The sequence below is a fragment of the Carcharodon carcharias genome, chromosome 23 (genome assembly GCF_017639515.1).
Source record: "Carcharodon carcharias isolate sCarCar2 chromosome 23, sCarCar2.pri, whole genome shotgun sequence".
NCBI lineage: Eukaryota > Metazoa > Chordata > Chondrichthyes > Lamniformes > Lamnidae > Carcharodon > Carcharodon carcharias.
In genome coordinates this window covers 12,443,373-12,587,551 of record NC_054489.1, presented here as the reverse complement: position 1 = coordinate 12,587,551, position 144,179 = coordinate 12,443,373, and the positions used below count along the sequence as shown (strand labels likewise).

The 144,179-nt window shown below is 44.0% G+C and overlaps 2 protein-coding genes across 6 annotated transcripts; both read left to right on the top strand.

The window, feature by feature from the left end:
* Positions 1–18,841: 18,841 nt before the first annotated feature.
* mrpl10 (mitochondrial ribosomal protein L10) lies at positions 18,842–31,634 on the top strand. Its single transcript, XM_041173755.1, has 5 exons — positions 18,842–18,916; positions 22,994–23,163; positions 25,819–25,983; positions 27,564–27,708; positions 29,591–31,634. The coding sequence occupies exons 1-5, from the start codon at positions 18,880–18,882 to the stop codon at positions 29,851–29,853; spliced, it is 780 nt and encodes a 259-aa protein (XP_041029689.1). The 5' UTR covers positions 18,842–18,879; the 3' UTR covers positions 29,854–31,634.
* Positions 31,635–34,858: 3,224 nt separating this feature from the next.
* osbpl7 (oxysterol binding protein-like 7) lies at positions 34,859–141,128 on the top strand. 5 transcript variants are annotated; one of them, XM_041173331.1, is made up of 23 exons: positions 34,859–34,990; positions 64,412–64,644; positions 66,158–66,280; positions 71,010–71,063; positions 71,170–71,283; positions 74,507–74,677; positions 79,530–79,662; positions 80,498–80,601; positions 83,248–83,331; positions 99,155–99,305; positions 106,695–106,831; positions 108,187–108,294; positions 110,897–111,022; positions 113,507–113,603; positions 119,007–119,257; positions 119,632–119,769; positions 125,761–125,824; positions 127,474–127,552; positions 128,002–128,146; positions 129,394–129,538; positions 131,150–131,276; positions 132,983–133,105; positions 133,970–141,128. In XM_041173331.1, the coding sequence occupies exons 2-23, from the start codon at positions 64,546–64,548 to the stop codon at positions 134,076–134,078; spliced, it is 2,682 nt and encodes an 893-aa protein (XP_041029265.1). In that variant the 5' UTR covers positions 34,859–34,990; positions 64,412–64,545; the 3' UTR covers positions 134,079–141,128. The 5 variants fall into 5 exon arrangements, with proteins under 5 accessions (XP_041029265.1, XP_041029264.1, XP_041029263.1 ...); XM_041173330.1 differs by having other exon boundaries at positions 34,859–35,301; XM_041173329.1 differs by having other exon boundaries at positions 34,859–35,414.
* The last annotated feature ends 3,051 nt before the right edge of the window (positions 141,129–144,179 follow it).

Below are 144,179 nucleotides of genomic sequence, written 5' to 3'. Positions count from 1 at the left end.
CATTTCTCTATTTCAGTATCAAAAATTAATTTTTTTGTAAAGAAATTGTGGAGGCAAACACAGCAAGCCAATTTGCATACAGCAATGCTGCACAAACAGCAAATAAAAGTCTTTTAATTATGGTATTGGGTCAAGGATGAATGTTCACCAGGGCACCAGGCAAACTCCCTTTTCCTTGAACTGTGTTTGAAGTGCTTTAAACTATCTTGACATGATAAGCTGTCATATAAATGCAAGGATCATTGTATTATTAACAATTGCAGAGGTTTTGAACTGGTAGCTTTGAAAAAAATGAGCATAAAGGTTTAACTTGTTAGATCATTATCTCATGATTACTGATACACGAGGAAAATAGTCAATTAAAAATGATAAAATCAATGTTCTCTGAATTTCTTTGGGGATTTACAATGATGCAGTAGAAAGTTGCAGTCACAACACCAAACTTCACTGCTTCTCCTTTTGTGATTTAGTCAACTGAAAAGGGGAAAAAAAATACAATCTTTCAAATGTGGGTGGGTGGGTTGTTTGAGAGCAATCAGAGTCTCTGATGTCACAAACAATTGACCTTTCCATTTGCAACTTTGAAATTCTTTAGAAAGATTGGAGTTTTCTATTAAGGTTGCCAGAATTTATTTTCTCTTTCATGCATGTCCACCGCGGGTTGACTCAAAGGATGGGTCTGGGTTCATTAGGTACATGCAGTGGGCTCCGGGAGAGATACTTGGCACCAAGACAGTGCCTGTCACTGGCCAGGTGACAATTCCTGGTAGGGTGGTCACTGGTGATCCTGAGGAATACCGTGTGCATCCCCTGTACAGCTGGGAAAAGAGTCTTGGCTGGAAAAGCTTTGGAGAAAGGAATTAGAAAATATACTGGATAATCGAAATAGAATATACTAAATTAGTCAGTGACTTAAGACTATGACCAGAGATTTCTGTGCTACTGAATAAGCAAGTACGGAAGCAACTCTTGATCCGCACGAGGGTAAAGTGGACAACGTAAACAGTGCTGTAGAAAAAATATTATTTATGAAGCAGAAAAAATGTTTGCCTATTCCCAGCATATTTTAAGGGCAGATCAAAGATGTAAATGAGAATTAATCATAAAATAAATTGTACTTAAAGTTTGTTTGTTTGGGAGTCAGGAGGAGACTCTGACTGCAAAATAAAAACACTGAAGAATAAGGCATCTGGTTGAAATATGCACCAGACAGGAGACAGACCACGGGAAAACCGGACCGTCCATTGTAAAACTGGACGGATGGCCAGTCTAATTCCTGGCGGTGCATTACTGGGAGAGGCAACTGGACATTTAAAGAAGAGTCCCAAAGATCGTCACTGGACTACTAATCCAAAGACCCAGGCTAATGCTTTGGTGACATGGGCTCAAATCCCATCATGGCATCTGGAATTTAAATTCAATTAATTAATTCAATCAGTTAATAAAAATCTGGAAGCTAATCTCATCATTTTTTGCAAAAATCCATCTGGTTCATGGATGTCCATTAGAGAAGGAAATCTGCCATCCTTACCTGGTCTGGCCTACATGTGACTCTTCTTGGGGGGAGATGGTGCTGCAGTGGTAATGTTAATGGTCTCAAAAAAGGTGCTGTTTTTCTCCAAGAGGCTCACTTACCATTGATTCTCAAGGTCTACTCTCATCTTCCATATATTGAATGAGGAAGTGGTAGTAACACAGGTAGACACAATATACAACCACCACGGATCTGTTGCAGGGCTTCAGTTTATTGCATATCTGAAGGATGGTACTTCCAACAGTGTAGCATTCCCTCAGTACTTCATTGGAAGTGTCAGCCTAGATTTTGTGCTCAAGCATCTGGAGTGGGGAAATTAAATTGGTGAAAAACTTGGTGGAAAAATTGCAGGGTTTATGGGGAAAGAGTAGGGGAAGTGGAACTGATTGAATACCTCTTTCAAAGAGCTCGCACAATGGCCTCCTTCTGTGCTATAAGCTTCTATGACTTTCTGTCTTAGGGTAAGAGGGCTGCAACAGAGCCATGGTGGGCAATAACACACATTGAGAAAATTGTCATCTGAGGCAGAATCAGAATTTTTTCTGGCTCACTTCTAGTGGTTGGTTGGCATGCACTAAGCATCTGGTCATTTGAAATTCCACCTGAATAAGATACACATTGCAGCCCCGTGTAGCCACATTTAACTGGACAACAACACAGCAGGTAATGTGCAATAACATCACTGCCACTCCCCAACATCAATTTGCAAACTTAGATAGATCCCAAGTGTACTTCTCCACACTCACTGTGAATGTGAGTGCGTTTTAATCAAATTAAAATTGCATTTAAGAGAATACAAAATATAATTCCCAATATCATACATTACATGTCTATAAAGCCCCTGTATTTGACTATTATGCCCAGGTGGTGTGGGTGGACCTCTAGGTTGTCCAGTTCCCCAGAAAACAGGTAATGAAGAGTTAATTGGTTCATTACTGTGCCAACCAAACAGATCTGGATCTATTCGGGGTGTGGTTGGTTTGGCTTTAGGGTTATATTAGGGTTATATTAATAAAACACAAGAACATAAGAAAAAAGGAGCGTGTGCCAAACATTTGCCCCTTTGAGCCTGGTCTGCCATTCAATAAGATCATGGCTGATCTTCTATATTTCAACTCCAACTTCCTGCACCATCCTCACATCTCTTGATTCTTTTATTTCCAAAAATCTATTGTTCTCAATCTTGAACATGCTCAACGACTGAGCATCCACAGGTCTCTCGGGTAAAGAATTCCAAAGATTTGCAACTCTCTAAGTGAGGAAATTTCTCCTCATCTCAGTCCTAAATGGTGAACCCCTTATCCTAGGACTATGGTCCCTGGTTCTCAGTTCTCCAGCTAGGGGAAAGAGCCTCCTTTGTTTGTGCGACTGTACAAAAATAAACTTTTTTTAAAAATAAGAGATCTCAGGGCGAGTTAAGTTACTATAATCTCATTTAAAAATATACATTGGCTTCAAGCTTTCTTTTAAATGGAATTGAGGAACCTTGTGGTAAAAATGAAAGTCAGGGCACAGACATTCCCCTCCACTACAATAACAAAATCAGGGAAAACTAGAAATCTGGGGAATTACTGTTTCACTTGTATCTGTACTCCTTGTGGTAGTATGGGATGTAAATGCTGTTATAAGCCATGTTAGTCATGGTTAGTGGGTGACAGGCGGTCTTTCCAGATGTTATGCAATTGTGGCTTTCCTGAGGAAGGAATGCCCTGGTGCAACCGTCTGTTGAAAGCCCTGAAGCGAGTGAGATAACCACGGCACCTACTGGATGATGTGCGCAAGAGGCACGAACCATCTTTTCGGTCTATATGATGGGCGAGCTGTCAGTGCTCCTCGTACTGGCTTCTCACCCATCGGGGAATATAGCGAAAGTAGCGGATGGAGGGTAATTCAGGTGGGAATGAGGCCACTTAAAGGCAGTCTCCATTTCTTAACAGGGTGGGGCGAGTGAGGTGGCATGGGTGGGTGGTTGCACTTTGGCTTGTGCTGTATAGTTGAAACTTCAAAATTGAAGCCAATACAAGGGTCCATCAATTTTCAGACAAATGCCATAAAAATCATAAATGGTTTAGACAGAGTAAATGTTTTACTGGCTGAATGACCATTAATCAGAGGACACGAATTTAAGGCGTTTGACAGAAGAACCTGAGATATGATTAAAAAAAAGTTATGTAAATTGTTAGGAGCTGGAATAGGCTGCTGATGAGTTGGAGGATACAGGTTCAAGAGTAACCTTCAAAAGGGAACCGGGTAAATCCTTGAAGGTGAAAAAGTTGCAGGGATATGGGAAAAGAGCAGGGGAGTGGGACTAACTGAATAGCTCTTTGAAAATTCACGGTCTGAATGGCATCCATCTGTGCTGTGGTATTCTGTGGTTCTATCAAGTCATGGAAATTAGCAGGAAGGCGGTCCTGTGCTAACTTTTGAAAAAGTTATAAAGGCAAATAGCCTGGAAACATTGAGGAGAGATGCCTGAGCAGGTGAATGCTCATAGCTTTAAAGCAAGAATGCAATGCCCAAAAGACACAATGACTTCACCAGAAGTGCTAAAGTAAGACACTTATTCACACCTCTCTTAGGCTCAATCCTGCTTCGCTTATTGACTCAGTGCTCATGACCCATCCCTACGGTGCTGCCCCTCATTCTCTCCAAATGTAACAGAAATGGTCCCTGAACCTCCTTCTGCTGCCACTTCTATATTCTGCACCTTCCATTGTCCTCAGTTATTCCCCTTGCCTCCCCCCACCTCTTTCAAGCAACATCCAAAATACATTCCCCTGACATACACATCTTTATAATTCTTATACAGTTCACACGCTAACTCTCTAATTTCTTTTGATGTGTTTGTTGAGTGTTCCAAGGGATGAGTAAACTGAGCTGAGTAAGAGAGTGTGGAACAGCAACCTGACTAAGAACACCAAACTGTGAGCCTACCAATCCTGAATAGTTAGCGTGCTCCTGTACAGTTGTGAGACCTGGACAGCGTATGCTAGGCAGGAGAAAAGGCTGAGCTGTTTCCACCTCCGCTGTCTCAGGTGTATCTTCAGCATCTCTTTATAGGACCAGGTCACCAGCTTAGAGGCCCTGGAATGTACTAATTCCATCGTCTTTCATTCATTCCAAACCATCAACTTACAAGACCCTGCTACAGCCAAAGTATGTGATAGACTGTGCTGGTGTTAAGCTGAGGGTTTTTTTCTGTTCAGTGGGAGGACTGGGTGTGATAGTAGAAGGCATGATTCAACCAAAGCATTCCTTAGTAAACTGCAGGACTACACCTCCGGCACCAGACAGGATTGGCAGCCACTAATGTTTCTTGCATCCATGGAGTCCTGCTGTTCTTCTTGATGTAAACTTGTGGTCACTCAAAACTCTGCTGCCTGTGTAACTCACAGCAAATCCTGTCCTTCTGTCACCCTTGTCCTTGCTGACTTCCATCAGCTTCCTGTCAAGCAACATCTTGATTTGGAAATTATCGTCCTTGTTTACAAATCTCCCCATGGCCTTGGCCCCTGTAATCTCCTCCAACTCCACAATCCTCCAAGATATCTGCACTCCTCTAACTCTGGCCTCTTGTGCATTTCCAATTATAATTCCTTCACCATGGATTGCTGCGCCTTCAGGTGTCTAGGTCCTAAGCTCTGGAATTCCCTCCCTCTCCAATCACCTTGCTTTCCTCCTTTGAGGTGCTTCTTAAAGCCTACCATTTCGGTCCAAGCTTTTGGTCATCTGACCTAATATCTTCTTTTGTGCCTTGGTGTCATCCATTGTTTATAATGCTCCTGTAAAGTGCCTTAGAGCATTTCAATATGTTAATTAAAGGCACTATATAAATATAAGTTGTTGTTGGTGTTCCACCTCTACATCTTCATTTGCAGGTTCATTAAGGTTTGCCCACCTAGCAGAACCACATTAATGAGTCGACGACAGTGAATCTGAAACCTTTCTGATTCCTACATTGCACCATGCCCCCAGACTGGTCTTAAGCAGTGCAGCCTCTCTATCAGGAGGGTGTGCTCAGTCAGAGCCCTGGCAGAGGTGTGCCTATGATTGTGTCTTTGCATGGGGCTCCTGATAGTTGTCAAGGGCCACGTGTTCAGGCATACCCCTGGTGCCCAGGCATTCAACCAGGATGGGAGCGAGGGGCAGATTGAGGACTGGCACAGGATGAAATCATCATGAAAACCAAGCAGTGGCCTTGCCTTAAGCAGCGTATATCCAGTGAGTGAAAGCTTTTCCCCTTCCTTTATGCTCCAAACTCTTGATATGAAGCACTCAGGAATTGGAGGCGCAGTCATTAGTCATTAATGGCCTACGCCGAGGGGAAGCATACAATCCTGATCAATCCCAGCTCCCTGTCTTCCTGCTTTACTACCTCTAGAGGGAAGGACATGAAGTCATTTGATTTGGTAAAGAGTGCATCAGGCTTGATGCAGACATACATCACAAATTCACTTATGTTGATAATGCCAATTTTGTAGCCTTGGGGTGACCTTGTGAAGGCAGGGAGCTGAATTTGACACAAGGGTGCGATGGCTTTGCTACCCGCCCCCCCAAAAACCCCCCCACCGCCGCCCCAATGTAAATGTAGGGGGTGAACCCACCTCCATGCTGCCGAGTCACCTCACAGCCTTTTTACAGGCATCAGGGCCGTTAATTGGCCGGAGGCTGGTTTTCCGCCACCATCGGAGAGGAAGACCCTCCTCAGAGAACTGTTGGCCAATCAAGTGGCCAGCAACCTTCTTGTTCCAGCAGTGCCACCGGCAGAAGTGGTCATTGCTGAGACTGCAGACAGTCCCATGGAGCCTGGACTTACAGGTAAGTCTCCAGGGCCAGGCTGTCAGGCCTAGACAAGGGGGTGTGGGTATAGTTAGGGCAGAGGTATGGGCAGAGGGAAAAATGGTGGGGTGGAAACCTTGGGGCGGGGACTTCTGATGGGCACAGGGTGCCCGAACTGGAGGCAACCACCCCGGTTCTGGCCACGATGCTGACTTGGCGCTGGCCTTCCTCGACGAGGGTAAAATCCTGGCAGCAGTGGGAAGAGGCCCTTAAGTGGCCACTTAAGGCCTCAGTTGGCCCACAGGTGAGCGAGCTGCCCGATATGTCCTCCACCACAGACAAATTACCCATGGGACAGGCACTGGGGGGGTAGGTGACAGGGACGGCATTGTGCTGTGATGCCCAATTTTTCTACACCCCACACCCTGCCCTACCCCCACCATCCCACTCCTGGTGGAGCATCAAATTCCAGCCATAAAAATCCAATGACGCCGTCACCTCAAGAGCCACAGCCAATGGAATGTACGAATTGATGCTGGACTGCAGCTCATGCTGCAACATCTGGCATTATTCTGCCATTGCCACCAGACACAGTGCTCCTCATCTGACTGGAGGTACAGCTGCAGGCATCTCCACTCACGCTTGCTGCTGCTCCTGGCCCTCCACCCATAACAGCAGACTGAGCAGCATATCCACACCATCAAAGGAAGTTTGTGCAGAAGTCTCAGGACAGAGATTGTACACCTCCCCCACCCACCCCCCCACCATCTCAAATAAAAATCTTGCCACAAATTGTGCAGGCGGATTTGTTAAAAATTATTTCATCACTGGCAAGGCCAGCATTTATTAACTATCCCTGCTTGCTCTTGAACTGAGGGTAGTTAAGAGTCAACCACATTGCTGTGGGCCTAGAGTTACATGTAGGGCAGACCACGTAAGGGTGGCAGATTTCCTTCCCTAAATTAATGCACCAGATGGTTTTTACAACAATCGATGATAGTTTCATGGTTTTATATTCCAAATTCATTAATTGAATTTAAATTCCATCACCTGCCATTGTGAGATTTGAACCCATGTCCCCACAGTATTAGCCTACCCCACACACACTTTGGCTAGCTAACCCACTTACCTTGGCTCCTCATAGTGAAACTCGCAATCATGAAGCCTCTGTGTTTTCCCTCTCCCTGTGGAGAGTAAACTCTCCCCAGATTCTCTGACTCACTTTCTCAAGCATTATTCTGCATCCTAATTTTAATTTGATTTCCAAGGAATCTGGGCTTGAGCCCAGTAAAAAGCTGAATGAGATTTGAAAACAGTGAGTCAACATTCTTGGTGGAAACAAATGTTAAAATAGTTATATAGCTCATGATTAATACTGAATACATCATAAGACTAGCTAAAAGATACAGTCCAGTGTATAAAGGGTATCCCATAAAGAATAAATAAATATTTGATGAATATACATGAAAGATGTATAAGATACAGTGAGCAGAAAGTAGAGTCACAGGGGTGATTCTGCAATCTTGTGTTCTCAGCAGTAACTTCAATTGTAAAATGTGCAGGCTAAACATAAGTCTACAACATCGTAACACCAATTCTTCAACTCATTCCAGTTTTAGCTGTAATATTGTAAAAGTTCATCATTAATGATATTCCTGAAATTCTGAGTTCATTTATCCAAACAGCTAAAAACTGTAAGGCAACATCTTGCCTCCTTACCCTCTACCACCCTTCCTAGAACTTAGATAGAGTTTTACAACTCGATCCCTCAGCTATGAGAAAGGGTTATGAATAAAGTGTGAATTTATCTTTCCTGTTTACAGATGCAGACTGGCCTGCTATGAACTTTCAGGGTTTTCAGTTTTTTTTTTTAAGATCAGTGTGCTCACCACAGACCATAAATTGAAGCTGGTATTTTTTCTGGCCTTAAAAAGCACACCAAGAATCTATCAGATGTTGTGCAAATCAGTTTTTGAGATCTCTCTCAGGGTGCTCACAAAAAACTTACTCCCTCCCAACAACTTAATAGACACCACCCAGTATAACATACAAGCTAGATGGTGATTTTTAAAGATTTTATGGTGGGTATTGATAAGAAAGGCCAAGGATACCTTAGGAGTTTTGGGGGTTTCCAGTGAGGTTAATTATAGCTCCACTTACCCACCCTACTCTTTCTGTTCTGATACTTCAACCCACCTGCCCCCACCCACTGACCACCCTGAGACAGTAGGTGTGATAATGTTGATTGACAGGGTGACTATTAGCACAGATGAGGGAGTTTATGTGGAAGGTGGAGGTTGGCAAAGGGCAAGAAGACAAAAGGAAGAAGTTCAGTAAAATTGAAACTATCATGTGGAAGGAGAAGTAGTTTGGTACAAAAACCACCAAGTTGGACAGGAGGGAGGAGATCTGATCAGAAGATGTCTGGGAGATGTAGGGAAGAACTTAATGAAAAGATGGGGGTGGTGGTACTTGGTGTTCAAATGAGATGAAGCAGTTGGACAAAGGGCTGATTTACAGTCTAGATATAAGAACCGCCTATAATGTTATTGCCCAACTGTGTTCTTGTGGCGCAGTGGGTGGAATCCCTATCCCTGAACCAGAAGGTCTTAGAGTCCAACCCCAGGCTTTGATGCCCAAGGAAAGTGTGTTTGTAATGTGACCAAGCTGGTTGAGCATCAACCTGCAAATCTTTCCGACACATGCTGATGGCAGGTGGTAACAGCAGGAGAGATTCCTGGTCAGCCATGTGATGGAAAGAAAGTTGGAGCGTCTACCATCACTATCCATAGCTCCAGACTACAACGTTAATGTAAAAAGTGTATGTTGCCACAGCAACCCAGGCTCCCTGAGTGAATTGTAACACACCACCACCATTATGCTATAGTCCAATGCATGACACCTATTTTATTCATTCATGGGAAAAGAGCATTGCTGGCAAGGATTCTTAATTGCCTTTGAAAAAGTCTAGGCTGTGGTGTTTGTCAGCGGACTGTAACCCACATTGCCATCCAGGGTCTCCTGAAATTATAGGTTTCATGAGTACTTAAAGCTGGCTCTGAGAGAGATATTAAAAACAAATTATGCAACATCACAAACACTTTTGATCTTCTTAAGACCAGAAAAATACCAGGTTCAGTTTTAATCTGTGGTGAGAAGACTGATCTTAAACAAAGAGTGAGAATGCTGGAAGTCCAGAGCAAGTCAGTCCACATTGGGAAAGAGTTAGACCCTTCATCAAGAGGAAGGGATCGAGTTGTAAAAGACCGAGGAATCTCAGTAAACCTGGAGCTTCAAATGTGAAGCTGCATCAACAAATAGATTCTATAGTCAGGAGCGTACAGCACATGTCCAAGGGAGTCATGATCTGTCTGTATGGCTCTCTGATCAGAACACACCTCGAGTACTGTGTCCAGTTATTGACATAGGGGTACAGCCAGCACTACTGGCAGTGCAGAGAGGAGCCACTCCAGCTTTGGAGGTCTCAGTGATGTGAAAATACTGGAGAAGCCCAGGCTGTCCAGCCTTGAAAATAAATATCTGAGACATGATCTTATAGAGACATGCAAGATTATAAATAGTGGGGAAAAAAGAAAAATCTGGAGAATTACATTAAACTTTCAGAGTAAAACATCAGGTCATGGGTTTAAATTGGCACATTTGGAATTACTATCAGGAGATCCTCTGTACAAAGACTGCTCAATAACTGATCTGACTCCTGGATAAAAGGTTATAGAAGAGAAAATCTTGGAATCATGTATGGATTGGATGCTATTCTAAGTGGACTTTTGTGGAAAAGAACACAGAAGGAGCCCATTTAGCCCATTATGCCTGTTGAACTTTGGGGCCATTCTGGATGGATGAGCTGGATGGATTCCTTCATATGTAATTATCTTGTGCTCATGGTTTGTGGAAGGAGTGGGTTTGATATGCACGATGGTTTTTTTCCTGTTCCTTGCTTTCTCAGACTCCAGCAGGATGGAGGCTGTCAATTAACTGCAGCATTTTTCAGTTAATACCACCACCTACCGGTCAACTGAAGCAAGTAACAGAATGGGGGGAAAACCAGGTTTCTTTAGTTCAGATGTTTACCGGTCCCATTTATCTTCCCTCTGACAGCCAATAAATGGCTGATCTCTCAGTAGCTCTGAGCTTGTCTCTCACCTGGTGTGGAACTGAGCCATTGAACCAAAAAGATTGAGTCAGCCAAGGGCAGTGATGGAGCTACAACAACTGACCTCAGTGTTCCTGACCTAGGGAGTGGAACAAACAGCAACAAGTCACATTTCAATGACCCCTACTCAAGGACACCTGCTGGAAAGTTTGTGTGTGTGGACAACAGGCGAGGGCAGCTTCAGCTATGATGCTTTACACAGTTGAATATCTCATTGACACTCACTGTCTCTGTTCACAGATAAAGAATGGCCATTTGGATGGATCTCTTCTTGATTTGCCCACTTCTGTAATAGCAGTGAACTCTGTATCCACCCACAAAATTTCACCTGGAAGTTGTTACCTTTCCTTCTCAATTTTCTCTGTTGATTTTGCTTCCTTCACCTTGTCTCCTGAGGACTGGAGTGAGTGGGATGTCCTCTGGTATCCCACCTAAATCTTCCAGATTGTTGTCACACTTTCCAACATTATGACCTGGCCAAATGGAAATGGGATTAGGCTGAGGGAGGCTTGTTTATCAGTCAGCATAGGCACGATGGACAGAGTGGCCTCCTTCTGCACCATAAGTTTTTCTACATTTAAAAAATTTTCTAAATATCTGAAAAGGAGGAGTTGTTCCGGAATGTGGGGAGAGGGCAGGGGACTGGCAGGACATGAGTTGCTCCTTAGATGAGCTAGCATGGACACGATGGGCTGAATGGCCTTCTTCTCTGCTATAATGATTCTATAATGTGCCAACATTTCCTCCAGCATAATAGCAGCAGAACTGAAGCTACCCTCCAGCTACACAGAAAGGTTCCACAAAGAGTAATGAGATAAATGACCAATTGGTCTTTTTGAGTACAGCTGGTTAAGAGGTGAATGTTGGCCACAACACTAGCAGAACTCCTTTGCTCTTTTTCAAAAAAACATCGGATTTTCTGTCTTAAACAACATCTTAACTGAAAGACAAAGTCTGGCAATGTAGCACTCCCTCAGTACCGTGTTGAAGTGTCAGCTCAGCTACGTGCTGAAGTCCTTACCCTGAACACACAGCTCAGCAGCCAATTTGCACACCACTGTTAAGACCAATGCAATTGGTTAAGCTGAGTTATTTAAAAATCCCAAATGGAAGCTTGAAACAACTGTCATAACCTATCATTTTAAGTGTTATGTTTGAGATGTGACTCTAAATTCAGGAATCAGACCACCAGTTCGAGGTTTTACATTAAACTAAATGAAACAATTTATTAATTTATACAGGTTAAAATATACACATGGCTACAAATTACTACTCTCATAGCTTTTAACAAATTCCCAAACTAATCTCCATTAAGGCAACAGCAACCCATGGACTTAGCCAAACACCAGGCAAAGCTTTTTCACCTTACAAATTCAAAATGAGGTTCTTTTCACTTTGGTTCCTGTGGAGGCAGTTGAAGGCTTACAGCTGCCTGCTGAAGTTATACCTACCACCCCCACCACCCCCTCCCCCCCCACCACCATTGAATGTAAATTCTCATTGTACCACCAACCTCTTTGAAGTCCACCTTTTAACAACAATACCAATTTTATTAGTAATATAAACATATTGCTTGGTAAGTGCTAGATAGGCTTCAGTTTTCGTCCCATTTCTTGAATGCTCTATTCAATAAAATGCACTCTATCTCTCTTACATCTCAAAACTAGTACATAGCAAAGCCCCCAGACTAGCTGGCTTTAATCCAATTAAGACACACCCACAGGCTAAACCTCTATTTTAAAAGAAAAATATTTTCCAATAATATTATACACATTAATAGCTTCATGATACTCACTAAGTCCTTCAAACGACAATGATATTTCAAAATGCTGTAATGCCAACACCAACCTCAAAGTCTTTTTTTCAATTGTTGAATATCTTCTGTACATTCAGCTTCTGTGAAAAATACCCTATTGGTTTTTCAATTCCAGTGTTGTCATCTTGTAACAGTTCGGCCCCAATGACTATATCGCTTGCATCAACGGCCAACTTGAATTACTTGGCATAATTGGGTACTACCAACACTGGTGTTGTAGTTAATACAGTTTTCAAACTATTGAATTGCTTCTGACACTCCTGTGTCCATTGAAGCTTCTTGTTCTTTTTTAATAGTTCAGTCAGTGGAGCAACCACTTGGCTAAAATTTGGTACAAATTTCCGTTAAGACCAACTCATGCCCAGAAATCTCAAAACTTCTCATTTTGTTGTGGGCTCTGGGAAATCCACAATAGCTTTGACTTTCGCATCTCTTGGAGCCACCTTACCATGTCCAATGGTATGGCCTAGATACGTAACTTGCGCTTTTGCAAATTCACTTTTAGCCAAGTTCATCACCAAATTAGTTTCTTGCAGTCGAGTAACTAATTCGTCCAGGTGCTGTAAATGCTTTTCTCATGTCTGATTGAAAACAATCAGATCATCAATATAAATTGCTCAATTGCTTAGACCCATAATTACTTTGTTTGTCAGTCTTTGGTATCTCGCAGGTGCATTCTTCATACCAAATGGCATGACTTTAAACTGATATAGTCCACTTGGCATTACAAAAGCTGATATCTCCTTTGCTCTCTCCGACAATGGTACCTGCCAATATCGTTTTAGCAAGTCAATCTTTGTGATAAATTTTGATTGTCTCACTTTCTCAATGCAATCTTCCAACCATGGTATAGGATATGAATCTGTTTTTGTCACCGCGTTCACCTTTCGATAGTCCACACACAGTCTTTGTGTTCCATCTGGTTTCAGTACCAGTGCAATAGACAAACTCCAGTTACTGCAACTAGACTTGACATCATTTTGAAGCATAAAATCAAATTCTTTTTGCACTTGTGATAACTTTGCCGGATTTAATCTACAAGGTTGTTGCCTTATTGAATACGATATCCCGATACACACATCATGTAAAACTAAGTGTGTCTTTCCCCACTTATTTCCACAAATAAGTTTGTGTAATTGCAATAGCTTTTCCAAATCACTTTGACACTTGCTTGGAAGATTCAGTCAATATTGCATTTAATTTTTTTCAAGCACCCCCTCATTATCCAATTTGATTAGAGGAAAATCAATTTCAGAGTCCTGCACTTCTACTTTATCCTTATCATCCACCATGTTCCTCTTCCCTGTCAAAGTACTTTAAACATATTTACATGACACACCCTCTGCTTCTTTCTTCTATCTGGAGTATTTATTAAATAATTTACTTTGCTTAATTTATTTTCAATCCTGTAAGGCCTGCTAACTCTTGCATTTAATGAATCACCTAGAACTGGTAACAAAACTAGTACTTTCTCTCCAGAAACAAAACTGTGAATTTTTCCCTTATCTGCTTTCAATTTCATCACTTGCTGTGATATCTTTAAATGTTCCCTAGTCAACTCACATGCTCTGTTCAATCTTTCCCTGAAATTTGATATGTAATCCAGTTTCTGAATTTTGACTCACCAATTTCTCACGAATCAATTTCAGTGGTCCCCTTACCTCATGACCATAAACTAGTTCAGAAAGGCTAAAACTAGTTGATGCATTAGGAGCACCTTTAATAGCAAATAACAAAAATGGAATTCCCGTATCCCAGTCCTGTGCATAATTCTATGCTGTTACCATAGTTTTTAAAGTTTGAGGCCATCTTTCCAAAGCTCTTTGTGATTCCGGATGATAAGTTATTGATTTAAACTGTTTTATCCCCAAACTGTTCATTACTTCCTTAAACAGCTGCGACATGAAATTTGACCCCTGATCTGATTGTATTTCTTTAGGTAAACCATATCATGTGAAAATTAATTAACTCCTCCACAGTCTTCTTAGTTGTAATATGTCTTAAATGTATCGCTTTAGGAAACCTGGTAGACACATCCATTATTGCCAATAAATACTGATTCCCACTTTTTGTCTTAGGGAGGGGTCCTACACAATCAATCATGATTGTAAAAGGTAAAAGGTTCTTCAAATGCTGGTATTGGGATTAAAGGCACCGGCTTAATTACTGCTTGTGCTTTTCCTGTTACTTAACATATATGACAGGTTCTGCAGGATTTGACTACATCCCATGCAACCCTGGCCAAAAATAATACCTTTATCTTTTCCCATGTTTTCCTAATTCCTAAATGCCGCCCCCCCACCGCCCCCCCCCACCCCCCCACTCCATTAGAATTTCATGAACAATCCTCAGAATCTCATTTCTATACCCTAATGGGATAACAACCTGATGCACCTCCCTCCAGCTTTCATTTACTGAGACATGATCCAACTGCCACCTTCTAATTAAATTATTCCCTTGATGATAACATCATACTGTAATACAATTTGCTTCAGTTTCTGAATTAGCTTTCTGATATAACTGTTTTAATTGCAAATCATTTTTCTGTAACTCCACTAACCTCTTGAGTTAAACATTTTAACTGAACTGTCCTGCATTCCTTCCTCCTGAACAATGTTATTAAATACAGTGCCAGCTAATTGGATTTTTGGCACCTTCTTCTTGCCTTTAAGCTGCCTGCTTATCTTGTTTATTTTGTTCTTCCCTATGGGCCTTTGATCTCATTTTAACGTGATCAAGAAACAATCCAGGATGTTCCTTCTGTAGCTCTTCTGTTGAAATCACTTCTACAGGCTGTTCAACTACCATAGGCATCACCCACATTTGTGATCCAGCTATATCATTACCCAGAATAAATTGAACCCCTGCAATGGGCAATTTTTCCACCACTCCAACAATAACTTCACCTGTCTTCCATTTGTTCTTTAAATTTACCTTCCACAATGGAATAGATTTAGCATCTCCATGAAACCCACTTATTATGACCTTCTCCTGCAATACTCCCTTTGAACAACAAATATCACTATCCCACAACATAAGGATTGACTAGCCCGTGTCTCTTAAAATTTAACATCTTTACATACTCCACCTTGTACACATGGAAAGACTTTCTCTTCACACACAAAATCTTTAAACATTTCTACAACCTGCTCCCCAGAATTCTCTTGAGTTACCTGTGAACATATTCCCACTTCTTTACCTTTCACTGATTCTCCCTGTTTCACCTGTACACAAAGCACTGGTTTCTCCTGTGCCTGAACCTCAGAACCCACAGCACTTTTACTTCCAGAGCGTTTCTGTTCCCCAATAATTCCTACAGGTTTTTCCTGCAACCTCCAACACACTGACTTTGTGTGCCACATTTCATTACAATGAAAACATCTCAATTTTCAAATGTCACTTCTACCTTCAGCACCTTCCTTTTCACTCTGAGAAAAAACTTCCTAGGAGCTCCCAGCTACTCCTCCTCTTCCCTGACTGCCCACCTTTCTTTCACCTTCCCACTTTTTATCCTTTTCCGATTTGAAAGCGTGACAGGAAAAAGGTTTAGCTCTATGAACTAACTCAGAATCATCAGCTATCTCTGCTGCTTGTCTTACAGAATCAACCCTCTGTTCTTCCACATGAGTTCTCACTACCGAAGGAATTCAATCTTTAAATTCTTCAAAAAGAATGACTTCCCCAAGAGCTGCATAGGTTGTCTCTATATTTAACACTCGTATCCACCGGTCAAAATTACTTTGTTTTACTCTTTCAAACTCAACATAAGTTTGCCCAGGCAGTTTTCTCGTATTTCTAAGTTTTTGCCTGTACGCTTCAGGAACCAGCTCAAATGCACTTAACGTAGCTTTTCTCACCACATCATAATTCACTGACATTTCTTCTGAAAGCAAAGCATATATCTCATGTGTCCTACCTAACAATTTAGACTGTAATAATAACCTCCAGTTTTCCTGTGGCCAGTTCTTCTATTTAGCTAGCTTCTCAAATGAAATAAAGAATGCTTCAATATATTTTTCCTCAAACCTTGGAAGAGCTTGTACAAATTTAAACATAGCTCCACTGGGTTCTACTTTAGAAGTAAATCCTTCCTCATCTACTAACATCTCTTTTCTAACTGCCAACATTTTCAGTTGGATTCTCTCTCCTCTCTCTCTCTCTTTCTTTCCTCCTTCTCCATCTTCACAATTTCTAGTTCCTTTGCTTCTAATTCAAACTTCTTCATTTGCAACTGAAGTCTCAGTACCTCCGGCTGTGACTCACTAGTCTCAGGTTTCACTTCCAACTGTAGATGCTGTACTATACTTTTAACTACATCTGATTTCCTAGCCCCCTCAGGTAACCCCAATGTTAACTTATTTGCCAACTCCGTTAACTTACTTTTGGTTATTTTCTCCAAACTAATTAGAATTCTCTTTTCTACTCCCAGACAAGTCTCACAATTGCCAAAGCCATCTTGCATTCTCACCAATTCTAAAATACCTCACCAACTCCTGAATTCAAAGTGCTTCTCATACTCATAAGCGTAAGATTCAACAATTCCTAACCAATCAAGGAATTAGAAATATAATTTATCCTGGACTGGCTCCAATTGTTATGACCGATGCAGTTGGTAAAGTGGAGTTATTTAAAAATCCCAGAGGGAAACTTGAAACAACTGTCATGACCTATAATTTTAAGTGTTATGCTTGAGACGTGACTCTAAATTCAGGAATCAGACCACCAGTTCTCGAGGTTTTATGTTAAACTAAATGAAACTTTTTATTAATTTACACAGGTTAAAATATATATACACCTGGATACAAATTACTACTATTATAACTTTTAACAAATTCCCTAACCTCCATTAAGGCAACAGAAACCCATAGAATTAATCAAATATCAGGCAAAGCATTTTCACCTTACAAATTCAAAATGAGGTTTTTTTCACTTTGGTACCTGTGGAGACAGTTGGAGCCTTTCGATCTTACATTGCCTCTGCTCTGCACATCTGAAAACTGAAATTAGACCTACCGCCCCCATTGAATGTAAATTCTCATTGTATCACCAACCTCTTTGAAGTCCACCTTTTAACAATTAAAGCCTTTTCACAGTCCCAATTTTATTAGTAATATAAACATATTGCTTGGTAAGTGCTAGATAGGCATCAGTTTTCACCCCACTTCTTGAATGCTCTATTCAAAAAATGCAAACTCTACCTCTCTATTTACATCTCAAAATTAGTACATATCAAAGCACCCAGACTAGCTGGCTTTAATCCAGTTAAGACACACCCACAGACTAAACCTATTTTAAAAGAAAAATAATTTCTAAAATATTATACACATTAATAGTTTCATGACACTCACTAAGTCCTTCAAACAGCAATGATATAGATGAGCCCTGTAAATCTGCTTCAGCAGAGGATCGTTGGGATAGTGCTGGTTACTGAATGTATCCATTAAAGAAGTCTTCATGGTCTTCTGTACATTAACACCGAGTCTTTATCAACTACTAACTATACAACTAGTACAGGCTGGAGTTATCTCCATCGTAGGCCTTAACAGGTCACTGACCAATGCCACAATGACCCTAAGTCTAGGACATGTGCTTGCTTACATCACTGTATGGGTAGTTCTGTACTCAGTCCCATATTAACCCTGTATATACCAGACCCTTCGACGACAAGCAGTACCATTCAGCCAAACTGACAATTTAAAAATGGTGCCCCTTTCAGCTTTTGTGTGTTGCAATCAGACTTAACACATATAACTATTTGCAGTTCTGTTGAAGGGTCATGAGGACTCGAAACATCATGCTGCCAGACCTGCTGAGTTTTTCCAGGTATTTCTGTTTTTGTTTGGTAACTATTTGCATAGTTCCCCACCTCTTAATATTTGTTCTTCTTGCCGTGGTCTAATTCCACCCTAAAAGTTTTCATTCCTTCCCAGAGTCAAATTTCGCTGCATTGACTCATCTTTCCTATTTCAACCTGGTGTTGGCAGGGCTGTTTCTTAGTGGAGAGGCATTTTGACCAAATCTATCCTGTCCTGTCCCAAACACCCAAACACTCTCAACAGTGGCTAGTCATTAGCTCAACAGCCCTGGGTAAGGTTCCCAACTCTGGGTGATTGTATTTCTGGAAGTGTCAACACTGTTCCTGCCTCGAAATGCTCTGCCCAATCAGCCTTTTTTACCCCACCTCTGATTTTTAAAAATATGATAAATAAGCAAACATGTTCAATGAAAATAAAATGCACTTTTTAATGGCACTGATTTTTTTTTCTCTCCGGGGACATGGTGCAGGGGATTAATCTTTAATTGCTGGAGAGTGGAGTGTTGGCAACAGGGAGGCTGAGCTGGATGATGCAGTGGAGACCTCCGGTCCAGTGGGGGCCGCTGTAGCCAGCTGGTGATTGGCTGCCGCACCTTTCATTATGATTGGCCCCTTTCACCTCGCGCGGGGCAGCCGCGGGGGCCCCAGTGTGCGGCTCTCTGATTGATCGGCTCTATGCTTCTTTCTGATTGGTGGGGGGTGTGGGAGGCGGTGGCGCGGTGACCAATCGGGTGCCGGTTTGCTGCGGGGTGCTGGTGAAGATGGCGGCGCTGTGCGGGCGGCTGCTGCGCTCCGGAGGTGAGAGTGTGAAACAGAGAAAAGAAAAAGGAAATGGGCAGAACGTGAAAAGGAGAAGAGGCAGATTTAATGTGGATGAGGTGTCCAGACCAAAGCGTTTAATATTTTAGATGCATCTCCCTGTTGCCATTGGGAAGAGCGATGATCAAGCAAGACTTGCATTTCTGTAGCACCTTTCACGACCTCAGGGCGCCTGAAAAGCTCTTTGCGCCCAATGGCGCGCTTTTGCAGTTTAGCCGCTGTTGTAACGTCGGAAACGCGGCAGCGGCCAGTTTGTGCACAGCAAGCTCCCACAAGCAGCAGTGTGATAAATGACCGGGTAACCTGTTTTCTTTTTGTGATAAAGGCTGAAGGCGCAGCAAAACGTCAACAGGTCTGGCAACTGAGTGGTCTTGCTAGGCTATTTTAGAGGGAACTGAGTTAAAAGCAAAACAATGTGGATGCTGGAGATCTGCCATAAGAACAGAAAGTGCTGGACAAACTCAGCAGCTCTGGCAGCATCTGTGGAGAGAGAAGCTGAGCTAACGTTTCAAGTCCGTTATGAGTCTGTCAGGAAATAGAAATAGTTTAATTAAGTTATGTTGGCATTTGTGGGTGTTAGGAATGAGCTTTAGCTTTAAAGTTAGGTTTGATTTGTATTTCTGTATCTGTGTGTTAAAAAAGGTCAAATTGAGGTTTCGTTTCATTTTAAAAGGTGCCAGCTTTTAACAGGGGTGCAGAGAGGCAGGTCCCTCCCACAGACAGAAGAACTACAGAAATAGCAGCTTTGAGTTCAGTTTGAAGCCAGGACTCCAGAGAGACTGGACATTGGGAGAGGGAACTGCAGAGTGAGGGCAGATTTCCCACACACCCTGGAGTTGAACCCTTGCAGAAGGCACCTGAGAGAAGGCGTCAATTTGGGAGAAGATTCCAAAGCGAGTTCTTGGAGAGTGGAGATTGGAAACCCTCGTGTGAAAGATGGAGTTCAATTAGACTGGTTGGCTCGTGGTGGGACAAATGTCTGGGAGGAGGGGAGAGCACGGTTGTTGATTAGAGATCCATAGCATCTGGTTGAGATGGTATCTGTCACTTGGCTTCTGAGTGTGCTGTGCCTGACCACAGGGTGCCTATTGGTTTACATGGACTGTATACTTACTGAGGACATTAGAGTATGACATATTATAGCAGTATAGCTTTTCAAACATGTGTTATCCTTACAAATCTGTATATATCTAAATGTATGCTTGTGGGTGAAGGAGAATTGTAATATAATTCATCTTTTCTTGTTTAATTAATGTTTTATTCTTTTCATTAGCTGACTCCGATGACCCTGTTCAATGGCCACTATCCACATATCTAAATAAACAAATTAAAAGTTATGATCTATCAAGCTGTGATCAGGCTTGTCCAGGGGTAACCTTAGCTGGGATCAGAACAACTCTTAGTTGAAATGGAGTTTTTGTGATGTTGATTGAGGGATAAATATTGGCCAGGCCACCAAAGATAACTGCCCTGCTCTTCTTCAATATAGTGCCATGGGATCTTTTACGTTCACTTCACAGAAGCACAGAATTTTAACAGCACAGAAGGCCACGTGGCCCATCATGTCTGACGTGGCCCTCCAAATGAGCATTATGACCTAGTGCTATTGTCCTGCCTTTTCCCTGTACCCCTGCATATTGCTTCTATTCAAATAATCATCTAATGCCCTCTTGAATGCCTTGATTAAACCTGCCTCCACCACACTTCCAGGCAGTACATTCTAGACCTGAACCACTCGTGTGAGAAAAAGATTTTTCTCACATCACATTTGCTTCTTTTGCAAATCACTTTAAATCTGTGCCCTCTTGATCTTGATCTTGATCTTGATCCTTTTATGAGCCGGAACATCATCTTCCTATCTACTCTGTTCAGGCCCCTCATGATTTTGAGCATCTCTATCAAATCTCTTAGCTACCTTCTCTCCAAGGAGAACAGTCCCAACCTCTCCAATCTATCTTTGTAACTGAAGTTTCTCATCCCTGGAACCATTCTTGTAAACCTCTTATGCACACGCTCCAATGTGTTTGCAGCGTTCCCATAATGTGGCGCCCAGAACTGAACACAATACTCCAGCTGAGGTCTGAAGAGTGTCTTATATAAATTCAACATAACCTCCTTGCTCTTGTATTCTATGCCCCTATTAATAAAGCCCAGAATACCATATGCTTTATTAATTGCTCTCTCCACCTGTCCTGCCACCTTCAATGATCTATGCACATATACACCCAGGTCTTTCTGCTCCTGCACCACCTTCAAAATTTCACCCCTTCATATTGTCTGTCCATGTTCTTCCTACCCAAATGCATCACCTCACACTTCTCCGCATTGAACTTCTAAATTGTCTATGTCCTTTTGAAGTTCTACACTGCCCTCTTCACAGTTTACAACACTCCCAAGCTTTGTATCATATGCAAACTTTGAAATTGTCCCCTACACACCAAGATCTAGACCATTAATATATATCAGGAAAAGCAAGGGTCCTAACACTGACGCCTGGGGAACTCTACTACAAACCTTCCTCCAGCCTGAAAAAGATCCATTGACTATTACACTCTGCTTCCTATTTTTCAGCCAACCAATTGTGCATCCACATTGCTACTGTCCCTTTCATTCCGTGAGCAATAACTTTCCTCACAAGTCTATTGTGTGGCACTATATCAAATGCCTCTGGAAAGCCCTCACTTGAGAAAACAGACTCAGATGAACCACCCACAGACTGTACAGCACACCCTCAAAACTATGCTGGAATGTCAGCCTAGATTTTTGTGCTCAAGTCTCTAAAGTGGGACTTGAACCCACGATCTCCTGACTCAGAGGCGACAGTGCTGGCAACTGAGCCATGGCTGACATCAATGAGTAGGACAAACTGGGATAAGGAAGGCCATTCAGCCAAATCTAATTCACTCAGCTATCCTAGAAGACCCTCCAGGGTTACCCCTCATGTAGTGTAATGGCTTCCAGGCTTTTCCCAGAGAGTTTTCAGTTAAGAACATAAGAAATAGCAGGAACAGGCCATTTGGCCCTTCAAGCTTCTTCTGACATTCAATGAACCTGATCTGCTACCTCAATCTCACCTTCCTGCGCTATCCTCATACTCCTTAGGGTTTCCTTCGTACCCAAAAATCAAGTTACACTTGATCCGTCTTTCTTAGGTGGTTGGCACTACTTCGAAGAAAAGCAGGGAAGTTTCCCCTGATTTTCTGGCCAATATTTAACTTCAGTCAATATAATGAAAAACAGATTATCTGGTCATTATCTTTACTGTTTGTGGGAGCTTGCTGTGCAAATTGGCTGCTGTATTTCCTACATTGCAGTAGTGAACACACTTTAAAAGTGTTTCATTAGCTATAAAGTATCTTGAGACATCCTGTGGTTATGAATGATGCTATACAAATGCAAGCCTTTTTCTTGATGCACAGAATATGGTTGTATTAGTTCAGGGGGTTTCTCAGGCACTGTAACCTAACTAATCAAAAGATCCTCAGTTTTGCACTAATTGAAGGCAGAAAAGTGTGACAGTTATTCTTTCACAAATGGCAGTTGATGCTGGGAGTGTTAATTTTAAATCTGAGAATGATAGATTTTTGTTAACTAGAGATATTAAGGGATATAGGATTTTGAATTTGAATTATTAATCCAGGTCTCTGGATTACTCATTTAGTAACATAACTACTATGCTACTATTCCCATAATTAAGACCTTTTCAAAATATTTTGGCCATTGTGTGTTCAACACCTTATCCTTAAAAATAGTTCTGGGAGTTATCTTCTCTCTCTTCTGGTCTCTCCATACTGCATTCTTCTGTGGCCAAGAACATGGCCAGTTGTTTATTCTTAGACCTGTGACAATGCTGTTCTGAAATAAGGATCAAGAGGGCCAAAGAAATGAGGAATTTCTTGTTCTCAGCTTAAGACCAATCGCATGATTGGATGACGTGAGGTTAGCATCTCAGTGAGCATGCGCTGCAGCGAGAAGAAAACCTGTTTGAATTGCCGGCGCTTAACTTCCTAAGAGTCTGAGGTGTTCGCTAAACCCAAGTGTTTTTGTTTTTTGAAGGGTGGTTTCCGCCCCAGCAGATTGTTCGTCATGGATCCAAGGCCGTGACTCGTCACCGCAAACCCATGCACTTCCTGCGTCAGAAGCTGCTGGCTGTCACACAATACATCCCGCCGAAGCCTGCCGTGCCAGAAAGATGCATCAATCCAAGGAAGCGGGAAGTCCAAGAGGTGAAGACATCTAATGAGCGTTGCGTTGGGCTTTTGACATTTCTTCTCTCCACTGTGTTTAGCAGTGGAAGAAAGAGCCTGAATCAGTAAATATATTGTTTTTTTAATAGATGAAGGTTTATATGTGTGACGTGGACATTCTTGGCAGGGATCCACCAAGGGTTGTGTAGGTTTGCACATGATTTCCCTTGATTCTTGACAAAGAGCAAATTGGGCATGCTAAGAGAACATCACTGTCATTGATACATCTCCTGTACTGTTGTTCATAGATGCTGGGGCCCGAATACTTATGTTCCTTGACAGCAAAACATATTCAGTATGGAGAAGACAAGGGTATTTGTTTTCTTCCTTATGGAACTTTCATTCATACAGATACATTTTATAAACGAATAAAAAAAATTGTAAGAAAATATGGTTTAAGGAAAGACCATTGGCCCAATAAATTCCTTTTGTTGTGCTGGACATAATCTACAATTGCTCTTTTCAGTAAGATTGCTAATCACAAGAACAACTTCCAAACATATAAAATTATGAAACTTGCTACAAACTATAGTTAAGTGAAAACTTCCAGATATTAATCTGATGTATCGCAAGCTAAGATCCAGCACTGATCCACTGGATCCCATAGATAACCATTACGTCGATTCAGCAGTGTAGAAACTAGTGGGGTCCATGTGCTAACGTGCTTAATCATAATAATCAGCTCTGTTCAACAGTTTCTTCTATAAGATGAGGAGGGAGCCAGTTACCATAACTTTGTGAATAGCACATTATCATCCCACCACCCTCCCCCCATCCACCCACAGTCCCAGTACAAAAAATAAGGGTGCACATTAAGCACATTTACTACTTTCTATTTGTTAATGGGATGTGAGCGTCGCTGGCAAGACCAGCATTTATTGCCCACCCTTCATGGTGTTGTCGAAGTTGGTGCTGAGCAGCTTTGAACTGTGGCAGTCCATGTGGTGTAGGTACACCCGCAGCACAGTTAGGGAGGGAGTTCCAGGATTTTAACCCAGCGACAGCAGAGGAGTGATGGAAGGAGGAGCTATGGAGTCCGCCTAAGTTCCGTGGTAGCATTTTGCCTCTGAGTCAGAAGGTCGTGGGTTCACTTTCATTCCAGATTTGAGCACATAACCTAGGCTGATGATTCAGTCCCGTGGGCTCTCGGGTGGCCATAAAGGAATGCATGGGACATCCTGAGGACAGGAAACATGCTAATGATGGGTGGGCAGTCAGTGAATTTAAAGCAACAGAAACACAAGTATCAGTATAATAGATTAATGAGAGCCCACGCAGGACTGGAATTAATCGCGTTCTGCATAATCTAGGAACCAACAACTTGTATTTATATAGCGCTTTTAACAACAGTATGTCCCAAGGCACTTATAAAACAAAATTTGAAGCCGAGCCATGTAAAGAGATATTACGGCCATTGACCAAAAGCTCGGTCAAAGAAGTAGATTTTAAGAAGTGTCATATAAGAGAACAAAGAGGTTTAGGAAGAGCTGAAGGCCCCAGCAGCTAAAGGCATGACCATCAGTGGTGGATCAGTTAATATCAGGAATGCTCAAGGGGCAGAATTAGAGGAGTGTAGATATCTTGGAGGGCCGTGAGGCTGGAAAAGATTGCGGAGATAAGGGGGATGGGTGGGGGTCAGGACATAGACAGATTTGAAAACAAAAAGTTGAGAAAAGTGCCTAATACTTGTTAGACTTTGAACTTGGGGCAATCTGAATTCCTTTGCCATTAGTCTTTTTCACGAGACCTGAAAAATAAAAAATGCCTCCTTCCAAAGAGATTTGTTTGGGAATTTATTACTTTAGAATTGGACAGAGAAAGAATATTGTGGTATATTGTTATAAAAACAAAAAAACTGGGATGCTGGCAATCCAAAACAAAAACAGAATTACCTGGAAAAACTCAGCGCCGATGCTGCCAGACCTGCTGAGTTTTTCCAGGTAATTCTGTTTTTGTTGGGGGATATTGTGTTTGTTCATTTGCAGTACTTGATTTCTACCACCAGAGGCCCTGTGTGAGCCACAGAAATGTAATAATCTCAAGTCGCAAAAACTGTTAACAGATTTGCAGATTACAGTCCATTTTCATATACAGCAAATGAAAACTTGATAAAATCCTAATTAATGGATGCAGTTGGTAAATCATCTCTTCAATGTGGAATTCAGTCATAGGGATCAGGAAGACTCCAAAATAAAGCTCTGGTGTAAGCTGAGTTAGCTACTCTCTGCTGGGGTAGGTGGTAGGAGTATGGTGACTGGCCTCATTGCCCTTGGAATAGGGGGAGGAAAGGCCAGCCAGGGTTCTCATTACTGATCCCTACCCGGTAACCCTGATGGAAGAGGCACTATCGCAGATTTCGTAGGGGGAAAGGTTTGGACTTGGCTGTGACTCTGCCCATGGTTCAAAAGCCTGCCAGGAGGTAACAGTTGGCCTTTAGCCCTAAGAGTACTCCGTAATCTCTGCAGTTTCAAGAGGGCAGCATGGTGAGCTGCTTTATTTCTAGCTGTACATAAGACCCACTGCTGGGCGTTAACAAAAGCATCTTTTTTTCCCGTGCAGGTAACAGCATTTCACTGTTTTCCTTAGTCAATGCAAAGCCGTGTATAACAATGTTTGTGTAAATCTCTCCTTTAGCCATCTGGTTTAGAAAAGCTCCTGCAGCGCGATGTGGAAGTGACGTTCAGGGAGAATAAAATGATTGCCGTTTTCCAGAGCAACTCCATCACCTCCGATGAGCTGAGGCTTCTTCGGCATCGACTATTGAAACACGACATTCGCATGAAATTCTTCCCTAACCAGGTTTTTCTTAACTTTGCATCCTATGCATCATTCTAGCTAACGCCCTTCATAGAATTGCAGCAGCTTGGTGAGCAGTGTTTGTTTCTTAACTGAGTTTCTCTTTTAAACCCCCTCCTGCTCCTGTTGTCTTCAGAAGGTGTCAACTCTTCTTGGAGGTTCCACTTGGTGGCTGTCCATTATTTTGTCTCCGTGGCTATTCTCCATACATGACCCTAACTAGGCTCATGCTTGCAGATGGCTGAAGACTTGGTTCTAATGTCACTTACAGATGTAGCCTCAGTCAGTGTGAAGAATAACATTTGGATCAGGTAAAGGGGACAGCTGTGGCACTGCACCCATGGGAAGATGGGAACAGACAACAAACCAAAAAGAAAACCAGTTCCCATTCAACGTACTGGGTATGGAAGCATAGTGGTTATGTTAGAGAGCTGGTAATCTAGCCGCCTGGGCTAATGATCCAGAGACATGAGTTCAAATCCCACTATGGCAAATGGGAGGAATTTAAATTCAGTTAATTAAATAAAATAGAAAATAAATAAAACTAGTAATGGATTGTTGTAAAACCTCATCTCGTTCACCTTCCCTTAAGGAAGGAAATGTGCCATCCTGGCCTGACCTACATGTGACTCCAGACCCACAGCAATGTGGTTGACTCTTAACTGCCTTCTAAAAATGGCCAAGCCAGCCACTCAGTTCAAGGACAGTTAGGAATGGGCAACAAATGCCGTCCTAGGTAGCGATGCCAACATTCCATGAAGGAATAAAAAAAACGATATTTGCTTTAGTTCGGATGGATTGGAGCATTCTTATTCACTTTTAGTGTTCAGTGTTACAATGGATCAATCTGGTCCTATTTCGCACCTATCTACTGGGCTGTACAACCAATCCCAGTCATAAGCCAGAGGCCCAGGCTAATGCTCTGGGGACGTGGGTTCAAATCCGACTACAGCAACTGGTGCAATTTAAATTCAATGAATAAATCTGGAACATGAAGTTAGTCTCAATAATGGTGACCATGACAACTATCATTGATTGTTGTAAAAGCCCATCTGGTTCACCAATGTCCTTTAGGGAACGAAATCTGCCGTCCTCACCTGGTCTGGCCCACATGTGACTCCAGACCCACAGCAATGCGGTTGACTCTTAACTACCCTCTGAAATGGCCTAGCAATCCACTCAGTTCAAGGGCAGTTAAGGATAAGCAATACTTGCCAGTGATGCTCAATTCCTGTCAATTAATAAAAATAATTCAAAGTTTAAAGATGAAAAATCTTCCAGTTGACCCACAGTGGCATTGCTCACAGAGAATTGAGACCAAATCATGCACATGTCTCTGGAGTAGGACTTGAACCCATAACCTTATGATTTAGAGGCAAAAGTGTCACCACAGAGCCAAGGCTGACACAGACAACAGTAAAACTGGCCATGCGCCATATTGCTGTTTGTAGATATTGCCTGCTTAAATCAAGTCAGCGTGTGGTATTTTTATATTGTGAAGCACTGTATAAGTGCAGGTCTCTCAGTGATGGCATAATTCCAGTTCACATCTTGTAATGTCACTGATTATTTCTCTGTCTCAGGTCATGCGTTCATATCTAGCAGACACCAAGTACAAGAACCTGCTGCCCTTGTTTATTGGTCACAATATCATTGTTGTGAGTAAGGAGCCCAAAGCTAAAGAGCTCCTGAAGACCGTGCGCAGTACTACTCAGATCAGTTTACTGGGTAAGAGCAATAACAGAGCTAAGTTCAAATTGGAACGAAAGTTATTTGTGATTTCCAATTGCATCTGATTCTTAAACTTAATTTTACACATTTCATTAGCCCGCACACTCTCTCTTACGGAACCATGTGCTTTGGTCTAACAATTGCATTTTGTCACTAGACTGAAGATGACATAGTATTCAAGAAGGTCTGCATAAATTTCACTGTTATAATGTGAAAAGCTGTAGAACACAGATTACTGAATAGACCAGTGGATCCCACCAAAACCTGTCTAATTGTAGAGGCTTTCAGCCCTTGTTTTAATATTCTTTAACATTGATTGCCATCCTTTGTGACCAGAGGGTAAATGCATGACACAGTCACATATAGTCAAGGCATAAAATGTATTTCTGATTTTATTGCTGGCCTACTGCTCACTATCTTCGTTGAACAGACTCCCTAGAGAGGAAGCGGAAGTGGTTAGTATTGATCCATTGCAGTAGTAAATTACATAGATTTCATGCTGCAAATAACATTTTTGGATACAGTGTGCGAGTTATTCGAGACATGTTGTGTGATAAGAGTATCATGCTTTGGACCTGTGGTTCTTGCAGCTCCCCACCACTGGGATTTTCATAGCAAGTTTTGTTCACCCATCATCCCTGTGCTCACTGAACTTTATTGACTCCTGGTTGGGCAATCTTTTAATTTTGAAATTCTCTTCCTTGCCTTCAAATCTCTCCAAGACTTCACCCTCAGCTCTGTAAAGTCTTCAAGCTCCAGAACCCTTCAGCATCTCCCTGCTGCTCATACTCTGACCCCCTGTGCATCCCCAGTTTTAATCGTTCCATCATTGGCAGTTGTACCTTGAGCTGTCTAGCTCCAAAGCTCTGGAATCCCCTTCCTATACCTCTCCCCCTCTCCACCTCTCTCTCCTCCTTTAAGAAGCTGCTTAAAATCTGCTTTTACCAAACCTTTGCTCACCTGTCTTAGTTTGTCCTTATGTGACTTGGTGTCAAGTTCCACTCAAGAACATAAGAAATAGGAGCAGAAGTAGGCCTTGAACCTGCTTAGCCTCAGCTCCACTTTCCTAGCTTTTCTCCATAACCCTTGACTCCCCTAAAGTTGAAAAACATATCTATTTCAGTCATGAATATATTAAATGATTTTTGTTTGATAATCTGTCCTGGGATGTTATACTATATTAAAGGCAGTATATAAATGCACATTGTTATTTTTCTCCTATCATTTCTAAGTCTGTGGTTGACTAATGATAGAAATTGACTGTTGAATGCTCCTGCTCCTGCCAGTGGATCTGCTGACATGGGATGTCACATTCACCTGTCTTGAGCCATCCTCACACATCCATTATAGCTCGTCTGCAACCACTCTTGGATGTTGGTGATCCAACCCCTAGGTTGACCCTTCTTTCTGCTGCCCTCCACTTTGCCCTCTAGAATAAACCTCTGTAGATTTTCAGCTCTGATCAAATGACCGAAATACTGACACACACTTTTCTGGATGTTACTTTTTAAGAGTTCTTTTCGCTTTTGCAATTTCAAACACCTCTTCATTTGTTTTATGGTCTGTACATGGAATTTTTAGCAAACATCTTCATGTCCACATTTCAAAAGGCCTCTATTTTCTTCCACAGATCTTTATTTATTGGTCCAGGTTTCTGAGGCCTACAGGAAGGTGGATAGAATGTCACATCCTGTTCTTGTTGTTAACACATCCTTCACCTTCATAAAATTATTTCTGACTATCTCTATCCTGCCTCTGACTTCAGCGTTGTATCCACCATCTTCTGTTAACATCCCCGTCACTGTATTTAATATACAACTGCCTGTATATAGAAGGTGCTAAAATTTGCCCGTTAATCGTGCTGTCTCTTCCTATGCAGGGGCTTGTATCGAAGATGTACTTTTCAGCAGACAGGGAGTGGTTGACTACTCCAGGCTTCCAGGAATGCAGATCATCCAAGGCGAGCTTGTGGGCGGCCTGACTCTTATGACATCTCAGACGTGCCAACTTCTACAGTCTGGCCCCATGCACCTTGCTGCCCTATTGGACCAGTACTTGAAACAGCAGAGTGAAGCTGCCGCTGGACTGAAGGAGACAGGGAACCTTGAGCAGGAGGGAATACGGGGGAGTCAAGGATCTTAGGACTGTTGGGCATTATCTGGGTGACAAAGTACTGTTCTCTCTGTTTATTGGTTTAAATGAATTGAAGAAGAAATAAAGCAGAGTGCTTGTTTATGCTTGGGGACACAAAGGATTGTTTAATTCTTCGAAAGTAACAGTTTTTGCAGTACACATTTCCCTCTTTCCAAATGCATTACTTTTATCGTCTGTGCCATTATTATTAAGATTGACCTTCTTCATTGATATAGATTAAAACAGTTCCCAGAATGTATGAACAAAAGGCAAAGTTTGAATATAATACAGTTAAAACTAAATACATGTTATTAGCTCCCATCTGCGTACGTTCATTTTTCAGGTATAACTTGATCAGTGTTCCAGTCCCAATTCAAAGAGGTCCAATTGTGGAACTTGGCTCCACAATTTACATTGACTGGCTCTGCCAGTGTTAATTTCCTCAGCTATCTTGCTGTGGGATGAAAAGAAAAGAAACTGAAATTGTTGGAAATGTACAATCCAGCATCTGTACCAGAACGTGAATATTTTTGTTTTGAATTTTATAATGGAATACTTCCCTCTCTCTCTCTCTCTCTCTCAGAGGATTTCTGTGTATTTTCCAGCATTTTCTGTTTCTGTCCTATTTATGATCCTGTTGGTCAAGGTGGGTGAGATGTTAGGACACAAGTTAAGCAAATGTGCTGGGCCAGCTTGTTTCACCACATGTATTCTGAAATGACACTGTTGAATTTTGCATAGCCCAATTGGAATAAAATACGAAAGCTAGAGAATATAACAATCTTCTAATACTGTTAAATGTGTTGCAGACTATCACTGCAATCCATGTTGGGCCTGGTTTGATTGACATTTTCAGAATTTTGGAAGTGGATTCTGTATGGTAATGCACAGCAGGTTTAAAATACTATATAAGGCAAGCAGCAGTGCTGTAAGATAAAATAATTTCTATTATGCACATTAATACAGTGGACTCCTGTGTACATTTCAGTTTTACCAATCAAAGAGTAGGACATAGTTTGATTCCTGCTCCATGTTGAGTTTGCTGATTTCAGCAGAGATGTTATAATTGAATTAAATTTCTGCACTTGCCCCTCCCAGGCTAGAAGGAGAAAAATGAGACACTGTTCTTGCTGGTGATTTTTGTATATTAAGTCATGCTCGTTAAGTGCCTATGTATGGATGTCATGTAACAATAGTAATCCACGACCTGCTGACACTCTCTTGACGTACACAGGATAAATGGCCACTTGGAACAGTGCTGCCATTAGCTGATGGTACAAGGTCGAGGGGACACAGGTTTAAAATTTAGTGCAAGAAATACAGGAGGGAATGTGAGGAAGAATTTTTTCACTCAGAGTGGTAATGACCTGCACCTTGCTGCCTGCAAGAGTGGTGGAAGTGGAGATGATCAATAATTTCAAAAGGAAATGTGATAGGTGCTTGAGTGACATAAACTTGCAGGACCACCAGGATAGAGTGAGAGAATGCAACTGACTGGATTACTCTACCTGTACATGCTCAGATTTAGTTCTGGCATGAGATCTGAATTCTATACATGAACTGGAATTTGTGCCATCCATGTGAAATATGGAAGCTTGAAGGTCTACCGGAAGGCAATCTGATTCATCAAAAAAGTTTGCTTTTCAGATGTAGAAAAATGCTCTTTAAAGAATATATTAATTTGTGGACTGATTCTATTCAAATTATTATTTTATTAAATGTTATGGTTTTTGTTGTGTTGACCTGTTTCTGTATAATTATTTAACCTGTTAATAAACCTGATGAAATACTTTTAGCCTGTACAAGCTGATTTTACAATGTTACTTTCTATTTTTTTGAAAGGAATGGCTGACGGTGGAGGGTGTCCCTTGTATTCTCCAGTAATCAAAATAGCATTATTACAAGTTAATTTATTTTTACATTCGTTCACGGGATGCAAGCGTCGCTGACTAGGCCAACATTTATTGCCCATTCCCTAACTGGCCTCAAGAAGATGGCGGTGAGCTGCCTTCTTGAACTGCTGCAGTCCATGTGTTGTATGAACACCCACAGTGCTGTTAGGAAGGAAGGGAGTTCCAGGGTTTAGACCCAGTGACAGTGAAGGAACGGTGATATTGTTCCAAGTCAGGACGGTGTGTAACTTGCAGGGGAACTCGCAACAACCCAAAGGGTTTGAAGTCTGGCTTTACTTAACGTGCATTTCCAGCAAACTTTGAATGGTATTCCAGATTTGAAAGACAAAATTCCTGTTTCTTTCCAGTCCGTCCCGGAACTCCGGCGGCGTCTGGTCACCTGAAATCTCTCAGGGCGAAGTTGGAGCAGCCCAGCAGAGGCTACTTGCTTTCAGCACCGAGCAGAGTATCCAGAGAGCTGCATGGGGACACGAAACATTGAGGTTGTGGTTAAAAGACTAATGGGACTAAACAACGTGTCGAAAGCCCGGCGCTTGAGTTCTAGCCTTTCCTCTCTCTCTCTCACTGTTGATTTTTCTCTCTGTTTCCCTCTCTCACTTATCTCTCCTCTCTATTCCTCCTTTCCTCCGATTCATTTGCCAACAAATGTATCCTCTATTGCGGTCACGTCCCCACAAGGCAGGCCAATGAGGAAACAGGCGCTATAACTAATTTTTAACAAAGTTTTCTTTTTGGAAATAAATAAAGCCGATTGTTAATAACCCGGTCTCTAAAACACACATTTACCGGTGACAGAATTCATATTGAGGAGATCTTCACTTGTCAGTAGCTGCTCTTCTCTAACTGTTTTCGGTGGGCAGATTAACGTGTAAGTGTGGGAGGCTCCTTCCATGCTGATACACATGCTGCATTTATATATTGCTGAGGTTCATAACAATTATCTAGTCAGCTATTTCTCAATATCCAATATAGGGAAATGATACAAATAGAAAATTTAACTGGGAAGTCCAGAAAATAGGGAACAAAGATAATTGGATTCAATATATGAAAATTCCAAAGGAGAGGGGACAATTCAAGGATTATAAGGGAGGAAAAAGCTAACTTCAAGTAGATAAAATTGGCAGGTTGAGTAATTGGAAAATAGAATGGTATGCCAACATTAGGAAACTTTCAAGGCAATTGACGACAGGCACATTGGGTGGTTGGTTCGATCTCACCCATTCTGTGTCGCAGTCTGAGACGTTCTAGGTTCAAGTTCCACTCCAGAGACTTCAGCTCCGAGAGTAATCATGGCTGACACCTCAGTGTAGTACTGAGGGAGATCTATTACTGTCCACCGACGCTGAGTACTTCCAGCATTTTCTGTTTTCATTTCAGATTTCCGGCACTCGCAGTATTTGGCTTTTGTTCCAATCAGTTTGACCTTTATTAATCCTTCAGGTTTCATCTTTTATCTCATTAAAGAGGTAACACCCCCAATTGGAACTGTAAGAGGGGCTTCATCGCAATTTGGATCCCCTGTAGGTTCAGGAGAATATGTGACTGGAAGCAGCCTCTTGACACACACACACGGCACTGGGGAAAGGAGAGGGACGGGAGTGTGGAGCTTTGACTCACCTGCAGGTGGGCACGCTTTGAGATTCCCTCTTTTCATGGGGGAGATTTCCATTATTTCTGCTGTTAACCCCTAAGGAGAATCTGATCCTGTGGGATTTCCTTGGACTCTGAAGCAGCAGCTGTGAATTGTAAAAGGGCACCTGCATTCATTTGAAATATTAACTTTGTATATATCTCAACGGCATGACTGGCTGAGCATTTTCAGCATTTTCCTTTATTTAAGAAAGATTTCAGATTTGCAACACCTGTGGTATTTTTCTTTTGCTTTAAACTTTACTGATGCTAACTGACTTGTGTATTTCCAAAAATAGACGTTAGCATCCAGGATTGAATGACTGAACTGGCGGCGATGCCAAGATTTATTTCAGTGCATGTTATGGAGAGATATCGGTTAATGTGGATGTACAATTTTAATAAATCTTGCAAATTAGAAATACGCTTCAACAATTATTTACGAGAATGGCTCCAGGGATGGGGGGCCTTAGTTTCATGGGTAGATTGGAGAAGCTGGGGTTGTTCTCCTCAAAGAGAAGGTTGAGAGGAGATTTGGCAGTAGCGTTCAGAATCACGACGAGTACAGATGGAGAGAAACTGTTCTCGGTGGGCAGGAGAGTCAAGAATCAGTGGACATTGATTTAAAGTGATTGGTAAATGAAACAAAGATGACACCTTTCTAAGTGGCAAGTAGTTCTGATCTGGAATGCACTGCCTGAGAAGATGGCGGTGGCAGATTCAATCGTGGCTTTTAAAAGGGAACTGAACGTCCCCAGAACAGATACGAGCTAAACTATTCTTACAAAGAGCTAGCATGGGTTCGATGGGCCAAATAGTCTCCTGTGCTGTAACTATTCTGTGAATCTATGAGTTTGACGTTCATTATTGCACAATTTTTGGGAGTGGCTGTACTTCATTTGGCTGCAGACCAGAAAATGCACTTTATTATTTATCACGCTGGCATGAATGTATCCTTTGATCAGTGTCGGCTGGTTTGATCTGTCAGTTTGATCAATGCGCTTTCTATTTGCCATTGGTTCCAGCCCATGTGTCCGTCTTCTATTTCTCCTGTGCCCATTGGATGCATTGTGATGTTTCCATTTACTATTGGCTGTGATCTATACGTACCGTTTTTCCATTGGCTGCAATATTGTAGAGAAGTTGCCCATTGGCTGCGATATCGTAGCCATTACCCCATTGGCTGCAACATTGTAACCGAGTTTGCCATTGGCTGCGACATTGTAACCGAGTTCGCCATTGGCTGCGACATAACCATCATTCCATTGGCTGCAATATTGTAAAAGAGTTCGCCATTGGCTGCGACATAACCATCATTCCATTGGCTGCAACATTGTAACCGAGTTCGCCATTGGCTGCGACATTGTGGCCAATTTCCCCATTGGCTGAGACTTTGTATCCCCTTCTGTGGATTTCCCTGGGCGGGGGACGAAGCACTGATTGACAGGACGAGGTGAGGTCGAGGAGGAAAAACCTAAGGAGAGGGAGGAGGCAGCGGACACGGAAGAGACAAGAGGCGAAAGGTGGTGACTGCGCCAAAAAAAAAGGAGATATTGCCCCACGTTGGAACTGTAAGAGGGGTTTCGCTGGAATTTGGATCTCCCGTAGGTTTGCAAAAAGATGTGACTGGAATTGGCCTCCTGACACGCGGCACCGGGAAAAGGAGAGGGGATAGGAGTTTGGAGTTTTGACCCACTTCCAAGTGGCCAAGCTTCGAGATCCCCTCTTCCAGGGAGAGATTTCTATTATTTCTGCTGCTTCCCTCCCCTGAGTAGAATCTGATCCTATGGGATTTCCCTGGAGCCTCAAGCAGCAGCTGTGAATTGTGAGAGGGCGCCTGTGTTCATTTGTAAAGAATATTTCTGGGAGACATCTGACCCTGGGGCTTCCACATCTCAGTTGCACCGTTACCAAGGTCAGAGAGCATTGCCAACCGTACCGGTCTTTGTGAAGTTCTGGGAGGAGAGCTCAGGGACGCTGAGCCACTGAGACTTCGAGGAGTGGCTCATTTCATAACGCGAGTCTCAGGTTTGAATGCCAAGATGTGGAATTGTGAATGCTGTGTCTGGGACTTGGGCGAGGCTGGAGGAGTTAACAGTGTTGTGCATACGCTGTTTATAGTTGTGAGACGTTGTAATTATGAGCTTTATATAGGATGATCTGTTAAGAACCTAGGAAACTGGGTCAAGGACTGGGATGTACTTGTGCCCACAGTTCCCTGATACATGTGTGGTTGAGTTAACATGCCAGGCTGTATTACAGCGGGATGGGGCTGAATGAATGGCTGGTGCTCCCATTCCCTTCTCTTATCTTTCCTCCTTCTCCATCTGCTTTCCCTCTCCCTTGCCCCCCTCCTCTTCCCCCAACCCACCGTGTTCATGGCCCTACTGGTGGGTTACAGATGATGCCTGACTTGAGATCGCAAAGGCAAAGTTACTGCCTTTTGGATAATGTGCACCTTATGGACTGGTCCCAGATTCGATTCCTGATCTGTGTTATGTTGGTTGATCTGAATTGGGGCCAACGATAGTGTTGCTGCGTTGAGCTGGAATGTCCTGGGGACAAAGAATGCTCAAGTTTCCCACTCGTGATCATTGCCTTGTGAACTGTACTGGGCATATGTGGGTAAGGACGGGATTTCGCTTGGCTGTCATCTGTTTGATAGTTGGTTAGTTTATCAGGACTTGCATTTTTTTAAAACTGTAATTGTTATTTCCTATCGCAGCTATTCCCAATTTGTCTGTGCTGCTTTTGTAGCAGCTGTCTGGTGTAGATTCAAGTTCAGCAGGAGATACACACGTCATGTATGCAATATGGGGTTTTCTGACTGCAGCTCTCCTGGGTGATGCTAAAGCTGACCTTGACAGGAAAGATTCATATATTCTGGTGACTTTTTTTAATGTTCTTTCATGGGATGTGGGCGTCTCTGGCTGGCCCAGCATTTATTGCCCATCCCTAATTGCTCTAAGAAGGTGGTGGTGAGCTGCCTTCTTGAACTGCTGCAGTCCATGTGATGTAGGTATACCCACAGTACTGTTAGGGAGGGAGTTCCAGGATTTTGACCCAGTGACAGTGAAGGAACAGCGATATATTTCCAAGTCAGGATGGTGAGTGACTTGAAAAGGAACTTCCAGGTGGTGGTGTTCCCATGTGCCTGCTGCCCTTCCAGATGGCAGTGGTCATGGGTTTGGAGGGTGCTGTCTAAGAAGGCTTGGTGAGTTTCTGCAGTGCACATTTTAGATGGTACACACTACTGCTACTGTCTGTCAGTGGTGGAGGGATGAATTGTTTTGCGCCCCATCTATAAACAGTGGGCTGCTTTGCCCTGGATGGTGTCAAGTTTCTTGAGTGTTATGGGAGCTGGACTCATCCAGGCAAGTGGGGAGTATTCCATCACACTCCTGACTTGTGCCTTGTAGATGGTGGACAGGCTTTGGGGAGTCAGGAGGTGAGCTACTTGCTGCAGGATTCCGAGCCTCTGAATTGCCCTTGTAGTCACAGTATTTATTTGGCGTGTCCAGTTCAGTTTCTGATCAGCGATAACCCCCAGGATGTTGATGGTGGGGCCTCAGCACTGATAATGCTATTGAATGTCAAGGGGTGATGGTTAGATTCTGTCTTGTTGGAGATCATCATTGATTGGCAACTTGTGTGGCATGAATGTTAGTTGCCACTTGTATGCTTTAGTTGAATGGTTTAGCCTTAATGGTTCCAAGTCAGTTGATCATTATTGATTTTTGCAAGCGTTAAAGAGGGTTAAATGGTCGCCAGAGTTCTAATTTCCCTCAAAGTTTTTGAAATCAGAGCTGTCTGATGCGGTGGTGCTTTTGGCATTGTTGGCAGCAATGGATGCTGCATGCCATTGTTTTGTTGTGGCAACAGTCAAACTGACCCGTTAGCCTGCTTCAAACTGGCTGGCAGTGTGGCTTTTGCATTGCTGCACTGTATGACCTTCCCTGGGCATCCGGGGGAAGTCTGCAACCAGGATTTGAAGCTGGGAAAGCAATTGCAAATCCATGCACTGGATAAGGTGCAGTCGCTTTTTGCATTTGAACGACTGTGCCTGCCCTGTAGTGCAGTGTCTCCAATCATAGCCTTGGTCCTAGCTTCTAATGGAACTTGAGGAGGAACCATCACTTGAGCTGGGTCTTCTGCATTGTTAGTTGTAATGTGGCTGGCATACTGAGGGTTTTAAAAATGTCTTTACCAGGTCTGGTAAGACACTGGCAAGGCTGCAGTTTATTTGTCCATTCCTAGCTGTGTTGAGGTGGTCTTAGGTGACCTACTTGAACCAGTGCAGTCCTTGTTGTGATACTGCTCCCTCAGTAGTGTTAGGCAGGACTGAATGGAAACAACATGATAGAATGATTATCGGCTAATTGTGATACAGAACCTTCAGGTGCCTTGTGACAAATACTGTGTCTTTAGCATTTCCTCAAGGAAACTATCTGAGCCAATCTGAAGCTGATGCTGAGACATATGTTGAAACTGAATGCGAGCATGGTTAACCTCAATGGGAGGAGTAGCCTGCTGATAACGAATCCTCCTTGAAGCATAAACTGTTACCAGAGGAGTTTGTGCTTTAAGATGAGCCTTCCCTAATACAGGTTCACGCAGACCAGAAATTATTAACTTCTACATTTAATTTTAAAAACCTAGCCTGGCCTTTTGACTGGAAAGAGCTGTTCTAGGCAGCACTTTTCATTTGGTAAATCACAAAGGACTGCTGGAGTGAATAGTGTTAATCCTCCTGCTGGTGTGAATAGTGTTAATCCTCCTGCTGGTGTGAATAGTGTTAATCCTCCTGCTGGTGTGAATAGTGTTAATCTGCTTGCTGGTGTGAGTAGTGTTAATCCTGCTGCTGGTGTGGGTAGTGTTAATCCTGCTGCTGGTGTGAGTAGTATTAATCCTGCTGCTGGTGTGGGTATTGTTAATCCTGCTGCTGGTGTGGGTAGTGTTAATCCTGCTGCTGGTGTGAGTAGTGTTAATCCTGCTGCTGGTGTGAGTATTGTTAATCCTGCTGCTGGTGTGGGTATTGTTAATCCTGCTGCTGGTGTGGGTAGTGTTAATCCTGCTGCTGGTGTGAGTAGTGTTTGTTAATCCTGCTGCTGGTGTGAGTAGTGTTAATCCTGCTGCTGGTGTGAGTAGTGTTAATCCTGCTGCTGGTGTGAGTAGTGTTAATCCTGCTGCTTGTTTGGTTCCAAACAATAGAACTCATAAATCCATGAAGTTGATTCTTCAAACGGTGTCATCTGCATTCGCAGATTAATCAAACCACCCAAAAGAAAGATCAGTAAATGGGAAGCTCTCTGCATTGCCCCTCCTATCAACAGATCCTGTAATGGCATTTGGATGCTGAAAGAGTAACTCAAAAATATATTTTTTAAAATGTCTGTCCCGCACCGCCCTAGCTGTGGAATAGCCTCCCTGGCCCCAACCCCCTCCGATTTCCATCTCCATTGTTAACATTCCTGGGTGGCACTCTCTATGCTTTCTTTGTGAAGTGCTATAAAAGTCTTGCTAAGTTTGCAAGTGTTCAGCAGTGTCACGTGTGCATTCTTTTTAGGGAGGGGGAGGGAGTAAAATATGTGCGAATACTTTGCCCATCACCAATTCTAACTGAAAAACTGCAAGGATCAGTGTGCACTAAAAGTGCTAATACACTGAAAGCATGTCTCAGTGAGGTTCACAACATTACTGACTTTAGAAGGGTCTACAAGGTGAGAACCTGGGTCCTGAGGAGGAAGACTTTGGCAAATTCCAAAACGAGTATTAGGTCTAGTAAAGGATAAGATGTCTGTGATGTGTGGGCTCATTGCTCACCATATAGTAAGAACGTAATGTAAGAAATAGGAGCAGGAGTAGACTGCACAGTCCCTTGTGCCTATTCCACCATTTAATACAATCATGGCTGATCCCCGGCCTCAGTTCTCACACCTGCCGCCTATATTCCCCAAAAACCTGTCTGTCTTGCCTCAGAGAAACTCAACTTATCCTGAGACTGTGTCCCCATGTTCTCAATTTCCGCAGCTAAAGGAAACAGCCTCTGTGTCTACCCTGTCAAGACTCTTCAGAATCTTGTATGTTTCAATGAGATCACTTCTCATTCTTCTAAACTCCAGAGACTATAGAGATTAAAAACAAAAAAACTGCGGATGCTGGAAATCCAAAACAAAAACAGAATTACCTGGAAAAACTCAGCAGGTCTGGTAGCATCGGCAGAGAAGAAAAGGGTTGACGTTTCGAGTCCTCCTGACCCTTCAACAGAACTGAGTGAATCTTAGGAAAGGGGTGAAATATAGGCCCAATTTATTCAGCTTCTCATCATAGGACAGCACTCTCCCCAGAAACCAATCCTGTGAATCTTTGCTGTATCACCTCCATTTCAAGTAAATCCTTAGATAAAGAGAACAACGCTGCACACTGTACCCCAGATGTGGTCTCATTAAAGCCCAAACACAGTTGTAGCAAGTCTTCCTTATTCTTGTACTCCAATCTACTTGCAATAAAAGCCAACATACCATTTGCTTTCCTAATTGCTTGCTGTACCTGCATGCTAACTTTGAGTTCCTTATCTGAGTACACCCAAGTCCCTCTGAACATCATTGTTTAGAAGTTACATATCTTTTTTTAAAAAAAATTCTGCTTTTCTATTTTTACTAAAGTAAATAATCTCACAATCCCCCATTTGCCACCTGTTGCCCACTCACTTAACCTGCCCATATCTCTCTGCAATGTCTTTGTGTCCTCCTCACAGCTTATGTTCCCACTTAGCTTTGTATTTTCAGCAAACTTGGATACATTACAGTAAAGTCCTGCCGTTCACGGTGGGGGGTGGGGTTACATTCCTGTGCACCTCAGAAACAGTGAAATCGTGAAAAATGAACATGGTTTCAACGGGAGTCAATTAGGTTCCAGCAATGTGAGGGCAGCACAAGTTTCTGCAGTTACTCTACAGCAAATTATGGTACAATACCTGTATATGACAGATAGGGGGAGCCTCTGAGCAATATAATACATGTATTAAAAATTTTGAACCGAGACAATCCTCATTTAATAAAAAAAATGAATCACCTCAAAACTGAAAGACAAAATTGGTGAACATTTCAAAATTGAACAGAGCCGTTATTGCAGCTCTGGCCCAAGAAATTTGGACATTTCCAGGTTAACTTCTCCATTTGGGCTGCACTTAAGCACTGCTCCTCACCCCTGTTGGAAAGGTGCTTAAAGAAAGAGAATTAAATGTCTACGGTCAGGTCTAATGGACTCTGGTTTCCATAGGCTTCTCCTCAGAGGGTGTGGATAAGCAAACATTGCTCATGTGATGGGTGATGCAGTGTACAAAGCGTGGGTAAGCGAATACGCAAACAAGGTGGATGCGAAATGCAGGACTTTACTTGATTGTTTTTATCTGAGTCATTAATATAGTTTGTAAACAGTTGAGGTCCCAGCATTGATTCCTACGACACTCTGCTAGTTGCAGCCTGCCGACTTGAAAATACTCTGTTTATCTCTCCTCCCTGCTTCCTCTCCGTTACCCAGTCCTCTTTCTATGCTAGCATATTACCTCCAACCCCATCGGCCCTTATCTTGCATGTTAACATTTTTGTGTGACACCTTATACTTGGATTTCCAAAAGGCTTATACTACATCTACTGGCTCTCCTTTTATCTGCTGTACTAGTTACATGCACAAAAACTGTAATAAATTTGACAAACATGAATTTCCTCTCAAGAACTCACGTTGACTCTGTCTGATCGTACTATGATTTTCTGTGCGTATTGTTAAGACTTCCTTAATAATTGTAACATTTATCCTGACAACTGATGTCAGACTATCTTCTCTCTTCCCTCCTTTCTTGGATAGCAGGTTAACATAGCTCCCCTCTAGATCCTATATTCTGGAGTTTAAATGAATATGTAATGTATACTTGCTGCAATGTGCAGGTTGATAGTGAGCTAGATAGTGAACTTTTCCTGTTGGAAGCTGGGTTTGAATCTAACCCAGAAATCCATTTCTTAAAGCCAGGTTTTTTTGTGGTGGAGTATTTCGACTCTAAATAGTGACTATTGATAACAGATAGAACTGGTTTGGAGAAACTGAGACTTGATAGGTGCGAGAGGGCCACCTTTTTATTATAAGTTCACTTCCCAAGCCCACAAAGAGAGAAAGATCCCAATTCTATCCTCATAGGAATCCGGTAGAACAGGGTTAATCTAGTCTTATCGCTGGTGTGTCCTTTAGCAAGTGAGCTGACTTGGATGAGATAGTGGAAAGGGTCTTGCGATTGCCCTGAGAGTTTGGGGGTTGAACCACATTGGATCCCTGCGCCTAAATTTAATTTGTTGACTCCTTGTTGAATATACACGTGTGTGAATGTGGAGTGGTAATTTTGAAGTCTGTGTTGTTGAATAGCTGGACAGGCTCTGCGTGCATAATGTAAGTAACTGGGAGGTTGGGGGGGGGGTGGGGGGGGAGGGGGGTGTCGGGGGGCGGGGGGGGGGTGGAAAATAAGGGATGGGGGTGTGGAAGACAATCCCAATAGGCTGTCATCAATCAATACGAGTAGTCACATCTGAGATCAAGAACCATCCCTTAATGAGGGAGAGTTCAACAAGGAACAGTCTTAGATGAGCGTTGGCAGCAGATTGTCTGTTTATTTTTACCTGCTGATGGAGTTCTCCCTGGAGAGAGCAGTGAGAATGGGGGAGAGGAAACACAAGTGTTATTTTTAGTGATGAAATTAATGCTGAAATATTTTCAAATGGCATAATGTGCTTCTGGATTCAAATGAGCGTGTAGACATGGGGGATTGTAATCGAAATTGCTTGGGTTAATGACATTTTAAATGTCATAACCCCACGGTCTCAGTTCCCAGACAGATGTCATGTGTGTGTAAACTACATACAGCTCTGGGATTGCCTATTGCACAATGTACTTCTAACAATTAGCTGGGCTTCAGAGTTTTACACAGGCAGTAAGTCACTCTCATTTACTGGATCAAAGACTGCATTAGGCTGATGTGGCATTCAGAGCCTTATTTACTCAGTGCTTTCGTAAACTGAGGTGCATGTGTCATGAACAAGACTCTGGTGTTACTGCTGCATGGGGACTGATCAAGGTCTTTTTTATTCATTCATGGGATGAGGGTATGTCACTGGTTAGGCTGGCATTTTATTGCCCACCCCTAATTACCCTTGAGAACTGAGTGGCTTGCTAGGCCATTTCCAAGGGTATTTAAGAGTCAACCCATTGCTGTGGGTTTGGAGTCACATGTAGGCCAGACCAAGTAAGGACTTCAGATTTCCTTCCCTCAAGGACACTAGTGAACCAGATGGGTTTTTATAACAATCAATGATGGTTTCATGGTCATCATTGGACTTTGAATTCCAGCTTTTTAAGGTGCGTGATAGGTGGAGCACAAGTTCAGGATTATATGAGAACTGCTTTTCTTGTGCTGAAAATATTCCTCTGACTCTTTGAGGAGCCTTCTGCCAGCTGATTCGTGTTTTTGTTTTGTTCCCTGAGGGCTTGTGCTGAGGTTTGGCTTTGTGAAAGGACGTCCAGTGTTACACTGTACGCTACCTTCAGGCACTGAACCATTAGAGAACTGGTCCTAGTGTGGAGCAGGCACAGCCAATTTTAAAATGAAACATAAGGCTTCATTAAGTTAAATTAAGGTTCTGGTTTAATGGGTAGCTCTCTCTCCTTTTTAAGGCAGAAGTTTGTGGGTTTAATTCCCACTCCAGAAACTTGAACACATAATATAGGCTGTGCAGTACTGAGGGGGTGCTGCACTGTTGGAGGAACCGTCTTTTTTTGAATGAGTTGTTTAACCAAGCCTTCTCTGGATGTACAAAATCTCATGACACTAATTTAAAAAAAGCTTAGTGGATCCCTCCTCGGTGTCCTGGTCTAGATTCTGCTGCCTGGGGGAATGACCTGTTAGCAAGTGTGTGCATGGGGATGTTAGACAAGGGCAAGATTGAATTGGGCTGCAATTCTCACCTGCCCCCACCTCCACCCCCACCCCCCTAACCCCCAAAAGGTTCATTATCCTGCTAACTGCTGCCATTGTAAATAATGTGTCAGGGTAATGCAAGCCCCGCAGAATCCGTGGAGCATTGTCTCAGGAAGGAGTTAATTACTTGAACACCGGGCTTTGCGATCTTGGACATTTTTGTGAAATGGAAATTAGTATCATGCTCAAATCCCCTGTCAAATGCGGCGTTGTGGAGCATTTTTATCCCAAATAACCTGATTCTGGGTGTCAGGAGGCTACTGAACAAGTCACTTAATTTACTTGAATCAAATAAAAGGCTCATTTGTTTGAAAACATCTTTTGGAAGGATTCCAATAGTTAATCCCCCTTCTTTGGCCCCATCACTATCACAAAATCTTTGTGGCATTTTCTTTTCAGAGCAGCTCTGTGCCTGTCTGAAGTGGAGCTGTGGGTCATTGTCCTAGATAGTCTATAATTATTTCCCAATAAAAGACCTGTTCTTGTAGGTTGGTTATGCTCCAGGGATTTACTGTGTAGCCTACATCCTGCAGCAGAGTTTACAGTAAATAGCTACTCGCAAAAAATTATTAGGAATGGGAATTAGGGCCAATGAAGCAGTCTCACCCAGGAAGACATGAACACACAGTTCAGGTTGACACTCCCCAGTATTGCACCAAGGGAGTGCCACACTGTCGGTGGTACCATCTTTCAGATGAGATGTTAAACCGATATCCCATCTCCACTTTGGGTGGATGTAAAAGATCCCATCGCACTATTTCAAAGGGGACAAGGAAGCTCTGCCCACTGTCCAGGACAATGTTTATCCTCTAACCAATGCTGAGAACAGATTGTCTAGCTGTTATCACAGCGATCTTTGTGGGATCTTGCTGTGCACAATATGATGGCCGTATTTCCCATGTTGCAACAGTGATAATGCTTCAAAAGTATTTTGTAGGCTGTAAAGCGCCGGAGGTCTTGTGGCGCGGTGGGTTAGTGGCCCTACCTCTGAGCCGGAATTTCAGTCCCACTCCAGGACTTGATGGCCGTGGAAGGGCCTTCCAATCCTTCCGATAGACCTGGTGGCAGACGGTAAGCGTGGGGGAGTCTCCCAGTCGGCCGCCTTGATGTGGAGTGACGCCCTCAAGCTGTAGCACCTGGTGACTGCTAGCAACCCGGAAAAACAAGTTATGGAAACAGACATAAACCCATGCTTTATCTGCCTCATGTGTTACTTCACATGGAAAAGCCTCTAAGCCTAAAGCTTTGGTATGCATGAAGGGGCAATATAAATAGGTCTTCCCACCTACTGACTTTCTCCCTCGATCTCTTTGGCACGATCATCTACACAATGTCACATGCCTGGAGAAGCAGCCCCATTTTACAGTACCTGTTCTCTCCCAGCTCCTTGCCACCTTACTAAAGGACACACCAGCGATAAGACTATATTAACCCTGTTCTCCTGGATTCTGAGGAGTGACCTTCATTATCTTTCCCAAGAAGACAAGGGTTTGGGATTGGCAGTGATTGTGGTGGCGCGGGGGATGGGGTTGGGGGTGGGGTGGGGGGTGGGTGTTGAGAGTATAACTGAAGACCCTTTGTCCCTTGTTTGTTAATTGATTTTGTGCACTTGTATAGAGCAGAGAGCATCTGTCGTAGTAATTCCCTGCAGAACCTGTAACATCCCTTGCACCATCTGCTCTAAGAAATTGGAGCAGAGAGGAAGTGAGCTACTTGCTGCAGTGTGTAACTGGCAGTGATCTGAATGCAGATCTAGTCTTGCATGGAAAGCTCCCTGTAGTGACAGGAGTTCAGTATAACAACATTCATTTAGATAGAGCCTGTGATGTAATAAAGCGTCTCAAGGTGCTTCTTGGAGTGTAATCGAATAAATGTTTGAGATCTAGCCACATCATAAGATCGTAGAGCATTCGGTCAAAAACTTGTTAAAGAGGTAGGTTTTAGGGACTGTCTCAAAGGAAGGAAGAGAAGTTTAGGGAGGAAACTTCAGGGCTTGTGGGCTCGGCAACTGAAGGCATGGTCACCAAGATGGAGCAACGAAAATTGGGAATGTGCAAGAGGCTGAAATTGGAGCAATGCCAAGATCTTGGAGCACTTTAGGGCCGAAGAGGTTACAGAGCTGGGAAGGGGCCATGTCATGGAGGGATTTGAAAGCAAGGATGAGAATTCTGAAATCGAGTTATTGCCAGACTGGGAGCTAAAATAGGTCAGTGAGCACAGGGGCAATGTGTGAATCAGACTTGTGATCTACCCCTCTAGCAGCATGTTAGACTGTACGAAGACCATACACCAATATCTTGACCTGATCACTCTCATTAGCTCCTGGTCGTATGAGCTTGGTGGGGAAAAAGTGTTAGTTACAAATCCGAGCACAAGCTGCTCATGATTTTCTGTCTACTGAAGAGGAAAATCTCACCTCCCCCCAGCTCACCCTTTGAAGATTAGAGTAACATTTAAATCCTAGTCATAAGAATGACCGGATTATGAAACTGTTTCCACTGGCAGGAACATTTGTAACCAGAGAACACAGGTTTAAAGTAATTGGCAAAAGAACGAGAGTGGAGATGAGGAGAGATTTGTTTTGATCTGGAAAGCACTGCCTGAAAGGATGGTGGAGGAAGATTCAGTAATAATTATCAAAAGGGAAAAAATACTTGTTTTGCAAGGCTTTGGAGAAAGCACTGAGGGTGCACCTACACCAGATGGACTGAAGCAGTTCAAGAAGTCGGCTCACCACTAACTGCTCAAGGGCAGTTAGGGATGGCCTTGCCAGTGACTCTCACATCCTTTGAAAGAATAAAAATGAAAGAGATTGGGACTAATTGGATAGCACTTTCCAAAAGCCGGCCCAGGCATAATGGGCTGAATGGACTCCTTCTGTGCTCAAAACCAAAACAAAAACAGAATTACCTGGAAAAACTCAGCAGGTCTGGCAGCATCGGCGGAGAAGAAAAGAGTTGACGTTTCGAGTCCTCATGACCCTTCGACAGAACTTGAGTTCGAGTCCAAGAAAGAGTTGAAATATAAGCTGGTTTAAGGTGTGTGTGTGGGGGGCGGAGAGAGAGAGAGAGAGAGAGGAGTGGGGGTGTGGTTGTAGGGACAAACAAGTAGTGATAGAAGCAGATCATCAAAAGATGTCAACAACAATAGTACAAAAGAACACATCGGTGTTAAAGTTAAAGTTGGTGATATTATCTAAACGAATGTGCTAATTAAGAATGGATGGTAGGGCACTCAAGGTATAGCTCTACTGGGGGTGGGGAGAGCATAAAAGATGTAAAAAAATGTAAAAAAAAAAAAAAATTTTTTTTTTTTTATAATGGAAATAGGTGGGAAAAGGAAAATCTATATAATTTATTGGAGAAAAAAGAAAAGGAAGGGGGAAACAGAAAGGGGGTGGGGATGGGGGAGGGAGCTCACGACCTAAAGTTGTTGAATTCAATATTCAGTCCGGATGGCTGTAAAGTGCCTAGTCGGAAGATGAGGTGTTGTTCCTCCAGTTTGCGTTGGGCTTCACTGGAACAATGCAGCAAGCCAAGGACAGACATGTGGGCAAGAGAGCAGGGTGGAGTGTTAAAATGGCAAGCGACAGGGAGGTTTGGGTCATTCTTGCGGACAGACCGCAGGTGTTCTGCAGGTGTCCTTCTGTGCTGTATGATTCTATGATTTTCTATTATCCTTACCTGATTAAAGACAGGATTGGGTTTGGCAGCAGGAGTGTAGACAGCTTTTACTGTCCACTCTTGTACATATGTGCTACTTTGCACATGTGGGATGCTACTTCTAGTGTGATAAAGCATTCACTGAAATGTGAGAGAAATAGATGCCAAGCCAAAGAAGGAACAATTAGAAGGGGAGACTTAAAAAAAAAATCTGTCATGAAGGGGGTTCTATGGAAGGTCTTGAGGAGGGGAAGAGGTTTATGGAGTTATCTCCAGACTGGAGAACCCTCAAGACACAAGTGCTAATGGTGAGATTGGAGTTAACGCAATGCACAAGAAGCTGCAGCCTGAAGGTTTGGAACAGCAGAGTTATGGCACTGGAGGAGGTGACAGAAATAGGGCAGCACCATGGAGGGATTGAGACTATTGGGATGACAATTTTCAATTGGAGATGTCTCTCTCATTTCAAGTTTAGAGGGGTCTGAGGGAAAGGATAACAGAGAATGTAACCTTAGTCATTATGCTGGTGCTTTCGGAAGGTGAGCAAGAGCTGATTAAGTGCTTGCCTTATCTGAGCTACGTGACTGGTGGGGATTTATATTTCACCTATACTTGTATTGCGTACTGCCTGTTAGTGACTGATCTGTGCAAGGTGCTGGATATGATGATATATCAGTGGTGGAGTTGTTCTTATGTTGCAATTCTGTTGATCAATATGCCCCATGGCTTGCCATTGTCTAGCTGTCATATAATACCATTCACTTCCCATGGCTAATTTGCCTAAGTCCAGTGCTTCTTACAACTTGGTGGTGTATTTTTCTTAAAGCAGAGTCCCGGGATGTGGGATGGAGCCAGAGAAATTGAAATTTAAATTAAGCCTTCAGTAACATTCTTGGCATTTCAATTCTTTGCCTCCTGACTCGAACAAAACCAGAATTGCTGCTTGATTTATTTTGTAATGGGATTCTTGAAATTCCAGAACTGATGATTGCATTCCAGGATTTGGTGTTTCTTATCAGAGACCTTGTTTACTTAGCTGGCCGCGTTTTATTGCCTTGCTCACTTTCTTTCACCTCTTTCCCTCTTGCTTTCTCCCTCACACTCTCTGTCGCACTCTCTATCACACGCCTTCTCTTTTGCTTCCTTCACCAATACCCCCCACCACCCCCACCCCCACTCCCACTCCCACCCTCTCCCAAAATACAGGCCTAATATAGTCGAGCAGTGAATCAGCAGGGTGTTTGTCTGAGTGGGTTAGCGGATGTGCATGTTTGTTGTCCATGCTGCGTTGAAGGGAGTTGGAGGGGATCCATCAGGTAAAGTTTAACTCTGTGCATCAGTCCAGTCTTAAAAGGTACAGCGGTAAATTGAAGAGCAGACTAAAACATAACATTGGCATCAATGGTTAATTTTCCACCCATTTGTAGATGTTATGTAGTATTGTGCCATGTACTGAAAGATAATGAGGATAAGAGCTCCTATTGTGTTACCTGGGGATTCAAAGGATTGTTGTAGCTCCTCTATCCTTGAGCTATAGACAGCCTCTCCACCATAATCTGTGTAAGTGAGCAGCAGAAGAAACCTGCAGCACTCGGGTCACTTCTAGGTGTCTGCTGTTGACCTTGGTTGTTGCTCCAGCTTAGTCTTCAAGGATAAGTCATTGTAGATTAAATGAGTTCCCATGTCTTGTTTCTTTGCTTTTTCCAAAACAAGAAGTGCCACTGAGAATAATCCTCTTAGCTTTCTTAGATAGAAGGGAATGATGATATAGCGGTAATGTCACTGGACTGGTAATCCAGACCATGCCCACAAGAGTTCAAATCCCACCACAGTAGCTGGGGGTATTTAAATTTAATTACAAAGATGGTGATGTCCTGCAGCTACCAAAATTGCATAAATCGATCTGGCATATAAGACAACACCATTTTTTCAGCCCCAAAATCATGCGCTCAACTCGCCCCCAACCTTTTCAGCCATGACGTTCTATGCTCGCGTTAGTAGTCAGCCTCAACCTTTCACCCCACAAATGCATCTTTTACTTACATTCTAACTGGACCCAAGGGATCGAGCAGGCTGTGTTACGAAGTTGCGCGGGACACCCACACAGAGTAGAATCACCACGTGGTGACCAAAGAAGAGAAATGAGTTGCCAGTAAAACAAATGAAGCTGGTTTCAAGTTAAATGTCATAAAGTTTGCTAACTTGTCAAATAGCTGTGCCGTAGCGAGGTGTTAGCGGAAAACTTGTGCGAGAATGGATAAAGAAGGAATCCGCCCTGAAGAAGATGCTCAAGACCGAGCGTGCCTCGAGAACAGGGACCAGTCACTTGAGAAGTGTGTGTCAGAATGGGCCCTTGAGAATCGTCAGAATGGTTACATCGTCACCAGAAATGCAATGCATATATACTCAGGTAAGTGGGCGAAATCAAACCCCGAGTCCAGCAAAGATTTCAGAGCAACAGCTCGTTGGTGTAGCCTCTTTTACGGAGTGAAAGTGCCCAGTGTTGCAGCAGAAGATCAAGATGGTTCAGAAGGCCTCAATGCCAAAATTACCAGTTTCCACATATTCTTCATCAGACAGCGCAAAGTCCCGAGTATGCATTATGTCACATCGACAACATGGATGAAACGCCCATGAGTTTCGATATGCCCTGAACTGTGAAGTGGAAAGGTTTGAAAAAGTTCGAGTGAAAACCCTGGGACATGAGAAAGCAAGATTCACAGTGGTGCTGGCCCTGTATAGCTGGTGGAATGAAATTAAAGCCTATGGTAATATTCCAATGTAAAACTATGCCGAACGTCAAGTTCCCTGTAGGAATTTTTGTGCATGAGCCATGGCAACAGTTGGGTGGATGAGGATGGGGTGAAGTTGTGGATTGATCATGTGTGGAATAGGCATCTCAGTGTTCACATGAAGAATGCAGCTTATTAATGTGGGATATATTCCGATCCCATGTAACCGATGAGATCACGAGGCGCTGGCGAATGCATAACACCCACGTTGCAATTATATTAACGTCCGTAGTTCAACATTTGGATGTGTTTCCCAACGAGCTATTTGAGGATCATGTTGGTGCCAAATGGATTGGGTGGATGATTGCTGGAGAATAAAACCTACACAAAGAGTGGAAATATGTGTGCTGCCCCACTTGATGTTTTGTATGGCTTCATCACCAAACCATGGGACGATATTAATAAACAAACTGTCATCAGATTGTCCAAAATGATGTCCAGCATCTAATTCGATGGATGGAGAGGAAGATAATTTGCTTTGGAGGGATGATTCTGAAAGTGAAAATGCCACATCTGAGCCAGAGTGGGATCCTTACCATGGTGGCATTGCTAAAACGATTCGATGAATTTGGTGAACTCTTTGTGTCGGATGCCAAAGATGACGAATTTTAGGGTTTTTGAAATGCTTTCATTATGATCAAAGGTATCGTTGGACAATGAATTTATTCAATAAATGTGCCACATTAATGTAATATAAATTACTGGCATTTTGTTTTTCCACATTTCAAAATGGCAACCACCCACACTGGAGCTGGCTATTTTATACTTGGCATTTAAGTTGACCCCTGCTTTTGGCATGATTTTTTGAGGCTTCAGAGGTTGATTTAGACGCTGCCGTCTACAGTAATATATTTGGAACAAGCTATTGGATCGTTGCAAATACCCACCTGGTTCACCAATGCCCTTTAGGGAAGGGAATCTGCCATCATTACAAAAACAGAATTACCTGGAAAAACTCAGCAGGTCTGGCAGCATCGGCAGAGAAGAAAAGAGTTGACGTTTCAAGTCCTCATGACCCTTCGACAGAACTTGAGTGAGTCCAAGAAAGAGGTGAAATATAAGCTGGTTAAAGGTGTGTGTGGTGGGGGGGTGGAGAGAGAGAGAGAGAGAGAGAAGTGGAGGGGGTTCTGCCATCATTGCCTGATCCAGCTTACATGTGACTCCAGACCCACAGCAATGTTGTGGACGACTCTTAGCTGCCCTCTGAAATGGCCTGGCAAGCCAAGCCATTTGCTTATAGACGGATCACCACCATCTGCTCAAGGACAGTTAGGGATTGGCAGTAAATGCTGACCTTGCCAGCGACGCTTGCACTCCAAGTGCCAGAACAGATTTAAAAAAAAATAAAAACCCTTTCCCTGTCTGCTAGAACTGAATCCACCAATGAACAATTTCAGCATCCCAGATATATTTTGTTAGGCAAGGGTTATGGATCAAAGTTGGATAGATTGAGTAAAGATATAGATCAGCCATGATATAACTGAATGAATGGCTGAGCAGCCTCGAGGGGCTGAATAACTTCAATAATTGAATTAAGCCCCACTCATCACTACAGTTCTTTTCTGCCTCCTCTGCCTCCCATTTGATTGATTTTCTAATGGCTCTGCAGTCTTGCATTCTTGTCTAGTAGTTTAATTTGGTTCACGAGCTCAGTTGACTGTGCTAGCTCCCCAACCACCACCCCAACCCCCATAAAATACAGGGTATTTACCTGTTGCAGCTGTGCTCTCTGGAGCCCTCCTGAACTTCTCTTACTTTCACGTTCCTTCCACCAGCTTGCTAAGCTCTCTCATTGTGCTCAGTATCTGGTCAATCCCTTTATGAAGCACCTTGAGTTGTTGTGCTATGTTAAGGTGTCAGTGTCAGTTGTTTTGCTGAGCTTTCACTGAAGCCCCTGTCCATGTGGATCATACAGAATATTTTGAAAATGACTAATATTGATGGTTGTCAATGAGTAATATGAATTTATTCTGTATGCGCATCCTTGATTTTAAAAGTCAATTCTTAGCTTGCCCCCAATGGCTTAGCGCTTAAAGACATGGTACATTTTAAACCAAGTTATACAGACCTGAAGGCTTCATATTCAGTCCCTGGTCTGTACTTTGTTAGCTGATTGCTTTCGGGGGGATCAGTTGGGTTCTACAATTGGCCTTGATGAACCATGACAAGTAAATGCTTCCTGTGTCTGATCACTGCTGCAAAGTGCACTTGTGTGAAGATCGAAAGGCGGGCAAGATAAGCTCAGCTGTGATGGCTTTAATAATTGAATAGCCAGTTAATGCTACCAAGGTTTATACAGGCCAACAGGTCGCTTCCTGTCTGACATTGTCGCAAGCTCATATGAAGAGCATATGCCATGCTATTGGAGGGGTGATGCTGTCTGATGAACTGTATCCCAGCAAATGTTGGCATCTTCAGGATGCAGAGGGAGCATTGTAGGGTTGGTCGGGGGGGGTTGCGGCTGGTAGTGGTGGAACCTAGGATAACAGTCAGTGGTAGAGCCAGGGCTATGTGAAACCTGAAACATGCCTGCTTTAGTTAAACAGGCAGCAAGTGCTCTACAGAGAATAATTTACAAGAGGCACTGAATCAAGCAAACTCCTTGGGATGAAGGAAGAGGGGCCTTGGACTTCCCACAGTTGCTATCTCAGTTAAAATGAGAAAAGATGGAGAATATGCATCAAATCTATTTATAAACCTCACCAAGATCGGGTTCCAAATGTCTTTCAGTGGGCAGACATTATTTCTCTTCAATGATTCAATTATTCATTTCACAGCTTCCAATGAAGCTCTGTAATATTGCACCAGTGTTATTAATTAACTGACCAGATTCCTGTCAGGTATCCAGTTTGACACTTGTAGAATTTGACAGCAGAACTTTCCATTTATTTTTAAATTATGTATGAACGTATAGCTCAGAAACAGACTCACACCATGTTTATGTTCCACACGAACCTCCTTACTTCATTCTGACCCATCGACATTCTGCTCCATCAACAAACCCTCTTCCTTTCTGAAGAAGGGTCATACGGACTCAAAACGTTAACTCTGTTTCTCCCTCCACAGATGCTGCCAGACCTGCTGAGTTTTTCCGGCATTTTCTGTTTTTGTTTCAGATTTCCAGCATCTGCAGTATTTTGCTTTTACCTCTTCCTTTCTCCCTTGTGCACTTGATCATCTATCCCATTTCTCTTCTTTGTATTTCTAGAGCAGGGTATACTGTCGCACTTTAGTGTTCTGTAGTTCTGAGGAATATAACAACGATGATGGGAAAATAGTGGTTATGTCCTTGACTGATAGTCAAGAGTCATGAGTTCAAGTCCGACCACGGAAGGTGAAGAATTTAAATTCAGTTAATTAAATAAATCTGGAATATAAAACGACTGTTGGTAATGGCAACCATGCATCTGCTAGATTTTTGTTAAAAATCCATCTGGTTCACTGTCTTTTAGGAAAGAAAATCAGCCATCCTTACTCAGTCTGACTCTAGAACCATAGCGATGTCATTGACTTTTAACTGCCCCAACAAGCCACTCAGTAAAAGATAATTCCAGATGGGCAATAAAGGCTGGCCTGGCCGGGGATGCCCATGTTCTGTGAATGAATTATAAAAAGAACTCTTTAAATAACCCAAACTACTGTGTTGTACAAGGATGAGCTATCTAATCCATTGGTATAGTTCCAGCAGCTATAGTGGATAGAATCTGAACACCAGAGGGCGATGGTGGCATAGTGGCAATCCAGAGGCCCAGGTTAATGGTCTGGGGACATGGGTTCGAATCCCACCACGGCAGCTGGTGGGAATTAAATTTAACTGATAAATCTGGAATTGAAACCTAATCTCGGTAATGGTGACCATGAAACTACCACTGATTGTAGCCAAAAGCCATCTGGTTCACTCGTCATTCAGGGAAGGAGATCTCCCAGGTGTGGCCTACATGTGACTCCTGACCCACAGTAATGTGGTGGACTTTTAACTGCCCTGTGGAATGGTGTGAGGGCAATTAGAGATGGGCAGCAAATGTTGGCCTTGTCAACAACACCTACATCCCATGAAAAGATAAAAATAGTCAGAAACTAAATGCATCTTTCTATTTACCTCAACTACTCCCTGTGGCAGCACTTTTCACATTCTAATTTCTTGGGTAAACAAGTTTCTCCTGAATTCTCTATTGGATTTATTAGTGACTACCTTGTATTTATAAATTGGGACTCCCCAGCAAACAGAAACATCTTTTCTATGTCTGCCCTATTGAATTAAGATAAGTTTTTCACCCTTTTTTTTCCCCTCCATGTTAAATGAAGTGAACGTGAGAGTACCTTGGATTTTGAGTGCACAGAGTAAATCCTAAAAGTCAGTGTTCAGAATGACAGCCAAGACATGGAGTCCTTAATGTGGTTGACAGGCTTCTCTATATTTAATCTTCAATTTCCAGTAAGGATATATTGTTTCTAGAATGGTTTTCAATCTAAAGTGGGCTTATCATAACCTTTATGAGGATTTTAGAACACCCTACTCACCAATCCTGGTCAATGGGGAAGATATTTCCTTAGTGCAGTTATTGTACAGTAAGCTGAAATTGGTGCATCATGCTACACTTTCTTTTAGCCCTTTACTTGGGGCTGACATAGAAATTTGTGTTACATACGTGATAGATTGCATTCGGGTAAAATACAACGATGGCTCTCTTGCTTCCTGTGATCGAATAGTTTGCCACACTTATTGTTGAAGCTGAAGTGTGGCCCCAGAGTGCAGTTGTGAAGTGAACCTTGGTGTATGTCATTGACTCTGAGACAGTATGGAGGGTGGGAAGAGCAGCATTATGTACATGTTCATGGGGCTTGGGTCAAATGATTAAAATCTTTGTTACTGTTTATGATCTCAGACCTTACTTTTGGTGAGTATAGGCCTTTTGTTTATATTATTTGCAAAATTCGAATAATGTACACGAGGTTTATGGAGTCTGTCGTTCCAGTGAGTCCAACAAACTCTTTAAACAGCCCAAGTTACCACATTGAATAGGATGTGCTACCTACGTCAGTGGCATTGTGCCAACAGCTTTGTTAGATAAAAGAGGAACATCAGAGAAGAGTTGGATATGACATTTAGAAGCTGAATACACCTTTTGATGCATATCAATGGATCAAAAAATCTACAGAAATATAGGCAATAAAATGTAAATGGTCTTCTCTGCCAATGTGTAATAAGCCATACATGTCAAGAAGATCCCAGCTTCCAATTCTTGGTCAGTGCTGAATTAGCTGGTCTTAGCCAGAACAGTAATGGGTTCTTGCCTGGGAGCTGGGGTGGGAATTCTGTCCAAGTTCCTGCTCCTGACTGATCGTTTGTGAATATTTGTCTTTAGTCCGCTGCATGTGGAGATCTGTTCCTCCAAAGTGAGCACCCTTTACTTAAAGAACTCCCCACCATCAGTCCTAAATTTACTCTTCAAAAACAACAACTCGCATCCAAATGGTATCTTTAATGTAGAAAAATGTTCCATGGCACTTCACAGAGATGTAATCGGACAAGAAATGGGTGCTAAGCCAAAGAATGAGATATTGGGAGCTGGGCGTGGGGGCAAGAGTTTTAGGGAAAGTCTTAATGAAATAGAGGAAGAGGCAGAGGTGTTTAAGAGGAAATTCCAGAACATTGTGCCTAGATAGCCAACCACATAGCAACCATTGCGGCTGGGAAACTGGAGGGGGATTACATGAGGCCAGTCAGAGGATGGAAAGAGTTGTAGGGTTTGTATGGCTATAGGAGATTAAAGACAGTGGTGAGGCTGTGAAGGAATTTTACGAAGATGAACATTTTAAATTGGGGGTGGTGGTGAGGGACCGACTGATGTGTCACGGTTGAGTGGGACAATGTGCGGGATGGGCCAGCTAAGTTTTGGAAAAGCGAGTTTCTCCTGAGTGAGGAGAACGGGAGGCAAACCAAGAAAGTGTTGGAACAGTTGAGAGTGGAGATGTAAAATTAATGGATGAGGATTTCAACAGCAGATGGGCCAAGGCTGCATGGATGGTCTTAATGTTAGTGGCAAATTTAAGTTTCGTTTTGAGTTTTCCATCGGTCTTGACTGAGCTAAGCTGCAGTCAGCTTTCAGTATTTACAAACAGCACCTTCTAATTCAAAACCCTTTTTAAGCCTGTGGTAGACCCACTCATAAGATTCAGCTTCTACGCTTAAACCCTCCAAATGATGCCTTAAACTGCTGCTGTAAATTGCTGTTATGTTCTTGAGCTATGCCCAAAAAAACCTATGTTGTGGCTTTATTAAAAAGATACATGTCTAGCTACATATTGCAGTCAATAATGATATGGAAAACCATTTTTTTTTCTTCATTGATCCTTTATATACCTGACCACAAATGAGTTTATGTACAATTAAAATGGAGAAACCTGTGAAAGATAATTGAACAGCTGTAGTTTGTGTTTTGTACATGTGCTTTCACAATGGACATCACTTGAAAGATTTGCACGTTTTAAGACAGCTCACCTATTTAAGTCGAGTATCACTCAGCATAGCAGAAAATCTGTTTTCCCTTTGTACCAATCATCGCTCTTTTCTTTCTCCATTTACCACCCCCTCCCACACCCCCTCTAACCTCCTGTCAGCATCAAACAAACTGACGCCTGTAATCAATTTATATGCTTTTTGTTTAAACGTTCTGTCTAACCCTATCCTATATACAAGAGGCCAGGTAACCCCCAGGAGGTCCAGATCCATACATTGTTTTCTAGAATAATTCTCTCTCGCAATCCATATTCTGGGATCACCTCCTTTTCCAGAATTCCGTCTAACGTTCCACAAAGGACTGCAAGGAGTCAGGAGCCAGTCTCTGCTGCCTTCTCCAGAATCCTCATTGCACAGACCAGTCACCAGTTTGGAAAAAAATATGTAAATAACAATTCACCTCGGTTACTCTTAAGCTAGCTATGTCAACAGCAACTTGCACTTACACAGTCACTTTAATACAACCCAAAGGAGTGACAAGTTGTGAAAGAAAAATTTGACACTGAGCCCCACAGAGATATTTGAGCATGTGTCGGATGAGGTAGGTTTTAAGGAAAGTCTTAAAGGAGGAAAAAGAGGTAGGGAGGTTTCGTGATGGAATTTCAGAATTTAGGGACTAGGCTTGGCTGCCAGTGACGGAACGATGAAAATTAGGGATGCGCAAGGATTAGAATTGGAGGAGTGCTGTAACCTAGGAAAGTTGGAGAGCTGGAGGCAGTTACAGAGATAGCGAAGGTTGAGGACTTGGATGGATTTGAAAGCAAGGTTAAGAAATCTATCTGTCTTTAACAACAACTTATTTGGGCCTATAACGCAATGAAACATCCCAAGGCACTTCACAGGAACAAAGTATGACATTAATCCACCAGGAGATGATAGGTCAGATGACCAAAAGCTTGGACAATGAGCAAGGTTTTAAGGAGTGCCTTAAACGATAAAGAAAAGTTTAGCAAGGGCATTCCAGAGCTTGGGATCTAGGCAACTGAAGGTACAGCGACCAATGGTGGAGCAATTAAAATAGCATAATTCTGGCACAAGAGACCAGAATTAGAGGAGCACAGAGATCCTGGAGGGTTGTGGGGCTGGAGAAGATTAGAGATAGGGAGGGGCAAAACCATGGAGGGCTTTGAAAACAAGGATGATAGAAAATCATAAAGAGGAAGAAATGTTAAAAGCATGTTGACTAGAGCTCTGAGCCAACTTCCTACTCTTTGAATAATGCCATGTGATCTCTTGCATTCACCTGAAAGCCAGATGTCTCAAGATGTTTTTTTCTTTATTATTTCAAGAGACATGGGCATCGCTGGCAAGGCCAGCATATGTTGCCCACTCCTAAATGCCCCTGAACTGAGTGGCTTGCTAGGCCATTCCTGAGGGCAGACAACCACATTGCTGTGGGTCTGGAGTCACATGTAGGCCAGACCAGGGAAGGATGGCGGATTCCCTTCCCTAAAGAGCGTTAGTGAACCAGATGGGTTTTTAGAACAATTGATGATAGTTTCATGGTCATCATCCCTGAGACAAAAGGTCACTCTTATGCTGCAGCTACTGCATTAATTAACTATTTAAAGTGTGAGGGTAGAACAGTTGTACTGAATGTATCAATTGCAGATTTAACAAGTATTGAAGGGGGAGTGTTTCAAAGGACATCTAGAGCCCTTTTTACTGTCTCTTGACACTCTACCATACTCCACGCAATGTGGAGCATGAGCAGTAAGAAATTTCATGCTCTAGTAGGCTTTCTCTCTCTGTCTCTGTCTCCGTCTCTCTTTCTCTGTGTTTTCCATCCCCATGTTATCATGTGAGAGTTTTTCAGTGGGATGCTTGGACTGATTGGTTGCCTTGTGCCTTTTGAAGGGATATAAGTTCAGGAAAGGTCTACGCAAGCCAAGAGTCATAAGATGTCTGTTAGGAATGCCTCCTGGAATGGGAAGTTCATCCAGCACTGATGCTGAATTGGCATGCAAGAGACCACTTGAACTACTTTGGTAACAGTTTACCATTTCAACTGAAGGGTAGAGAAAGTCCAAACTGACCACAGTGCCTGTAAACTAGGAAGACTAAAACTGTTCATGATTCTCTATAATGCAGGAATACTATGCTCTGGTGCACACCAGGAACAAGCTGTTCTCTGTTGTAGCTATGAGAAGCAAAGCAAGAGGCTATTCTGAACAGTTTGGCTCGATTACAAACTTGGCTAGAACTTCAAAGTGCCAAGACCAAACCCTGGAAACACTATTTCTGTTCAATTCTACCAGCTGCCATGGTGGGATTTGAACCCATGTCTCTAGGGCATTATAAAAACACAAAAAGCTGGAAAAACTCAGAGTGGGTCTGTGGAGAGAGAAGCAGAGTTACATTTCTCCATTTCTTTTATTCGCTTGGGACAGAGGATGACCTTCGTCCACTGTTATGACCAATGCAATTGGTAAAGCTGAGTTATTTAAAAATCGCAGAGGGAAACTTGAAACAACTGTCATAACCTATAATTTTAAGTGTTATGTTTGCGATGTGACTCTAAATTCAGAAATCAGACCACCAGTTTTCGAGGTTTCACATAAAACTAAATGAAACATTTTATTAATTTACACAGGTTAAAATATATATACACATGGCTTCAAATTACTATTATCATAAATTTTAACAAATTCCCAAACTAATCTCCATTAAGGCAACAGTAACCCATAGACTTAACCAAACCAGGCAAAGCATTTTCACCTTATGAGTTCAAAATGAGGTTCTTTTCACTTTGGTTCCTGTGGAGACAGTTGGAGGCTTACAGCTGCCTTTTGCTCTCACATTGTATCTGCCCTGCACACACACACAACTGAAGTTAGATCTACCACCCCCCATTGAATATAAATTCTCATTCTATCACCAGCCTCTATGAAACCCCTTTCATAGTACCAATTTTATTAAACATTTTGCTTGGTATCTGTTAGATAGGTGCCAGTTTTCACCCCACTTCTTAAATACTCTGTTCAAAAAATGCAAATACACTCTATCTCTTTTACATATCAAAACTAGTATACATCAAAGCACCCAGACTAGCTGGCTTTAATCCAATTAAGACACACCCACCGACTAAAACTCTATTTTAAAAGAAAAATATTTTCCAATAATGTTATATAGCTTCATGGCATCCATTCCGGGGTTGTGGGTCCTGAAGTGACTAAAAAGTCCATTGCTGGATCCACACAGTCTGCCACAGGTGGGGTAGGTAGTGATTGATAAGGTGGGTGGGATGCTTGGATTTTGCTCCGCTCCTTCTGCTCTTTGTGCTTGACCCCCACCCGGGCCTGTCGGAGGCTTTTAAAATGGTTGGTGGCTTTGCGGATGCTTCTTCTCCAGTTTGGGTGTTCTCGAGCGAGAGATTCCCACAAATCGGTGGGATTTTGCATTTTGTTCGAGGAGACATCGAGGACATCCCTGAAACATTTCCTCTGCCCTCCTGGTAATGTTTGCTGTGACAAAGCTTGGAGTAGAGAGTTTTTGAAGTCTTGTTTCAGGCATGAAGATGATGTTGCCTGCCCAACGCAGCTGATTAACCATAACCAGTGCCTCGATACTGGAGATTTTTTTAAATTCATTCATGGGATGTGGGCTTCGCTGGCTGGGCCAGCATTTATTGCCCGTCCCTAATTGCCCTTGAGAAGGTGGTGGCGAGCTGCTTTATAGACTGAGACATTTAAAGCACAGAAGGAGGCCATTCGGCCCATCGTGTCCACACTGGTCGACAAAAATCTGACTACACTAATCCCATTTTCTAGTGCTTGGTCCATAGCCCTGGAGGCTATGGCAACGCAAGTGAACATCAAAATACTTCTTAAATGTTACGAGAGTTTCTGATTCAACCACCCTTTCAGGCAGTGTCCAGCCTCCCACCACCCTCTGGGTGAAAAAAATTCTCCTCAGCTCCCCTCTTAGCCTTGTACTACTTACCTTAAATCTATGCCCCCTGGTTATTGACCCCTCTACTAATGGAAAAAGTTCCTTCCTATCCACCCTACCTATGTCCCTCATAATCGTATCCACCTCTGTCAGGTCCCCTCTCAACCTTCACTGCTCTGAGGAAAACAACCCCAGCCTACCCAACCTTTCCTCATAGCTCAGACCCTCCAGCCCAGGCAATATGCTGGTAAATCTCCTCTGCACCCTCTCCAGTGCAATCACATCCTTCCTATAATGTGGTGACCAGAATTGCACGCAGTACTCCAATTGTGGCCTAACCAGCATTTTATACAGTTATAACCTCACTGCTCTTATATTCTATGCTTCGGCTAATAAAGGCAAGTATCCCACATGCCTTCTTAACCACCTTATCTACCTGCCCTGCTACCTTCAGGGATCTGTGGATATGCACACCAAGGTCCATCTGACCTTCAGCATTTTCCAGGTCCTATCATTCATAATGTAATCCCTTGCCTTGTTAGCCCTTTCCAAGTGCATTACCTCACACTTTTCCGGATTGAACTCTATTTGCCACTGCTCTGCCCACCTGACCGATCCATTGAAATTGTTGTTAAGAATTGCCTTCTTGAACCGCTGCAGTCCATGTGGTGTAGGTACACCCTCAGTGCTGTTAGCAAGGGAGTTCCAGGATTTTGACCCAGTGACAGTGAAGGGACGGTGATATATTTCCAAGTCAGGACTGTGAGCGACTTGGAGGGGAACTTCCAGGTGGTGGCGTTCCCATCTATCTGCTGCCCTTGTCCTTCTAGACGGTAGTGGTCGTGGGTTTGGAAGGTGCTGCCTAAGAAGCCTTGGTGAATCCCTGCAGTGCATCTTGTAGATGGTACACACGCTGCTGCTACTGTGCGGCGGCGGCGGTGGTGGAGGGAGTGAATGTTTGTGGATGTGGTGCCAAACAAGTGGTGGTGGGGGGGGGGGGGCGGTGTTGTGGGTGGGCAGTGTTGTGAGGTGGGAGCAGGTTGGTAGAGGACCTTTGTCTTCTGGATATTTAGCCTTAGGTCCATTCTTTTATACGTTTTTGTGAATGTGTCGATAGTTTGGAACTCGGTCTCTGAGAGTGCGCCTATGCAAGCATTGTCGGCACGCTGCAGTTCGAGGACTGACAGAGGTTGGGGTGACCTCGGTTCTGGAATGGATTCATTGCTGGTTGAGTACTTTCCCGCTCATGCAGTGGGATAGCTCCACTCTGGCAAGGAGTTTCATGGAGATGGGGTGGAGTCTTGTGGTGAGGAAGATGGAAAAGAGCATTGGTGCTATGGCACAGCCTTGCTTGACCTGAATTTTCACATGTACTGTGGCAGATCTGTTAGTAAGGATCATGGCTTGTGTGTCACTGTGCCGCAGGTAAAGGACGGTGACGAATTTCTGTGGGTAGCCAATTTGAGGAGAGTGCTCCGCAGTCCCTCCCGGTTGATAGACTTAAAGTCCTTTGTGACGGTTAAGAAGGCCACGCTGATGAACAGTCACAGACCTGCAACTTTGGTGTACTAGGGGTACTGGTGGCTTTTGAGACAATGATTTCTCCAAACTCTCTGAATTGTTAACACAAAGAGGAAGCATTAGAAAGGAAGTAGCTCTGGGCCGTTCTTAGAAAATCCTAATGCCTGGTCCCACAAAGCACCTCCCCCACCCTCTGTGTGGATGGCAGAGTGAAGCAAAGGGTTTTGTTTTCTCGTGATCTATTTCATAATCGGGTTGGAATTTACATTGAATTCAGTAAATGTTGTCCGTGTGATGGTCTGTGCAACAGAACCCATTCACAAAGCTACCAACCATCCTGAGCATCAAGGGAAATGCAGTACATGAGAGTGGTCTAGTCTGTGTAGATAATGGTTATTAACCCATCACACATTTTGTCCTTTGTAAAACTGGCTGAGCTCTTGGGTTAGGTTAGTCTGGCCATTGCTGGTTTGGTCAGCTTCCCAGCCTGCTTAACTTCCTGGGTAGGAATGTGTCCTTGAGATATAAGCCAGCTACCTAACTACATGATATATTCTACAAAGGTTAAATGATCTGACTGTAATAAAAATAAATGGGTTTAATGTTGATTTAAATGTGTGTGATGCTATATAAAGGATCAGGTCAGACTTTTACAGAGCTAGATTTATGGAGGTTTGATTTTCCTTGCCCTTTGCCTGACTGTATTGCGAATGTCGGAGTCAGCCAGGCAGCAGTGCATGCATGTTTGGAAGCCTGCCTGATTTTCCTGTACTCGCTACTCCCAGAACCAGGAGAAATCTTCCCCCCGTTTCCTTCCACAAATTTGCTTCTTGCCCCTCCTGACGTGCTTGTTCCTTGCTAGGACATAGTTCTGTAGCAGCTGTATGCCCTCTGATACCTCAACCAGTGTAAGTGTTGGCAGGATATCCGACAGCATGGAGCATCTCAGCGACCCTGGCTTGACCCGCCACTAAGAAAGGCAGACTTGTATTTATATAGCAGTTTTCCAAACCTCAGGATGCCCCAATTATTTTTTGAAGGGTTATTAAATCTTTTAATCTAAGAAACATGGCAAGCAAATTTACGCACGACTGAATCCCACAAACAGCGATGGGATAATAACCAAACAATCTGTTTTAGTGAGGTTGGCTGAGGGATATTGCCCAGGATGCCTGCCAGAGGCTCCCTTGCTCTTTGAAATGGTGCTTTGGGTTTTGCTCTCCCATGTGAAGACAGACAGAGCTTCAATGCTTCATCCAAAAGATGGCGCGTCTGACAAAGCCAGTGCCCCTTCAAACCAGCCTGGATTATGTGCTCGAGTCACTGGAGTGGCATTTGATTCCGTGATTTTCTGACATGGAGGCAAGAGTGCTACCAGTGAGCCAAGGCTCGTGCCCTAAAGCAAAAGATATTAGGTCCATTTCTTAATTGAGAACTTGTCAGGAGCAGCATGCTGCAGAGTAAAGCTTCCCCCCAACATGGTGCTAACCTGAAGTGCCTTAGCCGCAATCTTGGAGCACTTCACACTACAGCACTGTGACGTTTCCTGCAGCAGCCCTCTGTCAAATTGCCAGTGAACTGTGCGGTGTTGTGCTGTGTGTCCTTCACAACTGCTTTGGAAACGTGCATAGTCATTTCATGCCAGCCCCATGCAGCCAATAGCAAGGGCTACCTGTGTGTGCCACCTTGAAATCTGGTCTTAGAAATAAAGGCTAATGTCTATCCCACTGCTTTATCTGGGCCCTTTAGGTGTTAAGTTGTTTTGAATCCAGCATCAAACACCTTCCATTTGACAACATAAACCTAATTACAACAGTGCTACCACATGGAAACATCACCACCTGGAAGTTCCCCTCCAAGTCACTCACCATCCTGACATGGAAATATATCGCCGTTCCTTCACTGTCACTGGGTCAAAATCCTGGGACTCCCTCCGTAACAGCACTGTGGGTGTATCTGCACCACGTGTACCGCAGTGGTTCAAGAAGGCAGCTCACCACCACCTTCTCAAGGGCAACTAGGGATGGGCAATAAATGTTGGCCTAGCCAGCGGCACCCACATTGCATGAATGAATAAAAAAAACACATCTTGGGAATGCTGTTAATTTTCTTAACCTCCAAGCACGAGGTAACTAGGTTGACTGAACAGGCTCTTTTCTGTTGCAGAGATAGTCTGATGGAGGGTAGGATAGATGAAGAAAAGATATTTCCAAAAGTGGGGGAGACCAAAGCAAGGGACCATAAATGTAATATAGTCGCTAACATATTCAATAGTGAATTCGGGAGAAACCATTTTATCCACAGGGTGGTGAGAATGTAAAACTTGCTGCTGGAGGGAGTAGTTGAGATAAATAGTGTAGATTTAAGTGGAAGTAAATGAAGCAGCAAGGAACAAAAGAATGTGCTACTAGAGTGAGATTCGGTAAAGGAATTGGAGGAAGCTTGTGATGCACATAAACACTGGGTTGAATGTATTTTTTTCTGTGTAAATTCTATCTAGGTTAACAATTCAAGCTGAGTATATCATATCAGTAAAATGTAGTTCATTATCTTTGGCTTACCTGGCTGGTGTTGGAACAGGATTAACTGACTTTTTATTCTTTTGTTTCACGCCTTAGGCATGCTTGACTCCAACCAGATGTGTCAGCATGAGCTCCTCAGGGGATCAGGTCCGGTCCAGCCTCTAGAAACTTGCTCAATTCGTGAGTGCTAGAATACCAGGTGTTGGTGGTATTTGGATGCCCAGGCAGCCATGAATGGTGATGAGAAGGCACTCCCTGCTCCCCAAAGGACATCCACTCTGACAAGAAGCAGCAGCAATGCATCATCAAAACCCACCAGCACACGCCAGGTAGGAGGTTGCCTCACTCCTTCGGTGCTTTTTATTCTTTTTTTTTTAACACGGAAGCACTTTTTGACTTTAATAAGAAATACTACGGACATAAAGAAGAGTGCAAAAGCTGGGAACTGGAGATAAAAACTGAAAATGCTTGAGCTTCAAAATCTGAAGAGAGAGTGTTGTTGAAGCAGATTAATGTGTTGGGCAGAGAGCTTTTGTCCGAATACATTTCTAACAAAGACTTTCTACCCACAATGCTAACTGATGTGTTTTGAGAGCTCACCTGCCTCCATTGTCTTTAGATATTATGGATTCTTTTGCCCTAGTGAAAAGGTATGGCATGTTTTGCAGGAATGTTGGAAATGATTGTATTTGCTCTCCCTTCCCCTCTTGTTACCCATGACAACAGTGTGGATGGTGGATTGGGAAGTTTAATTCACGAGTTGTTATTGGCATTATTGGATTTTGGATTGGAAGACTTGTAAGCTTTGGTGACACCAATGGACACGTGCACCGTTCAGTGCAGCATGTTGCCACAATGCACGGGGAACGTCATTGCAGCTGAACCTCTTGTTCATTCTTGGATAAAAGTGGATCTGTTGCTCAATTCCTTAAATAATGAGCGTCCACTCAGTCTCCCCATCTCTCTCGAAGGCAAATGTAGAATTAAGTCAATTCACAGCGGCTTCAATTTCTCCCTAATCTGGGGCAGATCGTTCTTGTCACCCCAAGTATTAGCGAAGGAAGGGCTGTCATCTGTCTTTTCAGACACAGGACAACCGGATGATGGTTCCATTCTGAATGGGAGGGTTTTGCACTTGGAGTGATGCTAATTTTTGGTTACGTAGCCCCATGTCCCAGCTCTTAATGTCTGCCCAGGCAAAGAACATAGTAAATAAAAACAGAATACTGAGGAGATCTGAAATAAAAGCAGAACGTGCTGGAAAACTCAGCAAGTCTGGCAGCACCTGTGGGGAGAGAAACAGTTAACGTTTCAAGTCGAGTATGACTTTTCTTCGGAACTGAGAGGTAGGAATCTGGAAAAGGGGGGGATGAGCAGGTGGAACTAGAGAGGGCCAAGGATAGGTTAGAGGGCGGGGAAGATTAAATGACAAAGATGTCATGGGGCAAGAGGCACAGGGAGTGGTAATGGTAGATTTAAAAAAAAACAAAGCATTGCTGAAGAATGTTAGCTGTTCGGCTCGGGGGAGCATCACCACAGTACCTGCTGAGACATCAGGTGAACCCACCTGCATTTTTGTAATGTTTGCTATACAGGGTGTTGTTTATACAGCAGGTGCTTTCTTGCTTCTTTAAATTCTTGTGACATTGAAACGTTCTCTCAGGATATTTTGTTGTCCTGAACTGCAGTCCAGCAAAGGCTGCCATATCTTGATTGATTTTTATCTGATCCCAAAATAGGAGGAAATAAAGCAGCCAAGGCATTCGGCAAAGTTAGGCAAATGTAACCAAAGTCATAAGCATGAACCGCTGTGCTTCTCAAGAGTTGCTTCGTGTGTTTCAGAACTCGGAGAACTGGGAGGTGATGGAGGAGCCATCGGGAAACAGACGTGCTTCCCTGGACCTTGAGAGGCAGGAAGGATACCTGCTGAAGAAGAGGAAATGGCCTTTGAAAGGCTGGCACAAGGTTAAGGTCTTATTGTTTCTTCCAAAGGCTGTACTGCTAAGCTCTCGGTCCTCGACTACCTTCTTAATCCTGATTTTTAAAATCTCCCCACTAAAATTTCCCCACCCTCGAGTCACCTATTTAATATTCTTTCTTTGTCTGCGAGAGTAGGATTTCTGACTAGCCTCCCATATTTTACCCTCCATAAACTTGAGGTCATCCAAAATCTACTGTCCATGTCCTTACTCGCAGCAAGCCCTGTTCACCTATGAACCCTGAGCTTGTTGACCTGCATTGGCTCCCGCTTAAGCAATATCTTGATTTTAAAAGTCTACTCCTTCCCTGGCTTTGTCTCTCATCTTTGTAATCTCCTTAAGTGCACAATTCAGATAACTGCAATTCTGGCCTCTTACATAGAAACTAGGAGCAGGAGTAGGCCATTCGGCCCTTCAAGCCTGCTCACGCCATTCAATATGATCTTGGCTGATCCTCTATCTCAACACCATATTCCCGCTTTCTCTCCATATCTTTTGATACCCCTAATATCCAAATATTTATCAATTTCTTTCTTGAATATACTCAGTGACCCGGCCTCCACAGCCTTCTGTGGTAGAGAATTCCACAGGTTGACCACTCTCTGAGTGAAGAAATGTTTCCTCATCTCAGTCCTAAATGGCCTGCCCCGTGTCCTGAGACTGTGGCCCCTGGTTCTAGACTCCCCAACCAGGGGAAACATCCTCCCTGCACCCAGTCTTGTCTAGCCCTGTTAGAATTTTAAACGTTTCATTCAGATCCCCTCTCATTCTTCTAAACTCTAGTGAATACAGGCCCAGTCGAACCAATCTCTCCTCATACCACAGTCCTGCCATCCCCGGTATCAGCCTAGTGAATCTTCGCTGCACTCCCTCTAAGGCAAGAATATCCTTTCTTAGATAGGGAGACCAAAACTGCACACAATACTCCAGGTGTGGTCTCACCAAGGCCCTGTATAACTGCAGTAAGACATTCCTACCTCTGAACTCAAATCCTCTTGCAATGAAGGCCAACATATCATTCGCCTTCCAAATTGCTTGCTGCACCTGCCTATTTATTTTCATTGACTGGTGTACAAGGACACCCAGATCCCTTTGTACATCCACATTTTCCAATATATCACCATTTAAATAATACTCTGCCTTTCTGTTTTTCACACCGAAGGTTATAACTTCTCATTTATCCACGTTATACTGCGTCTGCCATGTGTTTTCCCACACATACAACTTGCCTAAATTGCCCTGAAGCCTCCTTGCATCCTCCTCACCACTCACAACCCTGCTCAGTTTTGTTTCATCAGCAAACTTGGAAATATTGCATTTGGTTCCCTCATCCAAGTCATCTATATATTTTGTGAATAGCTGGGGCCCAAGCACTGATCCCTGCGGTACTGGTCACTGCTGATCAGCTACCACTGGTCACCGCCTGTCACCCAGAAAAAGACCCATTTATTCCCACTCTCTGTTTCTGGTCTGTCAACCAATTCTCAATCCATGACAGTACATTATCCCCAATCCCATGTGTTTTAATTTTGCCCACTAGGCGCTTATGCGGGACCTTATCAAAAGCCGCCTTGAAATCCAAATACACCACATCCACCAGTTCTCCCTTATCGATTCTACTAGTTACACCCTCAAAAAAACTCGAGTAGGTTAGTTAAGCATGATTTCCCTTTCATAAACTCATGCTGACTTTGTCTAATCCCATTAATGCTTTCCAAGTGTTCTGTTACCATGTCTTTTATAATAGACTCTACTGATGTTAGGTTATCTGGTATGTAATTCTCTGTTTTACCTCTCTCTCCTTTTTTAAATAGTGGAGTTACATTTGCCACCCTCCAATTTGTAGGAACTGCTCCAGAGCCTATAGAATTTTAGAAGATGACCACCAATGCATCCAATATTTCCAGGGTCACTTCCTTTAGTATCTGGGATGTAGATTATCAGGCCCTGGGGATTTTTCAGCCTTTAACCGCGTTAATTTTTCTAGCACCATTTTTTTTACTAATGTTGATTTTCTTCAATTCCCCTTTCTCACTTGACCCATGCTTCCCTAACATTTCTGGGAAATTATTTGTCCTCTTTTGCAAAGGCAGAACCAAAATATGTGTTCAGTTCTTCTGCCGTTTCTTTGTTCCCCATTATAATTTCCCTCATTTCTGACTGTAAGGGACCTAAGTTTGGCTTCGCTAATATTTTCCTCATCACATATTTATAGAAGCTTTTACAGTCAGTTTTTATGTTCCTTGCAAGTTTACTGTCATACTCCATTTTCCCCTTCTTAATCTTTTTGATCACTTTTGCTGAATTCTAAACTGCTCCCAATCTTCAGGCTTGCTGCTTTTTCTGGCAATTTTATATGTCTCCTCTTTGGATCTAATACTATTCCTAATTTATTTTGTAAACCATGGTTGAGCCGCCTTTCCTGTTTTATTTTTGCGCAGACAGGAATGAATAATTGTTGTAATTCATGCATACGTTCCTTAAATATTAGCCATTGCCTATCCACTGTTGACCTTTTTAGTAAGGTTCCCCAATCCATCATTGGCGGCTCGCACCTCATACCCTCCAATTTACTTTTATTTAGATTCAGGACCCTAGTTTTGGATTCAACTTCTTCACTCTCCATCCTAATGAACAATTCTATCATTTTATGGTCGCTCTTCCCCAAGGGACCCCGCACAGCAAGATTGTTAATTAATCCTTTCTCATTGCACAATACCAAGTCTAGGGTATCCTGCACTCTAGTTAGTTCCTCAGCATACTGGTCTAAAAATCTCATCACATACACATTCCAGGAAATCCTCCTCCACAGTATTATTGCTGGTTGGTTAGTCCAATATGTAGATTAAAGTCACCCATGATTACAGTTGTACCCTTATTGCATGCATCTCTAAATCCCTGCTTAATGCCTTCCCTTACATCTCCATTACTGTTTGGGGGCATTTAGACAACGTCTACCAACGTTTTCTGCCCATTGGTGTTTCTTAACTGCACCCAGATTCCACATCATAATATTCTGAGCCAATATCCTTCCTCACTAGTGTGTTGATTTCCTCCTTTACTAACAATGCTACCCCACCTCCTTTCCCTATTTGCCTGTCCTTCCTAAATATTGAATACCTCTGGATGTTCAGTTCCCATCCTTGGTCACCCTGCAGCCATGTCTCCGTAATTGCAGCTATGTCATAACCGTTTATATCTATTTGTGCTTTTAATTCATCTACCTTATTGTGAATGCTCCATGCATTAAGATACAATGCCTTTAGACTTGTCTTTTTAACCTTGTTAGACATCTTAGCTTTATTCTGCACTATGACCCCATTTGTTTCTCGCCCTTGTTTTTTCTGCCTCTTACTTTTCTGTCTTTCGTTTCTATCTTTGTTTCCCTCTCCTCTGTCTCCCTGCCCAGGTTCCCATCCCCCGGCCTTGGAATATTGCTGATTTTAATTGCTCCACCATTGGTGGCCAGCGCTCCAAACTCTGGAATTCCTTCTCTACACCTCTCCATCTCTCTATGTCTCCTTCCTCTTTTTTAAGACACTCCTTAAAAGCCACCTCTTTGACCAAGTGTTTGTTCAGCTGCTCTAATATTTCCTTATGTGGCTTGTGTCAAGTTTTGATAACACTCCTGGGAAGTACCTTGGAACATTTTATTATGTTAAAGCTGCCTCATTGGTACAAGTTGTAACAGTAGTAGTGTAGCCTGGGCTAGAGGTTTCTCCACTGATACTGTTGATAGTAAAGCAATGCTGGATGGGGCTAGTTCTAATGGTATTTCTTTTCCAATCCCTCCCTTCTTTTCTCAGTTCATTCTGCTATTGCGAAGCCTGGTTGTTCAGTATTGTGGATGGGAACCAGTCAAAATCCTGGTGAGGATGGTTAAAATTGAACACCAGTGAGCAATAGTTTGACCTAAAACCTCCCAAATGGGAGTCAGAGCTTTTAAGCTCCCCCTTTCCTCCTTGTTCTTCTGTGAAAAGTTATTTGAACACATTTTAATTGCGCTCTTTTAGAAAGCTACCTTACCTACTGGGATTATTTGCTTGTTTTCCATTTGTTAATTTAAAAAGTCTTTCAGCATAGAGATCCTCAGGATGTCCTCAATTTAAAAAAATCATTGTTGGGATGTCGAGGGCTCAACTGGAATAGGATTTTGTTCAACCTCCATCCCCTGTGAACCGATTGATGGTCAGGCAGATAGATGCAATGGCCAATGTAGTACTGAGTAACACGGAGTAGCACAGACCAAGCAAGGTCCATCTTTCATCCCTGGATGAGCTTGCTATCTTAGGCAGGCCAGGAGTCGGAATTGTTATCATTAGCCCCCTACTCCAGCATTAGAAGGGGCTGGGGTGAATTCTAGAATGTGGGGCAGGGGTGGGTGGGAGAGGTGGAAGTGGATGTGGGCGTGGGAGATGAAGTTAGCTAAGGTTACCACTCCTGATCATTTCTTACAAACCCTCCTGGAAGCTGCACTCGGTATGAGTGGGACTAGTGTTGGGCTTGGCTGTGATGCATTCCACTGTTAAATAGCTCACTGTCTAGCTTCACATATGAAGTACACCTACATTGGAGAGGTGCTTGGATTGCTGTAATTACCCGTGGGGCTCTACCTTGGCAAGAGCTGCCACCTTCAGTTGAAGAAGGGTAAAAGTGAAGGGAAGCTTTGTTTTCCAAAGTGGAAATTAGAATTTTCCTTTTCGTATCTTTTTCAGAGATATTTCATCTTGGAAAAGGGGATTCTCAAGTATGCCAAGACTCAGCAAGATGTAAGTAGCTCTTTTCCCTGGCTTGTGCAAGTGGTACAATGGAATTCATAAAGATAATTAAGAACGGGGCTGCTGTGTGTAACCCTAACACCTGTTAACATCCCAGATTCTAAGAGGAAAGCTCCATGGCTCAATCAACATCGGCCTCTCCGTAATGTCCATCAACAAGAAATCCAAACGCATTGACTTAGACGCAGAAGAGAACCTCTATCATCTGAAGGTAAAATTATGTTGACTTTTTAACCTCCATGGGCTCTGCAACACATAAGCTTGCTGTAGTTTGAAATGTGTTTGTTTTTTTATATTCGCCCTTGGGATATGAGCTTTGCTGGAATTCGTTGCCCACCCCTAACCACCCTTGAGAAAGTGGGCGAGCTGCCACCTTGAACTGCTGCAGTCTACGTAGTATCAGTATACCCACGGTGCTTTATTGCTGTAGCAGTTTGATACAGCTAAGTGGCTTACTAGGCCATACTGAGGACAGTTAAGAGTCAGCCACATTGTTGTGGATCTGGAGTCACATATCAGCCAGACCAGGTAAGGATGGCAGATTTCCTTGATTGGAGGGACGTTAGTAAATAAAATGGGTTTTTTTGATAATCGGGCAGTTTCATGAGATGGCTTTTTATTCTGGATTTTATTGATGAATAGAATTTAAATTCCCCCAGCTGCTATGGTGGGATTTGAACTCGTGTCTGTGCATTACTCCAGGCCTCTGCTTTACTGATCCAGTCAGATTACCGCTGTGCTAACTATGGCAACGTCTCTCGATTGACAGCTGTTCAGCCCAGTGTGAATCTGAGCTGTGTGGGGTCAGGCTTTGATCTCAGTCCTGAGCTTTGTCCTCTGATCTGAACTGGGGCAGTAGACAGAGGCGCTGCTTTTGAAGTTGGGTCCAGAAGAGGAAATCGGCTGTCTAAATTGTGCGAGATCACTGGGCAAAACTCCCAATTGTCGAGCATTCCTTTTTGGGTTCACACATATGGTTTGCTGTAACCTGGGATTGGAACTGGAGGGTGCCTAGTGCCTGTAGAGCTCTGCTCCATGACTTGATGTCTTGGGTGCAGAGAGGGAAGTCTCAAAATAATTTTCTCACCTAAAAAGGTGTATTTTTGATTTTAAAAGGAGTGAACGTTTACAGGAATATTAACATTTTATTCAGTGAGGGCGTGAAAGGAATTGAATCTGAACTGAAGCTCGAGAGCTGGAAACCATTTGGTCCCCGGAGCTATGTTGGGAATAATATTTTGGTGGTTCTTAGCTGTTTTTAGTGTAGCAAAGATGTTTAACATTGATGAGCGTTGCTGTATTAAAAGTCATAGCAGACTCTGAGTTCATGTAACTCCCGACATGCTTAGAATATCAAGATGAGGAAGACCAGCCAGCACATTTTGGCCTGACTACTCAGCAAAACGTAATCTCTCCACTCACAGCATCTGACAGCCTTTTAAATGATTCCAAGGTCTGGATCATTACTGACCTACATGAGGGTGCAGTCCATCTGATGTCCGGTCTCCTTGTACAAAAACCTTCCTGATATTGATGCTAAATTTGAATTTGAACCTACTGCATTGTATTTTTTTTTTAAAGGCTGTTTCTGAGCACTGGCATTTAACCTGATTTGAGTTTAGAATTTTACTGTTTCCATCTTTAACAACCCCCAAGCAGCTCCCCAATTCTGTGATTCTGTTGCTGTCCATTGTGAAGCCTGTGTTTTGTAGAAGCAGACAGTGCAGACTCCTTCGGCAAGGTCAAGGCTCTTTCGACAGCACCTACCAAACCCGTGTCCCCTACCCCCTAAGGCAGCAGTAGATGGGAACACCACCACCTGGAAGTTCCCCTCCAAGTCACTCACCCTCCTGACTTGGAAATATATCACCGTTCCTTCACTGTCGCTGGATCAAAATACTGGAACTCACTACCTAACAGCGCTGTGGGTGTACCCACACCACATGGGACTGCAGGGTTTAAGAAGGCAGGTAATCACCACCTTCTCAAGGACAACTAGGGATGGGCAATAAATGCTGGCCCAGCCAGCGAAGCCCACATCCCGTGAATGAATTTTTTTTTAAAAAGGAGGCCATTTGACCTGTTGTCACTGCTGGCTCTTTGGCAGAGCTGGCTGATCAGTCCCACTCTGCTGCTTTTTTTCCCTACGGACCTGAAAATCTTTTCTTTTCAGGTATACATTCAATTCTCTTTTGGATATTGCAGGTGAAACTGCTTCCACCACCCTTTCAGGGTGTGCATTCCAAATCACAACAATTCGCTATGTTTTTTTTAAAAAAAATTCCTCCTATTACCCCTCTGGACTTTTTTTTTTACCAATTTATCGTAAATCTGTCCCCTCTGGTGACTGATCCTTTCGCCAGCGGAAAGGGTTTCTCCCCATCTAGCAAAACCCCTTGAGGTTTGCTCGTCACCCAGTCTGCCATGAAAAGTAAAACAAATAGAGAAGAACACTGGCAGCAAGGAAACAGTCAGAGAGAAAAATCAAGTGAAGAAAAAACGTGGAAATCATAAATACAAGAAGTGAAACAAGAAATGAAAGTGCCTACATTATAACTTATTCTTTCATGCCCTTGTCTTCATTACTAGAGGAATGTATACAAAAACAAAAAAAGGTTATGCCAAACCTTCATAAAACCTTCAGGCTAGACCTCTGCTGGAGTATAAGTGTTCAGCTTTTGGCACCACCTTTCAGGAAGGATGTCAAAGTCTTGGAGAGGTGCACGAGAGATTCAACAGATTGGTTGGTACCAGGGGTGAGAGACTTCGGCTAAGTGGAGAGAGTGAAGAAGCTGTTCTCCTTAGAGCAGAGAAGGCCAGGAGGAGATTCTATAGAGGTGTTTAAAATCTGGAAGGGTTCTGACAGAGTTAGTAAAGAGAAACTGTTTCCAGTGACAGGTCAGTGTCAAGAGGACAGCGAATTGAGATGATTGGCCAAAAAAAAATAGCGATGATGTGAGAAAACACGTTTTTTTTTTAACTTGGCTTGTTATGAGCTGCCTGAAAAGAAAACAGATTCAAAAGTAGCTTTCAGAAGGGAATTTGTTTTTTTTTCCCTTTCGTGTATCTACAGGGACTGTGAGGGAAGAGCAAGGGAGTGAGGTTAATTGGATTGCTCGACTAAAGAGCTGGCTGAATGTCCTCATTCTGTGCTGTATCACTCTGTAATATATGAAGTGGAAGTAAATACGCCTCATTAGTACAGTTACAAAGCTCAGTATAACTGCTGTTTGTCTACCTGTGGTTCTGTGTTTTTGACCAGTTTCAAAAAAACGGCTCCACCACGCAAAGGAATAAATTAGGTTGAAACAATTGGGCTTTTAGCTCTTGCATTACTGACTTCTCAGCACTGGTGAAATCTCATGGGTGTTTGCGATGACTCTTTATTTTAATGCTGGAAAACACTAGACATAATGTTTGTTGTGTTGTTGCAGGTGAAATCTCAGGAAGTGTTCAGCGCCTGGGTGTCTAAGCTCTGCTACCATCGACTGTTCCAGAAAGGTGACCCTGTTAAAGTTCCATATGGAGCAAATGGATATAACTTTTCCATCTCTCCAACAGCAGAATTCCTGTCGGCCAGTACCATATTACCTCTGTGCAGCAAGGTATGTCACTGTAGTGCAGCTGCACGTCCATTCCCTTGGATGTGTTCATCTTCAGTTCTCACTGTGGTCTGGTTCTTAGAGCCTGATCGTGGTCTAACGGAGAAATCGTGTTTTGGATCCTTCTCTGCTTTAATGCTGCCAAGATCAAAGACATCCTCATTGGGTTGTGTTCATTTAGGGATGGGGTAAAAGCACCTGCTTGCCCTTCCTCCCTCCCTCCCCCCCCTTTCTCTCAATGGTGCGCAGTCTGTTTACTCTTAAGTTGAGCTTCAAACCTCACATCCTAAGTATCAAAAAAATGTAAGTTTCCTTGTAAACTGCTTGTTTCATAAGAACGTGAGAAACAGGAGCAAGAGTCGGCCATTCAGCCCTTTGAACCTGCCCTGCCATTCGATAAGATAATGGCTGACCTTCGACATTAACTTCATTTCCCAGCCTGACCTCTCTAGCTTCTAAAAAATAAATCAAAGCTGTCAACCTCTGTTTTGAATTTACTTAGCAACTGAGCACCCGCAGCACGCTGGGGTGGAGAATTCCAAAAGACAGAATTTTTTGTCCTGCAGGCAGACACGCACCTGACCCAAACCGGAGCACAATAATGCGCGATGACATCGGGTGAGTGTCCTGACGTCATCATCCATCTACGCGATATTTTACATGGCGGGCCCACACGGGTACCGGAGTGATGCCCGCCATTAATTAACATGCCACTTAAGGCCCTTAACAGTCCAGTTGACTGTGATTTTTTTTTTCCCTCATCCATGTGATTATTCTGCCCATTGCACTGACAGGCGGCCACCCGACATTTGACAAACCTCATCCACGGGCGGGATAAGAAGGGTCAGCAGCGTTGCCAGTGTGAGGAGTGAGCAGTTTTGGAGATAGTTTGCAGCCGGTTGCTTATTGGTACTTGGCAGCTTCATCTCTGTTCAAGGCTTCATTCCTAGCATTTCCAGGCTTTGTTTCAGGATTCATTGCTGTCTGCCAGGCTCCCGGAGGATTCAGACCATTCAGCCCAAGTATCAGACAGGCTTCCCTTAACCTGGTAATGGAGATTTGTGGTCTCCGCTGGTGGCACCTCCTTTGAGGAGGAAGAGAGGGGCAGAAGGGAGAGGAGGCCGGGTGTCCCAATGCAGCTTCCAGGGGAGGGACCTGTGGGAGGAGAGGCGCAGGCACAAGGGGTGCAGGGCCAGCAGGTAGTCCAAGGTGGAAGGGGCCGCAGAAGATGCCACTATCCTGCTGCCAGGGTTTACAGGCGGTGATGCAGCTACCTCAATATGTCTGAGCTGCAATGCCGAAGGACGCTCCGTCTCTCAAGGGAGACAGTGACCTCCATTTGCCAGAGGATTGGGCCTGAGATCAGCTCTGATTGTGTGGGTGGTGTCACGAAGCTAATAATGTATATAGTGTTATTGGAAATTTTTTTTTTATAAATAGAGGTTTAGTCTGTGGGTGTGCCTGTGCGTGTTTTGATTGGATTAAAGCCAGCTAGTCTGGGTGCTTTGATGCATAGAAGTTCTGAGATGTGAACAGTAAGGTAGAATGCATTTGCATTTTGTTGAATAGAGCATTCAAGAAGGGGAGTAAAATCTGGCACCTAGCTAGCAGAGACCAAGCCATGTTTATATTACTAATAAAATTGGTACTATGAAAGGGGTTTTTCTGTTAGAAGAGATGGAGTTCAAAAGGGCTGGTGATACAATGAGAAGTTACATTCAAAGAGATATGCTGGATATAACCGATAGCAGTTTTGTGTGTGCAGGGCAGAGGCAATGTAAGATCAAAGCCTTTAAGCCTACAACTGTCTGCAAGGGACCAAAGTGAAAGGAACCTCATTTTGAATTTATGAGGTGAAAATGCTTTGGCTGGTGTCAGTCTATGGGTTGTCTGGGAATGAAGACCAGAGAAGTTTACGTAAGTAGATTGGAATTGTCAAAATGAGATGAATTTTGTTTTTGTCATTATGGCCTGAGTATACTTCGCCTTTTTATTTTTTTTGCTGCAGGGCACACCAGTATGTAATGCTGGAGGGAGCGGCCAGTGCCTTGCCTGACATCTCCCCAGTCTTGGTAGCCTCATCAGATGCCACTGTCATTGAAGAAGAGGTGGAGGAGTTGCTACCATTGATGGAAGGGCAGTTGGCTGGGATACTGTGTGCCTCATCCATCTCCCACACTAACACTGATCACCTGAGGTCAGTGCCTGTGTCAGGACTTGCAGGTCCAAGCGCAACCCCAGGAACCTCTCATTCTGTCCCTGGAGCTGCCTCTCCATGAGAGTCACCACCCTCTCAATGGAGGAGGCAGTGCGTTCGCCCATGAGGGTCAATGCAGTACTCACGCTCCGCATGGACTCCTCCATCATAGAGACCATGACGCACACACCTTCATGGATTACCGCCAGATCCTCCTGTACATCTCACTGGACATCTGGCATCTGCCTAATGTACAACTTCAGAGGCTCATCATCAGCCTCCAACTGAGCATCGTCCTGGTCCCCAGTGGTCCTCCGTATGCTGGCGCCCTGGGTACACTCTGCCTCCACCTGCACCTCAAGCGACTATGAAGTGCCCACAACAATGTGCACTGAGATACTAGCCGCCACTCTAATGCCCATGGAGGTGCTGGTATCTGCTTCAGAGAATGGGTGTGACAGAGGTGAAAATGATGCCCAGTGGTCCTCTGGTGTCAGGGGAGCCCTTCAGGGCGTCCCAATTGGATGCCAGCTGGTGAACCTAAAAGGGAGAAGATGGACATGTCATTAGTTAAAGTCATCACATGGTCACTGTGCACACCAGGCACCCTGGTGAGACAATGGAGATCTGCATCATGGTGCCATTGTCTTTCAATGATCAATGGGGACTCCAGATTCGAGGCTCACATCAATGAAGAGCCGACACTAGAATGGTTACACAAGCTGAAAGTCTCACCTCTGTGCACTGCATTCTTCCCTTCATCTGGCACCCCCGCCTCTCCACGCCCGATTGCATGGGGAGCGTGCCGGCTCTCCAGCTCAAGGGCGTCCTGCAGACAGATGTCCTTCCCAGGCAGCCTTTCAGAGACTGTCAGGGCCATTTTTAAACCAGCTGCTGGGTCACCATTGGGCCCGGCAGCTGACGAGTCCTTGCTCGGCCCTTCCCGGCCAGTCTGGAGCCACATTTCATGCTGGATGGGCCTTAATTGACCTGCCAGCATGAAATCGTGGCCTGGGCCTGATTGCGGGCGGTGGTCAGTTTCGTAGCTGCTCCTGGGCCCACCTGCCCAGTGAGGGAAAATCCTGCCCAAAGACTCCGCACCTTTAGAGTGAGGAAAAGTCTCCTCATCTCAGTCCTAAATGGCTGATGCCTTATCCTCAGACTGTGACTCCTTGCTCGAGGTTCTCCCAGTTTCAATCTGTCCATTGCTGCACAAACACCCAACTGCACCTTCAGTTTTGATTCCTTCAATGTTTCCCTCACTGGCTTCCGGTACAGCACTATAGGCTCTGTCTGCATCCTGTACAAAGTCCCATTGTCCCAGTCCAGACTCCTATTGGGTTTTCATCTCTCAATGCATTGATTCTTCATTTTACAAATCCCTCGGCCTCCCCACCTACTGACCCTCTGTAAAGCTTGCCAGCCCTTGTATTTCAGTTTGCATCTCCCACTCCTCCAGTTCTGCAGCCCTCTTTTCCCTCCAGTCCACTGTTATCAGAGGGATCTACAGTCATTGCATTCAGGAACACGCTTCCCAAACCCCTTCATTTCACTGTGCTCCCCACGCTGTCAAAAACCTCCTTTACAACCCACATTTGCAACTAAACCTTTACTTCCCTCTTTACTTCCTAAATTCTCGTTCAGTATTCTTTCTGCCTCCCACTTAATATTGAGAGGAGCTTTGGCTATTTTTGCAGGCCCCTCCCACCCCAAACCCTTCCCCCTCCCAATCCTGTTTCCTGTCCATTGGTTCCTGTTGGAAAGTCCACATGCAAAGGACAATCCAACTTCGCTGTGATGCACGCCATCGTTAAAAAACTGCACCAGAAAACAGATTACCTGGGCATTATCACAGAATGGTTTGTGGGACCTTGCTGTGCACAAATTGACTTCCACGCTTTCTGCATTACAACAGCGACTACACTTCAACAAGCGCCTCATTGGCTGTAAGGAGTTTTGTAACTTCCTAAGGTTGTGAAAGACGCTTTATAGAACACAACAACCCACTTGATCAACACCCCATCCACTACCTTTAAACATTCACTCCCTCCACCACTAACGCACTGTGGCAGCAGTATGTACCATCCATAAGGTGCACTGCAGCAACTCACCCAGGCTTCTTTGACAGCACCTTCCAAACCCATGACCTCTACCACCTAGAAGGATATAAAGAGCCATAGACACACGGGAACACCACCGCCTGGAAGTTCCCCTTCAGGTTGCACAACCTCCTGACCTGGATCTATATTGTCATTCCTTCACTATCACTGGGGCAATATCCTGGAACAGCCTCCCTAACGGCACTGTGGGTTTGCCTACATCAGCCAGGCTGCAGCGGTTCAAGAAGGTGGTTCAGCAGCACCTTCTCACTTAGTTTGGGCAATCCATGTTGTGTTGGCCCTCCTAGCAATCACTGGCAGAATGACAGTACCATAGCACATGACCCAAGTGAGGCACCAGAGAGCTAACTTTAAAAAAAAACTCTCCAGATGGCCTTAATCGTGCAATTTTCGCCAGCATTTCAACCAGCGACTCCACCCATTTTGTTCAAGTTTTGGAAGTCCTCCATCTGAAGTGCACACAAACTTTGTATTGTATGTGGCTTATTTTTGCTCTGTTTCTGTGGAGATAATATCTTATCATGATCTACTCATTTAGGCGCAAAAGAGTGACTCCTTCAGTGGCGACATCTTTAAAGGAAATGGTCACCTTCCTGCGGTGCCTGCGAGTGGACAGGCAGTGCCGGCATCATGGTTGCAGCAGTCTGAGGAATGGGACCAGTGTGCTAAAGGTAACGCTCCTTGTTGACTATTTATATTTTAATTTGCATAAGATTTATGGACTTTTTTTTTAGTTAAATAAAACCTGCACCTTTTTCACACATTAGATTGCCAGAGAGGAAAGCTATTTTCTAAACGTTTCTTGGGATTTTCACACAGCCCTGGGTGCTAAGTGTGCACGTTAAACCATGTGTATGAGCTAGCCCCAGCTTCAGTCCCTGCTGAATTGGACAGCATTGGAAATGGTGGCACAGCTAACTTCCCTATCTGTGAGCTAAGAAGAGGGAAAAAAAATCGGCACAGAATCCTGCTCCTGACCTCTGCCCAGTGGTTCGTTACTGGAGAGTGTCCTCCTGGCGAGAACAATAATATGGTCGCTGTGATGCAGTTCCACAGCTTGTGGGGCCCAGGAAGCTGAAGACGCAGTCCCAGATGGTGGAACAATTAAAATCGGCGATGCTCAAGAGGCCAGAATTAGATGAACACCGATTATTGTGGAGGGTTTTAGGGCTAGAGGAGATTTCAGGGATAGAGAGGTGTGAGGCCTTGGAGCGATTTGAAAAGTATGAAACCACTTGTAAATGTGATGCCAGCACTCGTGGAAATATATTTGACCATCATTCTGTCTTTAGGGGAGGAGGGAAGAGAAGTCAAGGTGGAAGGAAAAGCAATGGGGAGAAAATGGTCACATCCAGTACAGATTTGGATCTCAAAGAGGGATCCAATCTTCTGTCAGAAAAAAGCACTTTCATCTCTTTGGGCTTTCGACATGAGTTTTGAAGAAAAGTGTTCATATGCAGCATATTTAACTTGTTTCTGAATCTTGTGTGTTCTGCTATCTTTCAGATCTCAGTCAGTGTCAGTCGAACCTGGGAGAGCTCAATAAACTCCTGCAGAAGCTGGAGGTAGTGGACAGAGTTCACTCAGCACCTATCATTGGTGATGTTCAGGTATGAGACAAGCAATATTGCACAGACCAAACCTACTACTTAGGCAGACCCTTGGGATCGAGGATGACTTGTTTCCACTCAGCTCGATGGGTTCTGAGGTGGTCAATTAAATCCGATGCTCGATCTGCGGATTCAGCCACGTGCGGGGCAGGTGGTTCCTTGAAGGGTCAGGCAGATGAGTTGTTTGGAGGTTTGTGCACTCTCTCCAACATCACAGGTTTGCCCTGCCTGTTCCCAATGACATCTTTCCATGTGTTCAGTGCCTTCCCGAATGGACCTTCCTCATTTGGGTCTGTCACAAGCCAGGGATTCCCATGAGCTGGTGAACCAGAACAGACTGAATCAGGTGAAAAGCATAGGCACATAGTTCCTGCAATGTGTGTGTGTCTGTGTGTGTCTGTGTGTGTGTGTGTGTTTTCCCTTTCTTGCACCTCCTCACTTTGGATAGTTTGCCAATCAACGGATTTACAGACTACAAGAGATGGGTTTGACTCTTGGGAGTATGGCATTATGATTTTAAAAAATCAGATAGAAGAAACAGAAAGTTAAATATCAGACAGTTTGACTCCAATAACTGAGCAAGAATGCACAAGAATGGAGTTGGTGTTCACATGCAGCCATTACTTAAAAGTTAAAATGTGCAAGCAATAAATTTCACTGCCTTCTGCATTTGGTGTTTTCAGTGCAAGAAAAATGCTGTCCAATCAGTTAGAGGCTTAAAGATGTGCCATGAGATTAAGTGTCTCACAGCTCTTCCCCTGATCCAACTCAAAGTGCTCTGTCTTGTATCGTACTAGACCATAAAGACAAGGAGGTGCTCGGTCCCAGTCTGTACCGAGTTAGCTGATCTCAACAATTGCAGGAGCCAGTCATGATCTTACTGAATGGCAGAGCAGGTTCATGCTTATTTCTGCTCCTATTTCATATGTTCTTACAAAAGTGTGTTAATTTCCCCTGGGTGCCCCTAGGCAAAAGAGCGAAGTTAGCCAGAGATTCCCCTTCTAATCGCTCTCTAGCGATCCCTTCTGGAAGGTTTGTGCATTCAGACATTTGACAAAAACAGGGCTGGATGGAACTGAAATGCCTGTTGTAGTCAGATAGCCTGCTGAAACTCCATGTAAGAGGAATGGTCACTCAGTTGATAGAGCAGAGATCTGCCAGTGCCTGTGAATCAGTGTTTCGGCAAGAGTCAGTGACATTGGGAATGAAGGAGAAAAGGAAGTTATAAAAATCAAAGGTTGATAGAAAGGAACCCAAGCAAATGAGAAGTGACGTTTAAAAGGAAAGTTTGTGGCCACATTACAAAACCAATATGAGGAAATCGGATTCACACGAAACATGAATAGAGCTCATGACGAGGCAGTTGGTACTAAATCTGAAGGTGCAACGACTCACTTCAGTGTTGAATTCAGGTTTGTTATGGCTATAAATTATTTAAATCAGAAACATGGGATTTTAACTGGGTAATTGTTTGAAAAAATTGGAATTGATTGCGTTGAAATTAAAAACAGGTAGCTTGTTTTGGAATCCTGTGCTCCAATTACAATTAATTTATCATCAAGGGAGCACTTCTCGTTTGGAGAAATGTATTACTTGGCTCTATCTCAGAGAGAGAGAGAGAGAGAGGAACCTTTTGTTAGTATGGGTATAGTTTGAATGCAGATCTGAGGGACGTTCTTCTAAATAGTCAATTTTGCTGTATTTACTAGATGAGGCCAAACTCCTTTGTGTATAAGAAACCATGAGTTGTATCAAATGGTTTTAAAGAAGTATGCAGCACAGGAGGCGGCCATTTGTTCTTCATGGCTGTGCAATTTGCATGCAGTAAAACAGGAAAGATAGACATAGACAATGGAAGTTTATCGTAAAGTCAATGGGGGTGAATTTTGACAGCGGATCTCCCGCTTGTCTGCTATAACTTCAGCCGAAGAGTGGCAGCAACTTCGGAGGGAAATGGTGTAATTGGTGCAGTGTTTCCACGGCTCTGAGAATCTCAATCCCTGACCCTCCAGGATTGAGCACTGAGTCTTCCAGACCAGGAAGGCCCCTCTGCCCTGTTGAATCTCCCCCACCCCGATCTGCCACAGCAGCAGTGCATTGCCACAACTGGCCGTGACGCCCCTGGGTTGGGGGGGTGGGGTGGAGTAATTGGTGGGTTCCCTGGCTCCTGAACGCTGGAGAGCAGCCCCTAACCTGGAAGTGCTTGTGTGATTTTGTGTTCATTGTGCGGGGCTTCCCCATGAATAACAGCAAAAAACCAGAGAGTGGCTCCCGTCTGTAAAACAACACAACACCACAGTACGGGAGTCACTGTCTTAAGGAAAGAAGACAGAGCGGAGACAGGTGTGGAAATCAAAAGGGAACTTTATTTTTAAAAAGACAACGTATTTTGGGAATTTTGTCTGTGTCGGGCTTTGTTTGAATGTTCTTGCTAGGACTTTTTTTTAAAAAAAGTAGGAGAGCTTTGGTCCAGCATTGTATAATCATTTAAAATGAGCAATTTGTGTTGTAATCTAGCACAGTTCCCAAAAGTTAATGTTTAATGGGGTTCCCAACCTGAGTATGGTTTGAATTTAAAAAGCAGCTGTGGTAATAGCAATCTGCTACATCCATCTTTTTAAATATTTGCTTTTCAAATTGCCCCAGGGTTTCCTTGCTGACAAACCAAAAAAGGAAAAACGCTCCTCTAAGATATGGTGCACCCAAAGCTTCGCAAAGGATGAGACCAAGGTAATGTGTTTGATAGGTGGGTCACTTGCATGAAATAAAGATTGTAGACCACTCTACTCTGATTGGAAGCGTCCCTGAAGGTCTTATGGAATGTATAAGCCCAATATTCTCTCACTTTGAGAACAGTTTTAGCACACAGTTTTGTAAGTCAGTGTAGACGTACCCAATTTATGCTAGACCTTCATATTTGTGTTGAAAGTAGAGCAAGATGGTCTTTTGTCTCTGAACTTTCCCTTTCTTGCAGTTCTCTCAATAGCTTAGTTGTGAATGAACTGCCCATTGTAGTCAGTCAGAGGTATTCCAAGTTTGTGCTAGCTTAGCTAATGTCAGTCGTCAGGACAATACATTTAGCCTCGGGATCCTAGGACTGTGGAGTAGAGAAAAATCATTCAATATTCCAGCTCCAACTTGGTATAGTTACAGTTGCTTGGTAGTACAGAACTTGAATATTGCTGAAAAGAGAGACCTGTTGTGAAGCTTTTCATCTTGCACTCATCAGGACAAATGCAAGAATCTCAAAATTTCAAATGATCACAACAGTTTACTCTACAGGAAAAAAGGCTTCTGATTGGTTGGCAAGTGGACGCTGGCCAAGACGTGCCATTGAGAAAGCAACAGGGAACTGTAGGCTCCCCAGTCTCAAAAAAGGTGCAAGGCTTGAACTTATTCTTTTTGTTTGCATAGAGCGGGTCCCAACATATGAACGTATGTCACTTCTAGCGAGTGTGAATGAGCCACGTTACAAGCTTGACTGATTATCTTAAATTGGTTGTTAGTGTAGCTATTGGCACACTCAGGATTTTTCAGCAAGTGCTGCCCAATCACAGATTCAAGTCTAACAGTAGATGCCTTGGCCAATCTAAGTTGACTTGCCAACCAATCAGCATCCTTTTCTCCTGTAGTATAAATTGTTGTGATTGTTTGAAATTTGGCATTCTTGCATTTGTCCTAATGAGTGTAAAACGAAAAACTTCGGTAACATGTCCCTTTAGCAATATTCAGCAATAAAGATCTATGTCATATGAAGACAAGTTTTCTTGTGTGGTTGAATGGAAGAATATAAAAAGATACAGGGAAGTAGGATTACAATAGACTGCTGCAGTTGAGGACCTCATATTGATTTGGGTATGATGGTCAGAATGGCCTCCTGCTTGTGCTATAATTTTTCTATGATTCTAAGATTAACGATTTGGGGATACAATTATAAAAGTAAAATAAAGATTTGCATTTATGTAGCGCCTTTCAAGACCTCTGGATGTTGCAAAAAGCTTCACAGCGAAATACTTTTGAAGTGCATTAACAGTTGTAATGCGGGGAATACAGCGACCATTTTGTGCACAGAAAATTGCAGCAGGACCAACAACAATGTGAAAATTACCAAGTTTCTCCTTTAGTGATAAGTGCATTAGAAATAGGAGCAGGAGTAGACAGTATGGCCCCTCGAGCCTGCTTCGCCTTTGGATACGATCATGGGGAAGCAACTCCATGGGTGGGAAAGTGGAGTTGATTTCCTGGAAGAGCAAAAATCCATCTGTCTCAGACTTAAATATGCTCAACAATGGAGCAACCACAGCCCTCTGGGGTAGAGAATTCCAAAGATTCACAACCCTCTGAGCGAAGAAACTTCTCCTCCTCTCCGTCCTAAATAATTGGCCCCTTATCCTGAGACTGTGCCCCCATGCTCTCGATTTCCCCAGCTAGGAGGAACACTCTTTCCATGTCTACCCTGTCAAGCCCCTTCAGAATCTCGTGTGTTTCAATGAGATCACTTCTCGTTCTTCTAAACTCCAAAGAATGTAAGTCCAATTTGCTCAGTCTCTTTTTGCAGGAACCAGTCTTGGTTGGGGGTTAAATATTGGCCAGGACACCAGGGAGCCTTTCCCCTGCTCACCTTCGAATAGTCCCATATGGTCTTTCGTACCCATCTAAAAAGGATGACTAGGCCTCGGTTTAATATCTCACCTGACAGGCAGCACCTCCAACAGTGCAGCACTCTCTCAATACTGCACTGGCGTGTCACCTTGGATGTTTTATTCAAGTCTCTAGAGTCATTCCATTTCAAGCTGTGTCTTGAGAAGAGGGAGGAAAATTGGGGAAATTCACTTGTTTTCTTTGTTGGTTACTGATCTTGTATAGAACTTACTTGCATAGAGCTTAAGTTTAAAAATAAGCAGCTCAGAACAGAAAGTGAAGTTTGAAGTGAAAAGCTGCAAGAGCTGGAGTGATGTTGCATTGGTCTTTTTTTAGTTTCGGTCTCTTATTTAAAATCATTGTAAATCTAACTTGACTCATCTATTTCAAATGTCCTGAGTCATGTCCTGCTGTCTTTTGAATAAATTAAGTTCATGACATTGCATTGTTTCCAAGACATTGTGGGAGTGAATTCGCCCTGTGTGATATTAGGAACAAGCTTGCAAACATGTCCTTATGAGATTCCTCAGCTATTTCTTGAACTAATCTACTTATTTTATTTTTTTTTTTTTAAATGGCTTTCATTGAAATAACAACTGAACGAATTTCATACAAACGCTTGTGGGACAATGACTCTCAGTTTGATTTCAATCTGCATGTTAGAATTTGAAAGGAATGGTCTTCTCAATATGATCTCACACAATGGGTGCTTTATGCTCCTTGCTGTAATGTGCAACTCCCTAGAGTGTCAACCTATTAGATTGTTTTCTGTAAAACATTTTTTACAGAGGAATGTGACCATAATGTCAGCCATGTGATACAATGGTAGCACTGTTGCTTCTGAGTCAGAAGGTTACGGGTTTAAAGAAAGCACCTTCAACAATGTAGGACTTCCTCCCTCATTGAGTCAATGAGGTTCGACCCCACTCCAGAATTTGAGTTCATAATCTAGACTAACACTTGAGTGCAGTACAGAGGGAGTCCTACATTGTTGGAGGTGCTTTCTTTACAATGGGGTATTAAACTGAGGCCTGGTCTGCCAGGGCAGGTGGACTGCAGCGGTTCAAGAAGGCAGCTCACCACCACCTTCTCAAGGACAATTAAGGATGGGCAATAAATGCTGGCCTAGCCAGCGATGCCCACATCCCATAAATGAATAAAAGACATCATGACGATATTTTGTGGAAGATTCCTTAACCAGTGCCCCTAGCTTGCTTCACACATTTGGACAAATTAACTGGTCACTGCTGTTTGCAGGACCTTGCTACATGCTAAACCAGCCCCTGTGTTCACCTACATTGCAACAGTGGCTAGATTTTAAAAGTAACTCATTGGCTGCGAAGAGGCTTGAGATGTCTTGAGGCCGTGAAAATTGCTATATAGGTGTTAGTTTTCTTCTACCGGAAAGTTGCTGCAGGAATGAGGGAGGATTAGGTCTCCCTGTGTTCTGGAGGTGAAGAATGGAAAAGGCAAGCTTTCTAAACTGGGTTTCCCCACAACGCAGTAGCAGAAGAAAGACTTGCATTTATTTAGCACCTTTCACAACACAGGGCATCCCAAAGCTATTTACAACCGATGAAGTTCTTTTGAAGTGTAGTCACTGTTGTAGTCTAGGAAATATGGCAGCCAATTTGTGCAGAGCAAGATCCCACAAACAGTAATCTGATGATGATTAGATAATCAATTTTATGATGTTGGATGAGGGATAAATATTGGTTGGAACGCTGGGGATTTGCTTTTACTTTTCTTTGAAATGGTGTTTTGGGATCTTTTACACCCGCCTGAGAGGGCAAATGGAGTCTTGGTTTTAAATCTCATCTGAAAACCACCTCTGACAGTGCAGCCCTCTGTACTGGGGTGTCAGCCTAGATTTTTGTGCTTAAGTCCCAATAGTGTGTAGGATAGCTTGTCTGTAAGAGAAAGAAATCTTGTATTTAACAATTGATTGTGAACATCCTTTGGGAAATTAATATAATCTTTTAAAACAACAGTGTTATCAGTTAAACTGGCAGCCAGATGACAAACCCAACTGAGCAGTGCTAACTTGTCATTTTCCTTTACTGTTCCAACAATTGACATTGGCCTTATGCACAGGACTGGATTTTTTTTAAAGCATATTTAACTGGAAGGATATGGGATTGTGCAGGAGTGTGGCTTTGAGGTAGAAGATCAGCTATGATCTGGATGAATGCGGAGCAGGCTTGAAAGGTCGAATGGCCTGTTCCTGCTCCTATTTCCTACATCCTATGGTCCTCTCCTTTCCCGTGAGGTTTAATTCTTTTTCTTGTAAGAAGTATAAGTTAGGAACGTAGGAGCAGGAATAGGCCATTCAGCCTGCTCCTCCATTCAAACAGATCCTGGCTGATCATCCACCTCTCTGCCATTTCTCCCCACTATCCCCATACCCCTTATTGTTATTATATCCAGAAATCTGTCTTGCGTCTGCGGAGAGGGAAACAAGAGTTAATATTTTGAGTCCATGTGACTCTTCTTCAGAGCAGTTCCCGCAATCTCTCCTCATAAGACAACCCTGCCATCCAAGAGATTAACCTGGTGAGCCTCTGTTGCACTCCCTCGTTGGCAAGTATTCCTCCTAGATAAGGAGGCCAAATCTGTACACAATACTCCAGGTGTGTACAAGATGCAAGACATCTTTACTCCTGTACTCGTCCCTTGTGATGAAGACCAACATACTATTTGCCTTCCTAATTGCTTGCTGCACCTGCATGCTAGTTTTTAGTGACTCATGAACAAGGATATTCAGGACCCTTTGAACATCAACATTTCCCAACCCCTCTTCATTTAAGAAATACTCTTCCTTTCAGTTTTTTTTTCTATTAAAAAGGGTAACTTCACATTTGTTCACATTGTATTCTATTGGCTAAGTTCTCGCCCACTCACTTCGCCTGTCCAAATCCCATTGAAGCCTCCTTGCATCCTCCTCCCAACTCAGATTCCCACCTAGTTTTGTGTCATCAGCAATTATAGATTGAAATAGATTGTGAACAGCTATGGTCCTTGCGGTACCGGTATCCCCATAGTCACAGCCTGCCATCCTGAGAATGACTTGTTTATTTCTGCTCTGTTTTCTGTCTGTTAAACAATTCTCAATCCACATCAGCAGATTACCCCAATCCCATGTGCTCTAATTTTGTTTACTAACTTCCTGTGTGGGATCCTATCAAAAGCCTTCTGAAAATGCAAATGCACCACATCCACTGATTCTCCTTAATCTGTGCTGCAGGTAACATTCTCAAAAAGCTCCACCAGGTTTGTCGAGCATGATTTCCCTTTCATAAATCAATCCATATTGTCTCTGCCCAATCATATCATTATTTTCCAAGTGCCCAGTTGAGAGGAGACAGTGGTGTAGGGTTATCATCACAGGACTGGTAATCCAGAGACTCAGGGTAATGCTCTGGGGACTTGGGTTCGAAGGGTGGAATTTAAATTCAATTTTTAAAAAATGGATAAGTCTAATGATGACCATGAAACTGTAGTTGATTGTCATAAAAACCTATCTGGTTCATTAATGTCCTTTAGGGAAGGAAATCTGCCATCCTTACCTGGTCTGGCCTACATGTGACCCATCCGCAGTAATGTAGTTGACTCTTAAATACCCACTGAAATGGCCTAGCGGTTATATCAAACCGCTAAAAAATCAGTAAAAAGGAATGAAACTGGACGGACCACTCGCCATCGACCTAAGCACCAGAAACGACAACGACAAACTCAGCCCTGTCGACCCTGCAAAGTCCTCCTTACTCACACCTGGGGATTAGTGCCAAAATTGGGAGAGCAACAGCCTGACATAGTCGTCCTCATGGAATCATACCTTACAGACAATGTCCCAGACACCACCATCACCGTCCCTGGATATATCCTGTATACAGTCGTGGGGGGGGAGTTGCCCTGGGAGTCCTCAACGTCAACTCCGGCCCCCATGAATTCTCATGGCATCAGGTCAAACATGGGCAAGGAAACCTCCTGCTGATTACTGTGTACTGCCCCCTTTCAGCTGATCAATCAATGTTCCTCCATGGTGAACACTGCTTGGAGGAGGCACTAAGGGTAGCAAGGGCACAGAATGTACTCTGGGTGGGGGACTTCAGTGTCCATCATCAAGAGTGGCTCAGTAGCACCACCAAAGACTGAGCTGGCCAGGTCCTAAAGGACATAGCTACTAGACTGGGTCTGCGGCAGGTGGTGAGGGAACCAACAAGAGGGAAAAACATACTTGACCATATCCTCATCAGCATGCCTGCTGCAGATGCATCTGTCCATAACACTATTAATAGCAGTGACCACTGCACAGTCCTTGTGGAGACAAAGTCTCGTCTTCACATTGAGACTACCCTCCATCGTGTTGTGTGCCACTACCACCATGCTAGATGGGATAGATTTCAAACAGATCTAGCAGCTCAAGGCTGGGCATCCATGAGGTGCTGTGGGCCATCAGCAGCAGCAGAATTGTACTCAACCATAACCTGTAACCTCGTGGCCCGGCATATCCCCCACTTTACCATTACCATCAAGCCAGGGGATCAACACTGATTCAATGAAGAGTGCAGGAGGGCGTGACAGGAGCAGCATACCTAAAAATGAACTGCCAACCTGGTGAAGCTATAACACAGACTACTACAGCATAATCAGCAAGAGATAGACAGAGCTAAGCGTTTCCACAACCGACAGATCAAATTTAAGCTCTGCAGTCCTGCCTCATCCAGTCGTGAACGGTAGTGGACAGTTAAACAACTCAATGGAGCAGGAGGCTCCACAAATATCCTCACCCTCAACATGGATGGAGGAGCCCAGCACATCTGTGCAAAAGATAAAGCTGAAGCATTTGCAACAGCCTTCAGCCAGAAGATTGGATGTCCGAATGGATGATCCATCTCGACCTCCTTTGGGGGTCTCCAGCATCACAGATGCCAGTCTTCAGCCAATTCGATTCACTCCACATGGTATCAAGAAACAGCTGAAGGCACTGGATACTACAAAGGCTATGGGCCCTGCAATATTCCAGCAGTAGTACTGAAGACTTGTGCTCTAGCCAAGCTGTTCCAGTACAGCTACAACAATGACATTTACCCAGCAATGTGGAAAATTGCCCAGGTATGTCCTGTAGACAAAAAGCAGGTCAAACCCAGCCAATTACTGCCCCCATCAGTCTACTCTCGATCATCAGTAAAGTAATGGAAGGGATTATCAACAGTGCTATCAAGCGGCACTTGCTTAGCAATAACCTGTTCACTGACACTCAGTTTGGGTTCTGCCAGGGTCATTCACCTCACGACCTCAATACAGCCTTGGTTCAAACAGGACAAAAGAGCAGAACCCCCAAGGTGAGGTGGGAGTGACTGCCCTTGACTTCAGTGCAGCATTTGAACAAGTATGGCATTAAGGAGCCCTATCAAAACTGGAGTCAATGGGAATTAGGGGGACTGCAGTGGGTCAAGAAGGCAGCTCACCACAACCTTCTCAAGGGCAATTAGGGATGGGCAATAAATGCTGGCCTAGCCAGCGGTGCCCACATCCCATAAATGAATAAAATGCCAACACATCCTTTAGAGTGGAATCTACTATTTTCCCAACTACTGATGTCAAATTAACAGGTCTGTAGTTCTCCGCTTTCTCTCTCCCTCCCTCCCCTAGTCCCAAATACTTGCTGCTTTCCAGTCTGCAGGAACCTTTCCAGAATCTATAGAATTTTGAAAGATAACCACCAATGCATCCACTTTCTCTTTAGCCACCTCCTTCAACACTCTTTGGGATGAAGCTCACCTGGTCCAGGGGATTTATCAACCTTCAATCCAATTAATTTTTTGAGCACTACCTTTTTATTAATACTAATTTCTTTCAGCTCCTCATTTTCACAAGTCCCTTGGTTCCCTAGTATCTCTGGGAGTTTCTCTGTATCGTGAAGACAGACATAAAGTTATTGGCCAGAATATTGCCGTTGGCGTGTGGGGGGTGGGCCCAACATGTGTAAAATGATGCGAGATGACATTGGGGGTGCGTCCCGACATCATAGCGCGTCGTTTCGATATTGCGTTCAGCGGGCACATGCTGGAGGTGGCTGCACACCCTCCAAACTGTCAAAGACCTATTAAGGCCATTAAAAAAGTAATTGACTTTGTCAACAGCGCTGCCCATCCAACCTTAAAGTTGACGGGCAGGCGAAGAGCTCAAGCGCTCCATGGGCGGAATGAGGTTTCCTGAAGGTTTTATAAAATAATTAAACAAACTTTGCAAAACGTACAAACATGTCCCAGTTCATATGACACTGTCACATGATGGGACGTGTTTAAATAATTGTTTACTTCCTTTATTAACAAGTTTTATTATCAACTTAACCCCCCCCCCCCCCCCCCCCCCCCCCGCCAAGACAGCGCCGTGCCTCAGGGAGATTGTTGCGCTGTTTTGCATGCATGTGAGAAAGAGCGCAGGTCCCGACTCCCCCCCCCCCCGCCCCGCCCGCACAGGGAGCGCTGAGCACCACCAGCCGCGCGTTACGCTGGGCGGGCCTTAATTGGCCTGCCGATGAAAAATGGCAGCGTGCAGCCAATCGCAAGCAGCCATCGGCTCTGCGCCGGCCCAACATAGGTAAGAGTTAGCCCATTGTTTTTCTCTGCCACTTCCCTATTCTTCAGTATGAATCCTCCTGTCTCCACCTGTAATGGTCCCACAGTTGTCCTCGCAAAGCTTTTACTGTCCGCCTTTGTGTTTCCTGCTAGTTGCATAGTGTTTCAGAACTGACCATTCTACATGGGAGTGGCAGTGCAATGCGTTGACCCCTCCCATCACCTGGTCATATAGAGCAACAAAGCATCGGCTCATCCCTGTGATTCTTTACATTGAGTTCCTTATCTTGTTCACTGTCGGGTGAAAGTGCTAGCATGTGAGCTATGATTGACGCTTAAGGGGGTTTGGAGTATAAAAATAGGAGGCTAAAGCAGATGGGGAAGACGATGGCATAGTGGTATTATCGCTGGACTAGTAATCCAGAGACCCCAGGTAATGCTCTGGGGACCTGGGTTCGAATCCTGCATGGCAATTAAAGTATAATGATGACTATGAAACCATTGTTGGTTGTTGTAAAAACTCGTCTGATTCACTAATGTCCTTTAGAAAAGGAAATCTGTCATCCTTACCTGGTCTGGCCTATGTGTGACTCCAGACCCGTGACACTTAAATACCCTCTGAACAAGGGCAATTAGGGATGGGCAATAAATGCTGCCCTAGCCAGTGATGCCCACATGAGTGAATAAAAATTTTAGCAGTTAGATACTGAGCTGCATAAACCTGAAAGGTCAGCTTTAATGTCAGGGTTAGCAACAGTTGGAAGCAAACTGCCCTCCATGTTCCTGAATTAGAGATGTGGGGGCAGAGAGTCATGGTTCCTGGTCCTGACTGCTTTCCAGTGACTCCTGAAAAGTGTGCCAACTTGGTGCTTCAGATGAAGACTGGATGTGATGCGAGAAATGGTCTCTTGGAAAAGGCATTGGAGAATCTCTGGCAGAGAGTAACTAAGCGTCAACACCTTCGGGAGAGGAAAAATAGAGCAAGACTGACAGCATGTAGCAACGCACAATTAATTTGCATAATGGAAAAGGATGTTGATTCTGATCACCATCAAATTAAAGTCAAGTCCCTGTGTTTTGTATAGGAATTGGTGCCAAGTCCATGGAACCACAGGTGTCTCAGCTGTACAGGGGGGAGCACAAGGAAGACCAATAGTGATGGGCAATTTGATAGTTAAGGGTGTTTCTGCGGCTGCAGACGTGAATCTGGGAAGGTGTGTTGCCTTGCTTGCCAGGGTCAGGGATGTAACTGAGCGGCTGCAGAGCACCCGGAGGGAGGAGGGTGAACAGCCAGCAGTTGTGGCCCAACTTGGTACAAGCGACGATGCTAGAAAGAGGGATGTGATCTTGCAGTCAGAATTTAGGGAACTGGGTAGGAAATTAGCAAGCAGGCCCTCAAGAGTAGTAATCTCTGCATTACTCCCAGTGCCACGTGCAAATGATTAGAAGAATAGGAGGATAAAGCCAATGAATGCCTGGCTGGAAAGGTGGGACAGGAGGCAGGGCTTTAGATTCTTGATACATTGGGACCAGCTCTGGGGGAGATGGGACCTGTACAACCAGGCAGATTGCACCTAAACGGAGCTGGGACTGAATTCCTTGCAGGGTGACTTGCTAGTGCTTTTGGGGAAGGTGTAAATTAACTTGGCAGAGGAATGGGAACCAGGAGGAAATACCCGAGGTGCACAATACTGAGAGATAGCTGGCACTAGAGTAGGGATTAGTAAGTTATTACGTGGGGTCAGAGTAAAGGAGAAAGTAGTAAAGTCTACACGAGGGTAAATGTGCGTGTATGTGAATGTGTGGTAAATAGGATTGGTGAGTTACAGGTGTAAATTGGCGTGTGATGTGGCTATAACAGAGACCTGGCTCAAAGACGGGCAGGCTGGGTTTTAAATATTACTGGATATAAGGGGCTGCATTTTACGTGTCCCTGGTGAGCGTGTTTTCCGTGGGGGTGGGAGCACGTAAAATGCGATAGGCACTCATCCCACCACCTTCCCTGCCCGCCCCTGAGCTCAACCCCATTATATGGGAGGCAGGCGGCTGCTGAAATTGGCAGCCCGCCTGCCACATTTAAATCAACAGTTAAAGGGTCAATTAGGCTTGTTATCAAACCAGTTGACCGTGATAATATGCTGTCCATACCATAAAGGTTTGCTGTGGGCAGCAGGATGGGAGTGGGAAGCCCAATTTTTCACCTGAAATGGTTAAAGAGCGGGGAGAAGGTTTGGTGGAGTGGGGGGGGTGGGGGTGTTCTTCAGGGACTGGGCATTGCCGATCATGGGGTGGCTCCCCTTAGAGTGAATGCCCTCATCTTTCCTTCCCACTTCCTCCCTTAAACCCACTCCTCATCTCCCCTCCCGTCCCGTCCCATACCCTCTCCCCCTCACCCTGCCCGTTCCCCCCTCCCCCCACCCCTCCCTCCCCCCCTTCCCCTGTCCCTTCTCCCCCGTTCCCCCGTCCCTTCTCCCCTCTCCCCCCACCGTCCCCTCTCCCCCCACCGTCCTCTCCCCCCCCCCCGTCCTCTCTCTCCCCCCCGTCCCCTCTCTCCCCCCTGTCCCCTCTCTCCCCCCTGTCCCCTCTCTCCCCCCCGTCCCCTCTCTCTCCCCCGTCCCCTCTCTCTCCCCCGTCCCCTCTCTCCCCCCCGTCCCCTCTCTCCCCCCCCGTCCCCTCTCTGCCCCCCGTCCCCTCTCTCCCCCCCCGTCCCCTCTCTCTCCCCCGTCCCCTCTCTCTCCCCCGTCCCCTCTCTGCCCCCCGTCCCCTCTCTGCCCCCCGTCCCCTCTCTCCCCCCCCGTCCCCTCTCCCCCCCCGTCCCCTCTCTCTCCCCCCGTCCCCTCTCTGCCCCCCGTCCCCTCTCTCTCCCCCGTCCCCTCTCTCCCCCCCCGTCCCCTCTCTCCCCCCCGTCCCCTCTCTCTCCCCCCGTCCCCTCTCTCCCCCCCGTCCCCTCTCTCTCCCCCGTCCCCTCTCTGCCCCCCGTCCCCTCTCTCCCCCCCCCCGTCCCCTCTCTCTCCCCCGTCCCCTCTCTCCCCCCCGTCCCCTCTCTCTCCCCCGTCCCCTCTCTCTCCCCCGTCCCCTCTCTCTCCCCCGTCCCCTCTCTCTCCCCCGTCCCCTCTCTGCCCCCCGTCCCCTCTCTGCCCCCCGTCCCCTCTCTGCCCCCCGTCCCCTCTCTCCCCCCCCGTCCCCTCTCTCTCCCCCCCGTCCCCTCTCTCTCCCCCGTCCCCTCTCTCTCCCCCGTCCCCTCTCTCTCCCCCGTCCCCTCTCTCTCCCCCGTCCCCTCTCTTTCCCCCCAACCCCTCTCTCCCATCTCCCCCCCGTATCCCATCTCCCCCCCGTATCCCATCTCCCCCACCGTATCCCATCTCCCCTCCCACGTGTCCCCTCTCCCCCTCCCCCTCCCTCTCCCCCTCCCCCTCCCTCTCCCCCTTCCCTCCCTCTCCCCCTTCCCTCTCTCTCCCCCTTCCCTCTCTCTCCCCCTTCCCTCTCTCTCCCCCTTCCCTCTCTCTCCCCCTCCCTCTCTCTCCCCCCTCCCTCTCTCTCCCCCCTCCCTCTCTTTCCCCCCCTCCCTCTCTTTCCCCCCCTCCCTCTCTTTCCCCCCCTCCCTCTCTTTCCCCCCCTCCCTCTCTTCCCCCCCCTCCCTCTCTTCCCCCCCCTCCCTCTCTTCCCCCCCCTCCCTCTCTTCCCCCCCCTCCCTCTCTTCCCCCCCTCCCTCTCTTCCCCCCCTCCCTCTCTTCCCCCCCTCCCTCTCTTTCCCCCCCTCCCTCTCTTTCCCCCCCTCCCTCTCTTTCCCCCCCTCCCTCTCTTTCTTTCCCCCCCTCCCCCTCCCCCTCTCTTCCCCCCCTCCCCCTCCCTCTTTCTTCCCCCCCCAAAATTCCCCTAGTCCTCCTGGGCTGAGACCCTTGACTTACCTGCTCTGAGGATCCTAGGCCTTGGGCCCCACCTCTCACCTGGAATCCCAGCAGCTGCCACTGTCACCTTCCTGGTGCTGCTGAGACTGAGGGAGCTGCCAACCAATCAGATTGGCCGTCAGTTCCAGAGGGATGAACTTCTGCCCAAATGAAGGGCAGAAGTACCACTTGGCCCTCATTGATGAGCGCTTTATTGCTGCGGAGCGGGTCAGCGTGGACCGTGTCAGCTCCACGCCAATGTTGTTTCTGGCGGGGTGCACCATTCACCCCTCCGGTATTATTCCACCCAAGGTGTTCAGGTAAGATCTGAAAGGAAGAAATGGGGAGGGGCGATGGTATTGATTAAGGAGAGCATTGTAGTGCCGGAGAAAAAGGATGTCCTAGAAGGTTCGAGGACAGAATCTATTTGGCCAAAACTAAGGAACAGAAAAGGTACAATTACATTGTTCGCTGTTGTCCACAGGCCAGCAACAAGTGAAAAGGATGTAGCAGAATAAATTTGCAGAGAAATTAGAGGTACAGGAGTTATAGAGTAGCAATAAAGGGGAATTTTACTTATCTGAACATAGACTAGGATAGTAGTAATGTAAAGGGCAGAGAGGGGCAGAGGTTCTAGCATGTGTGTAGGAAAGTTTTCTACAGCAATATGTTTCAAATCCAATGAGAAGGGAGGCACTGCTAGACCTGGTTCTTGGGAATGAGGTGGGTCAACTGGATCAAGTGTCAGTAGGAGAACATTTAGAGGACAGTGATCATTGTATCATAAGGTTTAGATTGGCTATGGAATAGGAGAAAGAACAATCCAGAGTAAGAATAATTAACTTGGGGAAATCCAACTTCAGTCGGGTAATAATGAATTTGGGCCGAATTAAGTTGGAATCGAAGTTTGGCAAGAAAAATGGCAGCTGAACGATGGGCTACCTTCAAAGAAGAGAGAGTTTGGGCGCAGTTAACATGTATTCCTTTGAAGGGGAAAGGGAGGACTAATAAATCCAGAGCTCCCACTATGACAAAATGGATGGAGATTAAAATGAAGCCAAAAAAGCGTGCGTATGACAAATGTCAAGTGGAAAATAAAATGGAGAACCAGGTTGAATATAGAAGTTTCAGAAGGGAAATAAGAGAAGCAAAGAGAGAGAATGAGAAGAGACTGGCAGCGGATAAAATCTCAAAGTATTCTATAGCCAAATATCAAATAGTAAAAGGGTGGCAAAACAAGGAATAGGGCTGATTAAGACCCAAAGAGGGGATTTACATATGGAGGCAGGAAGAATAGCTGAGGTATTAAATGAATATTTTGCATCTGCCTTTACCAAGGAAGAAAATGCTACCCAAGCCACGGTGTAAAAGGAGGTAATTAATATGCTACAATGACTTAGAATTGTTACGGATGAGGTATTAGATAGACGATCTATCTAAGCACCAAGAATGGATGAAATGCATCCAAGGATACTGAGGGAAGTGAACGTGGAAATTGCAAAGGCACTGGCCATAATTTTCTAATCCTCCTTAGATTCCGGGCTGGTGCCAGAGGACTGGGGAATTGCAAATGTTACACTCTTGTTCAAAAAAGGGTGTAAAGATAAACCCAGCAACTACAGGCCAGTCAGGTTAACTTCAGTGGTGAGGATACTTCTAAAAATAACAATTTGGGATATTAATAATCACATGTACAAATGCGGGTTAATTAAGGAAAGTCAGCATGGATTTGTTAAGGGAAAATTGTGTTTAACTAACTTGCTGGAGCTTTTTGAAGAGGTAAGCAAGAGGGTTGTTGAGGGCAATGCTGTTGCTTTGGAGTACATGGACTTCCAAAAGACATTTGATACAATGCTGCCTAACAGACTTGTGAGCAAAGGTAGAGCTCGTGGAATCAAAAGAAAATAGCAACGTGGATATGAAACTGACTGAGTGATAGGAAACAAAGTGTAGTGATTAATGGACGTTTTTTTGGGCTGGAGGAAGGTTTGTAGTGGAGTTCCCCAGGGGTCTGTATTGGGACTCTTGCTTTTCCTGATATATATTAATGACCTAGACCTTGGTGTACAGGGCACAATTTCATAGTTTGCAGATGATACAAAACTTGAAAGCATGTGAACTGTGAAGAGGATAATAGACAAAAGGGCATAGACAAGTTGGTGGATTGGCGAACAGGTGGCAGATTCAATTTGATGCAGAGAAATGTGAGGTGGTTCATTTTGGTAGGAAGAACATGGAGAGACAGTATAAAATAAAGGGTACAACTCTAAGTCGGGAGGGGGGGTGCAGGAGCAGAGGGACCTGGGTGTATATGTGCATAAGTCATCGAAGGAGGCAGGAAAGTTTGAAAGAGTGGTTAATAAAACATACAGTATCCTAGCCTTTATTAATAGGGGCATAGAATACAAGAAAAAGGAGGTTATGATGAACTTGTATAAGAGACTAGTTCAGCCTCAGCTGAAGTATTGTGCCCATTTCTGGGCACTGCACGTTAGGAAAGACATGAAGATATTGGCGAAAGTGCAGAAAAGATTCATGAGAATGGTTCCGGCAATAAGGAACTTCAGATACAAAGATAGATTGGAGAAGTTGGGACTGTTTTCATTGGAGAAAGGAAAGCTGAGAGGAAATTTGACAGAGGTCTTCAAAATCATGAGAGGCCTGGACGGAGTAGAGAGGGAGAAACTGTTCATGAAAGGAACAAGAGCGAGAGGGCACAGATTTAAAGTAATTGGCAAAAGAAGTATAGGCAACATGAGGAAAAACTTCTTCACATAACAAGCGGTTATGGCCTGGAGGGTGCTGGAGGCAGGATCAATCAAATCATTAAGAAAGAATTAGACAGTTATCTGAAAAGGAAGAATGTGCAGGGTTACGAGGAGAAGGCAGGGGAATGGCACTAAGTGAGTTGCTTCGTTGGAGAGCCTGCGCAGACTCAATGAGCTAAATGGCTGCCTCCTGTGCTATAACAATTCTGAGATTCTGGTGTGTGTAAAGCCTCAGAAAAGAACCTGGGATCTGACTCGTTGCACACTGCTGTTGCATTTGAGAGGTTGCTATTGTTTTTGGATAATCTGCTAGTAATTCTCATAAAGTAATGGAGGTCTACTATTGAGGTAGGATGTGAGGCATAAAACCTAACAGGATGATGAAAGCTATGCCTGCAGGTTATACAGAGAAATCTTTTATGCTGAGAGCAACAAACTTAGTAGCATTGTCATGATGGGAGGAAAACGCTCACAGGCATTCTTTATGTCCAGCTTCGGCATTATTGCATTGGAAAATACATATTGTACGATTCAGATTACAGCCTGGACCAGTTTTGTTTCTTGAGCAGAATGTTAATGCTCAATAGGGTCTGCCAGGCAGGAATTTCTCCATTTTCTGAATGATCAGAATCCATGTATATTGTATCCTAAGACTTTATTTTTTCTGTGCCAGGCTTCCTCCGATGTCATGCGTTCTGCAAAGCTGCATGTTTCCACGCCCAGTTTGCCAGACTGTCTGGACTTGAAAAGTGTCTCCGTCCCCCTTACCATAAAAGAAGATTACTTGCAGCTGCAGCAGGATTTCTGTTGTGTATCACAGAAAGGTAATGATGAGGATGCTCGTGAGAGTTTGGCCTCGAAGCACGGGTTCATCAGTGTGTTACCAAGATTTAAAGGGATAACTTGTGAAGCCAGCTGGAAATAAATTTGGCTTATATTCACATCAATTTAAAGAGTTGAAGGATAATCAAAGCACTGTATTTAAAATAACTTAAAGGTTTTAGAAACATAGAAAAACATAGAAAGTAGGAGTAGGTCATTCGGCTCTTCGAGCCTGCTCCACCATTCAATATGATCATGCCTCTATCTCAACACCATACTCCTGCGCTCTCCTTTTATGCCTTGACGCCTTTAGAGTCTATAAATCTATCTCTTTCCTTCTTAAATATATTCAGTAACTTGGCCTCCACAGCCTCCCTTCCGCAGGTTCACCTCTGAGTGAAGAAGTTTCTCCTCATCTCAACCCTAAATGATCCACCCTGTATCCTGAGACTGTGACCCATTGTTCTAGACCCAGCTCCTCCCAGTCAGAGGAAACATCAGCCCTGTCAAAATTTTATGTTTCAATGATAGGGTAGGTACCGAGGAACCTTTTCCTGTGTTGGGGAAAACCAGAACATTTTATCTTTATCTTATAGTAGGAGTTAGGCCATTTACAGAGAAATCAGGAAGTACTTCACACAAAGTAGTGGAAACCTTGAACTCTCTTCCCCTAAAGGCATTTGAAATTTTCAAGACTGACATTGATATACCTTCATTAAGAGGGACTCAGAAACAAAAAATGTTGGTAAAACTCAGCAGGTCTGACAGCATCTGTGGAGAGAAAGACAGAATTAACCATTTTGAGTCCGATGGACTCTGTCTTTCTCTCCACAGATGCTGTCAGACCTGCTGAGTTTTCCCAGTGTTTTTTTGTTTTTGTTTCAGATTTCCAGCATCCACAGTATTTTGCCTTTATTTCATTAAGAGGGATCTGGAACAAAAAAGGGTAAATGTAGGTGAGATACAGGTTGGACATAATCTAATTGAAAGTTGGAACAGGCTCGAGGGGCTGAGTAATCTCACCCCTGTTTCTATGTTACAAAGAAGTGTCCTTCACAGATGCTGAATGCAAGCTCCCATGAGTAGGGAATGCAGTAGCCAGACTGGCCTTCCACCAGCGTGGCTTTTAAAACATTTGTTGATGCCAACTGGCAGTTGTACTGTTGTTGAAGCCTTCAATGTATGATCTAAGGCACACAATCTTGTGTCAGGCACATGCTTCCTGCCCACTAGCCTCGCTTCCTGATTTCACAGTTGTGGCTTGGACTTTGATGTCAGGCACTTCCTAATTTTAAATGACTCTGTCAGCTCTACTGGCCTCCCTGTCTGCCCCCAACCCACCTCATTCCGCCTCCACCACTATAGTGCTGAGGAGAGAGGAAGGAAGGCAACTAGCCTGGCAGGTTTTCCTGCAAGGACTGAAGGCAGGAAGGAAGGGGTGTTACCTCCTTTCGTGGAGGTAGGAGGGTTGTTGGGGGTTGGGGTGTAGCACCCCTGTGCCCAATTGGGGTAAACCACCCCCAAAGTGGAATCCCACCTTTGTGCTTCCCTGCTGCCTTCCCCTACACTCCTCCTCCTTTCCACCCCGTTCCTTGCTGGTGTCCCCAATCCCTGCCCAACCAAAATGCCCAGATTCACCTTCAAGTCCAGTTTCCATGTTCTTTCTCTCTGGGCACTGTGTCGTCCTGGCAAAGGCCACTGCTTCTTGCTTCTGGGACTACAGAGCTGCCGGCCAATCTGATTGGCCAGCAGCCCTCTAGGTTCTGGTACGTCCTGTCCCTGAGGGGCAGACGACCCACCCTCAAGTAATTAAGGCTGTCCCCAGTTTATTATGGCTGCAGAGCAGCCAGGTTTAAAGTCAGCAAAGTGCTAGCTCACCCTTCGACCAGGGGTGTTGGGGGAGGCGGGGTGGGGGACACAGCAATGAATACATTTCTCCCCCCGCTCCCCCCCCCCCCAAAACCCCCATAAAACTCACCCCATGCTGTCAGCTGTCTCAGTGCAATTGCAGGCTAAGGCAGCTCTGCTCTGTAGAACAGGGCTTCTGAACACTGATCCACATTTTTGGCTATCGTGTCTATAAGAAAGGCAAAAAACTTGTATTTAACATATTGATCACAAACATCCCCCACGGGAAATTAGTATCATCAGTTTATAAAAATACTGTGTTGCTAAACTGGTAACAATTCCAAAACCAGAAGATAAGCCCAATTGAGAAGTACTAACCTGAGTATTGCTGAAAAAAGAGACGTTGAAGCTTTTCGTCTCGCACTCATCAGTATACTTTGCAAGAAACATAGAAACGAGGAGCAGGAGTAGGCCATTCGGCCCTTCGAGCCTGCTCCGACATACAATATGATCATGGCTGATCCTCTATCTCAACGCCATATTCCCACTTTCTCTCCACACCCCTTGATGTTCCTAATATCCAAGTATTTATCAATTTCTTTCTTGAATACAGTCAAGTTACCCGGCCTCCACAGCCTTCTGTGGTAGAGAATTCCACAGGTTGACCACCCTCTGAGTGAAGAAATCTTTCCTCATCTCAGTCCTAAATGGCCTGCCCCATATCCTAAGACTGTGGCCCCTGGCTGTAGACTCCCCAGCCAGGGGAAACATCCTCCCTGAATCCAGTCTGTCTAGCCCTGTTAGAATTTTATAAGTTTCAATCAAATCCCCTCTCATTCTTCTAAACTCTAGTGAATACAGACCCAGGGGAACCAATTTCTCCTCATACAACAGTCCTGCCATCCCTGATATCAGCCTAATGAACCTTTGCCGCACTCCTTCAATGGCAAGTATGTCCTCTCTTAGGTAGGGAGGCCAAAACTGCGCGCAATACTCCAGGTGTGGTCTCACCAAAGCCTTGTATAACTGCAGTAAGACATCGCTACTTCTGAACTCTCATCCTCTTGCAATGAAAGCCAACATATCGTTTGCCTTCCTATTGGCTTTCTGGACCAGCCTATTTACTTCCATTGACTGGTGTACAAGGACACCCAGATCCCTTTGTATATCCACATTTCCCAATATATCATCATTTAACTAATACTCTGCCTGTCTGTTTTTCACATCGAAGTGGATAACTTCACATTTAACCATGTTATACTGCACCTGCCATGTGTTTGCCCACACACACAACTTGTCTAAGTCACCCTGAAGCCTCCTTGCATCCTCCTCACAACTCACAACCCCGCCCAGTTTTGTGTCATCAGCAAACTTGGAAATATTGCATTTGGTTCCTTCATCCAAGTCATTTATATATTTTGTGAATAGCTGGGGCCCAAGCACTGATCCCTGCGGTACTGATCACTGCTGATCAGCTACCACTGGTCACTGCCTGCCACCCAGAAAAAGACCCATTTATTCCCCAACCAATTCTCAATCCATGCCAGTATATTACCCCCGATCCCATGTGCTTTAACTTTGCCCACTAGCCTCTCAAGTGGGACCTTATCAAAAGCTTTCTTGAAATCCAAATACACCACATCCACTGGTTCTGTCTTACCTATTCTTCTAGTTGCATCCTCAAAAATAAACTCGAGTAGGTTAGTTAAGCATAATTTCCCTTTCATAAACCCATGCTGACTTTGTCTAATCCCATTAATGCTTTCCAAGTGTTCTGTTACCATGTCTTTTATAATAGACTCTAGCATTTTCCCACTATTGATGATTGGTCTGTAATTCAGTTTTTTCTCTCCCTCCTTTGTTAAATAGTGGGGTTACATTTGTCACCCTCCAATCTGTAGGAACTACTCCAGAGTCTATAGAATTTTGGAAGATTACCACCAATGCATCCAATATTTCCAGGGTCACTTCCTTTAGTACTCTGGGATGTAGATTATCAGGCCCTAGGGATTTTTCAGCCTTTAACCACGTTAATTTCTCTAGCACCATTTTTTTCACTAATACTGATTTTCTTCAATTCCTCCCTCTCACTGGACCCTTGGTTCCCTAACACTTCTGGGAAATTATTTGTGTCCTCTTTTGTGAAGACAGAACCAAAATATTTGTTGAATTCTTTGCCATTTCTTTGTCCCTCATTATAACTTCCCCCCTTTCTGACTGTAAGGGACCTACGTTTCTTCACTAATCTTTTTCTCTTCACATATTTATAGAAGCTTTTACAGCCGGTTTTTATGTTCCTTGCAAGTTTACTCTCATGCTCCATTTTCCCCTTCTTGATCAATCATTTTGAACACTTTTGCTGAATTCTAAACTGTTCCCAATCTCAGGCTTGTTGCTTTTTCTGGCAATTTTATAAGTCTCCTCTTTGGATCTAATACTATCACTAATTTATTTTGTAAGCCATGGTTGAGCTACTTTTCCTGTTTTATTTTTGCACCAGACAGGAATAAATAATTGTTGTAATTCATGCATATGTTCCTTAAATATTAGCCATTGCCTATCCACTGCCTGCCTTTTTAGTAAGGATCCCCAATCCATCATTGCCAACTCGTGCCTCATACTCTCCAAGTTCCCTTTATTTAGATTCAGGACCCTAGTTTCAGACTCAACTTCTCCACTCTCCATCCTAATGAACAATTCTATAATTTTATGGTCGCTCTTCCCCAAGCGACCCCGCACAGCAAGATTGTTAATTAATTCTTTCTCATCATACAATACCCAGTCTAGGATTGCCTGCTGTCTAGTTGGTTCCTCAACGTATTGATCTAAAATAACCATGTACACACTCCAGGAAATCCTCCTCCACATTATTGCTAGTTTGGTTTGTTCAATCTATATGTAGATTAAAGTCACCCATGATTACAGTTGTACCCCTGTTGCATGCGTCTCTAATTTCCTGCTTAATGCCTTCCCTTACCTCTCCATATATACAATCCCCACTAACATTTTCTGCCCCTTGGCATTTCCTACCTCCACCCAAACAGATTCCACATCATGATTTTCCGAGCCAATGTATTCTTCCTCACTATTGCATTGATTTCCTCCTTTACTAACAGTACCACCCTACCTCCTTTCCCTATTTGTCTGTCCTTCCAAAATATTGAATACCTCTGGATGTTCAGTTCCCATCCTTGGTCACTCTGCAGCCATGTCTCCGTAATTGCAACTATGTCATAACCGTTTATATCTATTTGCGCTGTTAATTCATCTACCTTATTGTGAATGCTCCATGCATTAAGATACAATGCCTTTAGACTTGTCTTTTTAACCTTGTTAATCATCTTAGCTTTATTTTGCACTATGACCCCACTTGTTTTTCACCTTTGTTTTCTCTGCCTTCCACTTTTGCCCCTTACTTTTCTGATTTTTGTTTCTATCCTTGTTGCCCCCTCTGTCTCCCTGCTCAGGTTCCCATCCCCCTGTCATTCTAGTTTAAACCCTCCCCGACTGCACTAGCAAACGGCCCCGAGGACATTGGTCCTGGTCCTGCCCAGATGCAACCCTTCCTGGTCCCACCTTCCCCAGAACTGACCCCAATGTCCCAGGAATCTGAATCCCTCCCCACTACGCCATTTCTTCAGCCATGTATTCTTCTGATATATCCTGTTATTTCTACTCTCGCCAGCACGTGGCACTGGTAGTAATCTTGAGATTACTACCTTTGAGGTCCTACTTTTTAATTTACATCCTAACTCTCTATACTCAGCTTGTAAGACCTCATCTGTTTTTTTTAACCTATGTCGTTGGTGCCAATATGTAGCATAACCACTGGCTGTTCACCCTCCCCCTTCAGAATGCCCTGCATTCTCCTAGACATCCTTGACCCTTGCACCAGGGAGGCAACATACCGTCCTGGAATTTCTTTTGCATCTGCAGAAATGCCTGTCTGTTCCCCTTACTATTAAATCCCCTATCGCTATAGCCCCATCACTCTTCTTCCTCCCCTCTTGTGCAGCAGAGACACCCGTGGTGCCATAGGCTTGGCTCCTGCTGCTTTCCCCTGAGAAGTCATCTCCCCCAGCAGTTTCCAAAATGATATATCTGTTAGAGAGAGGGACGGCCACAGTGGATTCCTGTACTACCTGCCTTCCTCTACTCTGCCTGGTGGTCAACTACTCCCTTTCTGCCTGTTCAGTCTTTACCTGCGGTGTGACCACCTCTCTGAACGTACTGTCCACGATAATCTCAGCATCGTGGATGCTCCACAGTGAATCCACCCGCAGCTCCAGCTCCGAAATGCGGTTAGCCAGTAGCTTCAGCTAGGCACACTTCCTGCACACATAGTCACTAGGGACACTGGAAGTGTCTATGACTTCCCACATAGTGCAGGAGGAGCATATCACAGGTACGAGCTATGCTGCCATGACTTGCCTTTAGATTAAGCTCGTTAGTTACTCTCTTTAAAGAATAATAATTACCCTAGGGCCCTTATTCCACTCCAAACACTCCCAGTACAGTCCAAAGTCCTCACCTTTTGTTTAAGCTAATGGACTGCAGCAGTTTAATTAGTAGAAAAAGTAGAAGTACTCACCTGACCCTCCTTACCAATCAGCCCCTGCCTCGCGTCACTTTTTGAATCGTGATGTCCTCGTGCTGCTTTGAGTCACGAGCCCAGCTCCCACCCTTTTTAAATCTCCACTCTGACTCTCAACTCCCGCTCCTTTTAAATCTTACCCAGGCCGCCACTCCACTTGCACTGCCTCCCAGACCCCCAGGATGGGACCACTAGGTGTTTTAATTGCTTTTTTTTCTCTTTTTTTCAGCAACACTCAAGTCCTGTCCTACCAAATGACTGAGTGCTAACTTGTCGTTTTTCTTTACTATTCCAGCAATTCTAACTATTCTAATTCAATGCTATTCCAATATTGGCTTTCTGCATGGCACTGAGTTATTTTAAACTAGTTAACTCTGCCCTTTCTCATGGAGTTTAATTCTTGTAAAAAGTGTAGTTTGCGTAATGTTTCAGAGCTGACCATTCTAGGTGGGAATTGCAGTGCAGTGCAATGCAATGCCTGCTCCCCTCACCAAGTCATATAGAGCAACAAGGCATGGGCTAATCAGTGTTATTCTTTACACTGAGTTCCTCATCTTAGCCTGACAGTTGGGGGAAATTCCACAATGAAAGATAGATATGTCCTCAAAGTAAGGGAAAGAAAATTGCTAAGTTGCCAACTTGCACATTTTCTAGGGCCTGACTTGAGTGTTACAACAGCAAGAAGGAGCTGGGTCTACCTCACTCCCTCCCCCTCACTCCCCACAAGGAGCTATGGGAGGAGTGAAGAGATTTGCACACGTGAAACCTGGCCAACCATTTAAAGCAACAGAGAAAAGACCAATCGCCTTCCTTACTCCGGTTACCATTCATTTAAGGACTGGGCAGCAAGGTGAACATGACGAGGTGGGGGGGGGCTAAAAAGAGTTAAAAGGGTGCGCCCAGTTTAAAAGGTGAATGACTTCTGCACCTTTTTTCTCCTTTGCTTCAGTCCACTCGAGTTTGAAGTCCCTCTTCAACACCCTCGCAATTGAGAAGGAGAAACTAAAGCAACTGTGGCTCGATAAAGAACTGGATCCCACTGCACCAGCCATTCAGATTACTAACCTAAAGAACGCCTTATCTGAGGTGAGACTATCTTTAGTCTGTCCCTTTGCTCATTTTCCTGTTGCACCATATCTGCACCCTGCTTTGCACACTTGCCTCCTCTGTTAAACCTCTTTCTGTTGCCTTTTCCTTCTCAGATTCTTTTGTTAGCCTAAATAATTTATTTTCAATTAACTGTTGCATTTGGAAAAGAATAGATCACACTGCTTAACTGATGAGAGGGAACTTAGGAACAGGAGTAGGCTTGTGCCTGTTCCACCAATTAAGTTAGATGATGGCTGATTTGTATCTTAACTCCATCTATCCACCTTGGTCCTGTAACCTACCTAACAAAACTATTGACTCCAGCCTCAGCAGTTTTTTGAGGGGTTGGAAGAGAAGAAGAGTGTTCCAGATATCCATTACCCTAAGCGTGGAGGAGTGCTTCCTGGTATTACCCCTGAATGGTCTAGCTCTCACTTTAACATTATACTGTTCTGGCTTCTCCCACCAGAGGAAAGAGTTTCTTTCCACCTAATCCTATCAACTCCTTTTGGTCATCTTAAACACCTCATTGATGACTCGGTGGGCACAAGCCCTATGCATTGAGCGACTGGTGCTCACTATGTCCCATGTTAGATCTGTGCTGAGCTGGCTGATCACAATTGGGGTAGCATTAGAGGCATTACCAGTTGACCTGAGCACTGATGGGGTGGGGGAGCGATGTCAGCTGGCTTCTTGCTCTTTGCCCTCTTGCAAGTTGTGTGGAGGATGTTGTCAGGTTTAGTCGTGATATCCTCCTGCTAGCACCACCACCACCAGCCACCACCCACCCCACTCCCCTCACCCCCATCCCCACGCCCAAACAATGGTCAGGTAGACTACTGGGTGTGCACTGTCCAGGCTAACACTGGTGAGGTATAAAAAAAAAAAAGCATTGGGTACTTGTGTAAGAAGCAACTATCTTAGGAAGAGGAGAGGTGAGTTTGAAGATTTGTCTGGGGTGTAGTATCATCAGACACTTGGACAAAAATAAAAATCTCTGGATGTTGGAAAATAAAAACAGAAAATGCTGGAAATACTCAGCAGGTCTTGCAGAACCGTGGAGAGAGAAACAGAGTTAACGTTTCAGGTCGATGTCCTTTCATTGACCTGAAACATCGAATCTTTTTGCTCTCCACAAACGTTGCTTAACCAGTTGAGTATTTCCAGAATTTTCTGTTTTCATCTTCAGAAATTTGTACTGTCTATGTCTGATTAGGAGATCGAAATCCCTCCAGCGCCAACACGACTCTGATTCATAATCCTTGGATAATTTGGACTCTATCCTGAAGCCTATCTTGAAGCTAAGCTCCCTTGTGGCTAATCAATGAAATTAACCTATAGAATGTCCCTAGGTCATGTCTCAGAATGCTGATCTCCGGAATCGTCTGCACAGAATCCAGCGTCTGTCCAGTTTTACAGACGTAGTGACTGATCCACTGTCTCCTGTCAAAGCTGAAGAGGTATACTTCTTACACTGAGATCTGGAATTGTTTATGTTTCTTATTTTAATCTGAATGGGCAGACAATCAGGTGGCATGTAAATCAATAGGTTTAAAGTATCCTTAAATTGAATATGTCCATAGATGACAAGTGTACACCTCTCATGATCGTGTATTTTCATCTAACCCCATCAATATATCATTCTATTTCTTTCTTCCACTTGTACTTCGCTAACCTTCAAAGGGACGCCAGATAGGTAGATGAGGGAGAAAGGAATAAAAGGATAGATGGATGGGGCTAGATGAAGAGAGGTAAGAGGAGGCTTGTGTGGATCATAAACACTGACAATACCTGTTGTGCCAAATGGCCTGTGTTTGAACTGTTCACACACTTTGTATAAAACCGAAAACTTGCAGGCATTTGAAACAATCTTTGCAAGCTGCTTGTTGGTAGCCTTTTGCCTTTTCCAAGTTTATGGGAAGGCAGTGGTATCATTACATATTAACAAGAAGATGCTGCACAGAGATCAAGAGTTTCTGTTTGAGTGCTGATCTCCTGGGGTTCCATGTTTAATGAAAATATGTGTTTGAACCTCTGAGTGAGTTATCAATCCACACTTCCCCAACAGTGATTTTCTGACATGCCTAATTCTCCCAGCTACAACTGTGTTGATACCACTCAGTATAAATAATCAGAGAAATTATTTAACAGTTGAATTAATGGTGTATATCCATCATTGTGGAAATTTTGAATGGATTTCAAAAGCAGGCTGTTGGATTATAAGGATTAACAACGTTGGCTGATCGTCACCCAGGAAATTTGCTTTCAAATCCAGCACATATTTTCCGAAGAATGTTATTAGCTGCTGCTTCCTTTGAATGTTACCGTGAAGTCTTTTATCTGGCAATCATGATTGAGCTCTGTTCACATTGTTTTCTAAACTGATTTAAGGCCAGTAAGATTTTTAGGTGTCCCGTTGTGTTGGATATACTTGCTCAAGCTACCCTGTTATAATCCGTTTTGAATTAAGCCAGTTAGCAGCACATTTCTAAAATAATACTCCAGTATTTTTGTTAAGCAAAGAGGGCACTCTGACAAAGGGTGTTAGTGCCATGTCAATTACTTTAAGGTTAAGAGAAAGAGATGATGGGTATTAATTGTCTTTGAGCAGGATAAATAGGGGATAGCTGGGACACTGGGTTGTGTGGAAGGAGAGCTGTGAGACTGAACAATCCAATAAATACTCTCAATAAAGAAAAACTCTGTCTTGGTTTCAGCTTCACCAAGTAACTTTGATCCTGTTAACAAAGTCCATGTGTTGCTATAATAAGGATCCTGGAATGTCTGCATGAAGAGAGGGAATTCGGTTATAAATCTCACGTTTCTCTCTGATGCGCGGGAGCTGAGCTTAGTACCATTGGATCATTCAGCAAGGAAGGAGTCCATTCAGCTCGTGTGATGCCTGTGCCAGCTCTGAAAGAATTACTAATTCTTCCCACTTAATTGCTCTTTTCCCATAGTCCTCCAGATTTATCCAATTCAAGTATAAATCCAACTCCCTCCTGAAAGATACTATCGAATCAGCACCTGCCACATTTTCAGGCAGCACATTGCAGATCATTGTAACTTGCTGTATAAAAACATTTCTCCTCCTCCTTCCTTTTTTTTTTAGTAATGTTCAAAAGGGAATTGGATAGATATTTGAAAAGGAAAAACTTGCCAGCCTATGGGGAAAGAGCAGGGCAGTGGAACCAAATGAGCACTTTCTCAGATCCAGCACAGGTACAAAAAGCTACTTCTGTGCTGTGTGGTCTGTGAAATCCGCGTTTAACCAAAACATGCTGTTCAAGCAAAAATAAGTATTCAGTTGCTTTTTTCATGCAGCAGAATTGGGGTGATTGCTAAATATGTCAGTGGCTTAATTCTGGAAGGCCTGCTTCAAATAATATAACATGGCCTGTTCCTGTGTCACGTAGCCTATTTGACCTAACCAGTCCATGCTGATATTTATGCTCCACTTGAGCCTCCTCCCATCCTTCCTCATCTAAATCTAGCATCAGAATCTTCTATCCCCTTCTCTCTCATATTCTCTTGTCTAGCTTTCCCTTGAGTGCATCCAAACTATTCGCTTCAACCACTCCCTGTGGTAGCGAGTTCCGCATTCTCACCGTTCTTTGGGTGAAAAAGTTTCTTCTGAATTCGCTATTGGATGTATTGGCAACTAACTTGTATCGATGGCCTCTAGTTATGTTGCTCCTCACAAAAGGAAACATTTTCTCTGTGTCCACCCTATCAAAACCTTTCATAATTTTAAACACTTCTATTAGGTCACCCCTATGTTTTTCAAGCGAAAAGGAGCCCAGCAAGTCAGTCCTTTTCTGACGTGGATACCCACAAGTTTCTGGGATAATCCTTGTAAATTTCCTCTGCATCTGCTTCCAGTGGCTCTATGTCTTTTGTTTTGTAATATGGCGACCAGAACCGAATGCAGTACTCTTGTAACTTATTGAGGGCTTCGGGGAAAAAAGCCCTTAGGGGGAATCTTTTGTGAAACAGAATAAATACCAGGAGTTGCTCTGAATGTGTTAAACTGATGTTTTCTTTTTCGAAACTTATCTTTAGGTGGCATGTAACCGGCCGCTGACCCATCAGCTGTCTTTGGACAGCAATGCATCACTGTCTGAGTCACACGTTGAGTTCTTCGATGCTGAAGATGTCTTGCTGTCAGCATGCTCTTCTGACAATGAGGTAAATGAGCTGGGGCCTTGTTTCCGTAATCTCCAGGAATGTAAGGGATCGAAAGATTTCGGCCTAATTCTTTGGTTGCGCAAAGGTTTTCTCTACAGATAGCTTGCTATGTAGATGAGCCCATGTGTCCCAAGGCAGCATTGTTTTTGACTCATGGTCTGTGCTTTATGTCAACCAAAGCAGCGATAAGTGCAATAAAACCAGAAAATACGGTCAGAAAGCTCCTGTCAAGAAAGAAGTGGGCCTAGGTCTAAATGGACTTACGTAGACCAGAGTCTCCTGCCTTGCATCAGAACTGGAAGAAGTTAGAGATTTAACAGTTTTTGGGCAAGTATAGAGTGGAAAAGGCGGGGGGGGGGGGGGGAGAAAAAGAACCAAAAAGGGAGGCCTGTGATGAGTGCAGGGTAGGAATCCCTAAACGACTGAAGAGATGGTGCAAAGCTAAAGGGGGTCGGTGATGGGACAAGTAAAGAAACAAAAGAAGGATCCAGAGGAGGCATCAGTGGTTACGTCAGAACTATTTCCAGCACCTGTTCTAGAAAATGGGAAGGTGGTCACAAACCAAAGTTGTTGAAAGGGTTGAAGCTGGGAGGGGGTAAAATGTATAACTGAAAGATTAAAGGCTGTTTCTCGAACTTACATTGAACTTCACTAAAAGAGTATCTGGGGCAGAGAGGTCAGGGTGGGTTGGAGAACTAAAGTCGGGAGCGAGCAGGAGCTCACTGTCCTGCTTGCGGACTGGATGGAGGAGTTCAACAAAGTGATGACTCGAGGATAAGCCTGTCATTGTTGCTGCAGCAACCTTGGGTTAGGAAAGGGTTAATGGCCATGTTACTTGCTGCTCTCTGATGGTTGTCGAAAAGCTTGCGTGTGTTGGATGTCTCACGGGGACAGGATCGGGCTCGGGTGTAACGCAGCCTTGTAACGGAAAAACCCGCTAACACTTGTTGTCAAGGGTCATGCCTGACAAAACCAGCAGAAGAAATCTTTTAAGGAGTCAAGAGTGGTGAGGTGAAAATTGTTGGAGAAATTCAATTAAGGGGGTTTAGGATTTTTTCCTTGTATTGCAAGTCACACACCATCCTGACTTGAAACTATATCACCGTTCCTAGCACTGTGGGTGTACCTACACCACATGAACTGCAGCAGTTCAAGAAGGCAGCACACCACCACCACCACCTCAAGGGCAACTAGGGATGGGCAATAAATGCTGGCCCAGACAGCGACATCATATCCTATGAACAAATTTTTTTTTTAATTATGGAGTGCAATTCTCTATGTTTACTCCTTTGCCTCGGAATAGTAATGAGAGCTTCCTTTGTTCCCAAGTTATCTTAAATCACTTGTCTTCAAATTAGAATACGGCTGTGTTTTATGAAAAGATACTTTTAGAACCATAGTAACATCAGCATTTGAATTTGGTTTATGGTACAATATCAGAATAATAATCTCTTTAGAATTTTGAGTAGACGCTAGAAATGGATAAAAACATCAGACCTTAAAATTACGCCCAGAGCTCACCCACCTGTAGCAGTTGGGCTCCCTACATTCACATGTGATTGTTATATTATGGGTAGGTCTCCAGAGAGTGACGCACACCCAGGGACCAGAGAGCTCCCAGCACTCTGTGTTTCCTCGAAGTATTCCACTGCTGCTGCTTGTGCCTGTTGGAAGCCCATGGGGGGTGGATGGTCATAAAGCGATGGTGAGGAATGGCGGAACAATGAATAGGATGCCACAGTGGCCAATTAGAGCTGGGTTTTTTTTTTGCTTTCCCCCCCACAGTGTTTACAGTCGTAGTTGACACAACATAAAACTACGCTGCAAAATGATCCTCTCGATCTGGCAAGAACTTCTCTGCTGAAAATGCTTGACCCTTATTGGGATATGGATCCAAGGGTACCTTGTACCCAACTGGCCCGTCTTGGCATGTGAATGTGTTTGACCATTATGGTCATCCTTGCTAATTCTTATCTGTTCCTCACACAGCAAACGCTTCCTTTTTGAGTTACTGAACTGCAATTGTGATAAGGAATCATGGCTGACTTTTTTTTTTAACTATCAGGTTCCTCAGCCCAGAGTCACCTAATGCTAGTTGGAACTCACCAAATGCAGCCAAATTAAGGCTGGCTAATTCTGCACATACTGACAATTGGTTCTGTGTCTGTATGGCCTAGTATCACTTTCTAAATGTATTTACTACTAAGGTAGCTCTGGCTCTGACAGTTAATTGGTATAAGCATGACCTTAAATAACAAAAGAAACCAGGACACACACACTGTCTTTCTTTGTGTTTTGCATTGAGGCTGTGTGTATCCTCGTTGAATCTTACAGCACAGGAAGAGGCCATTTGGCCCATTTGTTTTGGAAACATTTCTAGCCGTTTCCATGGTTAGAGCTCAATCAAAAAAACCCTCTCCATGAGTTCATTGGCATGCATTTTTAAACCTGTGATAAATCATAAAGCGCTTTCCTTTGTCACAGATGTCAGATGATGATGATTCCACCACCAGTGAAATTACTAACAGTAACTCTGAGGAGAATCTAGACACTGTGGATGCATCCATTCAGGAACTGACAGGTTTGTTTGTGTTAAATCAGTAATATAAGGAACCATCTGCAGCTTGCACTTTCTGAAATGTGAGCAAAGTAGCTATAAATCATTGCAGTGATAATATCCTGAGATCTCCCAGCGCAGCGTGTTATGTTCAACTACTGCTAGGAATGCTGTGCCCTAGACCTCCACCCCATCCTCCTTCCTGATTCTGACTCTAACTTGACCTTCACAAAGTCTTCCTCCTAAACATTCAATCTCAGACCTTAGCATTCTGTCACCCTCTCTAAAAACACTCATCCATGTCTTTATCACCTCCAGACTTTCTGCTCTCATGTCTCAAGTCTTGCTTACACACACTTCAACTCATTTAGAATTCTCCACCCAGATGTGTGAGAAGAGATTTTTTTTCCCCTCTTAGTTTTTATTTATTGTTTTTTTTCTCGCTCTCTTGTTCCACTGCATAAACTCCTGTCACCAACTGACTTCCATTGTCTCTGTCACTCGGTATCATTGATTTTCAAAGATCTTTCTATTCAGTTTCTTCCACAGCCTCTTCCTGTTGATCTGTTCAACCCAACATCTCGGTATTTCCTGCATCGTATGTCCTCCCAATTCTGGTCTGTTGTGTACCCTCTCCTAACCCCCTGCCTTGCTTGATCCTGTACAATACCAAGGGTGGCCCACAGTGAGTGCAACCAGTATAGAGGTGTCCCCCTGCTGAGCATTGTGGGAAAAATAGTTGCCCTTCTCAGACTGCAGATCCTGGCTGAACACATCTTACCCCGAAACCCAGTGTGGTTTCAAACTGGAAGATCTACAGTTGACGTGATCTTTGCAGTCGGGCAGCTGTGAGAGAAATGCTGTGAACCAAGGACACCACTGTATGTTGCCTTCGTCATTCACATCAAGGCATTCAGCCATGCAAGGAGAGGCGGTCCATGTTACCCTCTGAAGCTGCTCAATGTGGCCTCCTCTATCCGTGATGGGTAAGGTCAGCTATGATGGGGAATATCAGAACCTTTTGAGATCCACATTGGGATCAAGCAAGTGTTGTGTTCTGGCACCAACACTCTTTGGCGTATTCTTCTCTTTGCTGCTGTTATATGTCTTCAGGTCACCTACAGAGGGCATCTACTGACATACCAGAACTGATGGAAAGCTGTTCGGCCTTGCTTGACTGAGATCCAAGACAAAGGTGCACCTAGTCCTCATCAGAGAGTTACTGTATGCTGCTGATGCCTCACTAGCATTCCATGCTGAGGAACACCCGCAACGGCAAGTAGACAAACGCTGTCACACTTATAAAGAATTTGGTTTAACCATCAGCATCAGGAAGACAAATGTCACTGTTCAGGATGTTGCCACACTGCCAGCTATCAGCACTGACAATGTGACACCAGAGGTTGCTGATAGCTTCACATATCTTGGCTCTACGATCACCAGCAACTTGTCACTTGGTGCTGAAATCAACGCAAGCATCACAAAAGCTCCAGCTGCTGAGTAAGAGAGTGTGGAACAACAGCGTCCTGACTGAGAACACTAAACTGCGAGTCTGCCAAGCCTGTGTCCTCGGCACACTCCTCTACATTGGTGAGACCTGGACAACATATTCTAGGCCTGAGAAAAAGTTGAAGCTTCCACCTTGGCTGTCTCAGATGTATGTTCAGCATCTCTTGGCAGGACAAGGTCACCAACTCAGAAGAGCTGGAGGGTGACAATCCCATCAGCATAACTCATTGCTAAGCCAACAACGTCTGCGCTGGCTCCGCCACATTCATTGCGTGGGTGATGGTCACATGTCCAAAGACCTTCTGGTAAAGTGAATTGTGCAGTCATGATCTCCATATCTCTGCTGCCAGAGACACCTGCAAGCAAGATATGAAGGTGGCAGGCAGTGACATTGACAACTGGGAGATGGTTGCTGGCGGCCATCAGCTCTGGAGGCTGACTGTTTGGAAGGTCACTGGAAGAGGTAAGCAGAAACGTAAAGCTCAGCTGGCTGAGAAGAGGACCCAGAGAAAATGGAGTCCAGTGAACCGTGCACTTCTCAACCCAACGTCATCCTCAGCAGGAAATGCAGAGAATGCCATGCCAGAGTGGGGCACCTGAGCCGCGCCAGGCGATGCTCAACCCAGGGTTGACCACCACAGCACACGCCACCGTCTTACGAGGCAGAAGGCAGCCACTCACCTTACATCTGTGCGCTTTGGTTACCAACCCACTTGCCAGTGAAAAACAGTTTCTCTGCATCTACTCTTATCAAACCCCCCCCCCCCCCCACTTAATTTTGGATACCTCTAACACCTCTCCCCTTGACCTTCTCTGCTCTAGTGAAAACATCAGGAGATTGAGACAGTTTACTGGACTTAAACACTGGGATTTTTTAAGATGACAAAATAAACCACAAGCTGAAGGAAATGGGTGGTGCAGCGCGTCAAGCTCTGCTGCCTTTCTACAAGCTGTTTCTTGTAAAACTGAAAAAGCAAAATGAGGAACCAAGGTCTCCAGTTATGGGCATTGCTAAGATTGGAAGGAATAAGAGAGATGAGATTAGTTTGGCTGCACTTCAGTTTTACAAATCTGGAGATTGTAGAGGGGAGGTGCAGAGTTCAAGTTTTACAGTCCTGGGAATGGACGTACAGAGATATTTTTGGCCCCCCTGAGTGAAATGTCCATTTTTACTGCGAAAACGCAACCAGTTTTCTGCTGTGGAACCAATCTGATGTGAAAACATGATGAGACTGACCCCTTGCATAAAGTGAGTGGGAATAGTGCAGCAGATATAAGTCCCACCCTGGCCCTGGAGGGGGGAGGGGGGGTGGGGGGGCATGGGAAGAGGGGGAAAATACAGGCCTGGTTGCTTGCAATGTTAAGGGGTCCCTTCTCAGCACCAACATCCCTCACCTTTTGGTGAACACAACCTTTTGCGATGTGACAAAACTCCAGCTAAAGTATAGTAGCTAACCTGAAAGTACATTAATGCAGACTGGAGAAGTATTTTGTTTCCGGGGAGTGACTTCCCTTGCCTAAAATACTTGGATAAACTCGAGCAAGAATGAAGCTCAATATGCAGACTCCCGAGTGTTACTGTTGATTGTTGAGCATTGTGTGAAAGTAACCGCTTTTCTTTTTATCACTCCTTTACTTTGGTTCTCTCTGTCTCTCCCTAGTGACTGGGTGGGTGGAGGGTGGGAAATCCAGTACAGCATAACAGTACACAGCCTCAGAGTGAAGGAAGTCTGATGATCAGATGGATTTCTGTTTCTCTTCTGGGAAATATCTGTGCTTTATTCAGCATCACCACCTAATGGTAAAGTTGAGATTTGACATTCTCAAGTTTGAACCCTCATGTAATTTGGTGATTGCTAATCTAATCCTTTGTGCAAAGTAGAACTTCATTTCCCTTCAAAACTATCAATCTTTTGATTTGTGGATGAAAAGAGAGTTGAAATCCCTTACTAGGAATGGGTTTTTAACTTATACCCAGCTCTCCCTCACCGCCATTTGTCTCAACCCTCTGTTATCATAAGCCGCAAGTCTATTCTCTTGCCCCTGATTTCATTGTTGCCCCTGGCCACTGTCTCAACTGCTACAACCCACCCAGTAACTTGCGTTCCTCCAAATCTGGCCTCTTGTGCAAACCTCACTTCCCTCCCCTCAATGTTGGTGTTGTGACGTCAGCTCTAAGCTCTGGAGTTCCTTTCCTAAACCTCCCCTTTTCTGTAACTCTCCTTAAAGCTAACCTCTTTGACCAAGCTCCTTTGGCTTAGTGTAATATTTGTCCGATTGCACTCTTAGTGACAATGTTTAAAAGTGCTATATTGATGCAATGCGTTGCTATATTTGCCACCAAGGGCGGTTTTCCCCCAATTATGTTTTGCCAATGCGTAAATGAACGGACTTGCGGCCCCATCATGTGAAGCTCTGTACCACGACTGCAAATTCATAAAATTAGCTTTGGAAATGTGGCTGTGAGATACACGGAAATTGCAGTCAGTTATTACGGTATTAACTCTGTTTCATTCAGTCAACAATCTGCAGAGAAGTTGGGGCATCACCTGCAGGTTGGCCAGGATTTTTCACTCGTCGAGCGGGCACCTGCCCGATCAGCTCGAGTGTAAAATAACGGGCGGTGAGGCGGGGTGAGTGTCCCAACTTCATCGCGACGCTCACGCGATATTTTGGCCAGAGGGCGCGCACTAACCTCAGAAGCGAGCCTGCCGACAATTAAGAAGGTCGTTAAGCCCATTAACGGCTCGATTAACTGGGATTTTTCACTGCCCGTCCAACGCTATGAATGGCGCGTGGATTGGCTGAGCGGCTTTTGCGTTTTTCAGGAAACCTCTTCCATGGGCGGGACGAGGTTTCCGAGATTAATTTTTTTTTTTAAAAAGGATAAAAACGTTTGGGCACAAATTTCAGCTTCCACACGTCGAGGTGATTCATTCTGATACGTGGATGTTTTTTTCCGGATTTTAAACTCTTGTCCTTATTGATTTTAAATTCTTCAGTTCCCTGAGGCAGCTCCCTACCTTCAGGGAGCCCTCCTCCCACGCTGACTTCAGCGCTCGCCCTCGTCCCGCACCCCCCCCACCACCCCCCCCCCACCCCCCACCCCCACCCCCATCCCCATCCCGGCAGCACTGAGCCATTCAGCGTGCCTTCTCGCACGGGCTGGCCGTTTAATGTCCAGCCAGCTCGAAGCCGGAGTGGGTCGTGGGCGATGATCCATTCTCCAGTCACCCCCACCTCACATCCGCCAATCGCAGCCACCCATTGAGTGAGAGTTGGGTGGGATGATACAGATTTTCAATAGTTATAAACTAGATAAGTAGGTAAGCAACCAGTGATTGTTAAGTGAAGTGAAAAACCAATATACCTGAACCTGGTTCATTATATTCCTCCTGTTTGTTTTAAGAAAACGGCAGCTATAAGCTCAACAGAGGGAGCTTTCACCAACGACAGCTTACATTTATATAGCACCAAGGTGCCTCATTTGAGTAAGCAGCAAACAGGATTTGACATCAGACCATATTGGAGATAGTAGGACAGGTGACCGAGCACTTTGTCAAAAGGGTATGTTTTAAGGAGCGTCTTGAAGGAGAAGGGAGAGGCTTAGGGAGGGAATTCCAAGCCTGGGGCCTAGGCTGCTGAAGGCACGTGCCTTTGATGGAACAAAGGAAGTCATGGACGCCCAAAAGGCCAGAGCCAGGGGAACGCAGAGACCTCAAAGAGTTGTAGGGCTGGGGGAGGTTACTGAGGTGGGGGAGGTTACTGAGGTGGTGAGGGGTAGGCCTCGGGGGCATTTCAGGCCAGAGGATACGCTCAAACAGCTTTGTTTCCTGCATTTAATAGTTTCTGAGTTAGAAAACCGAGACACGAGAAACTAGAATTAAGCTCTATTTTTTTTTCCAAATTGTAAAACAGAAGACCCTCCGAGCTGCAGTTCTGTGGATGGGACTCAACGAAGGAAATCTCTCCCAGCTCCGGGCCCAAACCTGAGCAACGTCAGCCTGTGGAACATCCTGAGGAACAACATTGGAAAGGACCTGTCTAAGGTCTCTATGCCGGTTCAGCTGAATGAACCACTGAACACACTGCAGCGACTCTGTGAGGAGCTGGAATTCAGTGAACTTTTGGACACAGCAAACAGGACCTCTGATCCCTTTGAGCGCATGGTAAACTCGCTAATCTGCTCCGTGCTATCAGACAGTTGAGAAGGTGTTGACACCTCCTTGAAGTGAGAGGGACTGGCTCCTTTCTCTCACCACAGATATGAATTTTATTTATTTATTTATTCATTCATTCATTCATGGGATGTGAGCATCACTGGCAAGGCCAGCGGTTTTTGCTGGGGTTGCAAGCGGTTGGGGAAGTCACCTGTGGAATCTTCCCTACAATCCTGTTACCGGGGGACTGTGAAATTCTGCCTTTGGTTTGGGACAGATGAGAATGACCAAGGTCCTGCGGTAATACTGAAGGATGTCTGTCCCAGCTTGCTCTCCCTCTATACTGGCTCAATCACTGTTACTGCTTTCCTATTTTCCTGCAGATTTACATCGCTGCCTTTGCTGTGTCAGGCTATGCGTCAGCTTATTACAGAGCCAGGAGCAAGCCATTCAACCCTGTCCTTGGTGAAACATACGAATGTATAAGAGAAGATAAGGGTTTCCAGTTTATTGGAGAACAGGTATTTATTATCCCTACTGATGTATTCCCAGTTTGCTCTCCTAAAGGTGAGGGGGCACAGCTCCAATGGTGTTTACAATCTGATGGTATCCCAGCCAGTTGGCTACCTTTTTGTGTTTCTTTTTTAATCATTCTTGGACCGTAGGCATCACTGGCAAGGCCAGCATTTATCGCCCACCCCTAATTGTCCTTGGCGAGCTGCCTTCTTGAACCGCTGCGGTCCATATAGTGTAGGTACACCCGCAGTGCTGTTAGGAAAAGAGGTTTCAGGATTTTGACCCAGCGACAGTAAATGAACGGCGATGTATTTCCAAGTCAGGATGGTGAGCGGCTTGGAGGGGAACTTGCGGGTGGTGGTGTTCCCAGGTATCTGCTGCCCTTGTCCTTCCAGTTGGTAGGGATCAAGGGTTTGGAAGGTGCTGCTAAAGGAGCCTTGGTGAGTTGCTGCTGTGAACCTTGTGGATGGTACACACACACACACACTGCTGCCACTGTGCCTAGCGGTGGAGGGAGTGAATGGTGAAGGTGATGGATGGGGTGCAAACCAAGGCTAAGACACGTTTTGAGCCACCTGACTTTGGAAGATGAAATCATCGTCTCTGACCCTGTCGCATTCAAATTTGTGGTTTGCAGCAGGCGGAATTCGAGACCAAATAGGAACAGGGATTGTGCTTTGTTACTTTTTCTTCCCCTCGCCTGTCCCTTCCTTCCTTCCTTCCCTCTCAGGCTGAGTAGCACCACCACCACTCCCTTCCCAATGGCTGACGCACCCTGGGATCGACTCACTGAGCTTTGGCAGACCAGAGACCCCCCACCGGGAACCTGCCTGACTCATTTCCGCATGGGGCCGGATTTTGCCCTTGGCGTAGGGGCTCGGCAGGGGCAGTCTGGAAGCAGCCCGCGATCAGCACCCCGCACCGCGATTTCGGACTGGCGGGCCAATGAAGGCCCACCCAGCGTGGAACGCAAGTGGCAGCGCCGAGCGCTGCTTGTGTGGGTAAGGGGAGCAGGACCAGCGGGCCGAGTGCAAACTTTGGGCGAGTGAGGCTGCACAATCTCCCTGAGGCCCAGAGCTGCTGCCGGGAGAATGATGCGCTGTTTAAAACAAAATAAAGAAAATAAAAGTGTCATAAAATATGGTCCCCTCACGTGACTTCTGTAATTCAAGCGCGAAATTTTTTTTGTAGACTTTTATTTGCTTTAGGAAACCCTCTGGATGAGGTTTCCTGAGAGGTGCAAAGGCCTCTTGGGCCTCTTCGTCTGCCCAACAACCCTACGTTTGGATGGGCAGCGTAAATTTGTATTTAATTACCTTTCTAGTGGCTTTAACAGGCCTTTTAATTGTCGGCGAGCGCGCGCTGGAGTCAGGATTTCCACCCAGTGACAGTGAAGGAACGGCGATATGTTTCGAAGCCAGGACAAAGTACCGCGGGACCGTGCGATGACATCGAGACGCTCACCCCATGTTCATCGCGCATCATTTTTATGCTCAGCCGGGTCTGGCGCGCGCCTGCCTCCTGAACTTAATGTTCCGCCCGTGGTATAATTGCTGCCCTTCGCTACGATGATTGCTGTTGGCAATGCCCAAAGAGAATAACCAGCTCTACGTTGGCAGGCCTGGTCCACCTTTGAACCTACTGTTGCCATCTGTCAGGGTTCAATCCTGAAGGTTTTGATAGAAAATTATAAGAGGCTTCCAATACACGTTGGTCGGGTTACACCAGTAAAAGCCGTACCATAATAAATGTGAACGTGTGAATTTTTAATGAAAAAATATTGATGATAAAGGTGTCGAAACAGCAGAAATTCAAGTTGCACTGAGAGGAAATGTGTGTAGGTGTAGCATTTTTGATATAAAAACAGGAAACAGATGCTAATATCTTCTGAACTTTATAATATGTATAAAATTTATTAATTCACTGGCCGTGAGCGTCACTGGTAAGGCCACATTTGTTGCCAATTCCCTAATCAACCTTAGAAGGTGACGAGTCATAGAGTAATACAGCACGGAAAGAGGCCCTTCGGTCCATCGATTCCGTGCCGGCCATCAAGCACCTAACTATTCTAATCCCGTTTTCCAGTACTTGGCCCATAGCCCTGTATGCTTTGGCATTTCAGGTGTCCGTCCAAATACTTCTTAAACGTTATGAGGGTTTCTGTCTCTACCGCCCCGTCAGGCAGAGAGTTCCAGATCCCCACCACCCTCTGGGTGAAAAAAATTCTTCCCGTCATCCCCTCTAAACCTCCTGCCCCTTACCTTAAATCTATGTCCCCTGGTTATTGATCCCTCTACCAAGGGGAATAGCTCCTCCCTGTCTACCCTGTCTATGCCCCTCCTAATTTTGTATACCTCAATCAGGTCCCCCCTCAGCCTTCTCTGCTGTAAGGAAAATAACCCCAGTCTATCCAATCTCTCTTCATAGCTGAAACGCTCCCGCCCAGGCAACATCCTGGTGAGTCTCCTCTGCACCCTCTCCAATGCATCCTTCCTATAGTGTGGCGACCAGAACTGCACACAGTACTCCAGATGCGGTCTAACTAACGCTTTATACAGCTCCATCATAACCTCCCTGCTCTTATATTCAAGGTCTTGGCTAATAAAGGCAAGTATCCCATATGCCTTCTTAACCACTTGTCCTGCTGCTTTCATGGATCCATAGGCATGCACACCAAAATCCCTCTAATGCTCTGTACTTCCTAGGGTCCTACCATTCATTGTGTGCTCCCTTGCCTTGTTAGTCCTCCCAAAATTCATCACTTCACACTTGCCACTGTTCTGCTCAACTGTCCAGCCTGTCTATATCATCCTGTAGTCTAAGGCTTTCCTCCTCGCTATTTACCACCACCAATTTTCGTGCCAAATGCAAACTTATTGATATACCTCCTACATTCATGTCTGGATCACTAATGTACACTACAAACAGCAAGGGACCCAGTACTGAGCCCTGCGGTACTCCACTGGACTCAGGCTTCCAGTCACAAAAACAACTTTCGACTATTACCCTCTGCTTCCTGCCACTAAGCCAATTTTGGATCCAATTTGCCAATTGCTCTGGATCCCATGGGCTCTTACCTTCTTGGTCAGTCTCCCATGTGAGACCTTGTCAAAAGCCTTACTGAAGTCCATGTAGACTACATCAACTGCACTACCCTCTTCCACACAACTAGTCACCTCCGAAATATTCAGTCAAATTTGTTAGATGTGATTTTCCCCTGATAAAGCCATGCTGACTACCCTTGATTAATCCTTGTTTCTCCAAGTAGAAATAATTCTGTCCCTCAGAATTTTTTCCAAAAGTTTCTCTACCACTGATGTTAGACTCACTGGCCTATCGTTTCCTGGTTTATCTCTACCACCCTTCTTGAGTAATGGTACCACATTAGCTATTCTCCAGTCCTCTGGCAGCTCACCTGTGGCCAGAGGGGATTTGAAAATTAATGTCAGGGCCCCTACAATCTCCTCCCTTGCCTCACACAGCAGCCTGGGATACATCTCATCTGGGCCTGGGGATTTATCCAATTTTAAGGCCGCTAACACTTCCTCCCTCTCCATACTAATTTGTTCAAGTATATCACAGTCCCCTTCCCTGATTTCCATACCTATGTTGTCCTTCTCTATAGTGAATTCAGATGCAAAGCACTCATTTAAGACCTCACCCACCTCTTCCAGTTCCTCTCTCAGATTGCCACTTTGGTCCCTAACGGGCCCTACTCTTTCCCTGGTTATCCTCTTGTCCCTAATATACATATAAAAAGCCTCTGGATTTTCCTTTATTTGATCCACCATTGTTTTTTCAAGCCCCCTCTTCGCTCTCCTAATTTTTTTTTAAGTAACCCCCTGCATTTCCTATATACTCCTCTAGGGCTTCCGCTGTTTTGAGTCCTCAGTATTTACCATAAACTTCCCTTTTTTGTTCCTTATCCAATCCTGTATACCCAGACAGTGAGCTACCATCTTGAACTGCTGCAGTCTCTGTGGTGCAGGCGCCACCCGACAGTGCTATGGGGTGGGGTGGGGGGTGTTGGGCAGTGATGGTGGTGCAGTTCCAAACAGGAGCAGTGAGATATTCTAAATAGCATGTTTGGTGGTGAGAATCAGCGGTAGTGCAGAACGTTTATCTAACTTCAGTTATGATGTTCAAGATGGCCTCATCCGATAAGCACATTATCTGACCATTATCATATTGCTTTTTGTGGGAGCGTGCTGTGTGCCAATTGGCTGCCATGTTTTCTGTGTTACAGAGTGACTAACCTTCAGAAGTACTTCATTGGTTGTAAAGTGCTTTGGGTTGTCATGCGATTGTGAAACGTGCACAAGCCTTTTTACTGGGTTAGCAATAGCTCCATAATCTGAACGTAGTTCTGCAACTTTGACCATGCTCCTGGCTCACCACCTGGTGGTGCTATAGTCTGCACTGTCACCTGGGCCTTTCCTTGAAGTTCCTGCAAAGCTCTCAGACCCTCAGCAGTTTCTGTTTGCTGAGAAGTGATAGTTGAACATTTGCACCATATTGACTGAACATTTACAATTGTCGGCCTAATATTTATTGAACCTTCTCTGCTCAAGTGTCGAGTTGAACTCGATCAATAGCACATTCATCTCCGGCTCAGAGGATTAGACCCAGAATCTGGATCTGTCCTGTGCAGTACTGAGAGAGTGCTGCATTGTCAGAGGTGCAGCCTTTCAGATGAACTGTTAAGCCAGGCTCCCATCTGCTCGTTCGTGAATGTTGAATCCCATGAAAGAGAGTAGGATGGTCTGGTCACTGTTCCTCCCCAGCTGTTGCGTTTGCTTATGTAACAGTCACTGTGTTTGATAAGTTACTCACGGGGTAGAATTTTCTCCCCCATCGGGGGATTGGGCAGGAGCAGGGGCCACAGCCAATAGCCACCCGCAATCGGCTACGCGCCGCCATTTTACGTGGGCGGGCCAATTAAGGCCCACCCAGCGTGACGCAGACCTGGAAGCGCTGAGCACTCCCTGTGCGGGCCGGGGGGAGGTGGTGGGGGTGGGGTAGCTGAGTCGGGGCCTGCGTTCTTTCGCACATGAGCGTGAAAGAGCCACAGAAACCTCCCTGGGGCACGGAGCTGCCTCAGGGAGATTAGTCTGATCTTTAAAAAAATTTTAATAAAGGAAAAAAAAAAATTTTAAGATACGTCCCCTCATGTGACAGTTTCACATGAGCTGGGACATGTCAATGGACTTTAATAGAAGCTTTCATTCATTTTATAAACACTTGGTGAAACCTCGTCCTGCCTGTTTGAGGCTCTTCACCTGTCAACCTTAAGGTCGGACGGGCAGCTCTGTTAACCATTTTAATTGATACTTAAATGGCCTCAACAGGCCTCTGACAGGTCGGCGGGTGCGCAGCCGACTCTGGTGCCCGCCGGCCGAACTGAAGACCTGAATGACGTGCGGTAACGTCGGGACACACGCCCAGTGTCACTGCGCGTCATTTTACGCATCGGCGAGCGGGCCCCACCCCTGCTCACCGACCCGAACATTCTGGCCATTTATGTCCAAAAAAAAACTTTGAGGCACTTTAACAACACGTGTTCGGACATGAACAGCTGATGCTGGAAGCACCCAGCAGACCAGGCAACACCTGCGGAGAGGAAACCCCATCCCAATATTTCAGATCACATGTCCTTCGGAAACTTTTCTTGCTTCCAGTCTGTTATCAGCTAGGGCCGCAGGTGGAGAGTTCCAGTGGGTTATATGGAGAAATGTCAGTCCCTGGTTGCTTCCTGGTGACTCTCACTTTTTAGTGCAAGCATGAAACAAACATGGGCCTGAACATAATTGGATGCTGTTGAGACGTTGATGCCGAGGCCCTCTGGCAAGAATCTGTTGTAAAGACTTTCAGATGAGGCACCAGCATCTGTGGAACTGTACTGACCGAGCGGAAGGGAGATGAAGGAGGTGGTGGTAAATATCTACTCACAACCAGATAACGCTGACCATCCTAGTTAATTGTGTTTCTTGTTTCAGGTTAGCCATCATCCTCCTGTCTCCGTCTGTCACGCTGAATCAGAGAACTTCCTCTTTTGGCAAGGTTAGTTTCTTTGGCAATGGGTGGGGGAGTGCTTTATGAGCAGTTTGAAACCTTTATCATAGAAACTAAATCTAAAGTGTCGCAAGGGTTAACTACAAATCACTGTTTATGATCGATCACACGTGCTGACTTGCTACTGGATATCTGTGTATTACTGACGCAGATGTGGGATCAGCAATAAATGGTCTTGCCATCTGCTAAAGCACACGTCTGAATTGGAGCCTTAAGATATAGAAATAGAGTACAATTGATCAGGTTATTCTGCGTGGAGATATGTGTAGATCTACTTAAGAAATGTATATTTTGGTTAGGGCTAGCTATCATGATGCAGTAAAGCACGTTAATGTCAGTAATATTCTCCGGAGTCTCCTACTCCCAGCTCATTCCTCTTTGAAAACTCAAACTTGTGGTACTTCTTACTTCTTGCCCTCTTCCCTTTGTCCTACAAAGTACAGGCTTTTAGCACCCAAGTTTGGCATCATACGAGCACTTGAATTACTTGGACCTGTTTTCAATTCTGCTAGTTTGCTTTTTTTTTGAAAACCTTTTCGATGTGACACATAGTTGCCCTCCTGTTACTAGACAAGCAGAAACCATTAAGCAAGGGCCTTAGAACATGACAGATATGCAACAATGAATAACAATTATGCAGTAGAGTGTCCACATATTAACCTCATGCAATCGAGTGCCCCAAACACCAAATATAATTCAATCATCATGTGCCTTTATGGCCATTGACCGCAAAAGAGCATTAACTCTTTACCTAGGTTTCTCAATATATAAAAATATATAAATATATCAATATATAAATAATAATATGTAATATAAAATATAAATAAATATACAATTTATAAAAATTGAGAGTGGGTTGCTGCATAGGTCCTAGCAGTAGAGGCCTGATGAGCGGAAGTTGAATTCAATGTGCAATTTCTACTCGGTTATCACCCCAGCCTTCCCCAGTAGTTAACAGGTGGTGAACAGCTTTACCCATTTCAATCTTGGAAATGCTGCCTCTCTCCTGCTCAGAGAGCTGCAGCCTCCTACCACGTAAAAGACTAGTTTCCCCGCGTCTCGTGCATCAAAATCGATGAAGCTACCGCCTGTTCCGTGACTCGGCGGCTGTCGCAATTTGGTGAGGTGGGGAAAGGGTGAAGGACATTGGGTAGAGGTGCGGACTCCTTTCCAGCTCCCTTCCTTTTGTGCTGCCCCCTTTAGCTGGGTTAGGACAAAATGCCTGAATTGTAAGGCATGTGAGGCTGGTTAGCGATGCCACAGTCGGTGTTCCAGTTCGAACCGATGGTGTTCCAGTTCAGACCAGTGGTGCAAAGTTGATATCCAGTTAGGCGATTGGACAGAAGCTTTGTTTCTTCTCTTTCTCGCCCTCTCTTTCTCTGCTTTGACCTTGTTCCTTCGGCATGATCCAGCTTCTGCCTTGTCACAATTAGTGTAATATTGACTTTTTGCCTAAGAATTTGCTTGTGGTTGGGGCTGGCTAAATGGGTTGCAATAGTCTGGTGTGCTCCTTTGTTCTATTGGCTGTTTATTGTTGCCAGCAATTCCTTAAAATAATTCCAACATGTGAAAAGCTTTGGGTTGTATCTGAAAGAGATGATGAGTTAAGCACAAGACTTTCTCCTTTCTGTTTCCAGATGTGAGATGGAAGAATAAATTTTGGGGGAAGTCCCTTGAGATTGTGCCTGTTGGAATGGTGAATGTGAGTTTGCCAAAGTAAGTAGCTGATTTAGAAATGGTTTTGATAGAGTAAATAAGGAGAAACCACTTCCAATGACAGAAGGGTCAGTAACCAGAAGACACAGGTTGAAGGTGATTGGCAAAATAATCAGTGGCCAGATGATCAAATATTTCTTTTACGCAACGAGTTGTTATAATCTGGAATGCAGGACCTAAAAGGGGTGATGGAAGCAGATTCAATAGTAACATTTAATTAGAGAATTGTTTAAGCACATGTACTGGAAAAAAATTACAGGAAAAGCGCAGGGAAGCGGGATTAATTGGATAGCTGTATCAAAAGTTAACATCGATACGATGGGTCAAATGACCTCCTCCTGCGCAGTATCGTTCTCTGACTTGCACATTCATTCATGGGTTATGGGAGAGCAGGGCTCAAATATAAGCAACACGTTTGTGACGAGATGTGTTTTCTGTGATATTCCCAGGTTTGGTGATCACTATCAGTGGAATAAGATCACCTCATGCATCCACAACATCCTGAGTGGGCAGCGATGGATAGAACATTACGGGGAAGTGACTATCACAAACCTAAAGAGCAGCATTTGTCACTGCAGGTTGACATTTTGTAAGGTGAGTTTGTTCATGAGGGTTCTTGCCCCCCTGGCGTTGGGCAGTCCATTGGAGCTGTCTGCAATACTTCTAAAAGGTGCACCCATGCAATTCCATTTCCTTCCCCTGTGCCTTGAGTCTTGGAGGCCTCCACTGAAGAGAGGGAGTATTGCATCCAATTCTGAGTACCACACTTTAGGAAGGATGTCAGAGCCTTAGAGAGGGTGCAGAGGAGATTTACAAGAATGGTACGAGAGACGTAGGATCTCAGTTACAAAGAGAAGCTGGGATTGTTCTCCATGGAGAGAGAAGGTTAAGGAGAGATTTAATAGAGGTGTGCAAAGCCTTGCAGGGCTTTGATATAGTAAATAAGGAGAAACTATTTCCAGTGACTAGAGGATAAAGATTTAAGGTCATTGGCAAAAGAACCAGAGGTGAGATGAGTTTTTTCATTTGCACTGAGTGATGACTTGGAAAATACCACCTGAACATATGGTGAAAGCAGATTCAATAATGACTTTCAAAAGGGAATTGGATAAATAGTTGAAGGAGAAACAATTGCAGGACAATGGGGAAACAGCAGGGGAATGGGGCTAATTAGATTGTTCCTTTTATCAGTCCCGCATAAATGTGATGGACCAAACGGCCACCTGCTGTATTTAACATTCTATGATTCTGTGACCACTCACAATTAATATATCCAAAGGGCAAGGGAGAAAATTAGCTGGGCTAGTTGGATCCTGGTCATGATATCTGCTGCTAGAATGTACAAAATACTTCCAGTAAAAACTGGGCTCCTAGGGGAGCAGCATTAAAACAGAGAACCGTGATGTTCAAACACTGCTCTCCCCTGGTTTAGTTCTTATGCCCTGCCTCTGCTATCCTCCTGCTCATTCCAAATTCTGTAGCCAGAGGGCAAATGCACCAGCCCTGAAGCGGCACGGTGAGCAGTTTTGATTAAACTGCTTCGCAAAAAGGGTGTCGAGCGTTTGGAACAGACTGTTTGGGGATCTGGTGCGAGTGATTAATATTGGAAGGTGCAAGCATGCCCCTGCAGGATGTACTTGATAAAAGATACAGATGAGGGGTGGAAACGGGGTGGCAGGAGGAGTGTGTGTGGTACGCTATAGTGTGTGACTGGTCAGATGAAATACAATGGTCCTTTCTGGTTTGTATGTTTATTGTTAACAAGTCTCCCCGTGTAAAAACTGCAAAAGGTTTGAATCTCACTCTGGGTTTTGTAAATGGTGCTTTCTCTATTTTTTCAGACCAAATACTGGAGTTCGAATGTGAATGAGGTTCAGGGCTCAGTGATGGATCAGAGCGGAAGGGTCATCCATCAACTGTTTGGCAAATGGCATGAGGGGATTTACTGTGGCGGGCCACAGTCCGCTAAATGCATTTGGAAACCAAGTAAGAAGAGTTACATTATCTCTCACCCTGGACCCTGCTGTTTTTACAAATATATACAACATTCATAGAACATATACAACATTCACGCATACAACATTCATTCTTGACAATGCTCTTGGAGAGGGAAATTCTTGATGAAAGAAAGTCTTGCATTTGTGTAGCGCCTTTCACAACCTCAGAAGGTATCAAAGCTCTTTAGAGCCAGTGAAGTAATTTTGAAGTGCAGTCACTCTTGTAATATAGGAAACTCAGTGGCTAATCTGTGCTCAGCAAACTCCCACAAGCATCAATGTGATAATGACTGGATAATCTGTTTTAGGTGATAGTTAAAGGAAAGCATTGTCTGGACCATTAGAGAGAAATTCCCTGCTCTACTTAGTGTCACAAGATCCTTTGCATCCACCCAAGAAGACAAACAGACTCAATTTAACTCATACAAAAGATAGCAGCTCCAACTGCCCTGGGATGTCAGCCTAGATTTTGTGCTCAAGTCTCTAACATGGGGCTTAAACCCACCACCTTCTGACTCTGAGGCAAGAGAACTACCACTGAACCCAAGCTGATAGATCAGTAAAGCACTCTACAATGTGGAACTGTAGCACCAGAATAGCCTCAGGTATGAAATCTGACCTGTGCTAAGGTAGCTGGGGCCTTGGCATGCCAGGCTGTGGTAGGGAGGTGAAAGAAAAGTTCTGATAACATTTCAGTAACTCTCACTTGAGACCCATGACCTGGTCCTCTCTCTAGTTTCACATCTACGTGCTGGCCCCAGGCGACATCATCCAAAAACATGTCAAGTTCTACTGCGTGTATCCTAACTCACACCAGTTCATTAACCCATCGCCCCCGTGCTCGCTGACCTACATTGGCTCCCGACCCAGTAATGCCTCAGTTTTAAAGTTCTCATCCTTGTTTTTAAATCCATCTGGGGCCTCGCCCCTCTATCTCTTTAACCACCTCCAGCACTACAACTCTCCCAAGATAGCTGAGCTCCTCCAATTCTGGCCTCATGTTAATCGCTCCACCATCAGCAGCCACACCTTCAGCTATATAGGACCTAACCTCTGGAACTTTCTCCCGAGCCACATAGAGATATTCGGGAGGTAAGTTTGGTCAAACAATTAGGTATTTAACATTGTCTTAAGGGAGAGCAAAGAGGTACAGATCTGGAGAAGTTTAAGACTGGGCGTGCTGAAGGCACGACCACCAATGGTGCAGTGACAAAATAAAACAGCAACAAAAAATTCTGGATGTTACATCTGTTAAAAGGTCCACATCCACAACAGTAATCTGCCTTTTCTCAGTTCCTGTTGGCTCCCTGATGCTGTGTATTTCCAGAATTTTGTGTTTTGAATCCGATGTTGTTTCCTGTGTGAGAATTAGAAAATTAAACTCCACCAGCTTCATTACATTGAATGAACTCCAATCCTTGTCATTGTTCTTATAACTTAGAATAGAGATGTTTCATTATTTTTCAATACTTTGATTTCAGCAAGCGTGCGATATTTTACCCCGGTGACTTTTGTAATGACACATATTGTTTGTAATGACACATATTGTTTGTAATGACACATATTGTTTGTAATATATACTGATTCTTCTGTCTTTCAGATCCTGTACCTAAAGATCATGAAAGTTATTATGGTTTCACCACATTTGCGCGAGAGCTTAATGAATTGACTCCTGACCTTAAACGTGTCATTCCCTTGACTGACACACGCCTGCGGCCTGACCAGAGGTAGGATAAAGCCATCATTCGCACTGGGGCTAATGCGGTTACTCCTAAACCCATCGTGTAAAATTCAACCCTTTTCAGATCTTAGTTGTTCATAAAACGTTCAGCTGAGTTGTGTTGTGAGTCCTCAAGGATATTCATGGCTTGTGCTGGGGATTAAAGTTTGATTCCAGAAACTGCTGCCCTGTGATGTTGGTGCACAGACATCCGATGGGTTTGTGTGCGATTACTTCCTCTGCTCTTTTGGTGCAAAATGGGAGTGCTCGTGCCTTGGTAATTTCACGTGTAAACATCACGCAGCCTGATTTCTGGGCCCTGCTAAATGGGTTCTGAGTCACAGGTGGATCTGGGGACCAGTGACCAGACTTGAACTCCGTATAAAAAAAACAAAAAATGCTGGAAAAACCTCAGCAGGCCTGACAGCATCTGTGGAGACTAAAAGACAGAGTTAATGTTTCCAGTCCGTATGACTCTTCTTCAGAGCTGCGATGGGCTCGAATCATTAACTCTGTCTTCCTCTCCACCAACGCTGTCAGACCTGCTGAGTTTTTCCAGCGTTTTTTCTTTTTGTTTCCGATTTCCAGCGTCCGCAGTATTTTGCCTGGAATTCTGTATACCCAGCTATTTGTGAAAGGACTAGCAGCACTAGATCCTCACACCAGATCTCGAGCGTTAGTCCCAGTGTGTCGGAGAATGACTGGCAATAAGAGCTGGTTTTGAAAAAAAAAAACAAATTTTCATTCCATTTCACCGTGCGTTGCTGGGTATAAACTTTGGGGATTTTCAATTCTATACCAACTTTTCTTGTCCATGATGGCAGACCTTTTGTTGGTGTAAAGACAGTTTTTGTGTGTCTCATTGTGTGGTGGTTTCCCACTTTAGGTAAACAATAGCAATGCCTTCTTGAAAAATTTAATATGTAAACCTCGGATTTGCACCGAAAATGACTTTGTAACGCTCTTTTATCAGTCGTTTCATTGATATAATGGTAATTGGACAATAGGCAGGGTATTTTGCTGTAGTATTCTGATGCACTGATTTGAACTTTTGAAAGACTAGTCCCCTGCACCTTTGCGACAGATATGAATTTGGGTTCAGCTTCCATCAAGCTAGTTGGCCATGGAGTTCTAGATTTTCCATGGAATCGTAGAAGGATACAGCATAGAAAGTGGCCATTTGGTCCATCATGTCCATGCCACTCTTTGCAAGAGTCCTACTCTCCTTTTTCGTCATAGCTGTGCAATTTTTTTCCACTTGAGAGATTTATCCATTTTTTTTAAAGTTACTGTTGCATCTGCTTCCACCATCCTTTCAAGCAGTGTATTCCAAATCATCATAAAGAATATTATTCTCATCATCTTCCTTCCTGAACTCTTTTCACACCAGTTACCTTAAATCGCTGTGTCCTTAGGGTACAGTAGGAACGTTGCTGTAGAGAGAGATGTGTTTCTGAAGCTTTTCGTCTTGCACTCGCCAGGACAAATGCAAGAATGTCAAATTTCAAACAATCACACAATTTATACCACAGGACCAAAAGGGCAAGTCAACTTTAATCATTTGAAATTTGGTATTCTTGAATTTGTCCTGATGAGTGTAAGACAAAAAGCTGTGCCAACATGTCTCTCTTATAAGCAATATTCAAGTTCTATACCACCAAGCAACTGTTACTGTGCGAATGCTTTTTCAATTTAATATTTTGATTTCCACAGGTACCTGGAGGAAGGGAATACTGAGGCAGCAGAAGTTCATAAACAAAGGATTGAGCAGCTCCAGAGAGACAGGAAGAGGATTATGGAAGAGAACAACATGGTCTACTTGTCACGCTTCTTTACGTAAGTAATGAGCTGTTATGGAGATTGACCATAGCTGCTCCCTTTTTACATGCAGTGGGTATGCAACTCTGCAAATAAACCTCCAATGCTGTGGAAACTTTGTGACACCAGCACTGGTCGGGGCAGAATCTTAAACTGGGAATGAGGATGGGAGTCAATTGTCAATGTCTTACCAATTACATTGTTATGGTTAAGACAAGCTGGTGATGGAAAATAATTGTTTTTGAGCACCACACATAAGTATGGGATAGCTGGGACACTGGTTTGTGTAGGAGCAGAGCCATCCATGAGACCGAACAAGTCAATAAACTCTTTCAATAAAGAACAGCTCTGTGTCTTGGTTTCTGCTTCGCCAATGGCTTGGATCCTTTTAGCTTCAGTCCTCCAGTTTCGCCACTTGCCTGGTTTTGGAGTTGGCAATTTGGTTTTTGAGTGAGGTTTCCAGAAAAGCCTGAAATTTTAAAACTGAATGATAAAAGTCAGGTTTTTACAATGTCAACTTTTCCCCATGATTTTCAATGGATTTTCAGCAACAGTTAAGCAAATGTCAGAATTATTCTGCCCTAGCCCACTCCACACCACCTTCTGCACTCTGTCCTTGCCTCTTTATCTACACACCTTTTTTGTCCACCTGAGGGAGCAGGTAATATCTTCTCCAAAAGACAGCATCTCTAACAAAGCAGCACCCCCTGAGTCTTGCATGGGTGTGCCAGTCTAGATTTTTGTGCTCATGTCTCTAAAGTGGGGCTTAAATCCATGAGCTCTGACTCAAGAGGTGAGCCTGCTGCCATAGGAGCCACATCAAACACCTTGCACGCTGCTGATCGATGGTAAGGCTATAACTGTACTATGTCTTCCTTTCAGGAAAACCATTGATAGCAGTGGGAAGGAATCCTGGATAAGCAACGGAACTTACTGGGAACTGAGGAAAGATCCTGGATTCTCAAAGGTGGACAACCCAGTGCTGTGGTGAGAACACGGTTACAGGCTGTACACCGAAGGCCTTTGCACCTCTTCGTACTTCTGCCCAATCCCCAGACCCTGCTTCTCTGAAATACCTCTCAGTAGGTGCCTTAAGTTTTGTATAAGAGAGCACAACTGACCAGCACACAACTGTCTAAGGCAAAGAACCGTGTGCCAAGTGCATAAAAACATCCTCTCTCCACTCTAAAGCAAATTAAATGGGCAAGGGAGGCGTGTCTCTAGTTATCTCAAAAAGTGCATTATTTAGAAATACACTGTAAGGTTGCTGCACTTGCTACATGTAACACCTGTCTTAGTTGTGACAGTGTGCACATCTGTTCTTGTCTATACTCCACTGACACCTTTCTCTTTGAAAGCTCCACACTCCATGCCCTGTGTAAAATAACCTGATGTTTTACTAAACTCTTTGATTTATGACTGATATTAGTTTATAAGAAAAATTCAAAAGTTATTTTTTTAAAATGTATATTTATTGCTGGTTCTGGAAGAGAAGTTTTCATTTTACAATTTGCTTCACTGCTTTTGAAGGTCTGTCTGATTGCCTGATGCCTTTCATACCCTTGAGTCGGCATCCACTCTTTTTGTTGGGTTAAAGTTTGATCTGATACATAGGAGCAGCTTTTTGTCATAATGGGGACGAATCCTTAATGTATCCTCCCCAGTCTGTGCAAACTTCTCTTGGAACTGACAATACAACTGGATATTTGGCAATGGCATTGCAACCTCTTCCAATCCTCCCTCACTCCAGAAGACTGACTGACGATTTGTGCGAGATTGAAGTGGTGTACTGTACAGTCCACAAAGTGAGCATTCAGCACTTTAAGTATTTGTAACACTGATTGAGAAGGTCACTTTTTATTTTCTGAAGAAGTTATTCATTTGCAGGAATAAAGACTGGAGAGGTCTTGACAATGTGGAAACTGCCCAGACTGCACCAGGCAGAAAGCAAGCGTTACATCTTGCACTGCGGTTTGTACATCTCTGCAGATTTCCTGGGAGCAACGAAAATTAGAATAGCTGCAGAAATACTGGGTGCAGCACTGGTATGCACTATAAAATGGCACTTATTAAAGAAATGATTATTTGTGCTTTTTTTTCAAAAGATTATTTGGATCTTTTGAAATACCAGCGCAGAAAACTTGGTTTTAAATTTTCTTAAAAGCCCGAATAAGCAATGAGAAGTGACCTTTCAAAAAGGCACCTGACCTCTTTATTGAAAAACAAACCGTTGCACCAACAATTTACATTTGTACATCATTCTTTGTAGACAGAGAAATGTCTTGGAGCACATTACAGGGCAATTCATAATAGGTGGATACTGAGCAAGAGATGAAGGCTGAGAAGGAATGAAATGACAAAGGAGGATTCTTTACAAGAAGGTTATGGAAGCAGGAGTTCCGTTGTGCAATAATTCATGACAGACTCCAGAGGGCAGCACCATTATATATTAACTCTGTAGAGATTGAACAACAGTGCAAGAGATTAGGTGACACATCAACATCAAGAGATCAAGGATTAAATTACTGCTAGGATGTTCTGACTGGATGGCATCTCTGTGCCAACCTTAGGAATGTGTTTAGCACACAATAGGTTTGGGTCACCTGGGAGAACTTCCTCAGGATGCACCAGCAAAGCACGAGAAAAGCTACAGATGTAATTTCAAGTCGGTAATAGTCCATAATATCCTGTCAGCCACTCTTCAGGATAGAGTCAGCACCAAGGGTGAGGGGAAAGGGAGCAGAATTAAAATGAAGTGTGTCTGGAGGTGTGCATGGTGCTACTTCATCTTGTTCCTGCATTGAGGTCCAGCTTTTCTCACTCAAACCTGTGAAATTGTTGGCACCAGTTTCATCCCCTGCTCTTCTGTGCCAGCCCTGCTCTCTGTCCTTCTTGCATAGCAGCAACTTGCTTGTTTTCAGAATAACCATGTTGAAAAATATCATTTCTGAGCTATACAGATGAATGGAACTCACAGCAGCCTCCATCCTTGCAATCAAAAGTAGCTGCACAGCCAGAACTCGTGCTGCCTGAGATTTTCAGTATTAGTTATGTTTTTGCCTCCTGACAAAGGGAATGGAACCCCCTTATATAGTGATTCTATCTCGTGTCAGCATGTCTAATGTCTCCTGCCTAAGTCGGCGTATATCCCATTACGTTAAATTATAGCACTGCTTCTAGAGACCTGTAAATGAGTATATTACAGTGTAGACAATATGCTGGCACTTGCTAAATCGTTGCTATGTTATATTGTGGAGCCATGTGGAGTTTTGTAACATTCTGCTGTGACTCCCAGTGATCAGGAATTCCTCCACCCTGTCTCATTAAACGGTGGAATTCAGTGCACCAGTGGTAACAACCATCCAGACACAAACATGTTTATATGTGGATATTGAAGACACTTATGCACAGCTAAAATCTTCAGGCCCTTATGCTGGGGAAGGCTGTGGGCCAGCAGAGAGGCACTGTCAACAGGCCACCAGCATGTACAGCCTGCACAGGATGTAAACATTGGCACTACACATGAGGCCCTTGTTGACGTTTAGTGGACCCGCGTGACGAAACATCCCATGTGTTGTCACTGTCTCTGATTATATCTGGATATGAGGTGAGGTCAGCATGGAGCTCATCTGCTGTTTAGAGTGGCAAAACTCCCTGTTGAGTTTTTCTTATCCATGTAGGTCAAGGCAGTCATAGTGAGAGAGTGGGACGAATAGTTCTTAAACAGACTCTGTGAAATTGACTGTTCTAAAACACACGCTTGTATGTTACACCAAGGTCTTACACTGGGAAGCATTTCAGTCATGTATCAAGTATGAACGTTTGCAATGAAATATTAAATCCTTACAAGATATTAATTTCCTGCTTAACTGCTGAAAGCTAGTGATCATATCTATAATCGTTTAGAGAGCAGTAAGAAGTTTGTTTTATAACGTTAGCATTTTGGTTTTTATGAGGGCATTTCTCTGGTCTTTAAACAGCATCTAATCATTTGTGTTTAATTTTGGCACATTAAAAAAAACCCTCAGTTAATATATACTAATTTGAGTGACTTGAATATGTTTTAATCATTCCTACATAATCTTGAATGGTTTGTTGGAAAAAGAAAAGCTACCCCTTAGCCAGGGCAAGTGAAATGGGCTAGAATTATCTTCAGTATTCCTAGGTTTGGATGGGGGTGTGGGGCTAGCCAGGTATCCTGCTTTGGAATGCTCTCCAGTGCTTCCTCCCAGACACCATGCAAAGTGTTTGTTCCATTCCGTTCTAATGCCACCTCGTGGTTAAAATATTCTGCTGATGCTCACTGACTAAGGCTTACATGTGAATAATGTCCTCATGGGTGGGGTTAACAGGCATGTTGAAGCCTGCAGAATCCTACCCCGGTGTGAATAAACGATGGGATGAGGAGGAGTTTGGCAATGGTATGTTGGTAAGTTCTCTGTTTAAATGTGATCTCATCAGATCATTGCAGTGAATAATCCCAGATATCGCATTCCAAAATTTTAAAAAGGAAGCAGTCTTTTCCTCCTCATTTCATCAGCGCTCACTGCTCGCTGGTCGACCCTGAGCATTGTAAAGAAGGATAAAGAAAATTGATTTTGCTGCATGCTTACTGCTTTTCTATCGAGTCAGGAGCCAAAAAGAGAAGAAAAACCAAGGCGTTGGGTGAGACCTTTCCATAAGTGAGGAGCTGTGGAGAAGGTTGGCGTGCTTTTCACTCTTGCTACTTTCAGGGCAACCCTGATAGTGAAAAGAGGACAATAGAAAACAGGATTAAAATTAAATGTTTGTGAAGGTTCCTTACACTTGCGCAGATGGTCTGTCCCTATCATAGGTACTTTAATGTCTGGTCTGAACATCTTGGATGTAATTTTGAAACTGTTATTGGGGTGTGGAAATTTTCATCACAAAGTTTTATCATTTGTTGGCCTGATTACTGTCTGATCGTACTAATGCTGTATAAAGCTGGTATTTATACCCATAAAGTGGGATGATGATGTCTGCGGGCAGACAATAGACAGCCCTATCAGAACATGTGATCTTACGCTTGTTGTTATTTACTGAGGTTCGATGATTTGTCTGCTCGTCAATTATTCTTGACGTAATTCCTGGAATCCACTTTCCTAATCACTTCACTTCTGTAATATTTTATGAGGCACAAACCCTTTTGTAAAGCAGAGCAAGATTTGTCAAAAGTACCAAAATCAAATCTGTGCAACATATGACCTGAGATATCGAACCAAAAGCAACATGAATTTAGGGCCTGCAAAATTAAAGAGGGATATAAGGAAAACCCTCAACATTGGTGAAATGGCAAACATTTAATTTTTTTCTCCTCGAATATCTGCCAGTTTTCATAATGTTCTGCCCATTCAAGATTAACTTTCAGCCTGGGAATGGGGTAATTTAGATCATTCACCAAGTTTGAACACAGGAAATCCATTTCATTTCATCCTTACAAGAATACCAAGTATATCAGCTACCTTCAATCATTTTACCAATCGCCTGAATCCAGCTGGTAACCACCCTCAGTGTAAAAAAAAATTTCCTAATCCTGCCCCCCCCTCTCTGCTTTTAGATGTGCTGTTGCCCTACAAGTATTGATCTGGGTTTGCTTTCTCTTGCTCAAGAAGTTTCATGATGTAAATGTCTTGGGTGAAATGGTGTGAAACTGACAAAACCAAATTGGCAGTGGGTTTACACTCCAGCCAAATCCACCATCCCCCTCCCCCCACCAACCGCCAATTGACTTTGGTTGCAACCACTGAGGTTCTTTAATAGCTTGACAAGCCTTGAATGTCTTCAGTGGGTTAAAGATGGTTCTTGCTAAACTCACTTGCTCCGCTATTGCTCATGAATCGCAAAGCAATGCAAATCCTGGTTACTAATGAGGCCAGCAGTGGGTCAGCTGGGACTGAGACTTCTGACCATGTCGTTGGTTATGGCTGACCACAGAGCCGTTTAAAGTGAAGCTACACATGCTACCAAAGAAGGAACAATATACTGTGATGTCTAAACTTTAGGCTCCTTTTTAATATCCTGGTCAAAGCTGATGCCTTTTTTTCAAAAAAAAGAAATCCTGCTTTCAAAGTCTACTTTTACAGCAAAAAGCACCAGGAGTGTTTTTAATCCTACTCTAGGTACCCTTCTCCGCTAACCGGATTAGTAATCTACCCCTGCCCTACCAACACCACCATTTTACCTCTCCACCCAGAACTTGTATGTTATAATTGAGGGAGGGGAAGGTATACATTTGACAGGTTCTTCAGTTGTGAGAAATCATATGTGAAGCGGATTTGATTTTGGACACTTTGCAATACTACCCTTGAGAGGATAATGTCTCTAAATGGAAGCCTTTCAGTGACTTGTTTCTGTGCCTTGCTCACTACAGTTGTTAGAAACCAGTTCAATGCCAGAGTCAGTGATTTTCTGTGATAGCGCAATAGCCTATGATATGAAATGATCCATTAGTACAGCACACTGATAAACTGCGTGCCATTTGCACTGTTGCAGCCTGCCCAGTTTGCATTTGGAGGAGTGAAATGAATAGCTACACACACAGCTTCCAGAGATCTTTCTGAGCATGGCCACTGACCCTTGCCATAGCCCTCAGTGACAGCCAGGTAAAGCTCCAGGATATCTGTCTAACCTTGCAATCTACATTTATCAAGGAAAAAACATTACATTTCACAGATGACCCTATCTATGGCCCCAGCAACATAACATAATTCCATCGAATACCCATCCATGTTACCACATAGTCATACATCACTTTTAATAAAAGAATCAGGATATCAAACCATGCCTCGGTCCTGATGGGGGGCAAGTCTCTTTTTATCCCTTTAACCTCACTGGAAATGAGACTTACCAATGTTACCCTGCAACTAGATTTAGCGATCAAGGTTACAAGAAAGAGTGAATTTTGTACGATTATTCCTTTAGGGGGCCTCATTCTAAGGGAGAGTGGACTGGAGAAAGGAACTCAGAGGTCAGTCTGATTCAAGGGGCTCATCGTTTTCTAGTGATTAGATTCAAATCAGGTTTCTCATTGCGGAAGCAGTGTTTGTCAGCATTTTGTTATTTTTATAACATACAAGAAAATATTAAATGTAAAAAGGTTATTTAACCCTTCGAACCCATTTCTCCTGCAGGCGCTACAATCCCAAACTGTATCCCAAGTTATTTAATACCATGAAGAGCAAATTCTGCTGAGTCAGTCACTACTTTCCCTGTGGTAAAATCAAATCTTCAGCGTATCCATCTAACTGTACCCGCATTTAGCTGGAAGGAACACACTCACCATGTTCAGTCTTTCCCCTCGCCCTCCCACCACACTCCCACATACATCTCCTTTCCAAACGGGGATCACTAAACGTGACTGTGAGGAGCAGCTCTGGATCCTCCTCTTGGGGGCAAGTGCTTGGATGCCACTTGTCTGCCGGCGCTGAGAATGAAAACTCTTTAGTAAATATTGACTCCCATGTCCCGCTGCTCCATAGCTCTTTGTTTTCAGTTCTCCAGAACTCATTTGTATTTACGCCAGTGTAAATCAGGTGCTCATTTGCAGCAGCAATATATGTTGTCAATGATTCCTCTTAAACAAAAATCCAGTGCCCATTTTTAAAACACAAGTGTAGAATCACCATTACAGTCTTGGGACTGGCGCTTCTGTTAAACTCATCGCTTCACTATGCCGAAATTAAAGGATGGGGTAACTGGACTGATCCAGACATGGAAACAACCAGTAAGGCTCATTTTGAAATGTTACAGCAAAGCTGGAGCTTCTGCAAAAGATAGATTGTTGATTCAGTCTAAATTATGAATTTTGGAAAATCTTTCAATAATTTGGGCAAATGATGATTATGCAAGAACCATTTGAATATTGCTTTAATCAGGAGTTTTGCTTATGCCTAATTTCTATTGAAACAAAATGAAACCTCCATTTGAGCACAATCCAATGAGATGTTTAATATGTTATTGAAACCTTGTACTTGGCACCTTCAAGAAAAAAGTTTATTAAACACATGGTTCTGTCTCAAAATCATGAGTATCTGTGGGTTTTTTTTCTCTCCATCCCCTCAGCCCCAGGATGTGAGGAAATCTGTGTGTGTGTGTGTGTGTGTGTGTGTGTGTGTGTGTGTGTGTGTGTGTGTGTGTCTGCCAGTGTGCTCATGCATTCTTCTGTGCTTTGCTAAAGTGACCATTTTGCACTGACAATGGGCTAAATGGCCTCCTTCTGTGACCATTCTATGAATCTTGATGAGTCAGTCCAGAAGCTGCGTATTATTAAAGTTGATCATAACAGCTGATTTTCACTATGTTCTTACATACACGTTTTTCTAGCAGGCCTCACTTAGGACCATAGTAGGCTATTCAGCTCCCCAAATTAAACTGCATTTAGACAAAATGCACCTTTGATAAACAATTTGCAGAACATAGGATCAGGAGGAGGCCTTTAAGCCCCCTCGAGCTTATTCCGCCAGACATTTAGATCATGGCTGATCAGTGTCTTAACTTTTGTTCCAATAATCCATAATAAACTTGCAAAACGAAGAAAATCTATCCACCTCTGTTGTGATGTTTTCAGTTCGCCCCCAAAGACTGAAGTGGTTCAGTAAATCTGCTTGGCTTGTCTAGTGTTGAATATATGCTGTTTTGGATTGGGGGACACAATAGAGAACACATTGCTATAAAGTTATGGTCCTCCTTTGTGCTAGAACTGCTCCTGCAGTATAAAGGGGGTATTGGGAGCATTCCTTCTGAACCTTCAAGAACTTCTTTCTTGGCCAATTAATTGACCGACTATATATTCTTGACTGGGCTGGGTTCCCTGGATAATTAGGCTAGTAAACTGATGCAACTTTGTGTTGCAAACATCTAGGTCACAATTAATATGTTTTGGAATGTAACTTTTAGTTTTAGGAATTAAAGTTTAACTGAAAAAAAATTGGGGTCATCTGATTGAGAAACTGATAACAAACCCTGAAGTAAATGCAATTGTTAACAAGCTTGAATTTAACTAAAGTTGAAAGCTAACCTATGTTAATCTTCAAGGTCAGAGTTAGAAGTGTAAATAGTGAACACTAGATGATCCATTTCTGGACCCCTGGGCAAAGCTGAGGGTGTCTATCGTTGTCTCCATGAAAATAATCTAGCAATTTTGGGAAAGTGGCATAAAACTCCATTAGAGATAGAAATTATTCATATGGGTTACAGAATCAAAGAGTTATATTGAAGGGAAAATAGTCTGTTTGTACTTCTAGTTGAATCATCCCAAAGCATGCCATGTTGTCATGGAGACAGGATGTGGAGTGAGAAGGTTCTTTTGTTTAATTTATGTGTGTGCATTTTCTGACGGAAGCAGGCAGTTCAGTTTGGAAACAGATGGAAGCAGTTGTAGCTTTGCTTTGGTGAAGACTGTCACTTGCTAGATTGAGGTGATAGTGTTAGGCCTGCGATTCAAGCAGAGAAAATACCAACTTCATCATTCACCACACGGAATGCGAATGGGGCTCTATCTCAGTTTGGATTTTGTGAGGGAAAGTAGCTAGAAGATTTTCCCTAACTTGTAGCTAGTGGAAGAAATCTGCAGTGCTCCTAATGGAGCTTTGTGGCAGAAAGCAGTCGGCAGAGTTAGATTGGGAAATTGTATCTGCCAGCAACCTGAAAAAGGAGCTGAGGCACAACAGTCGTGGGGTCTATAAAGAAAAGGAGAAAGGATGTGCGGCCAATAAGCTAACAGAAGGACCCCCCCCCCACCACCAACAGATTCTTACCTCTGAGGATAGCTGGAACACTGGAGAAAATTAAAGTGCATTCTGGAGGGCGGTGGCATATCTTTTGGGTTGGGCCCTGGGAAAGTGAATGATCCTTCAAGATTTCCTAAGATAAGAGAACTCTGGGTGGTGGGGGGAGCGATGGAGTAATGTTTAAGTTAACAATTTGTCTTGATCAAGGCAGAAGCAGCTCCATCATCCTCTGTGAAATAGTTTCCTTAGTATATCTTTCTGAAGTACATATGAATTAGGAGCTGGTGTAGGTCATTTGGCCTCTTGAGCCTTCTCCACCATTCAATAAGACCATGGCTGATCTGGTTGTGTCCTTACCTCCACATTCCGCCTACCCCTGATAACCTTTGACTCCCTTGTAAGTCACTAATCTAATTACCTCTGCCTTAAAAATGTTCATTGACCCTGCCTCCACTGCTCTCTGGGGAAGAGAGTTCAAGAGATTCATGGCCCTCAGAGAAAAAATTTCTTCTCATCTCCGTCTTATTTTTAAACTGTGTCCCCTAGCTTTTTTAAATTCATTCATGGGATGTGGGCTTTGCTGGCTGGGCCAGCATTAATTGCCCATTTCTAGTTGCCCTTGAGAAGGTGGCGGTGAGCTGCCTTCTTGAACCATTGCAGGCCATGTGATTTAGGTACACCCACAGTGCTGTTAGGAAGGGAGTTCCAGGATTTTGTCCCAGCGACAGTGAAGGAACGGCGATATATTTCCAAGTCAGGATGGTGAGTTACTTAGAGGGGAACCTCAGGTGGTCGTGTTCCCATCCATCTGCTGGCCTTCTCCTTCTAGGGTGGTAGTGGTCATGGGTTTGGAATGTGCTGCCTAAGGACCCTTGGTGAATTCCTGCAGTGCATCTTGTAGATGGTACACACTGCTGTTATTGTGCATTAGTGGTGGTGGGAGTGAATGTTTGTGGATGTGGTGCCAATCAAGCGGGCTGCTTCGCCCTGGATGATGTCTAGCTTCTTCAGAGTTGTGGGAGCTGCATTCATCAAGGCAAGTGGGGACTATTCCATCACACTCCTGACTTGTACCTTGTAGATGGGGACAGGCTTTGGGGAGTCCTTATGATGGAAGGAAGGTCATTGATGAAGCAGCAGCTGAAGATGGTTGGGCCGAGGACACTACCCTGAGGAACTCCTGCAGTGGTGTCCTGGAGCTGAGATGACCAACCTCCAACAATCACAACCATCTTCCTTTGTGCTAGGTGTGACTCCAGTGGGTGGAGAGTTTTCCCCCTTATTCCCATTGAATCCAGTTTTGCTCGGGCTCCTTGATCGCCACACTCAGTCAAATGCTGCCT

Excerpts from the sequence above, each read along its gene's own strand:
- mrpl10 (XM_041173755.1), top strand. The coding sequence starts at position 18,880 with ATGGCGGCGCTGTGCGGGCGGCTGCTGCGCTCCGGAG. Across the intron at positions 25,984-27,563 it reads TGAAATTCTTCCCTAACCAG|GTCATGCGTTCATATCTAGC; the intron begins GTTTTTCTTAAC and ends TCTCTGTCTCAG. Across the intron at positions 27,709-29,590 it reads TACTCAGATCAGTTTACTGG|GGGCTTGTATCGAAGATGTA; the intron begins GTAAGAGCAATA and ends CTTCCTATGCAG.
- osbpl7 (XM_041173331.1), top strand. The coding sequence starts at position 64,546 with ATGAATGGTGATGAGAAGGCACTCCCTGCTCCCCAAAGGACATCCACT. Across the intron at positions 119,258-119,631 it reads CTGATCCCTTTGAGCGCATG|ATTTACATCGCTGCCTTTGC; the intron begins GTAAACTCGCTA and ends ATTTTCCTGCAG. Across the intron at positions 127,553-128,001 it reads GTGAATGTGAGTTTGCCAAA|GTTTGGTGATCACTATCAGT; the intron begins GTAAGTAGCTGA and ends TGATATTCCCAG.